Source organism: Cibotium barometz, chromosome 15 (genome assembly GCF_041138505.1).
Source record: "Cibotium barometz isolate CiBa-2024 chromosome 15, ASM4113850v1, whole genome shotgun sequence".
Classification (NCBI taxonomy): domain Eukaryota; kingdom Viridiplantae; phylum Streptophyta; class Polypodiopsida; order Cyatheales; family Cibotiaceae; genus Cibotium; species Cibotium barometz.
Genome location: NC_141060.1, coordinates 19128185 through 19253875, shown reverse-complemented (window position 1 = coordinate 19253875; position 125691 = coordinate 19128185). Strand labels below are relative to the sequence as shown.

Below are 125691 nucleotides of genomic sequence, written 5' to 3'. Positions count from 1 at the left end.
TAGTGGATACAAATCTAGTGCAACACATAGGTGCTAAGTAATATTGGTGGATACATTTCTAAGGAGCATGGTTTTTGGTTATGCTTTCTTCCACCAAAGTTAAAGGAAGCTAACAACAATTTCGTACCTAACCTAAAAGCAACTAATGCTAAGGATAGGCACCTTAGACACAACCAATGTTAACCACTCCGTAGAATAACACGGTTTCACGCATCCGACCTACTGTAAGGCGCTTTGCCATTTTACCCACTCAAATGGGCACTTCAGCCTTACTTTGAGGTTAATGTCAAACAGGAAAAGTATAAGGACTTCCATGTATAGGCTAGTGTGAAAACTAGTCACTCGTATCTAAGTCATTTTTGACACTAAGAAATACACAACTCATAATAGAATATAAGTGAGCTCCCCTTCTTCTCTACTCTTGCTTGATTGTGCTTTATTGAATCTTGGATGCTTTCTAGATAGGATTGTTTGTAGGTTTTTCGTTTGCATTAGCATCTTCTTTTTTCCTTGCCTTTTGTGAGAGAGAACCATCACAAAGGCTATCTCATAAGTCCAAGAAATCTCAAAAACTTCAAAAACTAGGCTAACCAGCTCTTGGGTTGGGGGATGTGAGCCCACACAATCCCACGAAAAAAGATGAGTTTGGACACGTGAGTCTGGCGACATGAGCCTACAAACATGAGGTTGTGGACGTGAGTCTAGAGGTAAGTATACCTAATACTAGCCAACCCATTATTACTGCTTCGAAGACTAGTAAGAACATATCTACTCATGTCCTTTAAGGATTTTTTGGTCATACATGTACCAGTTACAAATTCCAAGGAAAATTATTATTATTTGTAATTATTAGGATATTATGTATAAATATTACCTAATAATTATACACCAACCTTCCCATAGGCCTATTACATAAACGTTTGTGTCCTAGGTAGGCCTATTTCATGAGAATAAAGTACCATAGCCTAGTTCATACAAAAAAGGTGTGAGTCTAGTTCATACAACGTGAGATTAGTTCATAAGCGAAAAGGTGTGAGTCTACACGAGCATGTATAAATGAATTTACACGTGAACCTACATACGTGAGCCTATACACGCGAGTCTAGAGGTGTGAATCTAGAGATATGAGCCAAAAAAAGAGAGTTAATTTAAAAAAAACTAAAAAGCCAAAAGCATTATATTTTTTATTTTTTTTGTAGCTTGAGCATAACAGATGTGTCTCAAATTAGCTTTTTGAAAGCATTGGAGAACATTTCACCAGAGTAAACCTTGGAAATAGGAGCTGTTACGGTCAAGCAAGCGGAGTGTTAACCACTTTGGTTAACATGGCCTTGATTATTCTATTTTTTTAGGGCATTCTGCTAACTTACGATACCATCACTTTATTTTTGCACTAAAAAAACATCCTTGTATTTCAAAAGATGCAACATTTTGTATGACGATAACTATACTTTATGAGTGTGTAGCCTTACATTGGGCTTATTGTAAAATAGGGAAAGTCTTGGGCTTCATATGTAACTACTTAGGCTAGTAAAAGAGCGTTGGACTATTTTTAAGTCATGGCTGACCAAGTGTGAACACCAGTCACATGTATATAAGTTAATTTCTCAAATAGAAAACAATAATCATTCCCTTTTGCAATAGATTATATGTGAGCTCGCTATCTCTGTCTCTCTTGCATATGATTTGTTGTAATCTTGATTGCATGATGGAATGCAATTGTCATTAGGGTATGATTAGTGGTTTTCTTTTGCATAATCTTTTCTTTTTCAAGTGAGTGTGAGAGATTACCAAAGTAGAGAGCCTCCTCTTGCTTCCATCATAGCAAGATTGAGCACACTCTTTACATCCCATTGTTTATGGAGCTCTCTAGTGTGACAACGGAGTGAGGATGTGGATGTGATTGGCTAGCCACCCAAAAGAGAAAGTTGTAGATTACCACCACCTGTGGCTCTTTGGCAAAGTTTCCAACGACAAGTTAATTGGTGGAAGACAAGGTGAATGCTTCTAATTAACACGCATATATTCCAAGCATTGGAGGTCACACTCGAAAAACAATGGTATTGGAGAATTAGAAGTGATTTTGATGTTGTTTACATGTTGTCTTACAAGATTTTTGATTTGGGTTAATTTGCGTTGTATTAGAGTAAAGAATTTGCAAGAAACAGAGCATTTATTAGGAAAAGGGTTTATGCTTAAAAAGAGAGAGAAATCTCTGATTTTTTGCACTAATTAGGTGCTTTTTGTTTGTTTTAGTTGCATAATCTTGTGTAGCAAGTGTATAAGGTCACTAGGAATGAAAACCATTGCACAAAACCTCCATAAATCGCTTAAATTTTGCTAATTAGTCCTTAATTTTTGGTTTTTTGATCAGTAGGTAATTAGTGAACTTGAAAAAATTAAAAAAAAACACATAATTGGACTAAATTTTTGAGATAGGGATTGATCAAAAGTGATTAGAGTGTCAAAGGGGCTAGTCATAGTCCAATTTTATCATCTAATCAATCACTTCAAATCCCAATCTATGCACATCTTGCATAAATCAATCTCTTGAAGCCCCAATTTTTCTCTTCAAATTAGGAAAATTAGAGACCATACTAATCACACACAAGCTTTAGTAATCTAATTGCTAAGCTAGCCAATTAATCTCCCACCCCAAAGAATTATCTGATTGGGAGTAAATTGTTACTCAATTTTGGTGATTAGCATGCCAATTAGTTCATGGATTAAGCCAAGCTTAATTCATGGCCACAATTAGCGAATTCACTGAAATAGTAGGGGATCCCCAAAGATGATAATTTTTGAAAAACCCCTCTAAAAAAGCTTGATTTCTAAATTTTTAGAAAAGGAAAAAAATTTAACATTTGCATTTTCTTTTATTTTTATATTTCACTCTTTTCTTTCCTTAATAAATAAAAAATAGTTTTTTTCTTACCTTAAACAAAAAGAAACAAAACAAAATAAAACAAAATAAAATAAAATAACAAAAACCATATATATATATATATATATATATATACGTGCTCGCTGTAGACGGCCACTGACACGGCCTCTCCTAATGCCGACGACGATCCCACCACACCTCCACCACTCTCCACGCCTCTTTTTTTATTTATTTATCATGGCAACGTTGATGTTTGTTTGTTTTGTTTTTTAAAATTATTTTTAGTATTATTTTATTAGTTCGATTTCTTACTACTACTACTCTTACTATTATTATTATTATTTCATTTATATTTGATTACTATTATTTTTTTAAAATAGTACTTAATTAAATATTTAAAAATAGTTTTAGTTATTAGTTTATTTTTTTCCATATGTGAGTTTATTTTATTACAAAAAGAGAAAATCAATTATTATTTAATAAAATAATTTTGAGATTTATATATATATATATATAACCTTTTTAAAAAATCTATATTATATTTATATATATATAATAAATATTTAAAAATAAAAAATAAATAGAAAGCATTATATACATATAATAAGTATTTATAATTACCAAAAAATTTAAAATTAAAGGTGAAAACGTAAAAAGTAAAAAATTTACAATTCAACCGTTCGAATTTTGTTTTTATTATTGTTACTTTTTATTTTGTCATTTTTCTCCTAATTCTTTTGCTTTCTCTTTTTCTTTTATATATATATATATATATATATATATATATATATATATATATATATATATATAGATAAACACACAAAAAAACACCAAACAAAATAAAAACAAGAGAAAACACAAAAACACCTTTGTCTGCTATCAATTTTTTTTGAAGAAGGTAACATAGGGGCACCTCCAAGAGAGGAAAACTAGAGAGCAAAGCCGAGCAACACCCCAGGCTGCACGTGAAGAGGACGATACTCCATGGACCACCAATCTAGGGCAAAAAGTGAGAAGCACTTCTTGATGCACCTCAGATTAGGGAGTGTCCTAGACTACGATAAACAAGACTGTAGTGCCTCAAATCCTACTGCCTTTGATTCCTAGAACATCAGGTCCCACCAAACAACTAGTACCGAACAAAGGGCTTTTGTTGAAACGGCAACCGTCAATTGAGTCTACTTCTAGTGAAGAATTTTTGTACTACATGAGTCAACCAAAATCTGATCTAGAAGGAGGATTGGTGGATCAAGGTCCAACAGGCACCAAATTCACCCACCAACTCTGTCAAATAATGCTGTGAACTTCGTAAAAAGAGCTTTCACTCACCCTATCTTTGGGAGAAGTTCTAGTGTGGGCATAGGAGCAGGAACCTCCAGGTTCACTCAAAACTAAACATTGCCTATACTATCCGAAACCCCGACTTTCAGAGAACTTAGCGGAATGATGGTACAAAATCTAGTAGAGGCATTGCCCACAAGCAGCCTAGCCCAATCAACCCCGCCGCAAGTTAGACAACAAACTAGGATCACATTTACATTGCCAAATCAGACCCACTAGCCACTGGAGTAGTATCTCCCTAACAAGATGGTCCCTTGCAGTAGAGCAAACCAAGTGTTGGGGGGAGTAGAACAACCTATCCTAGGATTCCAAAAGGGACAGTCACCCATTGCACAACCAACAACTAGTTCCTATTTGTTTGGACGAGGAACAATGGACACACGGGGAAGAGAAAAGAGACAGCTATTGGATTCATTCCACAAGCTAGCATGAGACCCACCCAAGCACCCATGATGACTACATTAGATGCCAATACTTAGTCCATAGGTCTCTCAACATGGGACCAGTGCCCTTGGAAACAGCACAACCCAACCCCATGGGATACGAGACTATAAATCTACAAGTAGAGAGTAATGCGCAACCATGTCTCTACGACACGCGGATACACAAAAGATCTGTTGATGTTGGCAAGGGAAGTAGGAAGAGGGGTTGCCATGCAAATAACACCTCTACTAAGAGCCCAAGACTAGGGCATGACAAAACCAGTCCACGTCTCTAAGCTAATGAGCAAATTTGATGGAAATGGAGATCCAATTCAATATCTTGAAAAATTCATACAAGTATTTGAAGCTTGTGGAAGAATGGATGATCCCACCAAGATCTGTGCATTTGGTCTTTCTTTAGAAAACAAAGTGGACCAGTGATTTAAATCACTGAACCCCAACAAGAAACAAACATACGAGATCTTTAGACAAACCTTGATTGTCCAATTCTCTCGAATCGAAGCTAGATGGAGCCCAATATCTCAATTCTATAAGCTCAAGCAAGAAGAGGGGGAGTCCATAAGAGATTATATAGCCAGAGCCACAAGTACCTTCTATGAGGTGCACCCCTCAGGAAAGGCTTTGATGATCTATCAATGATTGATCAATTCATGATTGGTCTTAAATGCAAAAGATTGCATGACCCTCTCTATAGGTCTAGACACTACATCTTTGATGAGTGTTGCTGTGAGGCATTGGAACTAGTAGACAACCTGCATGACATGGATGTTGAAGTCATTCACCCAAATCAAGAAATAGGGGAAGGATCATCTAAGGCCTTCAGTCTCAAAGGAACCCAAACATCAAAGGAAAACATTCTTGTGTCAAGGACATGAGTATTGAAGAGCTAATTGACAAATTACTTAACCGCCCAACAATGGCAAGGACAGCCTCAACCCATTAAAATGTCAATTTTGGGTGAAACATGGAATCATTTTAGGACACATTGTCTCTAAAAATGGAATATCTATGGATGATAGAAAAATCCGATTAATATTAGTACTTCTAGCCCCGACAAATTACAAAGAGGAGTCCAAAGATTCATGGGCCATGTTTGTTATTATAGAAGGTTTATCTTCTTATATGCCGTATTATAGAAGGATTTTTATTACAAAATGTCTATCTTCTTATATGCCATATTTTCTCAACCATTGTATAAACTCCTAACTATATTTAATTGAACAGATGAATGTCGATGGGGCATATGAGAAGCTTAAAAAGGCTTTAGCCAATGCACCAATCTTAAGAGCTCCCAATTGGGATCAAACTTTCCATGTGCACATTGATGCATCAACATTTGCCATTGGATGTGTACTAGCCCAACTCGGGGAACACAACATGGACTTCCTTGTGAGCTTTGCTAGTTGCCAACTTAACACTAAGCAAAATTACACAACAACTGAAAGAGAAGGACTAGCTCTAGTTTATGCTATGAAGAAATACATGCATTATTTATTGGCTAATCAATTTAGTTTCTTTGTTGACCATTAAGCATTCGTATATTTGGTGAACAAACCTTGCACTACAAGATGCATCACTAAATGAATACTTATTTTTTTGAAATTCGACTTCACAATCACAGTTAAAAAGGACTCATTGCATGTAGATGCTAATCATCTTTCAAGAATACCAAATGGAGAAACACCAATAGGTGTGGAAGATGACCTTCCCGATGCTCCTTTATTTCAAATCGACCATGTGCCTCAATGGAGTGATGAAATAGCTCATTTCTTAGTAAAAACTTCCTACATATCATCCTATAAATAAGGACAAAGCTAGATGCCTTATCAAGAAGGGTGCGCCCTATCAAATGATAGCTGGAATGCTTTATAAGAAGGGTCAAGACGGAATCATGAGAAAATGTGTTCATGAAGATGACTTTGTTGCCTTTCTTGAACAAGCCCATTTAGGAATAGCCAGAGAACATTTTGTAGCTTTGATACCACTACACGTAAGGTTCTCTTGGTAGGACTTTAGTGACCTAAAGTCTTTGGTGATGGTCAAAGGTTTTCCATGGTCCAAGAGAGGGATCACATGCCTTTAATCCCAATTATTTCAGAAAAGTCTTTTGAAAAATGGGGCATTGACTTTGTCGGACCTATTAGCCCAACAACTAAAGGTTCCCAAGCACGATACATTATAGTCCCAATAGACTACTTTACTAAGTGGGCTGAAGCCAAAGCTACACAAAACACTGACGCAAGGTCCACATATAAATTCCTTTATGAAAATGTGTTTACTTGTTTTGGTTTCCCACTAGATATAGTTAGTGATCACCATGATAGCCATTTCATAAACGGAGTGATAGAATTCTTGCTCAAAGAATTCCTTGTGGTACATAGAAAATCTACACCTTATTATCCATAAGCTAATGGCCACGCAAAGAGCACAAACAAGACGTTGTGTGCGATTCTCACTAAAATCATAGAGGCATCTTGAACTAACTCGGAGCACAAATTACATGCTACTCTATGGGCCTACCGTACATCTTACAAAGTAGCTATCGGATTGTATGGTCAATTGGACAAAAAGAACGGCAACCCTTTAATTGCAAAATGACAAAGTTACCGTACCATTGGAGCACGGTACTAACCAGAACCATGCAATCTCTCAAAATTTCACTTTTGGACAAGAATAACACAAGTGAGATAGGTTTTAAACCTGACAAAAATACCAAAGTTGTTGCGCCGACAAAAACTATAAACCTAATGAAAAACCCAAACCTCACCAACAAGAACAAAAATTAAACCTTGGGCAACCAATAAAACAATTACCTAAATAAGCCCCGAAAAAAGTGTGGTTACCAAACAAAACCTTGGATCATTAGAGTAGATAGAATGCCATACCTAAACCATGGCAACCAAAAACCTCATCTAAAGGTACTCCACACATCCAAAAATTCGAGAGAGAAGCGAAGCCTCGACCAAGACATCCAACTTCAACACAAATCTCGATATCAACCAAGCTCCTTGCAGCCCAGGGCTATTATAAAGGCCACTCTAGTATTTGGATCCCAAAAAGAACCTTGCCATCAAAGCCTAACCTTTATTTACCAAAAGTAACCAAGATGGAGTGAAGGCCAAAGACTACAACATCTATTATAGACGATTCCCTAGCCTTACAACAGCTATAAATACCTGCAAAAACTTTAGAAGTCGCCATACCCATCTCTATTACCGTTGTAGAGCCACATCATCAACATCAACATGTGGATTTACCAAAATTCACACAAAGCCCACATGCCACACCACAAATTCAGTTTGCCAGTTGGAAAGCCAAAGTGAAGTCAAATTTAACAACAAATCTAGTGGCCATGGCAGCTAAGGTATCATCATGGATAAGCAAGCGATTTAACGCTTGGGTTCCTTAAAACTCTAAACCTTAGCGACAATGTACATATGTGACGTAAAATTATAAAACAATTGTCTAGAAAATTAATACTAGGGATTGAAATAATGTCTTTAAAACAAAATTAAATAAAAAACTCAGTCCTCTATGACTTTTATTACTACAGGCTGTGAACATGGACTTCTCATGGGTAGATATGAGTGCCCCAATCGCGTTGACTCGAATTGTACACAGTGATTCTACCACCACAAGGGGAGAGAAGTATTACTCCATTCCAAACCCGTTCTTATTACTTTTATGCATCATTAGGAGAAAGGTGTTGTGGAACTACATTTGTGGATCTTTTTTGTTCACAGTTTCATCCTTTTCCCCCATGTTTAGTCTATGAGAGATGCATGCTTCCCGCAACATCCCTTTTATGCTGGCAGTGTAGAACTTACTTTAGAACTTACTTTAGATGCTATGGGACAGGACTCCTTCAGTCACATTGGTAGGAGAAACCCCACAGAGACACAATGACATAAGTGTACTCTACTCAGTGCGTGGGAGGACCCTATTAGGTAAGAACTGAACAAGAAGAACTCATAGAGCAAATAGGAGATATGCAATAACTCCAACGTTTTATGAAATAATGCTACCACCTATATGTCCTTTCAGGATCATGCACTTACATTAAGCTTCATTATCGACAGCCATCCATGTACATTTCTAGATGAGGGGACCATGGTGGGAGCAAGCTTGGTCTATGGTATGACCCAGCATTTCCTAAACCTTCCTCAAATCAATAGGAACATTCCATAGCCCCTTCTTTGGTCCCACCACCCATTGATCCACATTGACTCTATCCTTTGTGCTTGCTAACACCAAATCTCTCAAGCCACATAGTCCGCCCAATTCCATCTTAGCTATGGGCAATCTCTATTGCCATGCCTAAACAATGTAATAATCTTGACTCCGCAAGAAAATAGATATTGAGTAAATGTCAAAGAAAGTAGAAAAGAGAGTCAAAGAAGGTAGATATATCTTCAAATTGGAGGAGTACAAACACACGAGCACACCTTTCGCCCATTTCCCATGCACTTCACCTGCATATTTCACTTTGTGAGCAGCATCGTAATTTTGTTTCACATCTTACACCTCATATTATACACACACATGCACCTGCAAAACTAACCTCATTAACGCCAACTATCCATGTCCATCTCTTAAAGGAAGGGGGGACCATGGAAATGCAACCTTGGCCCATGGTAGGACATATTGCATAAAGAACCATTGACCTTATCAGTACCTCCAAAGAGCTTCAATGTATGTAACCTCTGGTTTCGTTTCTAATTCAACACTAACATGCACATTTGGGAAATGAAATAGCAGTAGGAGAAGGTGAGATTAGGCCTCTATTAATTGAGATTAGAAGCACTAATTTTGGATGATGAAAACTTAATGAAAATCTCACCAAAAGAGGGTAGCAGGTTGAGATCTCACTACACAATGCACCAAATCCAAATATGTCTTCACCAGCATGTAGAGCATGGCCAAAAACCCCCAAGGCTAGGTGGAATTAGATAGTTGTTGCATCCATCTTTGTCAACCTTCCCTTTTACTTTGTTCTTTCAAGCAATTGTTACTTTATTATTTGTCGGAGTTCCATGATATACATCGAGGCCTTACCTTTTAACTTTTCTTGCATCTTAACCCCAACTCCTATGTTAACCCCAACTCCTATGTTGCACAACTTCTTGTTGAGGTGGAGATATAACTTCTAGAGGGGGTTGGTGTATTATAGATGGACATTGCAAAGCCATGTGCCCAAATTTACAACATTGGAAACATGATTCAGCAAATACGCCCAAATTAAGATCATAATATTTTCTGCCAATAGCTAAAGGCCCCATTCCAGGTCCGTTGAAATTTGCATAGTAGTAAGAGTGAAGCACATTGGGAGCTGTTATGACCCTCACACATGGAAACACGTGGGACTTATAGGTGGCAATACATGGGATGCATACACACTGATACGTGAGATTTACACACTAATAATGCGTGGGACATGCAGGTGTTACGTGGGAAAACCAATGGCAGTATACTATTGCAAATTGCTGCTTATAATAATAAGTAATGAACGAGTAATGTTCATGGGTGATGGCTATAGACCAAAGTGATGTGTAGCATAGGGGTACAAATGGGGACAAAGGGGGCGCATGAGTATGGCATATGGCTGGTAAGGTACAGAATGGACGCTCAGGGTCACTAGCATATATAATGGTTGGGTGGTTAAACATTGTATGTCAAGCTAGGTTTTGTTTAGCTATTTTTGAAGTTCTTCTTCTTTCTCTCTCACATTTTTACATGAAGTTAGTTTTTCACATAGCTAGGTTGCCTTGCATGGAGGCCTGACATTTGGTATCAGAGTTACGGGTTTTATTCTTGGCTATGGGGGAAGCTTTGCTGTATGTTTGAGCTTGCCAAAAGCGTGGCGATATGCAGAGCCATCTATCTATATTTCATTTATGTTCGCTTTGGATTTTCGTTGATGTTAGGGATTCTGTCATCGTTCTATCTCGATGCTATCAATGTCCGTCTATTTTACTGCTACTATTGTTGACGTGCCTACTGCCTTGCTATGTTGTCACCTCTACAGGTGTTGTGGCTAAGCCACAAGCACCTTTGTGTGGTGCTTGTGCTACTTCACATAACCAGGCCGCCTCTCCATCTCAACCTTGGAGCGCACAACACCAAGCTGCCATCGTTATCACCATCGACCATCAACAAAGAAAAAGAAAAAAACAAAGCCCACAACTTCTTTGCAAAAAGCTTATTAAAAAAAAAAACAAAGCCCTAAGGTTTTCTACTCCAAGGTTCCAAGAGGAGGGTCATGCGCAGTGCATCTTGGGAAGAAAATCTCTCCTTCTGGTGGTTCATTTCTTGTAGCACCTGACCCAAGCAAAAATTGGTAACCGTGACTAGCCTTTGAAGATAAAATTGTATCTATATTTGTGGATACCCGTTTCACAACTAACACTGAGAGTATCCTAGCAGAATGCTGGGGTGTCTACTCTGGAGTATCATCCAATAAATCTTCCTCAAGATCATCCCCATGGTCTAAATCTATAGGCTCAGTGGTCATATTTGTAGTTATTATCTACTTCTTCAATGGACAATCACGCCTTTTGATGCTTACCCATACAAGCATATCATAAGCCTTCACTCTTTTGTTTCTCAAATTGTTCTTGAGTGAGAAGAAAATGGGACTTGGATACTTGACCCACTGCCTGACTTTGACCCTTTCAACCATCTTCATAAACTAAAGCCATTTCTATAGCTTTGGATAGAGTTTAACACTTCTCATGGTGCATTAATGGTCAAAGTTTATTATTTAACCCCAAGGCAAATTTATGAACGTGTAAGAAATCTAGTAAAATTTGTGGAATTTTCATAAGCACCTCTCAATAATTGTAAGCATGCTCCTAAACTGCAAGATTCTTTTCAGAGATAAAAAACCAAGTATCAAGGTTCTATTCTGCTCATTTGGTGGCACAAAATTCTCAATAAACATATCCTTAAATTTCTCTCAAGTATTTGGGATCCTTTTGAATTATCCTTGACCAATGATGAGTCACATCCTATAAATTATATGCAACATGTTGGATTCTAATATGCTCATCTGTGATATCACATAAAGTAAAGCATTGTTCCAACTTAGAAAGCCACTGATTTACTGCATCAGCCATGTGAGAAGGTAAAGTGCCGATGTACTTTGGTGGTTTCAAATCCTTTAGTACAAGTTTTGGCTTTAATCCCTTTTTCGGTGTACCCTCATGATTACCAAAGTGATGGTATCCAAAGTCGGAGGCTGCTGAAGTACTATAGGTGTTATCGTAGTGTGGATATCATTCATAAATAAGTTCATTTGCTCTTGCAAATCATGCATTTGTTGGCAAAGAGGAATAGATTTTGGTGATTGTGGGGCAGAGTGATCGGATTACATTTTTTAACCAACAATATGCAAGAAGCACCAAACGATAGAACATTTAAAGAGAAGGGATAAGTGAGCCCCCTGGTCACGAGAATGTTAAAGCTGATGAAGACGGAAGCCATGTAGACCTATTGCTTCATAGATAAAGAACTCATTGTCATGATAGTTCGATTGAAGGGAAACCAGTAAAGGTAGTCTTTGATATGGGCTCTAGCCATAATGTGGTTAGTTCTCAACTTTCAAGAAGCTAAAGTTGAAGACTTAATCATCGCATATATCAGTGCATAGTTGAGTTAGCAGATGGCAAAGGAACATAGGTTTGGGATTAACAGGTTGTAGGCCTTGGTCTCACCATTCAATCCTACTTTGAGGAGCTCAACTTTGATATTACTCAACTAGCACATTTTGAGTTGTGCTAGGAAAAGAATGGCATGCACAGAACAAGCCTCTCATCGACCTTGCAATGCATGTCTATCAATTTATGCATGAGGGGAGGATGTATCACATTAAAGGTGAGCCAGATCTACCCAAGAATGCATTAATTATTGCTACACAAATGCTTAAAATATCTTCTCTCTTTTTAGTTTCGGTTTACTCATTCGCCCAAGTTTCTCACCATTCGCTTCTCCGGTTTCACTAGTTAAGAAGAAAGATGGTTCTTATCGAATGTATATCGATTATAGAGCCTTAAATAAACTTACTATAAAACACCGATATCCAATGCAAGGATCAATGACATGATAGATGCTCTAGGTGGAGCTAAGGTCTTTTTTCAGTAAGATAGATTTAAAAAGTGGATAGTATTAAAGATAAAGACTGCTTTTCATACTCATTTTGGTCATTATGAGTGCCTTTTAATGCCATTTGGGCTTACTAATGCACCAGCCACATTTATGATATTAATGTGAATGATGTCTTTAGGCCATTCATGGGTAAATTTGTGGTGGATATTATTGATGGTATTTTGGTTTATAGTAAATTTTAACTGGAGCATGAACCACACTTGTTTATAGTGTTTGGTGTGCTTAGGGAAAATGTGTTATATGCCAATAAACAAAATACTTTCCTATGTCAAGAGGAAGTTGAATATTTGGGACACATTATATCGGTGCTAGGTGTAAAGATGAGATGCTTAGTGGGGGTAAATCTACTAAGTTGTCGCCTAGATATTGTGGACCATGGACGATTTTGAAATGAGTTGGAGATGTGGTTTATAAGTTAGATACTTTGTACGTGTAAATCTACTAAGTTGTCGCCGAGATATAGTGGACCATGGACGATTTTGAAACAAGTCGGAGATGTGGCTTGTAAGTTAAACTTACCAGAAGACTATCATGTCCACCCAGTATTTCATGTGAGTCGATTGAAGCATTATCTTCATGATAATGATAATTTAGTTGATGGTATGATTGCTTTTTAAGAACCTGATCAAGAAGATCATGGACTAGAATAGATCTTGGAACAAAGAGAAAGACAATTGTGAAATTGTATTCTCCGGGAGTTCCTTGTAAAATGGAAAGGACATCCCTTACTGACAGATGCAACTTCAGAAACGACGTGTCAGTTTCGTAAATGCTATCCTCACTTTGGCATCGAGGGATGATGATTCCTAAAAGGGGGAAAGAATGTTACGACCCTCACACGTGGCAACACGTGGGATGCATACACGATAATACATGGGATTTACACATGGGATTTACACACCAGTAATGCATGGGACACATGGGCGTGGGAAAACTAATGGCATCATACTATTGCACATCACCACTTATAATAATAAGTGTGAACTGGTAACGTTCGTGGGTGATGATTGTAGACCAAAGACCCAGTGATGTGTATTATGGGGATACATGGGTGAGTCTGGTGTGTGGCTTATAAGGTACACACTGGATGCCTGAGGTCACTGGTATATATAATGGTTGGGTGGTTAAACATGGTATGCCAAGCTATTTGTTTAGCTATTTTTGAAGTTCTTCTTCTTCTTTCTCACGTTTTTGCATGAAGCTAGTTTTTCATAGAGCTAGGTTGCCTTGCATGGAGGCCTGACAAGAACTATGGTGTGTGCTTATGAGAGAGATAGATGGAGTGTATGTGTGTGAGATTATACAAGCCACAAGGTAAGGATGAGAAAATGAGAGAGAGCCACAAGAGTGAGATGAGTCTAGAGATATAACCAAAGATTAGGCACCTTGATTTTCAGCTTATGAAAGCTCCCTCTAGCTCATATGAAATGAACTAGAGGGCACCACCCATATATAGGGTTTGTACATACATGGTATCCACATCCTTCTTATCCCTTATCTTATTACAATATGAGAGTTATTTTAACGCCTCCTCTCTATGCTACTATGGGAGCATTGGAATTCTCTCATTTTCCTATTAAGATAAAAAAGTAAATTTGCCTTTATATGGTAGGCATGTACATGGATAAGATTTACAAAGGTGGGATTTCACTCTATTAAAAGAGTTGATCATTTGAAGAGGTAGTCGTGGATGCATAGTTATTCTACTCTTTTCCGTCCTTGTACTCTCTTGACAAGTGACCTAGCTCTCCACATTTTCCACACTGCTTCTTTTGAGGGGCCTTCTTGTAGCACCTTGATTTGGTACGCCCCTTCTTTTTGTGAAAAGAGCATTTGATTACACCTTACTTACCCACATACAAAGCTTGATTGGTTGTAGATGATGAAGCTCCTTTATCCTTTGCCAATAGTAATGAGATGGTCCCTTCAAAGGACAGATCAGGGAGGTTCTTGAGAGTAGTCACAAGAGAGTCGTACTCGGGTGGCATGGCTTTGAGAAGAACTATCATTGCATCTTCATCATCCACTTTGGCATCAATTGATGACAATTGGACCATGATACCTTTCATGTTGGAAATGAAGGTTCTCTCCTGATTTCATATCTAAGCGAAAAAAATTGATATTGAAAGGAATTTTTGAATGCTTACCCTTGACGCCATAGAGTTTTTTAAGCTTATTCCACCTACTTTTTATAGTCTTCAATGCGGCCACATGATGAATAAGGCTCTTGTGTAGATGAAGCACGATGATTGATTGTGTGCGCTCATCATCCTCAACCTCCTCTTCATTGCTTTGATCTGCCATCTTCTTCCCTGTCACATAAGGCCATAAACCCTTAAGCATCAATATGTATTGGACTTGGACTTGCCAAGTATGGAAGCCGACGTCACCCGTAAATTTGTCAATGGAGGTGGACTCTTTGATTAGAGACATCTCGTCGGACAATGAGGCTAGGGTGGCGGGTTGTCAATGATGCACAATAAAGTTGTGGCTTTCAAGTTGATAATGAGGCTTCTATTTGAGTTGATGAGAGGAAGATGGGTTATAAAAGATGGATTATAATACATGGGACCCAAGGCATACGAATCGGCTTTAGAAAAGCATGTGAACCAGCTTTAGACAAAGAAAAGAAGACAAGGGTTTGAATGATTATTATCCTTATATTAAGATAAGGTTTTATTGAACGACGTGTGGTGGACAACGAAGGCAAGCGACTAGCTCACGACATGCTTCAACTTGACACGATGAACTGCTTGGAGCACAATTGGCTAAGCCGCTTGTGAGCACGATTGGCACATGATTCGGTGAGCTGCTTTTGGTGCGCACGAGAATGGCGCATAACTCTCCTGAATGTGCAGAGCCTTCAATGGTGCACAATACGCTTAGATGAGTGAGAGTTTGGACTTACACTCTAGATTTGTATATTCTTTTGATGTCGAAGAAGACTTGATGTTGCAGGAGATTCAAAACACCTGCTTGCCTTGACCTTCATGCCAAAGCTTGTTGTGTGAGGGAGAAGAGAGGAGACCAACCATGGAAGCTCTAATACCAAGTTAAGATTTGCATAATAGCAAGAGTGAAGCACATTGGGAACTATGGTGTGTGTGTATGAGAGGGAGAGAGAGAGAGATGGAGTGTATGTGTGTGTATGAGAGAGAGAGAGAGAGAGAGAGAGAGAGATGGAGTGTATGTGTGTTAGATTATACAAGCCACAAGGTAAGGATGAGAGAATGAGAGAGAGCCACAAGAGTGAGATGAGACTAGAGATATAACCAAAGATTAGGTTCCTTGATTAAAGATTTTCAGCTTCTCACATGAAAGCTCTCTCTAGCCATATAAAATGAACTAGAGGGCACCACCCATATATAGGGTTTGTACATACATGGTATCCATATCCTTCTTATCCCTTATCTTATTATAATATGAGAGTTATTTTAACAAGGTTTGCTCACCCCAATAGAAATGTGAGGGATAGTGGAGTGTCGTGCAAAATACAAAAAGGATTTCCATTTCTTGTGGGTCTAGGTGGGCATTAACCTTACCCAGTGATGCTGCTATGCCTAGGAGATGAGTTTTGAATTCCTACAGGAAGTGCACTACTTCCACCCACACTGAGCATTTATGCTTACTCACATTTTGATAGTCCTTATTAGGTGACCAAGGCAATACATGCACCATCTGTGTGCTATACATCAATGATGACATTTCAAAAAATGCAGTACATTGTATACTATCTGAGAGATACACTTCAAAAAAGCCACGAGAGGCCCATCACACTCCATCAACAAAACCCCCTTGCAGGACTCATTTCAACCATTGCGCCACTTCTTGACCCCGAGGCATTTTCCTAGGGAAGAAAATCACCACTACATTTTCAAAAAAATGCTTGAGAGCGTGACATGGATGTCATAGTGATGCTTAGGCAGCACCGGATACTTCGAGTGCTTTCTGTTATCCACAATATCTTTAGCAAGCGCAGAAAAACAAACTGCTCTTTGACAAAAAGAGCCACTTCTGTATTGACCGATTTATTTGTACATAGCTGCTTGTTCCTGTGTTCTCCTTCATGACGAGAGTAAACTTGATTGCTAGAATCACCCATGACAAAAACATAGAGAATCCCACACTTAACAAACTCTCACTCAATCTCTCTTGCCCCTCATAGATATACACAACACACACACACACACACACACGAAAAGGCAGTGGAAAATGAGTAATGAAATGAGAGTGTAATTAGACTTGTATGAAAAGACTTGTGAGCAGAATTACACACCCACCCACCACACACATGCACACACTTTTTTTTTGGGTAATATCCAGTGCAGTATATTTATATGCTCATAAATTTACATGATGGGAGGTCTCCGAAATGGAGAGTATCCCAAAGATCAGAAACATAAAAAGAAAAGCTCTATGCAAGAAGCATCCATATCACCCTCATGGCAGGCATTATATAAGGATTGCTGCAATGAGGCTCGGAAAGATTCATATGACTTGTGAATCTGCCGACCCAAGTATGCCAAATTATGCTCACTCCAGATTGTCCAAAGAGCCCAATATCTCACCCAAGAGAGAAATAGTGAGTATTGAGATAAAGACCTCATAAATCTGCCAAAGAGCCAGAAATGTTTCCCAAATCTGTGACTCGGGAAACCGAGCCGAAGATAATATGAAATTCTCCTGAGGAGGATCCTAGAACACGGGCAGTGCCAAAGCAAATGAAGAACAGTCTTTGAAGGAGCCTGACATCTTAAACATGTGGATGGTGCAATGCGACGTTTAGCAAGTGTGACCCCCACTGACAATCTGTCATACATCTCCAAAGAAAAAGTCTTTGTTTCAATGGCATTTTACACTTCCATAACATCCCGAGATTCTTCCGCCACCATGAGAGGGGCTTCCTTATATGCCACAGAGAATTAGGATGTTGCTGAATCCATGGAGCAGGCTGAAGAAGCCTGTAAGCTTTGATGGAGGTTAAGGCGGGAAGAGGAACAGGATGAGTGCATGTAGCAGAGGGTTGCAATTGCTAATCCGTAAGCCTGTCTGTGTCAGCCACAGGAGAAACAGGTATAAAAGGATGTAATAAATCAGCAATTTTCTTCCATATAGACCTATGATGCATTCCCAATGCATAGGAAGCAGTGGCCTGAGGAAAAGATAAGACATAGCCCTGATCATCTACCACATCATGTATGTATCTAATTCCCAATTTCATGAGATTGTATGCCCGAACAGGTTCTTGTAAAAGCGAGTGGAATGTCAAACCAATGAATACTTTCTTTCCTCATTGAGTTTGTCCCTGAGCAATTATCAGGAGCCCATTTGACCTTAGAAAGTACTTGTTTCCAGTTAAGTATCAGAGCAGTAGAGAAAGGACAGCCGTTAAAAACTGGCGGTGGCTAGGGTTTGAGCAAAGAGTGAAAGGCGATGAAAACAAGGATGAGAGAGAGAGAGAGAGAGAGAGAGAGAGAGAGAGAGAGAGAGAGAGAGAGAGAGTTGCTCCTTCAAGTGTGTGTGAACAGAGATAAATATTTGTATATATATATATATATATAACTAATATGTATATAAAGAGAGACATATATTTGTAAATATATCTCTCTTTATATACAAATATATGTACATATAATATATATGTCTCTCTTTCTCTATATATACATATATATGTATATACATACATATGTATATGTGTGTGTGTGTGTGTGTGTATAGAGAGAGAGAGAGAGAGAGAGAGAGAGAGAGAGAGAGAGAGAGAGAGAGAGAGAGAGAATATTATATATATATATATATATATATATATATATATATATATATACATATAAGAAGATAAAATCTTGTTGTGAGCTTTGAGCGAATTCATATCCCTCCCATAGGACAATAATTGCATCAAGGACCTGTATTTTAATGTAGGAGCCCGGTCGAGAGCAGTGACACTAGACAGAGCCATCGAGCTATGCAGAGCCCGACACCCTCGACCTTGTGGCCCCCAACCATGCTCACGTCACCATAGGAGGATCAGAGCCATCATTTCCCACCACCACCACAGGACTTTCTCCTGCCAGCTCAACTTTACTACATTGGGTACCATGATACAGCACCCGATGCGGGATATTTTAGGGTGATGTGAGAGCTTGACGCTCTTTGTATTGGGATCAGCTTTGGCATTTCAGCTCTTGTTCCTTTCTTTTATTTTTAGGCTGGATACACACTGGAGGGTGCCCGCCATGAAATTTTTGATGTAGCCAATAAAGTTTCAAAAAAAGTCTTGGCGGGCACTCCCCCCCTTACACACTGCCAAGCTGAATACTGGACTTCAATCCTAGTCAGATGTTGCTGCCACCTATTGCCCAACTTTTTCAAAATCTTGGGCAACCACTCGAGGCTGCCCAAAGACGGGCACCCCATTTCCCAACCAATCAAATTTTTCCCTTTTCAGTTTTTTGTTTTTTTTGTGAAAGAACACTTTTGAGATGGGCAACTATGAGTGGATAACATGGGCGCCCGTGTGTATTTTTGCATGCCCATGCTTTAGGTACTGCCCTAGGCCTTGTACCCAATTTTTGTAGACATTAATATTTCTTTCTTTTTCTTTCTCTCTATGTATCTATACACCTAATCTCTCTCGCTTGTTTGGTACCACCGTATGGGCGACAGGAAACCCAGATGAAGGCGTGGGTGAGAACCCAGATTAAGGTTAAAGAGAGGAAACCAAGGGGCTTGCTTGTTGCTTGTTTACATTTAATATCAAATAATGCTGCAACGCATTCGGAGTCCAGGCCTCCTTTGGGCAAATCTGTTCTTGAGGCGGCAGCCACGGCCCTGCGGTACATGGGTGCACCTATCAACGTTAGTCCTACACGCTTAATTAATCCGTCCCCCCTCCCCAAATCAAAATTTTTTGGTTTTAAAATGAAATGGTGCTCTTATTTTCGGTGGAATTGCTTTGATTCAACGTGGGACATCTCTTTCTGGTAGGCAGAATCATCACATGCATCATGTAAGGGATATGTGGCATAGGGGTTTTTGAAGGGTAGATTAGATGCTTAGGCACAGTATCCTGAGCCCCGACTTGTGGGATGAAAGATATCTTGGGGGTTAAGAGGTAGGGAATGCCCTCCACTCCCCCCATCCCAGGCCGGATTGCCCATTCCATGCTTGGGAATGGGGGGGCATTCCCTCCCGACATGAGCAAGGGGAGAAATTCCAGCCATTTCATTGAAGGAGCTTTTGCACTCGTCCTTCCTCCCATCATGGCTAAGCAAGGTGAGGAATTTCAGCCATTTCATTGGAGGAGCTTTTGCAGTGTCGTACATTCCCCCTTAATTGGTGGAGCCATTGCAGGCTTTAATAATGCAATAGAATACCTGTTGATTAGTCGACAGCCTAGAATGGACAGGCCTAGGCCATGATGGAGTAAGGAACAAGCTCTTTTGAGAGTTGCCTGCAAGGCCTGGTCCCGCCATCATGGTTGCAGGCAGGTGGAGCGTAAAATCATAGACGTTGAATCAACGCTCTTTCTGTAGCAGAAAATGCTGGAAACTTTGAGAGCTTTAACTCCATGGGATAGCATTCCAGGGCAGCTGATCTGCGAAGGCCTCATTTGTTAAAAGCTGGAGATCCACTTGATCCTAATAATTACAGGATGATCATGATTGGCCACACATTGGCCAAACTCTATTGATCAGTGCTAGAGGCAGAGCTCAGTTCATTTGTAGAGAGACAGGGATGCAAAGCCTCAGTACATGCAGGCTTTCGAAGGAGATACTCTACCCTTGACCACATCTTCACCCTCCGTGCCATCATCGAGGAGGGTAGAGCACGACATTAGAGGTTTACTGCTGCTTTGTGGATTTTTGCAAAGCTTTTGATATTGTATCCCGAGCTATCCTCCTACACCGGCTGACATGGTTTGGAGCATCATTGCCCTTTATGAGTCCTTCACCAGATGAGTGAGAGCCCCAGGAGGTACATCGCAAGAGATTTCCAGTACTATTGGGGTGAAACACGACTGCCCTCTATCACCCACTCTTTTTGACCTCTACATTGATGAGTTCTCGAGCTTTATTGACGGATTAGGCTTGGCTGGTCCCACACTGGTAGGCGTATCGATCTCCATGCTACTTTATGCAGATGACATCGTCCTCCTCTTAGATTCAACCAAGGGGCTTCAGAGAAAGTTGGATGCCTTACAGGACTTCTGCACTCAGTGGGACCTCTTTGTTAACCTTGGTAAAACCAAGGTAATGGTCTTCAATACTTCCCAACCCTTCACATCAAGATTGGCTTCACATGCAGAGGGGATCATGTGGAGATTGTGTCATCCTATGTCTACCTTGGTGTCACTTTTAGTGGCCCACACTTCACCTGCTTCCCGTAGCACATGCCAGCATGACACAGGGATATGTAGCCTTGAGCTGCAGTGCTTTTAGGTACATTTCCAGGAGCCCAGGATCAAGGGTTGGGCTTTTTGACACCCTTGTCACACCAGCCTTGATGTATGGAGTAGATTTATTCCATGAGGATTGGCAGTGAGTTGAGAGGCCCCAGGTTATGATGTTCTCTTGTATGATCCGTAGCAAACCGTCAGTCCCACGCCAGATTATTCAAGTAGAGTTTGTTGCTCCCTCGATGATGGTAGTGGATGCACTCTTCTAGACAATCACGTACCTTCATCGCATCAGTCACATGGATCCCCATAGGTACCCGAGGCTAGCCCTAGAGTCCTTGAGACAGCTAGCCTTGGAGTCCTTGAGAGAGCTAGCACTGGAGGGCCACTCTGGAGTATGGTAGGGCTGCTGTCGCAAGGTATGAGCTGATGTAAAATGCTGATGTGCTCTATTGTAGTAGAGAGGGCTGCTGTCCCACCAAGATATGAGCTGATGTAAAATGCTGATGTGCTCTACTGTAGCAGAGAGGGTGCTGTACCAAGGTGTGAGCTGATGTAAAACGTTGAAGGGCTCTACTGTAGCAGAGTGGGCTGCTGTCCCAAGATATGCTGCAAGAGAAACGCAGAGAGGGCTGCTGTCCCAAGATATGCTGCAAGAGAAACGCTAGTGCTGAACAGCGAAGATGATGATCTGATGTAGTGCAGGTGCCGGCAGTAGCAGCAGCAGGTGTATGATGTGGTGGTGACTGTTGTGATCACCAATGTGGTACTGATGTGGTGCCACTGTTGAATGATGAAGCGAATCTATATATATGGTGGTGTGCTGCTGGTTGGCCAGTAAAGGGGCTGTCGGCCAGCAGCAAGACCCAAAAAATCCAAAATAAAACCAAATAAATAAGATAAAAATCCCCTTTTTAGGGTTGGAAAAGCACCATTTTCACACACGGTTGTATGTACATATGGCTACAGGCCAACCAAGACAATTAAGGCATTTTCATATATTTGTTTGTCCAAAGACTGACCCACAGCAGCTAATATGGCAGACTTGTAGCCCATGAATCTATATAAGCATAAGACATCATTTGCATTAGATCATATCTTTTTGAAGAAGCATAGAAGTCAATAGAAATCATGTAGAAGGTCAGAGGTCAGCCTATTGGGTAGACCAAGGGCTTGTAAGAAGTATAGACATTTATGTCACCTTTTTGTACCATAATACAAAGAAAACTAACACCAACGCTCTCTCTCTTCTCTCCTCTGTCTTAATCATTTTCATTAATCAGCATCTTGTTCTTAATCAGGCTTAGGGTTGTGGATTAGGGAGTAAAGCTTCCTCTCATGCAACAATACTCTACCTTTGATCACATTTTGACCCTTCGTGCCATCATCGAGGAGGGCAAAGCACGACATGAGAGGATTTTCTTCACCCTTCATGCCATCATCGAAGAGGGAAGAGCACGAGGATTTACTTGTCATGTGCACGAGTTCACATGGACAAGTTCCTCCGCTTGTCTAGAAGGGGCAGCCAGAAAAAGACCAGAATTTAGGAGCATGCTACAGTTTTGGGCCAGTGTTGGACTTGGAGCAGGGCATGGAAAAGATGGAAGACTCTGTTGGCTGCACAGGAGGCTGTCAACTGCAAGACAGAGTTGTTGGCTGCACACAGGAGAGGCGGCTAGACCAGATTAGGGCAGCTGCAGACACTTGTGCATTTATGGAGAATAATGACCAGTCGGCTGGCCGACTTCAATGTTTCAAAGGGCCTATAAAAGGTGTAGGTGCTCATTTAGTAGATCATTCAAATCCATATGAGTTGGGTTCAAGTTAGGGACAGATTTTGGTGATGTTCACCTTTTGTATGAAGGCAGCCTAGGGCTGTAGAAGGAGGTACCTTTATGTACCGTCAGAAATATACTGAATTTCCAGCATATCTCTCTCTCTCTCTATCTCCCTTTTGTCTACGTTTTTGCATCAGCATGTTCTCAATGGTGTTTAGGGCTGAAAGAAGACCCCCAGAGCTTCCGCGTGTTACATTGGTATCAGAGCATCAGGCTCAGCAAAGCTAAACACTGATTTAGTCCCATATGATGGTGTACAGGTCCAAGGTATAGGAAAGTACATGGATACGAAGCCCAAGGCAAGGAACACAGGAACGGGAAGAGCTCCGAGGAGGTTTGTTGGTGGTGTTCCACAAAGCCAGAAGGGATGGCAGTCGTGTGAGCCAGATAGGTTCTCGGGCAGTGGTCCCAAGGGAGGATTATCCTCCAAGGGGTGATGTGAGAGTGCCAGACTCATTTCTCAGGAATGAAGACCAAGACAGTGTTTAGAGTCAGGGCAGGAGCAGATTGGAGACTGGAGGGAACAGATGCATAGATATTATTCAGAGTCAGAGTGGTTTTGGAGACCGGGCCGGGTTTTCAGAGAAGAGGGTTGCCAGAGATGGATGGATGACAAAGGGAATCCCGGAACAGAATGAGATGATGATAGTCATGGAATCCCGTCATCAAGTTTAGCAGAGGGGGATGTCATGTGCACGAGTTCACATGGACGAGTTCCTCAGCTAGTCCGGAAGGGGCAGCCAGAAAAAGACCAGAATTTAGGAGCATGCTACAGTTTTGGGCCAGTGTTGGACTTGGAGCAGGGCATGGAAAAGATGGAAGACTCTGTTGGTTGCACAGGAGGTTGTCAACTGCAAGACATAGTTGTTGGTTGCACACAGGAGAGGCGGCTGGACCAGATTAGGGCAGCTGCAGACATTGTGCATTTATGGAGAATAATGACCAGTCGGCTGGTCGACCAGAAGTCGGCCAGCACTTCAATGTTTCAAAGGGCCTATAAAAGGCATAGGTGCTCATTTAGTAGATCATTCAACTCCATATGAGTTGGGTCCAAGTTAAGGACAGATTTTGGTGATGTTCACCTTTTGTATGAAGGCAGCCTAGGGCTGTAGAAGGAGGTACCTTTATGTACCATCAGAAATATACTGAATTTCCAACATCTCTCTCTCTCTCTCTATTCTCCCTTTTGTGTGCGTTTTTGCATCAGCATGTTCTCAATGGTGTTTAGGGCTGAAAGAAGACCCCCAGAGCTTCCACGTGTTACATTACTGATGTTTTGTGGATTTTTGCAAAGATTTTGAATATTGTACCCCGAGCCCACTTCCTGCATTGTCTACAAGAGACACGAGTCCCATTTGACATGGTTTGGAGGGATCATTGCCCTCTATGAGTTCATCACCTCACGAGTGAGAGCCCCAGGAGGTATGTCACAGGAGATTTCCAACATTATTGGGGTGAAATAGGGCTGCCTTCTATCACCCACTCTTTTTGGTCTCTACATTGATGAGATCTTGAGCATCAATAACAGATTAGGTGGGACTGGTTCTACACTGCAAGGCAGTGATTTCCAACATTATTGAGGTGAAACAGGGCTGCCTTCTATCTGTCAAAATACGCAGCGGAGATGATAACCAAATCTGAGACCACAAGAGCAAGTAGAGTGCAGAAAATAGACAACACAAGAGAAGGAGAGAGATAGGCATGTAACTCTGCTCTATACACAAGATCCTGAAGTGTAAAACAAGATACAATGGTGTGGGGGCCATGGGGCTATTTTATATGGCCCCAAACATGTAGTCGGCTTGTAGAAAAGGCAGCCGACTGGACCTAAATGTCCACGACCCTCCAGTGGAAGCCCAAACCTGCAATGCAACCTCTGCATCGTCACCGCCTCACAAGCAGCATCACAAACAGCTCCGTACTCTGCCTCTGTTCTCGACAAGGCAAAAGATGACTGTCTCCAACTGCTCCGTAAAACTGCTCCTGGGCCTGAAGTAGATCCCCTCGTGTCCGGATCTCCTCCCCAAACTGAGTCACACCAACCGTGGAGTCGGACTCCATCCAACAATCCCCCTCCTATGTACAAGAGTCCCTGATCCTTCGCATGCCGCAGAAACCACAGGAAACGCAATCCTGCCTCCCAAAGAGTCATCCGCAACCATGAGCTCAACTGCCTCATCAGGAAGCTCCCGTCCAATCTGGTGTCCATCAACCAGATCAATGAACCATACAGCTTCTGAGTCACAGAGACATCACACTGCTCACAAGGATCAACACCTGTTACGGTGCACATACCAGTCCTGGAAACGTGATGAAACCTGTCAACCACCCCCTCTGAATCCGGAACGACAAAGCCTGGAGAAACCACCTCCTTTTGCAAGTAAGCACCTGCCACCTGCCTGGCTTTCCGAAAGGTCCCCGTGGAGAGAACATCCTCAACTACTGGAGGTTCTTTGTCCTGAATACTACGAGACATCAGAGCATAAGTGACCTATTCAGTTTCCTCTGACTGACGAACACAAGAACTACCAACATCAGTACTGGAAAGTTCCTGCCAACTGTTGCTATCTACTGGCAAGCTATCCACCATCTGGTCCCGGAAAGCCCGCATCTGCAGCGTATCCAGACTTGAGTGGCCATTACCAGACTGCCACTCATCACAGACCTGAGGACCCGGGAGAGAGAGTGTTGAAAGCATGTATACTCCATTCTCCACTCCGCCTTCCCAAACCACTTGGCCTGTTGCTTTGTTCCGGAGAGCAACAAAATGCTCATCAAACTCCACCCGTACGCCAGTCTTGCAAACCTGATGCACTGACAACAGATGAAAACCAAGTGCCGGAACATACAACACCTGGAAGGAATGCTTTCCCCCTCTGCCATCGGGAACTATCTCCATCCTGCCCTCATTGTGAACTGGGATAGTGGACGTATCCCCAGTAAGAATATGACCAGAAATCCTGCAGAGATCCTGTAAGCTGGAACGGGAAGGAGTCGTATGCTTGGAAGCACCACTATCGAGAATCCACTCCCGAGTATCCGTTGCGGAGAGTCCTCCAATCTCCTCCCTGCCTGAAGAAAATGAAGCATCGGTGTCCATCACCTCCAGGTGCACAAAAGCCGGAGTCTTCATGATTGCTGCTGAGGAGTCTTCACCCTTCTCGGTCTTCCGCTTGGGACAGTGCCTCCAATAGTGGCCTTTCTCGCCACAATCATTACAGGTCCTCTCTGCCTTCAATTTCTCGCGGTGAGCGTCGGACTTCTTCTCAGAAGACTTCTCCGATGAAGCCTTTTCTTTGCCCGAGTTATGGCCTTTCGACCGTTGGCCAGTTAAGGCCTTCGAACCTCCACCCTGAGGAGGGTTCGTGAATCGTTCCTCCTGGTCCAGGACCATGCGCACAAGCTACTCCCATGTGATGGTGCTGAGCCTGCCACTGGTAATCAAAGACGAGTAAAATGCTGAGTACGAAGAGGGCAAGTGTGACAGCAACGTGATGGCCATGTCCTCTGACGATATCTCCTTCCCAGCTTGAAGAACTTCCTGCTGAAGAGCCTGCAGCTTGTTAATATGCTCCCGCATTGTCGACGACTTTGCAGGGCTCATAACCTGCATCTGTACTTCCAAGGAAATCCTCTTCATGGGCGATACCTTGTTGTAAAGTGAGGCCAAATGCTGTCATATACCTCTGGCCAGCGTCATATGCTTTACATGATTGATTACCTGTGGTGTGCAGTTGAGGAAAATAAACGAACAGACTCTGGCGTTGACACGATCCCACATCTGTGTCTAAGCCTCCCGGTCCTTTTGGGTTGACGGTAACTCCCCTTCCTTCTACTTCTGGCTGTGGAACACCAACAACGATGAAATCGGCGAGGTCGTAAGACTCCAGAACAGATTCCATCATAACCTTCCATATGCCGTAGTTACTCCCGTCCAACTGACGGTCCACCGGGAACGTGGGGAGAGTCGGGATCTTCACATGCCTCTCGGCCATCTCAAACAGATCTGCCATTGCGGGGATGCACTTTGAATAGGGTGGGTGGCTGGGAACAAAGAAGAACTAAAACCTGCAAGTGGCTGTCCAGCAAATCAGCCCGCCTTCCTCTTGCTTCTCCTCTTCCCGAACAGTCCAAAGCAGTCCACCAATCAACCACAAAACAGTCCCCCTCTTGCTCACACAAATCCCAAGACCTATCTAGAGCCTAGGGCTCTGATACCATGTCAGAATATGCAGCGAAGATGATGACCAGATCTGGGAACACGAGCAAAAAATGCATGCAGAAAAACAGCACAAGAGAGAGAGAGATGTAGGCGTGTAACTCTGCTCTGATATACACAAGAAGATCCCGAATATGATACACTGAGTGGTATGGGGGTGGGGGCCTATTTATATGCCCCCACATGTGCAGTCGGCTTGCTGTAGGCAGCCGACTGGACACAAGAAGCCTCACGACTGGATAAACATAGTCGGCCAGCATCAAGATGGGTCGGCCAGCAACAGGAGAGTCCCACGACTCATGAGGTGCAGTCGGCTATCTCACAGATGCAGTCGGCCAGGCTCAGGGTCCACCTGCCACTACAGGGCTGCCTCCCAAGCCATAGAAAAATGGGAAAAAATAGGGGAAAAATGCGGGGAGTGAGGAAAAATGATAAAACACCTGATAAGGGCGGGCACACCCACAACAAAGGCCCTGGTGTATAAAACTGGACAGGAGATGACTTCTAACAAAGGTATCCTCGTAGTCGATGCTTGGCCGCTGAGCATAACCTTTAGCCACGAGTTTGGCTTTGTGTTTGACCATCGACCCATCTGACGCATATTTGGTCTTAAAGACCCATTTGACACCAATGACTGACCGTTTCGACGGCCTCGGTACCAACTCCCATGTGTTCTTCTTCTCGATGGCATCAAGTTCCACCTGCATGGCTTTCCTCTAAGTATCCTGTGAAAGGGCTTCCTTAACGGAAGTGGGCTCCTTGTCCCGCATAATACGAGACATCAAAGCATAGTTTACCTGAAGAAGCTCCGCTGTATTGCTTTTGTCGCGGACTCTGTGCAATCTTCAAGGGCCGTTCTCTGTGGTCCACTCGGAGGGTAGCTCCGTGTCTCCTAACTCCCGAAGGGTGTCCATCAACCACCTGGGTACTCGAACAGATCGTGGAGCCTCCTGCCGTTGCGGGGGCTCTACTCCAGCTGCGGGCTCAACCTCCTGTACTGACTGTGGTTGATCAACTGGAACAATGGTCTAGGAATCATCATCAGATTCCTCTGGATCTCCAAGAAGTGGCGGCTCCTCGACAGTGGATAACATGCTCATCAAAGACCACATCTCGGCTGACAACAATCTCATTCCTCTCTGGATCATACAATCTATTATACCCCACAAATATACGCTTGCGGGATTCAGAATCAAGCTTCCCCCTCTGCTTCTTCGGAATATGTACATACGCATCGCTCCCAAAAACACGGAAGTGGGAGACATCAGGTTTCCTGCCAAAGTATGCCTCAAACGGAGTCATATTAGGTACTAAGTCATTGGAGACCGGTTGAGGGTATTGACAGCCGTTGCCCACAGCCTCTCCCCAAAGTGGACGAGGAAGATCACGATGCCTCAGCATGGTCCTCGCCATCTCCACCACAGTCCTGTTTTTGCGTTCTACAACTCCATTCTCTGAAGGCGATCCTATATTGGCCAGTTTCCTCTTGATGCCATGATCTGCACAAAATCTGAGGAAAACATTCGAAGAGAATTCACCCCCTTTGTCAGCTCTGAGAGTCTTTACTTGCAATCTAGACTCTTTCTCCACCATCACGTGCCAATCCTTGAACCGTGCAAAAGCTTGGTCCTTTTGTGAAAGAAAGTAGACCCACGTGAATCTGGTACAGTCATCAACAAGCAGCATGAAATAGAGAGATCCTCCCAATGATGGTGTCTGCTGAGGTCCACACAAATCAGTGTGAATCAACGCCAATGGTTTTGAAGCCCGCTTGGAAGCCTGCTTCCGAAATGTTTTCCTGTGCTGCTTACCACGTATGCAAGAACTGCAACGTCCTTGCCTGCTGCCAACGTCTGGCAAGCCAACCACCATCTGGTCCCGGAAAGCTCGCTGCAGTCCACATTTAAGTGGCCAAAACGAAAGTGCCACAGATCTCCGACCTGAGAACCTGTCAATGAGGAGAGTGCAGAGAGCTTGTAGATACCATTCTCCACACCGCCTTCCCAAACAACCTGGCCAGTTTCACGGTCTCGTAGAGCAACTGAATGCTCCTCAAATTCCACGCGAAAGCCAGTCTTGCATACTTCATGCACCGACAGAAGATGAAAACCAAGAGCAGGGACGTAAAGAACACGAAAGGCATGCTTGCCCTCCTTGTCGTCGGGAATAATCTCCATCTGGCCCTCACTGTGTATCGGAATGGTGGAGTTGTCGCCAATGAAGATGCGACCTGATTGCGGTTTCAGATCCAAAAAGAAGTCTCGGGACGGAGTCATGTGCCTGGAAGCACCACTGTCAAGAATCCATTCCCGGGTATCCTTTGCGGTGAATCCAACTGCCTCCTCGCTCGAAGACGATGAAGCATCTGAGTCCATCATCTCTAAGTGCACAAATGCAGGAGTCTTTGCAGCTGAGGCTGAAGAATCAGCACTCTTCCCAGTCCGCTTAGGACACTTCCTCCAATAGTGGCCTTTCTCGCCACAATCATTGCAGGACCTCTCGGCCTTCAATTTCTCTCGATCTGTCTTAGGCTTCTCCTCAGAAGACTTCTCTAGTGAAGCCTTTCCTTTGCCCTTGTTGTTATTCTGGCCTTTCGGCCGTTGGCCAGTTAAGGCCTCCGAACCTCTGCTGTGAGGAGGGTTCGTGAATCGTTCCTCCTGGTCCAAGACCATGGGCACAAGCTCCTCCCATGTAATGTTGCTGAGCCTGCCACTAGTAATCAAAGAGGAGTAGAAAGCGGAATACTGAGACGGAAAGTGGGACAGCAAAGTAATGGCCATATCTTCTGATAATATCTCCTTCCCAGCTTGGAGGACTTCCTGTTGAAGGGCCTGCAGCTTGTTAATGTGCTCCTGCATTGTCGACGACTTTGTAGGGTTCATAACCCGCATATGTACTTCCAAGGAAATCCTCTTCATGGGCGATACCCTGTTATAAAGAGAAGCCAAGTGCTGCCATATGCCTCTGGCCAGCGTCATATGCTTTACGTGATTGATTACTTGCGGTGTGCAGTTGAGGAAGATAAATGAACAGACCCTGGCGTTGACACAATCCCACATCTGTGCCTGTGCCTCGTGGTCCTTCCTGGTTGACTGTAACTCCCCTTCCTCTGCTTCCGGCCGTGGAACCCCGATAACGATGAAATCAGCAAGGTCATATGACTCCAGCACAGACTCCATCATAACCTACCAGATGTCGTAATTGTTCCCGTCCAACTGACGGTCTACTGGGAACGTGGGGAGTGTTGGGATCTTCACATGCTTCTCAGCCATCTCTAACAAATCTGCCATCGCGGGGATGTAATTGAAAAAATGGTGGGTGGGTGGGAAAAGAAACTTTAAACCTGCAAGTGGCTGTCCAACAACTCAGCCCGCCTTCCTCTTGCTTCTTCTCTTTCCTAATAGTCCCTAACAATCCACCAATCAGCAACACAACAATCCCCCTCTTGCTCAGAAAACTCCCAAGATCTTTCAATAGCCTAGGGCTCTGATACCATGTCAAAATACGCAGCGGAGACGATAACCAAATCTGAGACCACAAGAGCAAGTAGAGTGCAGAAAATAGACAGCACAAAAGAAGGAGAGAGATAGGCATGTAACTCTGCTCTATACACAAGATCGCGAAGTGTAAAACAAGATACAATGGTGTGGGGGCCATGGGGCCATTTTATATGGCCCCAAACATGCAGTCGGCCTGTAGAAAAGGCAGCCGACTGGACCTAAATGTCCACGACCAGCTCCATCCACCAGTCGGCCAGCTGTACACAGTCGGCCAGCATACATGAGGTTGGGGACCAGAAGGAGCAGTCGGCTAGCATCGAGGACATCCTAACCAGCAGTCGGCTAGTGTTTGGTTCAGCCAGGGTGCAAAGAACTATCTTCCACACCTGGTAAAAATAGGGAAAAAATGGGAAAAAATGGGAAAAAATACGGGGAGTGAGGAAAAATGAGAAAGCACCTACAAAGGGCGGGCACACCCACAACAGAGGCCCTGGTGTCTGATAAAGACAAGAGATGACTTCTAACACTATCACCCTTTCTTTTTGGTCTCTACATTGATGAGATCTCGAGCTTCAATGACGGATTAGGTGGGACTGGCTCCACACTGGAAGGCAGTGATTCCCTACTACTCTATGCAGATGACATCGTCCTTTCAAATTCAGCCGAGGGACTTCGGAGACATTTGGATGCCTTACATGATTTTTGCACTCATCGGGATCTCAGTGTTAACCTTGGTAAAACCAAGGTAATGGTCTTCAATACCTCCCACTGTCACGTAGCCTGTAATGGCATGTGGGAGCTTGATCAGATGCGGAGCCTGAATGCCGGAGTGCGGATGGCGAGTGGTCTAGGAGTGAGGGCGCCCAATTCGGAGTACTTGGGCGGCTGGTTAGGCTTATTGGAGGGCAGGTCCCTGTAAGCACGCGGGAGAGTGGTGTTTTCCACACTTCCTTCTATGGCTTGGTGGTGACTAGAGCTCTTGGCCCTTTTGTGCTATGGTGGGCGTAACATTGTTATCAGAGCTAGCGTTGTCCTCTTTCCTGCTCATGTACGTGTGTGGTGCTCTCTCTGTTGTTCTCTCTTCGTGTGTGAAGCGGACCTCAAAAAGATAAGGTTTCTTGCCTTTGATTTTAAATGGTTCTCCCTCTCTCATTTTTCTGTGCAACAATGGTTTCTGTGTTCTAAGAAGAAGGAAATTGTCATATGTGTGCACAATAGAGTGTGTGCACCGCCATTGCCATTTAAGTGTGTGTGTGTGTGTGAAGCACACCCAGAAGAGAAGAATTGAATAGTGAAGGCTCTCTCACTGTAACACGCGGAAGCTCTGGGGGTCTTCTTTCAGCCCTAAAACCATCTAATGCAAAACGCAGACATGAACAGAGAGTAGAGAGAGAGAGAGATGCTGAAAATTCAGTATATTAATATAGTACAAAAAGGTACTCAATCCACAACCCTAGGCTGCCTTGTAAAAAAGGTGATAGACATCCAAAAGTCTAGTCCCTACTTGGTCCCTAATGATCCACCCCATAAAGGAATGAATGAATAAAACTATGAGCACACTTTGCTATTTATAGTCTCTTAATCTTAATGGAGAGCCGGCCGACTGGACTGCTCTTGATGCTCCTGTAGCCGCCTGGTTTTCTAATTCAGCCGACAGCCCCTTCTGGTCTCAGCCGCGACAGCTCCTGTTCTGTTTCTGGTACAGTCGACAGGGGTCCAAGTCCATTCTCCAATCCAACACTGCACCTTGTGCTCCAAGTCCTACCTCTATCTGGTTCATACTCTGTATCTGGTTGCCTCTTCTGGACCAGCACCTGAGAATGTCCATGGCATCTTTCATGCACATGACACTCACACTCAATACTGTGTGTAGAGAAACCTCAACGGAGAATAAATGAAAATCATTGTAGAGCCGTACATCTATTTGTGCATGCAAGGAGAATCGAGAACGAGAAATTATAGTTATTTTTTAAAATTTAATTTACTCTCTTCCATGCACCCTTTTGATGCCTGGCGCATCACTGAAGCTGGTTATTCGTGTTCGCTGGAGGAACAGTGGTCGGATGCGCGCTTCAAGAGAGGTGGAGAGCCAAGGCAGAAGTTGAGGGGGACAATTCTTGGCGGCATAGGTGGAGAGACGAGGGAGAAGTTGAGTGGGGCAAATCGGTAGAGGCAGAGCACTCGCCACCATGCAGAAGCACGAAAGAATAGCGAGTGGTGCAGACTTGAGCCCCCAGCGAGGAGCTGAATGAGACGCTTTTGGCGTGCATCAACTGCCGCGCTTGTTAGTTTCTTCTTCTCGGTGCTACACCTCCTCCTTAGGCGGCATTGCCCTTTGTTGAAATGTGCAATGTAAAATGAATGGGTTATTTGGTTGAGTATGTGGGAAAGCACCTTTGAGGTGCAAGATAATTTGTGTGGTGTGAATGTCACCGATTTGGTCCTCTCACCAGTCTTGAATAGTGTTTCACACACTGTCTGGAACCAAGGTGTGAACGGGGATTTTCCACAAAAGAAAGCTATTGCATTTTATAGGCATGGTTTAGCCTGAAAGATGGCCATACAGCATGAGCAGCATGGGATTTTATTCATCAAAGTGACTCATAACATTTATAAATCAGTGTGTTCATATATCATTAATGATGGGCTGGACATATTATTATTTTTGGGCTTGGATAGGTGGACAAAAGAAGGCACCTAGATGAAACTTGGGCATCAAGCCAAGAAAAGCATAAAGTTGATATTTTTGGGCCAAAACTTGGAGTACAAGCCAAGGAAAGCATAAAGTGGATATTTTTGGGCCAAAACTTGGACTACAAGCCAAGGAAAGCATAAAGTGGATATTTTGGGTTGGTTCAACCACTTTTAGCTAAAAAGTGGAAAAGCACTTCAAAAATAGAGCTAGTCGACTCTATTAAAGCAGGTTTGGGCTGTTTTATCATCATGCGCATCCCTCTTGGAGTTTTTCTCTCTTCTCTACTCGCCGACTTGCTCCAAAGATTCTACCGGGCTGGTCGACTTCCTCCATAGATGCTGACAGGGCTGGCCGACTGCAGACTCTCTCTCTCTTCTTTGTTGCGCTGGCCGTACAGCACACAGCCCTGTCTTCCCTCTTGCATAGGCCGTATAGAGGCTATACAACACCTCCTCTACTCTCTACACTGACTGTACGGATGGTATAGCAGCTATACAGTGGTGTTGCAGCCGCACAGAAGGCGGTACAGGTTTCCACAACAAAGGGGTATTTTTGGCTGTTTTTATGGACTGTTTTCAGGGCTGATTTGAGAGCTCTTCGGGGGCTGATTTGGCACGGAGTTTAGGGCAGCTTTTGGCTCCGTACCGGGCTGATTTATGGATGGTTTATGAGCTGATTTTTGAGGACTGTTTTGGGACAGTTTTGGACAGCTCCTAGAGATGTTTGTATCTTGGCACTATGTTTGTATCTTGGCACTGGATAGAAATCTAGGCAAGATCTGTGCTGATGCTTTGTGGAAAATCCGGTGCTGTATGCACCCACACCTTGGTATCCTGTAAAAGCTTGTGTGTGAAAAAAGAAGTTCCTACGGGGGGCCGGCCGTTCCGGCTCAGTGCGGTGTTATTGTATTATTTAAGGCTCTTCCGTTGTGTTGTGATGCTCTGTCTTTCGTATTTGAAGTGTTGGTTTATTCAATTGTTCCGGGTTCCCTATCGGTTTTAGTGAATGTTGAGAGCCACATAAAAGAATGTGGAAAAGGGAGGGCCACATGGATGATGATGTGTGAAGTGGGATAAGGCTAGAAAACCTATATCATTGTATGATTTATTGGGGAATGCAATATAGGGCTAGATACTTACCTTCATTGGGGAATCCCTACTGATGTATTGTAGGGCTAGATACTTACCTTCAGTTCTTTCTTTTCTTTTCCAGACAGTGTATCAGATGTCACATGGTTGTAACTTTGGTCTCATAGGTCACTTTGGCCTTTTGAAGATGTTAATATAACATTTCATTTCATTTCTCTCTAGTCATGGAGTTTCTTGTGTGGTTTAATCTACCTTAGTGTTTATGTTTAATCTTTGTGTCTATCACCATGATCAATCCTATATTAGGATTGTTAACATGGTATTAGAGCCAAGGTGGGCTCTTGGTCATGGTGAATACTTATGTATAGTTTCTTGGTTATGTGTTCATTTGATTAAGCATTATTTTCATTCTATCATGAAAAAATTTAGCATACTCATTATCATTAGTATTGCATTTGGAGAGAGACTATGTTGCTGGTGATTCGAGAGATCGTGAAGCTGCCTACAAAGCTGAAAATGGAAATTTTAGCAAAGATGGAGTCTTGGAAGCTGCCTCATCATCAAGGAAGGTGCGAATTGCTGTTCTTTGTAACATTGAAGGTTGGTTTTTTGTGGATTTTGCCTCAGTAAAGTATTGGTGAGCATTGGAGAATGCTGAATTTGAAGAAGGGTTGCTAAGTGATGGAATATGTGAATCCCATTATTCTTTGCATTTGGGCAAAGAGGTTGAAGGTGCGTGCTTGTTCATGTAAAAACAAGCAATTGTGGGGACTGGTTGGAGCTGATTGTGTGAGGGCAAGAGGACGGAAGGACCAGATGTACGAGAGATCAGAGCAAAACAACACAGCATGAAATAGGTGAGTGAGTCTATATATAATGGTGAGTGAACATATGTACAAAAGCCCTTTGATGTGAGGTGACTCTGAGTAGAAGAAGACCAGTGCAGAAGCAAAGACGATGTTGGAGTTGAAGCACGGTCGGTGATGAAGGCTCGCGTCGATGTGAGGCAAAGGCGTAGAGCTATATAACAAGAAGATTCAGCACGTTGGTAGTGTAGCCTGGTAGCGTAGTCTACAAACTTGAGTTGTCGGAGAGCTCTCGAGTACATTTAGTTTTTCATGTTAGTGGCATGTGAAAACAGTGTATCACTTGGGCAACGTAGTTTGCCTTGAAGTTCTAGTTGTGTCCTTACAATTATGATCACTTCCATTTGAATCAGAGAGGATTCATGGGTTTAGAGATTGGAACACAAGGCATACTGTGTATTGTAGTCACTTGTTAACTGGAAGGATAGGTCAGAGGAGGCGTGAACATTAGAACAATTAAATACGCTTACCAAAAGCTTTCTTCAGTTTGTTTTGGCGGACAAAAACTATTCTTAAGAGGGGGGAGGGGAGAAGGTAATATCATGTAGCTTGTAACGGTGTGTGGGAGCTCGACCGATGTGGAGCTCGAATGTCGGAGTGTGGACGGCGAGTGTATCCAGAGTCCAGGGATGAGGGCGCCCAAGTCGGTGTACTTGGATAGCCGGGTAGGCTTATGGGCGGGCAGGCTCCTATAAGTGCCCGGGAGTGTGGTGTTATCCACACTCCTTTCTATGGCTGTGTGGTGACTAGAGCTCTTGACTCTCTTGTGCTATGGTGGGCGTAACACCCTCTCTTTACATATAGTGGTGATCCTGTGGAGATTGTATCATCCTATGACTACCTTGTTGAGATATCGAGCTCAACTAGTGTTGCGGACATTGATGACCCGCCTTGGGTGATAGCTTTCGCACTTATGCCACTAGCACAGTTGGTAAGATTATGGTTGATATGGTGCCAGTGGATGACAGGTTGTGTGATAGCCACATTTGGATTACTAGAGTATGACATAGTTATAGCATGAGCTTATATAGTCAGGTTCCCACTATGGACCGACCATTTGTATGTGATAGTAGGAGAGTACTTTCCCTTATAGTATGTACTCTTATCTCTTTAGTTTATGGTTGTAGAGAAAAGAAGAAGATAGAAGAAAAATTCAGCCATCCATCTCTCTCGTGTCTTGCTCTCTCTTGTATGTGCGTGTTTGTTTGCAAGGAACTTAAGCTCTCCCTTCCCTTGCATTCTCTTTATGGAATCAAAGCTCCGGTTTGTGTGAGAGCTGAGGAGGCAAACAAGAGGCAAGAATGAGGCAATCAAGGAAGTGGTATACGGGTAAGGGTATTTCCATCTCTTTTCCTTTTTGATTTTGGAGCAACACCTTTGGTAGCTATGAGAGCTACATGCAGAAAGGGAAGTCACTGTCTTAGATTGAGGCATGGGTGAAGGAAGAAGACCATATTGTGTGCAGTTAACTGTGTTAACTAAGTTTCGGCATGATTCCGGCGTGTTTTGGGTCTCGTTTTGGCTTTGCAAGTTTTCCTTAGGCGCTCCGTGAAAGTGTTGTTTTTTACTGTGTATGCTCAATTTCTTGTTCGGTTCAAAGTTGTAGTAGAAACTCGATTGCAGAATTATGCAGAGAATCTGTGATTTGCAGGTGGTTGTTGGATAGATGTTTGTGTGACAGTTTCATATATAGTTGCAGTATAATAGGTGTGATTACAAGTTTTCTTTAAAGTGAAGAAGTATTTGTAAGCACTGTTTGGTAAGTTGTTGGAGGTAAAGATGTCTGACAGTCTATTCCAGATTGTGAGCGAGAAGCTAGACAAGAATAACTTCTAAGCATGGAAGTTCAGGATGACCAATTTCTTTATGGGAAAAAGGATTTTGGGAGTTCATCACGGGTGATGAAAAGGAGCCAAAAATTGATGAAGAAAATCCCATTCCACACAGCACAAGTGCAGGCATATAAAGCATGGCATGAAAGAGCCAGAAAGGCGTTGTACTGGTTGTCTGTCAGTTTGATAGACTCTATGATTGTGCATATACAGGATGCACGAATGCCTAAGGAGGCTTGGGACACTTTGGTGAAGATGTACAACACAAACACTCAAGCTCAGAAGATGCATCTAAACTAGGGGTTGTATATAATGTGACCAGAGGGAAGTTGAGTATAAATGATTACTCAGTGAAGGTTAAAGGACTTGTAGATGTCCTTGCTTCTATTGGATTACTAGTAGATGATGATGATATGGTTTCGGTGATCTTGAATGGTCTTCACAAGGAATACAACTAGTTTTAGACCCCTAGCACATGACATTTTCTTTATTTTAACAATTCGCAACAACTTGGGCACATGAGTGGTAATCTCTTATTTCTAGTCTTGTCACCTCTATTAGCTTGGCTTTTATGTGTCAACATTTCCATTTTTGGAAACCAGTGAGTAAGGCATGAGTCCAAGCATGGAGCACATGATGTGAGGGCCATTAAAATGGTTGGAAAGACATTATAGCTCTGTTGGATGCAAAAGAAAAAAGGCTTTTAATACTTTCTCTACTGTTTTTTAAATTCAAATTGTACAGACAGCCAAGAGGACAAGATTTAAACTTGACAGTTTTTTCAGGTCAATCAATGCTAGAAATCAATGCTCCACCCTCACCATTTCTTGTACTCGGGTTGTGATTCGCTCTAGTTTGTGAGGTCCTTTTTGAGGAGCAGCCATTTTTCAGCAGTCGGGTGCCTAGTAATATGGTTTTGACACCAGATGGGGTCATGTGTGATTAGGATGGTCGTGATGGCTTTGTTGATGTTTTAGCTCCAACGTGTTGGCGGAGCAGTTTGGGGGTTAGAAGCCCGCCATCCTGTCATCTTATAGTGGTTGAAGCTAATTGTATGGCCCAACTCTGTCCTGTACCAAGTTCCAGCCTCTGCCACATTCTTTTGTATGCCATCTAAGCTCCAATGTCAGCTGCACATAGCTGAAGGAAGGTGCCATCTGTTGTAATCTCGTCAGAAGTGAAGAAAGTTTTGTTCTTCTCATCTGTTGTACAAGCTGTGCATCAATGTTGTGTTAGTTCTGTTTTGTGTGAATGCAAATTGCCTTATGCCACAGTTGTGTTTTCTTACATTGAGATTTATAATTTAGTGATTTTTTTTGGACTTGTAAAATTTCCAGATCTGCCCAACAAGACGGGGTGACTGATAGCATGAAGGCTTCAGAAGTTGAATTTCATGTGGCTTCATCAGGTATGAACCCATAAATTATTTTAACAGAAGGTTGTGGACTTGGTTAGCTAGTTGTAAAGTTTCTACAGCTTGGTGAGTCATGGAAATGCATGTCTAACTTGAGGATGGTCTTGTTATAGGTGAATCAAGTTTGACACCTGCAAAGGTAGTGGAAATATTGGATCGCTTTATCGTGGGGCAAGCAGATGCAAAGCGTGCTGTTGCCGTGGCTCTGCGTATGCGTCTATCAGCCTTGTTGCTTGTAAACTTCTGCACAGACTGCTGGTGGACATAAAGCTCTGTAGGTCATGGTCTGTTTAGATTTTTTTTTGTTTTAAGCTCTCAATATTGTTTTTGGGCTGAATGAAAAGCCCATGTAAGTAACATCAGCTTCCCCTACTTGTACGCACTGCACATGATTTTTCAAATCAATTGCCTCGAAGAATTCTTTTCAAAATTATGACTGGTCATTAGTGATAGAGTGTGCATAGAGCGGGAGCAAAGGGAGCACTAGAATGTGCTGACAACACAGCTAATGAATATATGAATGGGAGAGTCCAGCCCACCTATATATAGGTATGGGGCTGGCCGACGGGTCATCAGGGACCCGACCTGGAAGAAAGCCAGAAAATTGGGAAAAATAGGGTGGCCAGCCCACAATCAAGGGCCATAAAAAGGGAACTAATATGGGCAGCATACAAGGATGAAATGCTAACACCCCCTCTGAGCATTAGATGCTGAACAAACTCCAAGAAGCCGAAGATGAGGAGCCAAGGAAGCTTGAGACACTGGTTTGGTGAACAAATCTGCTACATTCTCTGCCGAAGGTCAGTACTCCAAATACAAATCTCCCGCAAGAACCCGTTCACGAACATAGTGATACTAGATCTCGGTGCGTTTCTTACGAACATGAACCACAGGGTTTTTGGCGACGGAGGAAAGCCAAGTTTTGCCAATAATCTCCGCAACCAAATCGCCTCACATGCAACATAGCAAGGTGCTCGATATTCTGCCTCTGTATAGGAAAGCGCCATGATAGGTTGCTTTTTATTGCTCCATGAAATGGCTCCTGACCCAAGTGAGAAAACACAACCAGTGGTTGAACGTTGAGTATCCGAATCTCCAGTCCAGTCTGAATCAGTCAATCAAGAAGAGTGCACCCTTGGCCATAAAAGATGCCGAAATCCAAAGCACCACCTAAGTACCGAAGCACCCTGATAGCACACCACCAATGCCATTGACGGGACTTGGATGTGAAAGAACTCAATAAGCTGACTTTGAAACAAATGTCCAATTGGGAGTAGGTCAGCTATACCAAACATCGGATGAGAATCCAATACTGTCTCAAGTCAATCCTTGGAGAAGCATCAAGAAGAGAGAGCTTCTCACTGGTATCCATAGGAGAAGATACTGGTCTGCACCCAATCATCTGAAACCTGTCAAGAATCTCCCGTGTGTACTTTTGTTGAGAAAAGAAAATTCCCCGAGGGGTCTGCCAAATCTCAAAGCCAAGAAAGTAATGCAGAAGACTAGGATCCGTCATCTCAAACTCTTGCTCCAAAGCATCCATAACTTGAACAGATCCTCATAGAATAAGAACCTGTAAAAACAAGGTCATCAACATAAACCACAATGCTAACAACTTATCCCCTCTCAAGGAGGATATAAAGGTTCAAATCTGCATGAGAGAGGTGCAAGCCAAGCTTTCGAAAGAACTCATCAATCCGTTGGTACCAAGCCCGCAGAGCCTGCTTTAGACCGTACAGGGCTTTTTTCAGCTGATGCCCGTGGTCCTGTCTTCCTGGAATCTCAAATCTCGGTGGCTCATCAACATACACTTCTTGTGTTAGCTGTCCATTCAGGAAAGCCAACTTGACGTCCATCTGGAATATGAGCCATCTATGATATCGTGCAAGAGCAAGAATGGTGCGAATGGTAGTCATCCGAGCCGTCGGAGCGAAGGTCTCATCGAAGTTGACCCTAGGGCGCTAAGCATAGCCCTTGGCAATCAACCTTGCCTTGTTGGTCAGGTGTGCATTGCCCTGCACATGAAGCAATGCCACATGAAGCAATGTCCTGCACATGAAGCAATGCCACATTGCCAGTCCGTATTGTCCGTCACCCTCTGGAATGATGCTAGGTATTCCGGGTGTTCGGCTTGTAGCCAGATATTAGGCACCTTCCAAACTTAAATGTTTTTTGCTTATGTGCTGGTCAGGTTGTTGCTCCCGCTTGCTTCACGTAGATCTGTGGCTGCTCGTCACCCACGTCTCCTCCTCCTCCTCCTTCCTCTTCTTCTCCTCTCTCTCTCTCTCTCTCCCTCCTCCTCCTCCTCCTCCTCCTCCGCCTTCTTCTCCTTCTTCTCTCACTTCTTCTTCTTCTTCTTCTTCTCCCTTTCCCTTCCTTCTCCTTCTCCTCTCTCTCTTGTTCTCTCTTCTCTCTTTCCCTTCTTTCCTTTAAATTCCCCCTCGTCAAAATTTTCCTTTTCCCCCTTCAATTAGCTTCAATTAGGTGACTTTCTTCTTTTCTCCTTTACCTCCTTCTTTTTCCTTGTTCCATTAGGTCATCTTCCCCCACCCTCCCTTCTCCCCCTTCTTCAATTAGGTCAATTTCTCAAATTCCCCTTCATTTAGTTCAAATTGAGCCTTCAATTACTCATGCATATCATGTTTATACCATGTTTTCTTCATCTTTATACTATGTTGTTAGGTGGCATTTCTATGGGTTTTTTTATATTTATAATAAAAAACGCATTTATTTTTTGAAACCTTGAAACCTTGAAGTTAAGGGACGAAACGTTTCGAAACAAAATCTCAAAAACTCGAAAACAAAAAAAACCTTGAAATGTTTCTTGTGACTATGGCATGGACTTCGTAGGCTCTCTTCCAACGTCTATGGGAACCAAGAATACACAATGTATGACCATGAATGACCGGTTGACTAAGTTTTGCATGCTCATTCCTTGCAAGCAGACGGCCACAACAAAGGATATTGCTCGCCTCTTTGGTACCCCGTTTGTGATTCATTAAAGACAATAACTTCAGATAGAGATCCAAGTTTACTTCACATTTTTGGAGATCATTGTTTGATAACTTTGGGACTAAGTACAGTTGTCTAGTGCATTTCATCCATAGATAGATGGTTAGATAGAAGGCCTTTGATGTTCTCAAATCATATTGCCATGACAAGGAGTCGAAATGGAATTAATATCTTCCATTGGTGTAGGCTATATCCTTAACGACACTCATTCATCCATTATTGGCCAGACTCCGTATGAGATAGCATTTGGTTGTCGTTTCTTGTCTCTTCTTACGAGGATGGTGTTGCCATCATTAGAGGCCAACAAGACTACATAAACATTATGAGGGATTATTGAGTCCGTGAAGAAGCGCCTAGTCAAAGCACATGAAGCCTACACCAGGCAAGCCAACAAGTCTAGACAAGAAGTCAACTACAAGGAGGACGATTGGCTATTTCTCCGAATCATGAAGCAACTGTTGAAGCAAGTGGTAGGCAATCGTTATCCCAAGCTATCTTTTTGAAGCTTTGGCCCATTTTCTATTGTGAAGAAGCTCAACGATGTCTCCATGAAGTTGAAGTTACCAGATAGTGCCTCCATCTCGGCAGAGATATCTCTTGCTTCACTTCATCAGCAAGGAGCATTCTGGTGTGACAATTGAGTGAGGATGCAACCGACAAGCTAGCGCACCCACATCGAGAAGTTGTAAATTGGCAGCTCTAAGGCAAGGGCCAACCACATATACTTCGGCAAGGCTAGGGTAAGCTCTTGCCTTAAACAATTGCGTACTTCAACACCTACCATATGGTCACCATAATCTACCTTCACATGTAGTGAAGACAATGTAGCCTCCTTCAACGCATTGTCGTGTGGCTATCATGAGCTACCTTCACATGCTATTTATTATGTGCTATACCTCATTGCTTGTATATGACTTTCCTTCACCATTGCTTGTATTTACCATTAAAATATCATTTTTTGAAATGAACGCTATTTGGGCTTTTTCAAAACAACAGACTATGCATGATGTCTTCCACATCTCATGGTTGAAGCCTTATTTTGCAAGAGGTTCCAGATGAGCAACAGCTTGAAGTAGTCGAGAGGGAGAAGCTATCAAGCCCGAGAAGATTGTTCAAGGACCGAGGCACTCACGAAGCCGTTTGGCTCAATCAAGAGTTCTTCTAGTAGTACCCACAGATATTGGCGGACTACTTGGAAGCATGCAACTTGCATGGTTGGATGCTTGATCAAGAGTTTTGAAACATATAAACCTAGGTGAAGTCTAGAACATGCTAGCTGACAAGTTCGAATATGTTCTAGATGGCAATAGAGCATGCTAGGTGGCATTAGGTGGTAGTGGGCACCTATTGGTTTATTGTGAGATGGAGAGGTTCCTTTGGGGATCTTTATATACTTGTACTTTCTATTGATTTGTTGAATGAGAGCTTAGTGAATTGCTTTGTGGAATTCCTTGTCTGAAGCTTTTCCAGTCTTTACATGATCATTGAATTTGCAGGCTTTTTATTGTTCTAATCACTTTTGTGTCAGCCCATCAGTATCATTAGAGTGCCATTAGTGTGCTTGGTGGCAATCTCATTGGGTTTGTTTTTTGGAAGTGTAAGTTGTAGGTTCATTCTCTTCGAGGCTTTGTGAATTTTTACAAAAACCAGTTAGGAAATCGTGAGAGAAAGGAACAGCTTGAGAGCCTTGCATGCTAGTAGTGGATTCAGGGAAGCTGGCCTGGTTTTGGGCTTTGGTATATTCAGCCCTTGTTAAGATTTGGTACTTTCACACTGTCATATTATTCAGCCTTGCTAGTAGTGGATTCAGGGAAGCTGGCCTGGTTTTGGGCTTTGGTATATTCAGCCCTTATTAAGATTTGGTACTTTCACACTGTCATATTATTAAGAGTGGATACTTTGCAAAAGTGGGCCCGGCCTTGGCTGTTGGGAACCAGCACTGGCATCAATGTTGTGTGATGCAAGTGCTGCTTTTGAGTTTCTTAATTGTTTATATTTTCCTTATGCATTTCAAAGATCATTTGCTTCCATAAGTCAATAGTACATATTTCATATGCTAATTTTTTTCTTTCAAATTTTCACATTAAAATTAGAGTAGTACCGAGGATTGACCTTTGAAGCTGTTGCACTACTCTGGCAGGAAACAGATGGCGCAGGCATCGTGTTCCCCCTGAATTAAGGGAGGAAATTGTTCCCAAAAACATATTAATGATAGGCCCTACAGGATGCGGGAAAACAGAAATCGCAAGAAGGCTGGCAAAGCTTGCAGACGCTCCATTTGTTAAGGTTTAGCTGCCTGTTTTGCTCTTGAAATTTGTTCTTCTTCTTTAGAGACATGAAGCCATGGTCTATAATCAATCATAAATTGAACTTGCAGCTTTTTCACCAAGTCATAGCCTGCGCCTGAGTCCTTAGCTTGCTGTGAGGATTGTTAGTTTTATCTTCTCTGTCTTCCATTTGAACACAAGTGGTTAGATCTGATCTCTAGGTCATGATGAGGCTTCATTGTGTCTTTATGCATGGAGACATTGACATGTCTGATACAGCAATTACGACACAAGCTATGGTATTTTGACATGTGGCAAGTGTGGTGAGATCTTTAGTGAGAAGCATGTGCTTTTGTGCTCAGGTTGAAGCCACTAAATTTACGGAGGTAGGATTTCATGGTCGTGATGTAGATCAAATCATTCGTGATTTGGTTGACAATGCGATTCAACTGCAGCGCCAAAAGGTATACAGAATCGATTACATCCTGTTTCAAAGCTCTGCTTTTGTAAGGTGGAAAAAACATGTTATATTGGTTGTTGTGTCATGAGTACATGTAGGTGCGTTCTCAGCTTACGGAAGAAGTAGAGGAGGCTGTAGCACAACAGATATTGTTTAAATTGACTGGATTGAATGATTCGATAGAGGTGCTCTCAGGCTTCTTAATGTTACATATTGTGGCTTTGCTATTCCATCTTGAAATATATATCTAATAAGCTTTGAACTGATGTTCAGAGTGGGAATCTTACCCCGGAAGAACGAGAAGCCTATCATGGTTATAGGCAGTTGTATTATAGCGGTGGTTTGGATGCCAAGACAATAGCCATTGATTTACCTGAGGGAAGGATGCGCATGCCTTTTGATTTGTCAGGTGCAGGTGGGCTTGGAGTAAGCGACTTTGTTTACAAGGTAATGCTTTTTGATGTATTGCATTCATTTGTAGGCAGTGCACATATATGCACGTGCAGACTCATATGATTTCCATGTATAGAAATGCACCCTTCATAAACATCTATGGAGAGAAACAATACCCGTATGACAAATTTTTAACATGAGGTAGGCTATTAAATTCCATGTTTAGTAATATTTTTATGATCACATGCTAGCATGTATGCCTTCTACAGTATTTATGTTTAAAATAGACTTGTTGACTTTCCTTGAACATCAAGACAACTCTCTTTCTCTCGCTTTCTCTTTATGGACATCAACACAATTATCATCATCCTCTCCAGTGTTAGCCAAACTTTTCAATGAAGCAGTTTGCCAAGGTTTCCCTCACACTTGGTCTTTAAATACTATCATCCTGATCCACAAGGTTGGCAACCCGATGGAGCCAAGTAATCACATGGCTGATCATGGTGAGCAACACGATGGCTAAGCTATATGCATCCGTATTTGAGCCAATGGTGAGCAAATTTGTAGAAACACTTGGGATGAGTCACTCCACCTTGGAGCACATCCTTACACTCAGGGCAGTCATTAAAGAGGCACATGCCAGATCTGAGAAAGTCTATCGCTGCTTTATGGAGTCTTGGAAAGCATTGACACAGTGCGGTGTAAAAAACTCTTTGATCAGCTTTGTTAGCTTGATTTTTCATTAAAATTAATGTGAGTCTTTACCAGTAGGTGATTGACTCTGAGAACTCGAAAAGAAATGCTTGAAGAGACGAGAAGCATGATTGGAGTCAAAGCAAGGCTGTCCACAGCTGCCTCCTCTTTTTGGGTAATGAAGCGGTTGAGAGCAGCTTATTGCCGAGGCATACAAGGAAAAGGCTTTTTAAATACATACAGTGTGTGTGTGAGAGCATATCTTGATAAAGAGTTCTACACCCACTATTGGGCATTGATGACGTTAGTGGGGATGTCGTAGTATCTAGTCCATACTATGCATAATGGAGTTGATAGTTATATAGTCTTGTGGATTGACTACCATGAGTATATAACATGCACGTTCCTAAAAGGTGAATTTGGGCATGTTCTTGGATTCATCTAGGTATATAATTCAGCCGTATTAGTGGATAGGCAGATTTCACATTGTGAAGTTTTTGTCTGAGTTGCGGCTAGTTGATATTGTGCTTATTCTTTCTATCTTTAGCGGTGCATTTGCCCTATCAACTACTTATTTGCTGTACTAATTCTTTCTATTTACTACTTCCCTTAGTGCTAGTCTTCATTATGGCTGAGTCTGCCCTACATCTCCAGAGGTTTGACAGAAACTCAGTACGAAGGGCTTTGTGTGAATATATGTTCTTATGTGTGTGTGTGTGTGAGAGAATATCTTGATACAGAGTTCTACACCCACTATTGGGCACTGATGACGTTAGTGGGGATGTCGTAGTATCTAGTCCATACTATGCATAATGGAGTTGATAGTTATATAGTCTTGTGGGTTGACTACCATGAGTATATAACATGCACGTTCCTAAAAGGTGAATTTGGGCATGTTCTTGGATTCATCTAGGTATATAATTCAGCCGTATTAGTGGACATGCAGATTTCACATTGTGAAGTTTTTGTCCGAGTTGCGGCCAGTTGATATTGTGCTTATTCTTTCTATCGTTAGCGGTGCATTTACCCTATCAACGACTTATTTGCTGTACTAATTCTTTCTATTTACTGGATTCATCTAGGTATATAATTCAGCCGTATTAGTGGACATGCAGATTTCACATTGTGAAGTTTTTGTCCAAGTTGCGGCCAGTTGATATTGTGCTTATTCTTTCTATCGTTAGCGGTGCATTTGCCCTATCAACGACTTATTTGCTGTACTAATCCTTTCTATTTACTACTTCCCTTAGTGCTAGGCTTCATTATGGCTGAGCCTGCTCTGCATCTCCGGAGGTTTGACAGAAACTCAGTACGAAGGGCTTTGTGTGAATATATGCTCTTATGTGTGTGTGTGTGAGCATATCTTGATACAAAGTTCTACACCCACTATTGGGCACTGATGACGTTAGTGGGGATGTCGTAGTATCTAGTCCATACTATGCATAATGGAGTTGATAATTATATAGTCTTGTGGGTTTACTACCATGAGTGTAGGCATATGCTCACTTATGGTAGTGCTATGTGTGAACAGGGCTTAACCAAGGGCACTTTTTCTCATGTGGTTTTTTCCCTTGGACATCAAGTGTGAAAGGACACTTAACATATAATATTTTGTACTTCTATATTATATGGATGTGGCACACATGCAAGGGTTGACTTGCATTTTGTGGATACCACACTTTTGGCTCTCTCTCTCTCTCTCTCTCTCTCTCTCTCTCTCACATTTCTGTGTGTGAGCTTCTCTACCTTGCACCTAACCCTAATGTGCAGGTTTGTGTGTGAGTGTGTGAGTCCAACACCCAACATTTGGTATCAGAGCTGGGAGCTGGGAGCTAGCCGTGAAAATCTGCAGCTGGGAGAAAACCTGCGAAATTCCGTCGACAGACTGCGAATTTTCGTCGCCTGCGTTTTTCCGTCGTCGGACTGTGCCGTCCGTCTGATAGGTCCGTCGTTGCTCCACCGTCCGGCCGCCAATACCGAGCAGCAGTAGTGGGGAGCCCACCACCTTCGCCCAGCCTCGCGGGCGGGTCCGCCTCTGTAGCCGGCGGTGCTACTCCAACGTCCAACGACGCTCAGTTCCGCTGCTCGACTTGCTGTCCGATCGCGCCCCTGCTCCGTCGCGACCTTCGTTGCCCGTCTCGCCGGCGCTCCATCCGACGCCGTCACGCTTCACGCCCGGCCTCGCCCGGCGACAACCCCCCGCTCTGCTCCGTCGACGGTCCATACGTCGCCCCTCCTGCTCCGGCCTCCGTCGCCCAGCTTCCACCGCGCGCTCGCCGTTCCGTCCCGTTTCACCTGACATCGCCCGTTGCTGTTCCGGCGACTCACGACTCACGACTGCAGTGCTCGCCTCAGGCTATGCAGCACCCAGTGCCCGCCTCTGGCTAGCCCGACACCAGCGCCCGCCCCTGCTGGTCCGCCACCGCCCATAGCGCATCTATCCTCTGCACTCCTCGCTGGCTGCCAGTGCGCTTCAGCTCCAGCTCGGCCTGCCGACAGCCCTCTGTCGCCCTGCAGACCTCCTTGACATTTGTAGCTTTGTGTCTTCCTCATCGTTGAGTCTCCAGCTCTGCTGGCTCCCTCTACTCAAATGTCTGCTCCAAGCCTTCTGCCCTTGCACGAAGGTATTACTCTGTACAAATTTTTGGTCAAATACAAATACAGATTTTGCAGCCATTCCAGTGCAGGTCATATGCAGATTTTGCAGACACTTCTGTGCAAGTCAAATTGAAAGGAAAATTGCAGGTAGAATTTGGGGGATTTCTCAATTTCAGGACAAATTGAAAAAATTGGGCATTTTGCTTTGCATGCAATTTGGGGGTTTTCAAAATTGAGGTCAAAATTGGCAAATTGAACCTCTTACATTTGCAGAAATTTGGGGCTTTTATGAAAATTGGCCAATTAGATGCACATTGGAGCAATTGGAGTGCATAAAAATTGGGGATTTTCTGATTGGAGCATGTAATTAGGCATTACAGCTGCGATTTGTCGCGTATGTACACACATTGTGTGTAATTGGACAATTTGGTGCAGGTTTACACTTGCTTTGGTTTGCAGGCATACATTTGCACAGGACATTTGGTTGCCTGGCAGTGCACATTGGTGCTTGGTTTGCTTGCAGATATATTTTGTTGACATGGCACAGAATGCTACAGATGTATTTGGTGTGCTCACCCAGGAGGACAAGCTGGATGGATCTAACTAGTCCCTCTGGAGTTTCATGATCCGTAATTTGCTGGTAGCCAAAGGGCTTTGGGGCATCGTGTGTGGTGATGACACACGCGCACTTACCATACAGCCAGCCACGCCTCAAAGGGGAGGTGCTCAAAGAGCTCCTGATGTAGATCCTGCTCCCACACAAGAGCAGAAGAGATGGGACTCGAGAGATGCACAGGCCATGTAATTGATAGCTCTTTCAGTGAAAAGGACTATTATTCCGCACATTCGTTCATGCAAGACATCCAAGCTTGCATGGGACACATTGGAAGCAATGTATCAGGTACGCAACGAGGCAAGAGTTGCCTACTTGAAGAGGCAATTGGATCTTCTTTCTATGGATGAGGGTGACTCTATGGCAGATTATCTCACCAAAGTGAAAGATTTGCAGGAACAATTGCTCAACATTGATGAGGTTATCCCAGATAGACAGATGGTCACCAACACTCTTCATACTTTACCGCCTTCCTACTTGGGTTTTCACACCTCTCTCAACCTCTCAATGAGAGGAGGTGGTGATCCCGTCACTTTTGAAGAGCTCGTGGGTTTACTCTTGAAGGAAGAGCAAACAAGAGCAAACTTATCGAGCAACCGTGGTGGAGAAAAGGCATTTACAGTCAAGGATAAGGGTAAAGCAAAGAGCTTTAGGCATGGGGGACAACAGTCTAGCAAGGCTGGTCATGGACAGCCCTCGTCTAGTGGTGAAAAGTCTGACAAAGGGGATGCAAACAAGCCCAAAAAGAAGGGCAAATGTCACTACTGCCATAAGCCTGGACACTACATCAGTGAATGTAGGAAGCGGATTGCAAAAGAGAAAAGGAAAGAAGCAGGCAATGCAGTAGCAGACTCTTCTGATGACAAAGCACAGCAATCAGCTAATGTAATCCAAGAAGAGTACACTTTTTTGGTCACATGCACTAGTGACACACCAAGTGCTTTAGACACTGATATGTCTTGCATTGCATCTGATAGACAGAATGCATCATGGTATTTTGATAGTGGTGCTTCGAGCCACATCACTTCATGCAAAGATGTATTTCAGCACTTGGTTTATGCTTCAAAAGGCCGCACTGTATCATGTGCAGATCATACCACATATCCAGTAAAGGGAATTGGTAATGTCATACTTATTGCAGCCAATGGTGCCAATATCTGTATGAAAAATGTATTGTATGTTCCAGGGATAAAGAAAAATCTGCTCTCCGTCTCAGCCATAAACGACCAAGGTTTAAAGGTTGAATTTGAAGATGGGAAGTGTTTGGTAAAAGACCCATCAAAGGGTTATGAAATAGTCACTTCTGGAACACGATACAAAGGCTTGTATAAGCTGGACAGCTATGACAAGCCCACTTATGATGTAAATGCAGTGGCTGCCCACACTCCTGCTATGCATGATGCAGAGCTATGGCATGCTTGTTTTGGGCATGTAAATTTTCAGAATTTGATGCTTTTGCAGAAGCATTATATGGTTGATAATATGCCGCCTCTTGAGTCTCCACCAAGACATGTATGTGAGGGGGGTATTTTGGGAAAGATGCAACGAAAACCATTCCCCAAAGATGGAGCTGTTAGAGCTGAAAGTAAATTACAGCTCATACATAGTGATGTATGTGGTCCAATAAGGACACCATCCATAGGGGGGCATCTTTACTTCGTCACATTCATTGATGACTACTCCAGGTTTGCTTGGGCTTACTCTTTGAAAGCGAAAGAAGATGTGTTTACATGCTTTCGACACTTTGTAGCAATGGCTGAAAATATGTGTGGATGTAAAGTCCAAACACTCCGCTCAGATAGAGGTGGAGAATACATGTCAAATGCATTCAATGATTATATGCTTCAAAAGGGCATCAAACACCAATGTACTGTGCCTTATACACTGCAGCAGAATGGTGTAGCTGAAAGGAAAAATAGATCTCTCATGGAGATGGGAAGATGCATGGTGAAAGCACAAAATTGCCTCACAAATTTTGGATGGAAGCTATAATGTGTGCAACTCATGTGTTGAACAGGTGTCCAACAAAAGCTTTGAAAACCATAACACCATTTGAGGCTTGGTATAGCCGAAAGCCAACAGTGGATTATATGCGTACATTTGGGTGTTTGGCATATGCACATGTGCCAGAACAACTCCGAACAAAGGTAGATGACAAAGCAATTAAATGCATTTTTGTGGGCTACAGCAATGAGAGCAAAGGATACCGTCTTTATAATCCAACTACACGAAGGATTTTTGTCAGTAGAGATGTGGTATTTGCTGAAAATTCAGAACAGCCCATGTACAGCTTGTATAAAAGCAATGATACAGGCATACACGACATGTTTGATGGACTTTTACCCATTGCAATTAGGGGGGATTCAGATCAGCCAGCCCCTATAGAAGAAAATCCACATGTAGAACATGTGGACCAGCCAGCCATTAAGCCCCCTTCTATGGAAGAAGTGGAAGATCTTGTCAGGGAAGAGCAAACAGCCATAGACACAGCCAAGTCAATGCCAAGATGGTTGCTGAAAACTTTACAAGAAAGCAAACTTGCAGCTCCACTCACAGGTAGAACAAGGGCTAGTTCCACATGAGAATGAGCATTGGCTGCAAGCTATGCAAGCTGAAATTTCTTCTATAATGAAGAACAATACATGGGATCTTGTGGAATTGCCTAAAGGCAAGCATGTAATTGGAACAAAGTGGGTGTACAAAATCAAAAGAAAGTCTGATGGTACTATTGACAGGTACAAAGCAAGACTTGTGGCTAAAGGCTACTCCCAGAAAAAGGGAATAGATTATGAAGAGACTTTTGCTCCTACTTCGAGAATGACCACAATAAGATCAGTGATTGCATTGGCTGTCCATAAAGGATGGAAAGTGCATCAATTGGACATCAAAACTGCATTCTTAAATGGGGATTTACAGGAGGAAGTATATGTAAATCAGTCCATTGGTTTTGTAGTTCCTGGTGAGGAACATAAAGTATGCAGGTTGCACAAAGCATTGTATGGGTTAAAGCAAGCTCCAAGAGCTTGGTATGATAAGATACATGCTCATCTAACCGGCCAAGGTTATGAGAATAGTCCAGCTGAAAGCACATTGTATGTGAAGAAAACCGATGCTGATATTCTCATAGTCATCTTGTATGTAGATGACATTACAGGTACAAGCAAAGCACAAATTTCAGATTTCAAAGCTGATTTGAAAGCTGAATTTGATATGTCAGATTTGGGACCTTTACACTACTATCTCGGCGTACAGTTTATGCATAGAGATGATGGCATTGTTATGCAGCAAACTAAGTACATAAAAAGTTTGCTAAAAAGGTTTCACATGGATGAATGTAAGCCCATTTCTACTCCGGTAGAACCAGGTGTACGGCTTACTATGCATGATATTGGAGAGCCTTTTGAGGCCGGCATTTACAGCCAGGCAGTAGGATGCCTCATTTACTTGTGTAACATGAGGCCAGACATATCTTTTGGGGTGTCTTTGTTGAGCAAATTCATGCACAGCCCAGGCACAAAGCATTGGCAAGCAGTCAAACGCATCTTTCGTTATCTTAAGGGTACCCTGGATCTTGGTTTGTTCTATCCCAGGGGGGGCAGCTTGCAGCTTTATGCATAGAGTGATTCAGATTGGGCTGGTGATTATGATACCAGGCAATCCACCAGTGGGAATTGTTTTTTTCTTGGCAGTTCATGCATATCTTGGTTGAGTAAAAAGCAACCCACTGTTGCTACATCTACTTGTGAGGCTGAGTACAGGGCAATCTTTACAGCTACAGTAGATTGTGTATGGTTGAGGAGACTATTGGCTGATCCTCGTGAGTGTCAGCAGACACCCACCACCATTCTCACTGATAGCCAAAGTGCTATGGCCGTGGCACGAAATCCAGTATTTCATGCACGTACCAAGCACATAGAGATTCATTATCACTATGTCAGGGAGAGGCTACATGCAGGGGAGATCAGTTTATCTTACTGCCCTACACAGGATAATGTTGCAGATCTATTCACAAAGGCTTTACCTCGAGAAAAGTTTGAAGCTTTCCGCAAAGCTTTGGGCTTACTCTCATACAGAGAGTGATCTGCTACCTTATACAGGTTCACACTTCCACTACAGGGGGGATTTGTAGGCATATGCTCACTTATGGTAGTGCTATGTGTGAACAGGGCTTAACCAAGGGTACTTTTTCCCTGTGGTTTTTCCCCTTGGACATCAAGTGTGAAAGGACATTTAACATATAATATTTTGTACTTCTATATTATATGGATGTGGCACACATGCAAGGGTTGACTTGCATTTTGTGGATACCACACTTTTGGCTCTCTCTCTCTCTCTCTCTCTCTCTCTCATTTCTGTGTGTGAGCTTCTCTACCTTGCACCTAACCCTAATGTGCAGGTTTGTGTGTGTGAGTCCAACACCCAACAATGAGTATATAACATGCACGTTCCTAAAAGGTGAATTTGGGCATGTTCTTGGATTCATCTGGGTATATAATTCAGCCGTATTAGCGGACATGCAGATTTCACATTGTGAGGTGTTTGTCCGAGTTGCGGCCAGTTGATATTGTGCTTATTCTTTCCATCTTTAGCGGTGTATTTGCCCTATCAACTACTTATTTGCTGTACTGAATTTTTCTATTTATTACTTCCCTTAGTGCTAGGCTTCATTATGGCTGAGTCTGCCCTGCATCTCCAGAGGTTTGACAGAAACTCAGTACGAAGGGCTTTGTGTGAATATATGCTCTTATGTGTGTGTGTGTGAGAGCATATCTTGATACAGTGTTCTACACCCACTATTGGGCACTGATGACGTTAGTGGGGATGTCGTAGTATCTAGTCCATACTATGCATAATGGAGTTGATAGTTATATAGTCTTGTGGGTTGACTACCATGAGTATATAACATGCACGTCCCTAAAAGGTGAATTTGGGCATGTTCCTGCACTCATCTAGGTATATAACATGCACTCTTGGCTTCAAACACCTACTCTAGGGCTTCTAGTGATGTTTGTATCACCTACATGCTTGACCTCTCCATGTGCGCATGTAGGGCTTTCCTACATAGCTCGAGTTTGGTTAAGTTTTGTTACATGCCATTGTGCATGTTTCAGCTACACCAATGATGTATCACAATGGTCTCATACACCCTTGTGGTCTTTCCTGATGTGTTATATGCATGAGATTAAGACAAAGGAGCATACAGCTCCATGATACGCAGCTTACTATGAGAATAGTGCGAGATTCCACTGCTTTGGGATTTGGTGCCCCTCCGCTGAGTCATTGAGTATGCGGATGAGAGATGCTTGGCCCTCTTTGTACATGAAATACATAGAACTGAGACAATTTCATGAGACATATGGGGAGACACAGGCAGCATAGTGAGACGCTTCTCACATCCTTTTCCAAAGGTAGGTCAAGGTGGAGGCAGAGAGAAGCAAAGAAAATGAGGAATTCCTGTAGAGTTGTTCCATCAGGACACGCATTACATGTCTTGGATTCACGAGATTCTCTTTGGGATGAGTGCGTAAATAGGGTGTATGCTCAAAAGTTGGGAGGTGAATCAAAGAAGTAGTCTTCAGTGCATGTACGATTCCACTAGCACCTTGTTAAATCCCTCGATTTGAGCTATATTCACATGCCCAGTGCATGTCCAATTATTAATCTTAAGCTTAAATCCCTTTGTGTCTTCCACCTTCATCCAACAATGAATGCCTTATTATTCACCCGTCCCTAGAGAATTAGGTCAATACAAGACATGTAACAGGATGGCTAGAGTAACCGCAACCACAAGGCACCCTCATCGCTACAGCAATCCAAGTAGTTGCCGGTGGTACCAGAGACTTCAGATCCGACAAAGGTGGCCCCTTTCATCAGATCCGCTATCCGATATCATGATCAGGGTTCAGATCCGACAAAGGCGGCCTTTCATCAGATCCGCTATCTGATATCATGATCAGAGTGAGATTTACCCAATGGTGCATTGGGCCCTTTTTGATCTCTCATAGGAGATGGGACACATCGGTACAAGTACTTTTCTCATGGGCCCATTTTGGCTCCCCATAGATGTTAATACCACTGTCTTTCTCTCTGAAGAAAGCGCCCACCCCATCATAGACCCTGTCGTCATGTGGGACGCATATGCGAGGAAGCTATATGATGTGCCAGATCCTGAGGTCCACATCATCCTATCTTTTCAACACTACGAATCTCACCAGGGCCCTAAAGAAGCTCCTTAATGGGAGGGCCAGAGATCATGAGGAGTTATTAGCGGAGAACTTTGCACATGGACACCATGTTTTAGCCCCTAGTCTCGCAAGCTTTTTTAACATAGCAATATGTGAAGGCCTCCCCCCTTTCTCGATCACCAACACCATCGTTCCCATTCATGAACTGGGGGACCTCACGGATCCCAATAACTACAGGACTATTATGATCGGGCATAGTACGGCCAAGATCTATGGGGTGGTGCTTGAGGACATAATTAGCTCTGTGGCAGAGTATCTGGGTCATAGGGCAGTTAGTCAGGCAGGTTTCAAGAGAAATCTCTCCACATTGAACCATATATTAACACTACGGGCTCTCATAGAGGAAGCACAATCACAACGGAAGCATGTTTATTACTGCTTTGTGGATTTCCGCAAAGCTTTTGATTTTTTCCCTCGTTCCCGCCTCATTAGACACTTGTAGGAGCTCCAATTACCGCATGATGTGATTTGGGCTGTAATGCTACTATATGAGGCAGTGAAGGGCCGAGTGTGTGCACTTGGCGGTCTCTTGGGAGAGATATATAGCACTATTGGGGTTAAGCAAGGCTGTCTGCTCTCACCGACACTATTTGGGCTATATATTGGTGAGATTGCATCCTTTGTGGACAACGTTGGAGATGGAGAATCACCTTTGGCCCGAATAGTGGTGCCCATATTACTATACCCCGATGATATTGTCCTCATCTGAGATTCAGAAGAGGGACTGCAAGAACACCTAGATGCTCTGGACAATTCTACAGGGAGAGAGACCTTAAGATCAATTTGGGCAAAACTGAAGTGATGGTGTAAAACCAACCGCCTAACCACCTCACGGCTATCCTTCCTATTCAAAGGGGCGCGAGTGGAGATTGTGCCGTGATATGTATACCTTGGAGTCACATTTACAAGCCTCGTGTTCAGTATGACTACTGCTGCCATTGACAGATTAGCACAAGGGCATGCCTCCGTGGCTGGTTTGGAGAGACAATGCTTCAGTGCACATTTTCAGAGACCCCATACTAAGCTCTTTGACACCTTAGTTTTCCCAACATTTATGTATCGAGCAGACGTTTGGGGACGAGGATTGGGGGAGGATGTGTGGAGGAGTATCGAGAGGCTTCAGGTGCTGATGCTGTCACGCATGATCAGGAGTAAGCTGTTGGTGTCCCATGTCATAATATATGCGGAGTTTTGGGGTAGGCTGAGTGGTCATAGATGCTCTCTTTCAGACCATTACTTACATTCGGCATGTAAACTCCTTGGACAAAGACCGTCTCCCTCAAGGTTGGATCAAAACGTACGTACGGATCCAATCCGTACCGTACGGGGATCCGTATGTACGGATCGATCCGTACGCGTTTTTTTTTTGGGGGCTTTGCTTTGCTTTGCTTGCCTGCGATAAACGTTTTTTTTTTTTTGGGTTTCGCCTGCGATAGCGTTTGGACTCTGTACGGCGCACACCTTCCGGTAAGGGCCTCTACAGTCGCACTCTCTCTCTCTCTCTCTTCGCTACTGTCGCCGTCGCTACTGTCGCCGCCGCCTTCCTTTCGCTTCGCCTCCTTCCCCACCCCGTTTTCCCCACCCATCCACCCACCCACCCACCCTTGCTCAGGCCCCCAAGGCAGCAACATAACTCTCTCTCTCTCTCTCTCTCTCAGAGCCTTAGCCCACCCTCTGTGGACCGTGCATAGAGCTCTCAGCCTCTCTCTCCTTCAAGTCTCTCTCTCTCTCTCTCTCTCTCTCTCTCTCTCAGCTGAGCTGCCCACTAAATATTATGCATTGCATGATTGCTGAATCCTGATTGAAATTGTATGGCATTGTGCATTGAATTTGTCAGAGCAATCATGCATTGACTTGTGATTCTAATTTCTCACTTTTGAATTAGTAGGTTTTTGACCTTGTTGTGTCTCTATTTCGAAAGTTTTATATGTCAATGTGGACATGGAGTCTGGCCTGAAATTTTATGTAGGTGGCTGAAATTTCTGAGATGTTATGTATTTTTACCAATGGTACGTATTTTTACGTACTTTAAATTTTTTTCTGTACCAAACAACGTACAGTACGTACCGATCGGTACAGTACATAACGTTTGGAACCACCTTGGTCTCCCTCGGCCAGCACTAGTCTTCTATGGAGCTGTATCAAGAGAGGGAGCAGGAGAGAAAGGCAAGACGGTCCCCATCTTGTGGAGAGACGGCTACGACCCTTGCCTAAGCACGTATGATACTTCGAGGTAGTTGAATGGTTTTGTCATGTGCATCCCGCACTTGGATGCCACATGGACATATCTGAACAGAAGGTACAGGACCTAAAGTGGAAAACTGGTCCCATGTGAGCCCAGTTTGGGACAAGCAGCCAGGGTTCCACTCTAAGCATCCAAGGTCAGGTATGCATTGTCCTTCACATGAAGCAGTGCCAGTCCATACTTTGAGTCTCCCTTTGGAATGATGTCAAGTGTCCTGAGTATTTGGTTTGCAACCAGATGCCAGGCATCTGTGTAGAAGCATGTAAGTTGCATGTAGGATGGGGCTAGTGTTGGTCATGACCACTCGCGGCTAGTTCAGGTGTGAACACAGCTTACTCACGGACACTTTTTCCTTGTGACTCGACACAGGTTTTTTTCCCCATGTGAACACACTTATGTATGTTGGGCAAAGAATAGCTATCAGGCTTCAAAGGGTAGCTGAGCCACTCGGCAGAGAGACATGGTCATCGAGCACAGGGACAGGCCGGCTTCAGGAGAGGATTTACTACCTTGGATCACATACTGACACTTCGGGCACTTATTGAAGAGGGCAGGGCACAAAAGAGAAGGATATACTATTGCTTTGTGGACTTCCTCAAAGCCTTTGATACTGTACCACGTACCAGGCTTATGCACAGATTGCATGACATTGAGGTACCTGAGGATATGCAGTGGGGGATATATGCTTTGTATGAGTCTGTGACAGGCAGAGTCCGAGCTCCAGGCGGCGGACTATCCGATATGGTGACTAGCACGATAGGGGTGAAGCAGGGATGCTCGCTATGGCCCACCCTCTTTGGATTGTACATTGATGTGGTCTCCGATTATGTAGACAGATTGGGAGGCCTAGGGGCATGCTTGGTAGGGGTGTTGATACCCATCTTGTTATATGCTGATGATATTGTTCTAATCTCAGACTCTCCGGAGGGATTACAGAGACATCTGGATGCATTACAGGCATTCTATGGGGATAGTGATCTGACAATGAACCTTGGGAAAACCAAGGTTATGGTGTTTAACACCACACAGGCATGGGTGACAAGATCAGAGCCTCAGTTCACTTTCCGAGGGGAGCCGGTTGAGTACGTCAGGTCTTATGTCTACTTGGGAGTTACTTTCACAGGACCATGTTTCTCCTTGAGGGAGGCAGCAGCAGCTAGATTAGCTCAAGGGCATGCAGGCTTGGGGGCACTCGAGAGGCAGTGTGCACACATACAATTTCAGGAGCCACGCACCAAATTGTGGCTATTCGATACACTTGTCACATCGACCCTCCTGTACGGAGCTCCAATTTGGGGGCCCAGCATACATCACAAATCTCAGAGAGGGACGGATGAGGGATGGAGGCAAATGGAGAGACCACTGATTATGGTGATTGCCTGCATGATTCGGAGCAAATCATCGGTACCACATGAGATTGTTCGTGATGAGTTGGGTGCCGCACCAGTAGTGACCGAGGCCCTATTCCAGGTAGTTACCTTTTTACAGCAGCTATGGGCGCTCCCTCAACAGAGGTACTCCCATTGGCATTGACCTCATCCATACAGTTGGCAGAGGATGGAGATACTCATTGCTGGTATGCTCAGATGAGATCATGGTTTGACCTACATGGTTTGCGGATAGAGGCACTACCACCCTTTTCAGTACAGCCTGGATTGTCCATTTTTGGATCTCACCCGCTCAGAGCAGAACCGCGTGATTAGGATGGATATTGTCGGAGTGGACACAAAGAGGACATGGACTAGTCCCCTTGAGCCCTTAGGCACGAAAATGGCTCATTTTAAGAGCCATTTTCTACACACCTCACCAGATGATTTTATCACCTGCCCGACGAACATGGATGTACACCTATCACATGGGATACGTTGTGCCATTGGACATATCTGAACCTCATCACACTAGTTGTGGATTGAGATAGGGCGATATGTGCATCAGATCTTGGATGACCGCATTTGTCAGCTATGCTACCAGGAGGCAGAGACAGAGGAGCACTACATTTGCCGATGTACAGTCTATTATGAGATCCGAGGGAGATATCACTACCTCTTCTGTGAGGTTTTTGGGCCGCTACGCAGGGTCATGGAGTTTGAGGACCAGAGATGCTTGGGATTGTTCCTACTTGAGCTTAGGAGACACAGAGAGACCCTCTTGGCAGACAGGAGACCGAGCCATGATGTACCTAGACAGAGGATCCTGACAGATTTCTTCGGCACCGGCACTAGCAACCCAGCCCACACACCTCCTGATACCTCCTCCATCGGGCCATTAGGGCACCGGCCACGCTCCCAGGGAGTCACCACTAATAGAGTAGTCATCTTATGTCGTGCTCGTCGACCACGCCCACCAGGATCCCGACCACGACATCCTCATAATCGCCAGATCAGAGCCATTATTACTCGGCATCAGAGGCGCCTACCTCGCTTCTACGACCTCTCCATTCTAGACAGCCCCATGGCGGAGATATTTGATCTGAGGAGAGGGAAGCACTTCAACTGATCAGCATACATGGATCTACTTGATATACATTTTCCAGTATTTTCTACTCAGTATCATCTAGGAGTCTTACTTACAGTTCTTACAACTGTTAAGACTCAGTTTATTTTACTTTTCAGTTTCATTTAGTTGTTCTCTTTGATGAGACACCAACTTCAGATGTACTCTCAGTTTCAAGCGGTATGCTGTGGACGTTGGAGTAGGCGCATGTTACACTTATTTTGGAGGGTGGCCTTGGTCGAAGAGAAGAGGAGAGTTGCCGAGGAGAGAGGGAGGATGGCACTTTTTGTCGAAGAGAGAGAGGAGAGAGTTGCACTATTTGTCGAAGAGAGAGAGGGTAGAGGTGCCAACTTTTGTCGAGGAGAGTGTAGTTCCCGAGGAGAGAGGGGCGGTTGTTGTCAAAGAGAGAGGGTAGTTGCTGAGGAGAAAGAAAGAAAGAAAGAAAGCTGTATTAACGTCTACTAGAGGCTGAACTCAACCTATGAGACAAATCAATGTACAACTGTCAATGTCCTCTGGATGTCCAGAAAAAAAGGACAAAATAAACATGAAATAAACTATGAAAGTACTGAGCTAGTGGGGGGGGGGTGTGTGATGGATGGAGCACTACTACTAAAGGCTCAGTATGCAACCTATATGCGTAGGGTATACAAGAATGCAATGCAGATCTGTCTAGCTCTAACCAGTACCCTAATGAGGGTGTAATATGCGATACATAGGCGATGGTGGTGAGGCAAAAATCCCTTGGAGCATGATCTCCGGGTGTGAGCATAGTGAGCTAGCCGCTCCTAGATATGGTGCTGATGTCGAGCCCGTATCTCTGTAATCTCCCTCTGATGTAGTTTGGGAGTCTGATAGCTTGGTGTTCTCGATCTCCGTCTGGCTCGGAGGTCCGCAGCGCGCTGAAGTGCAACCCCCTCCTGTGTCAGGGTAGGCATTGGGATAGATCTCTGAAAGAAATCAGTGAGCTGGAGCTGTTGTAGGCATATGCTCACTTATAGTAGTGCTATGTGTGAACAGGGCTTAACCAAGGGCACTTTTTCCCATGTGGTTTTTCCCCTTGGACATCAAGTGTGAAAGGACACATATAATATTTTGTAGTTCTATATTATATGGATGTGGCACACATGCAAGGGTTGACTTGCATTTTGTGGATACCACACTTTTGGCTCTCTCTCTCTCTCTCTCTCTCTCTCTCTCATTTCTGTGTGTGAGCTTCTCTACCCTGCACCTAACCCTAATGTGCAGGTTTGTGTGTGTGAGTGTGTGAGTCCAACACCCAACATTTGGTATCAGAGCTGGGAGCTGGCCCTGGAGTGGTGGCTGTGCAGAAACTGCAGAAAAAACTGCAAAATTCCGTCGACGTGTTTTTCCGTCGACTGTAAATTTCCGTCGCCGTCCGTCAAAGGTTTCCGTCCGCCGGTTCCGTCCAGTTGCTCCACCGTTCGGCCGCCAGAGACGGGCGGCACTAGTGGAGAGCCCACCGCCTCCGCCCATCTCGCGGGCGGTTCTGCCAACTCCAGCCGCCGGCGCCTGCTCCCGCCGCCGCCCAGGCTCCCCCTCCGCTGCGTCACACCACCTGCGCCGCCCAGCTCCGTAGCGTACCTGGGCACCGTCGGCGTCATCCGGTCGACCACCGCCGTCACAGCCCTCAACGGCTCCCGTGGTCCCGTCAGGCCCACCAGTCAAGGCCCGTCGACGCTCAGCACAGGCATCGCCGTCCCATTCCGTCGACGGCTGCAGGCTGGCCGTCCCAACGCCCGTTCGCGCCTGCCGTCACCGTCGTCCGTTTCGACTGCCCAGTTCCGGCCGTCGACTACCGTTCGCGTTGCCGTTCCGCTCCGGCCTCCGTGCGTGCTACCCCGTGGCTTTTGTACGACTCCAGCGCATCGTCAACGCTGTTCGCCATCAGCGCTTCCCGTGCTGGCCCACGGCTGCTGCCCGCCACCAGCTCGCCCACCCAACATTTGCTCGCTTGTTCTGAAGCGCCTTCATGCTGGCCCACGACACTCATGCTCACCTGCCCGACTCCAGCTTCCGCCGTGCTGCTCACCCTACATAGGTTGCTGCACGCCTAGACAATTTCTGCCGACTGGCCCATCGGCTGCCCTCAGCCATCCGCCATCCAGCTACCTCCGTGTGCCTAGCAGGCCACTCGACTGTGAAGGTATTTCTCTGTCAAAATTTTTTATCAAATCCAAATACAAAATTTGCAGCCATTGCAGTGCAGGTCATATGCCGATTTTGCAGACAATGAAATTGCAGATGAAATTTGGGGGTTTTTGAAATTGAGGTCAAAATCAGCAAATTGAACCTCTCTAATTTGCAAAAATTTGGGGGTTTTCAAAATTGAGGTCAAAATTGGCAAATTGGAGCTCTTACATTTGCAGAAATTTGGGGCTTTTGTGAAAATTGGCCAATTAGATGCACATTGAAGCGATTGGAGTGCATAAAAATTGGGGATTTTTTGATTGGAGCATGTAATTGGGCATTATAGCTGCGATTTGTCGCGTATGTATACACATTGAGTGTAATTGGACAATTTGGTGCAGGTTTACACTTGCTTTGGTTTGCAGGCATACATTTGCACAGGACATTTGGTTGCCTGGCAGTGCACATTGGTGCTTGGTTTGCTTGCAGTTATACTTTGTTGACATGGCACAGAATGCTACAGATGTATTTGGTGTGCTCACCCAGGAGGACAAACTGGATGGATCTAACTACTCCCTTTGGAGTTTTATGATCCGTAATTTGCTGGTAGCCAAAGGGCTTTGGGGCATCGTGTGTGGTGATGACACACGCCCACATACCATTCAGCCAGCCACGCCTCAAAGGGGAGGTGCTCAAAGAGCTCCTGATGTAGATCTTGCTCCCACACAAGAGTAGAAGAGATGGGACTCTAGAGATGCACAGGCCATGTCATTGATAGCCCTTTCAGTAAAAAGGACTATTATTCCGCTCATTCGTTCGTGCAAGACATCGAAGCTTGCATGGGACACATTGGAAGCAATGTATCAAGTACGCAACGAGGCAAGAGTTGCCTACTTGAAGAGGCAATTGGATCTTCTTTCTATGGATGAGGGTGACTCCATGGCAGATCATCTCACCAAAGTGAAAGATTTGCAGGAACAATTGCTCAACATTGATGAGGTTATCCCAGACAGACAGATGGTCACCAACACTCTTCATTCTTTACCGCCTTCCTACTTGGGCTTTCACACCTCTCTCAACCTCTCGATGAGAGGAGGTGGTGATCCCGTCACTTTTGAAGAGCTCGTGGGTTTACTCTTGCAGGAAGAGCAAACAAGAGCAAACATATCGAGCAACCGTGGTGGAGAAAAGGCATTTACAGCCAAGGACAAGGGTAAAGCAAAGAGCTTTAAGCATGGGGGACAACAGTCTAACAAGGCTGGTCATGGACAGCCCTCTTCTGGTGGTGAAAAGTGTGACAAAGGGGATGCAAACAAGCCCAAAAAGAAGGGCAAATGTCACTACTGCCATAAGCCTGGACACTACATCAGTGAATGTAGGAAAAGGATTGCAAAAGAGAAAAAGAAAGAGGCAGGCAATGCAGTAGCAGACTCTTCGGATGACAAAGCACAGCAATCAGCTAATGTAATCCAGGAAGAGTACACTTTTTTGGTCACATGCACTAGTGACACACCAAGTGCTTCGAACACTGATATGTCTTGCATTGCATCTGACAGACAGAATGCATCATGGTATTTTGATAGTGGTGCTTCGAGCCACATCACTTCATGCAAAGATGTATTTCAGCACTTGGATTATGCTTCAAATGGCCGCACTGTATCATGTGCAAATCATACCACATATCCAGTAAAGGGAATTGGTAATGTCATACTTATTGCAGCCAATGGTGCCAATATATGTATGAAAAATGTATTGTATGTTCCAGGAATAAAGAAAAATCTGCTCTCCGTCTCAGCCATAAACGATCAAGGTTTAAAGGTTGAATTTGAAGATGGGAAGTGTTTGGTAAAAGACCCATCAAAGGGTTATGAAATAGTCACTTCTGGAACACGATACACAGGCTTGTATAAGCTGGACAGCTATGACAAGCGCACTTATGATGCAAATACAGTGGCTGCCCACACTCTTGCTATGCATGATGCAGAGCTATGGCATGCTCGTTTTGGGCATGTAAATTTTCCGAGTTTGATGCTTTTGCAGAAGCATCATATGGTTGATAATATGCCGCCTCTTGAGTCTCCACCGAGACATGTATGTGGGGTGTATTTTGGGAAAGATGCAACGAAAACCATTCCCCAAAGATGGAGCTGTTAGAGCTGAAAATAAATTACAGCTCATACATAGTGATGTATGTGGTCCAATGCGGACACCATCCATAGGGGGGCATCTTTACTTTGTCACATTCATTGATGACTACTCCAGGTTTGCTTGGGCTTACCCTTTGAAAGCAAAAGAAGATGTGTTTACATGCTTTCGACACTTTGTAGCAATGGCTGAAAATATGTGTGCATGTAAAGTCCAAACACTCCGCTCAGATAGAGGTGGAGAATACATGTCAAATGCATTCAAGGATTATATGCTTCAAAAGGGCATCAAACACCAATGTACCGTGCCTTATACACCGCAGCAGAATGGTGTAGCTGAGAGGAAAAATAGATCTCTCATGGAGATGGCAAGATGCATGGTGAAAGCACAAAAGTTGCCTCACAAATTCTGGATGGAAGCTATAATGTGTGCAACTCATGTGTTGAACAGGTGTCCAACAAAAGCTTTGAAAACCATAACACCATTTGAGGCTTGGTATAGTCGAAAGCCAACAGTGGATTATATGCGTACATTTGGGTGTTTGGCATATGCACATGTGCCAGAACAACTCCGAACAAAGCTTGATGACAAAGCAATTAAATGCATTTTTGTGGGCTACAGCAACGAAAGCAAAGGATACCGTCTTTATAATCCAACTACACGAAGGATTTTTGTAAGTAGAGATGTGGTATTTGCTGAAAATTCAGAACAGCCCATGGCCAGCTTGTATAAAAGCAATGATACAGGCATACAGGACATGTTTGATGGACTTTTACCCATTGCAATTAGGGGGGATTCAGATCAGCCAGCCCCTACACAAGAAAATCCACATGCAGAACATGTGGACCAGCCAGCCATTCAGCCCCCTTCTGTGGAAGAAGTGGAAGATCTTGTCAGGGAAGAGCAAACAGCCATAGACACAGCCAAGTCAGTGCCAAGATGGTTGCTGAAAACTTTGCAAGAAAGCAAACTTGCAGCTCCACTCACAGGTAGAACAAGGGCTAGTTCCAGCCATGCCTTGAATGTACATCGTGGGGAGTCTGCATTCGCAATGGGTGGTCTCTTTGATTCAGAAGAGCCTTCTTCTTATGAAGAAGCACATGAGAATGAGCATTGGTTGCAAGCTATGCAAGCTGAAATTTCTTCTATCATGAAGAATAATACATGGGATCTTGTGGAATTGCCTAAAGGCAAGCATGTAATTGGCACAAAGTGGGTGTATAAAGTCAAAAGAAAGTCTGATGGTACTATTGACAGGTACAAAGCAAGACTTGTGGCTAAAGGCTACTCCGAGAAAAAGGGAATAGATTATGAAAAAACTTTTGCTTCTACTTCGAGAATGACCACAATAAGATCTGTGATTGCATTGGCTGCCCATAAAGGATGGAAAGTGCATCAGTTGGATATCAAAACTGCATTCTTGAATGGGGATTTACAGGAGGAAGTATATGTAAATCAGCCCATTGGTTTTGTAGTTCCTGGTGAGGAACATAAAGTATGCAGGTTGCACAAAGCATTGTATGGGTTAAAACAAGCTCCAAGAGCTTGGTATGATAAGATACATGCTCATCTAACCAGCCAAGGTTTTGAGAATAGTTCAGCTGAAAGCACATTGTATGTGAAGAAAACCGATGCCGATATTCTCATAGTCATCTTGTATGTAGATGACATACTCATTACAGGTACAAGCAAAGCACAAATTTCAGATTTCAAAGCTGATTTGAAAGCTGAATTTGATATGTCAGATTTGGGGCCTTTACACTACTATCTCGGCATACAGTTTATGCATACAGATGATGGCATTGTTATGCAGCAAACTAAGTACATAAAAAGTTTGCTAAAAAGGTTTCACATGGATGAATGTAAGCCCATTTCTACTCCGGTAGAACCAGGTGTAAGGCTTACTATGCATGATATTGGAGAGCCTTTTGAGGCCGGCCTTTATAGCCAGGCAGTGGGATGCCTCATTTACTTGTGTAACACGTGGCCAGACATATCTTTTGGGGTGTCTTTGTTGAGCAAATTCATGCACAGCCCAGGCACAAAGCATTGGCAAGCAGTCAAACGCATTTTTCGATATCTTAAGGGTACCCTGGATCTTGGTTTGTACTATCCCAGGGGGGGCAGCTTGCAGCTTTATGCATACAGTGATTCAGATTGGGCTGGTGATTACGATACCAGGCAATCCACCAGTGGGAATTGTTTTTTTCTTGGCTGCTCATGCATATCTTGGTTGAGTAAAAAGCAACCCACTGTTGCTATATCTACTTGTGAGGCTGAGTACAGGGCAGTCTTTACAGCTACAGTAGATTGTGTATGGTTGAGGAGACTATTGGCTGATCTTCGTGAGTGTCAGCAGACACCCACCACCATTCTCACTGATAGCCAGAGTGCTATGGCCGTGGCACGAAATCCAGTATTTCATGCACGTACCAAGCACATAGAGATTCATTATCACTATGTCAGAGAGAGGCTACATGCAGGGGAGATCAGTTTATCTTATTGCCCTACACAGGATAATGTTGCAGATCTATTCACAAAGGCTTTACCTCGAGAAAAGTTTGAAGCTTTCCGCAAAGCTTTGGGCTTACTCTCATACAGAGAGTGATCTGCTACCCTTGTACAGGTTCACACTTCCACTACAGGGGGGATTTGTAGGCATATGCTCACTTATAGTAGTGCTATGTGTGAACAGGGCTTAACCAAGGGCACTTTTTCCCATGTGGTTTTTCCCCTTGGACATCAAGTGTGAAAGGACACATATAATATTTTGTAGTTCTATATTGTATGGATGTGGCACACATGCAAGGGTTGACTTGCATTTTGTGGATACCACACTTTTGGCTCTCTCTCTCTCTCTTTCTCTCTCTCATTTCTGTGTGTGAGCTTCTCTACCCTGCACCTAACCCTAATGTGCAGGTTTGTGTGTGTGAGTGTGTGAGTCCAACACCCAACAACTGTTACCCACCTCTCCCTGTGGTATGAGTTCGTAGCAGTGCCTCTCTGTGGCATTGTGTCTCTAGCAAGAACGGGCCAAGTTTGCGCTGGTCTGTGGATTCCATGATCTGCCAGGAGAGCAAGCTTTCAGCATCACTTAATAGCAGGACACAGGCTGGTTCACGTAATGCAAGAGAACATGCAAATGTTGCTTGCATGAGTATACTTTGTGATGCAGATAAGCCATATTGATTTGAAGAGGCTCATGAGGATGAGCATTGGGTAAAAGCCATGCAAAATGAGATGGATTCTATCCATAAAAACAACACATGAGATTTGGTAGATTTGCCTGCTGGCAAGAAGCCCATTGGCACAAAGTGGGTATACAAGTTGCAAAGAAAGTCTTATGGTACCATTGACAGGTACAAGGCCAGGCTAGTGTCCAAAGGATATGCCCAGAAAAAGGACATTGATTATGATGAGACTTTCGTACCCACTTCTCGTATGGCCACAGTTAGATGTGTTGTTGAATTGGCTGCTCATCGTGGATGGTGTCACATGCACTCTGCACTCAGCGCATGGTGACAAACTGGCTCATCATCAGCAATGCAACATTTGTACATTATTAGAACCCAGTAGGATGATATTTGTCGTACGTCGTGACCCCATTGTACATCCTCAATCCAGGATAAGTCAGGCACGAGCTACGTAGGTCATTCCTCAGCCTTAGTCGGTCAGTCAGGCAGTCAAGTCCCTTAATCCACTTGGAGAGAATCATTCATGCACGTAGAGTCAGTAGAAGCCTTAGGGTTTGCATCAGAAAGCACTCTGCATCCTGCATAATATGCATTCATATGCCTGTGCATCATTTAGAACATCCCAGAAGCCTTAGGGAATTTACTAGGATTTATTTGGTATTTTTTCCATATTTTATGGTATTTATTTAGCATTTAATGTCATTTATAAATACAAACTTTATTAAATAACTTGACCAGTCCCTAGTTAGTATAAATAGGCTTGCATAGGGCTTAGACATTCATTCAGTCTTCAGTGTGCTAAGAGCTTTCCTCCTCAGCCCTAGGAGTACCCTTGCCTTCAGGCTAGATTGAACTCCTGCTCCTTGGTAGTTGGTGTCTTCTTGCAGCCCTTCTTGAAGCCCATCTGGTAGCCCTAGGCGTAGTCATCAGACCCCTTCAGCCAGCAGCCAACAGTCCTTTTAACGCAGCAGTTCAGCTCTTCAATCCCTTGCAGACCTAGGCGCAGCATACAGTCCATAGGCGCCTGCAGTCAGCACTCTTGCAGGCCTCAGATCAGCATCAACCTCTGCGTTTGGGCATACAGCATAACCAGCAGGTACATAGACCAGTACAGCCCTGTGTTTGCAGATATCCAGCCTTCTAAACTGGTGTTTCAGTCATACAACAGGTGTAGATCTGCGTTACAGCCCTACAACAACCCTACAGACCTGCGTTTGCAGATTCCCAGCAGTTTCAGCCTTGATTCATCAGTCTACATCAGTATCCAGCATTCAGTGCATCATCTAGGCATACACCAGTCATCTGGTAAAGGTATTCTATCATTCATAAGCATTTACAGCATTCTAACATAGCTTAGAACAGTCCACCGCCTTCTTTTCTCAGCCTCAGGTGTGCAGCCCTTCCTCATGCCCCTCGGAAGAGTGCATAGGCTCGAGATCAGTTCATCGAGGTGTTTCTACAGCCATGTACAGTTCAGCCAGGCTTCCGATCCTCCGAGATCTTGCGTTTGGCTTATCTACAGTCCACAGTCATTCTCTCTAAAGTAATAAAGCAAATACTATCTCGTTATCGGGATAGGTGGCCCTTCAGTGGGTATTTAGGACCCAATCTGGTGTACAGTTCTCATATATCTCTCTCTCATCTCTTTAAAGTTTGAAGTATTAAAGTGGATTGCTAAACTCACGAAACTCAGGATACAGAAGACGGTGTGAGCATTTGTGTGACAGGATCTTCCAATACAAAGACGTCCGCTGCATATTACAGATGGAAAGTGCATCAGTTGGACATAAAATCAGCTTTTCTCAATGGGGATTTGCAGGAAGAAGTTAATGTAAATCAATCCATTGGTTATATGATGCATGGTCATGAAAACAAAGTATGCAAGCTTCGAAAAGCACTTTATGGTGTCAAGCAAGCTCCCCGAGCTTGGTATAAGAAGATACATACTTATTTGACCAGGCAGGGTTTTCACATTAGTCCAATAGAGAGCACCCTCTATGCGAAAGAGGATCATGGCACTTTGATTATGCTCATTCTTTATGTGGATGACATGTTGCTAACTGGGAATGATATGGAGAAAATTTCAGCATTCAAAGCTCAATTGCAAACGTCGTTTGAGATGACAGATTTGGTATTGTTGCATTATTATTTGGGCATCCAATTTGTGCAGACAAATGTTGGGGTTTATGTACAACAAACAAAGTACATTCAAAAGCTGTTGCACAAATTTGGGCTGAGTACATGGCAACCTTTACAACCACAGTAGATTATGTATGGCTAAGGAGATTGATGGCTGATTTTCAGAGTGTCGGCAGACACCCACCAGTGACCACCATACTCAGTGACAGTCAAAGTGCTATAGCCGTGGCATGAAACCTAGTGTTTCATGCACGCACTAAGCACACAGAGATTCATGATCATTATTAGTGGGAGAGGATACATGCAGGGGAGATCTCATTATCTTACTGCTCCACACAGGACAACGTTGCAGATCCGTTCACGAAGGTGTTGTCTCGAGAGAAGTTTGAAGCTTTCCGCAAAGCATTAAGCTTACTCTCCTACAGAGAGTGATCTGGTGCCGACCTTGTACAGGTTCACATTGCCGCTACAGGGGGGATTTATCGGCATATATGTTATGAGTAGTGCACATGTGAACATGGGCTTACCAAGGGCACTTTTCTCCCTTTGTATTTACCCCCTTGGATATCTAGTGTGAAAGGACACCACCACTTTTATTGTATTTTGATGTTATGGAGTTGACTCTCCAACTCCACTCATTCAATGCAATCATCTTTTTGCATCTTATCATCTTGTGCATGTCTTCTTCTCTGTGTGTGGGTTGTTGTGCCAAAACCCTACTTTAGCTGCAGCCAATAGTGAGTGCTACCAGGGTCAAAAGAGATGTGCACATTCTCCCCTAATGCTGACCCGTACATACGTATCAGGTCGTTAGGGGCAAAAATTGCCATAGTAAAAGCACATTCCATGCAAGTGACCTAAAATAATAGTATCAACAGCATAGTCGCATCCAAACCACGTTCGGAACGTTCACTAACGTTTGGAAACGTTAGTGAACGTGCACTTTTGATTTTATAGGTTAAAAAAACGGACGCAAGTCAACGTCGTTTTTTTTTCAATTTTTTTGGTGACTAGTCTAGACTTTGCTTTGTTTGTCAGGCCCAACCTCCACATTTGAGGAGCCTAGTCTCTAGGAATCAGATTTGAGATCATATTCTCTGTAGTATCATGTATGACATATATCTATAGTCTTATGATTTCGGATTTATCCATGATCCATCTCACTTTCATCTATGTTCATTGTTTAATTATTTTATTTGATATTTGCATTTGCCATTGTCACTTGTGACTTGTAAGTTGTAAGTTGTGCAAAATTGAAATTAAAGGTTGCATAGTATTAGTAAGTGCTTTAATGTTCATTGATCTTCATATTTCAAAATTTTATAAGTAAACTATAAATTTTGTGTATATATATATATATATATATATATCGGAGACAGCGTTCACTACGTTTGGAATCTTTTCAGCACGTTTTCCAAACGTGCTAAACGTATCGTTCACTGCGTTTGGATCCACCTAGAGATTCAACGGAAGAAATTAAAGGGTTAGCTATTACTTCGGTCAAATGAGCTCCCTTGCTCTTGGCCTTGGGACAATTTGCCTTCAAATGGTCCTTTTGACTGCATGAGAAGCACCTGCCCTCCCTAATGTTCTAAAGGGTCTGTTGGTGCTTCTGTTCCTTCTTTGGATTGAGTTCACCTGAAGTTTGGATTTGGTTCTATGGAGCCTTCTCAGACTTAAACTTTCGTTTACGCTCGGGAGCCTGCTCAGAGGTTTTTGTGGCTTGAGGTTTCTAAGAGACGTTTTGAGTCTGGCTAGCCACAGTCTCCTCATAAATCCTAGCATACATGGAGCTTATAATCTCGGGCTAATCCTCGGATAAAAAATCCACACAAAGTTGTAGCATCCATATGCCTTGCTTGAGATTGCAACTCCCTAGAACGTTGTACGTATGTGTCAAAAGGCATATTCTTCATGTCTAAGTCTACAAACTTGGCCACTACGTCAAATTCATCCTCTGCTTGGAGGAACTCATCCCGAAACTCTCTCTCGAAATCTGCCCAAGTACTAGGTTTGTTTTGCAACTCCCACCACCAAGTCAAGGCCTTCCCCTTAAGGAGACCTCAAACCATTTGGATCTTCCGGGCATGGAAGAGGATGAAACTTAAAGTGAACATTCCGTTGATTCAGTTGGGAGTCAACCGTCTCCTGAGTCCGCTCCTTCTCCTCCCCCCAAAGACATCTGGGGTGAAAGAAGGTGCTGCTGATACTGATGTTGGTCACCTGCGCATCATATGTAGCCACACTGGCCACAGCCCTGCGCTTCTGTTGTACCCTACGATGAAGAGTCCCACACATGCTACTGGCCGCTGCCTCTCCCTACACACCTGCTGCATGCGACTGTAGGCATAGGCTGCCATACAGTACGTAGTCTAGCAAAAGCATAGTATACATCAGTGGGCTTGCGTGAGAGAAATCACTTCCAGAGGATCTTATGCACACGACGATGCCCCTTGCTCTGCATATCCAGAAATCAGTGAGCATACACCTTCTTTCTTACGCTTCCCTCATACCCTCAGAACCATACATGATAGAAAACCATAAAAGCACCAAACGCTCAAAGCATAAAAACAACATGAAGAAGAATACCTGGGCTTCGCGACACAATTTCCTTCGATGCGAAAGACATGCAAACCTTGCTTTACTTCTGCGTGATGGCTTTTATGCCAAGTGTGAAATCCTCCTATAGACCAACCCTAATACACAGGCCAAACAAGATTAGGACACACCAAATAGAAGGGGTGCAGGCAAGCTCACCACCCAACCGTAGGTTCGCGACTATGAACCACTCCCGAGCTAGGTGCTAAGGTTCCACTCCCACGATTCCATGCCGGTCAGCCCTGTTATGGGTAGTGCAGGGCTTCAATTTATTGATTTTAGCTGATTTTGAGGAAAGCCCCAAAATTGGGCCTATTTAGGAGCTTCAATTTTGATGTAGATTGCTGATTTTGCTGAAAGCCCCAAATAAATTGAATGCTGGCACCTTTAGAAGATTATTATCTGATTAAAGAAAAGCCCCAATTTGATTTTTGTTGAATATAGCGCTTTAATTAGAGTATTGTGTGCCCAATTTTTGAAAAAAGCAAATTTTGACGTGAATGTGCAAGTACAACAGGTGCATTCGAATTCGATGTAGACGGCAGTGTTGAGGGTAGTAGAGGACCACGTGGCTGTGGCTACATAGCATCGAATCTGGAGTGATTCGAAGAAGTGCAGAAGGCAACCGGGCATTGCAGGCGGGCAACTGGGTATACTGGGAGCACACGCTGGTGTGCAGCAGCTTTAGGCGATGCAGAGGAGGCGGAAGGCAACAGAAATGAAGAGGCTGGACAGTGGTGACGTGGACACGTGGTGGCCAATGCACAGGGCATCTGAGCATTGACACGCAGACAGCTATATGCTTTTTGTTGACAGTGCACAGTCGATAGCAGAACATAAAAAAACAAAACAGCCAGCTCTGATATCAACTCAAGAAAAGGCCTAGGATTAGGGTTTAACAGGAAGAGAGAGAGAGAGAAGGTAACAATGCTCTAGAGACATTGGTTTCATTGGTATCACTACCCATTGCACGTGTAGGGCGCGGGCCCATTTTTCTTTTGTATTTTTTTGTTTCCATGTTTATGGTCTTTAGTTTACACATGGAACTTTTGTAATGCTTTTTTGTCTCATAGACGCTATTAATCTTTCTTTTCTTTCTCTTCACCCCCCCCCCCCCCCCCCCCCCCGAAAAAAAAAGCCGTGCCACACGTGATTCTTTCTATCTCTTGTGCAGATAGAGAGAGTCACAAAGAGTCAAAAGGTGGAAATGCCTGTTAAGGATGCGAAGCAGAAAATGGTGGAAATTGAGATGGAGAAGCATTTAAATACTGACCAACTCACTAAGGATGCGCTTCAGGTCACTTTTTCGTCTTCAAAAACCTGTAATTTCAAAAATAGTTTTTTAAGCATTTATCTTACTTTTAAGTGTATTTTGATAACAAATGTCTGCGCTGGCTGGCAGCTTGCAGAGTCAGATGGAATTGTTTTCATAGATGAAATAGATAAAATAGTCAGTAGTACGGAGATGAGGCATGGAGCTGATGCAAGCGCAGAGGGTGTACAACGGGATTTGCTCCCTATTATTGAGGGCAGGTTGATGTCTTGCCTTGGCCTTCATATATGCTGACATTGGTTTAATCTTCTTAATTCAAAGCCTTAAAATTAATTAAATTAAATATATTTGTATACATACATACTTACACATACATACATACATACATACATATATAAGTGCATACATGCATACGCACATACATATGCACATGCTTACGTATACATACATACATACATACATACAAACACACCATGTGTGTGTGTGTTTGTACACACATACATGTGTATGTATATATGTACTTACACACAAACACACACACACGAATGTATGGATGTACTTACACACATGCATGCACGCACGTGCGGTCATATGTACACAGTACGTGTGTGTGTGTGTGTGTGTGCATTCATGTGCTAATGTTGGTTCAATCTTATTTCAGTGCCTCAGATGTCTTTATTTTTTATAGCTGTAACTGTTTTGCTAGATAATTATGTTTCTGTGAATTTATTTGGGCTATTGGCTTGTAGTTTTCTGTTGTGTACGGACAGGTGTTTACAGTATGATGCACTAACTAAGTTTTGTTCCTGTTATTCTCAGCATGGTGAGCACAAAATATGGCAATGTCAACACAGATCACATCTTGTTCATCTGCAGTGGTGCGTTTCATGCGTGCAAACCTAGCGACATGCTTGCAGAGTTACAGGGCCGGCTGCCCATCCGAGTTGAATTAAAGGGTCTTACAAGGGAGGTATGGAGGACTACAACTTCCCCTTTTCTGCTTCCTTCTCTTTTTTCCCCCTTTTTCTATGAGATTTTTGGTAAGAATCAGCTTTAGTTTTCTTTTAACTTTTCAATATATCAAAAATTTCAGGACCTTTACCGCATCTTGACAGAGCCTGAAACCAATTTAATAAAGCAGCAGGTACTACTTATGAAGACGGAGGGTGTTGATCTTGTTTTTACAAAGGAGGCTATTAGAGAACTGGCCAATGTTGCAGCTGAGGTATGGGCTATTCTATAGAAACCCAAAAAATACAGTAAAATTTATCATGCATCTCACAATTTTTGAGATGTTTATTGAGAGCTCTAATTTTTGTAGTCATTTTTTTACTTCAAATCGAAAAACATTAGACTCTAGGACCCAAATGGGTGAAACATAGTTCTATAAATGGAGATAATTGTGCAAGTCCATTCTGAAATACCAAGTATGAAGGAGGCTGGTTGCAAAGTGGGTAGTGTATGCACGATCTCATAAAAGCTGCATGATGACCTTCCTCCATGAGTTTCATGTCAAAGAAACCAATTTAGAGTCCATCGTTGCCAGGTTGTTTCCCATTAAGTATTTCTTCAAGAGCGTAACAAGCTCCTCTTAAGAAAATGACTTTTTTGGACAATTTCTCATGAGAGGGTTGTCAAGTGTGCTCTTATAACAGTTGGCAAGCCATGCCTCTTTCTTTGACTTGGATGCTGGAGGTAGGAGCAATATGCCATCTGCATGGAATATAATCAAGTCCACCATCTCGGCTAGGGTAGATCCCTTTCTCTCCAAGACATCATTAAACTAACCTAATAATGCAAGTAGTATTAGGCATCCATCTCTCAAACGAATGGTTCTATAAAGCTTCTCAAAGAGTCCCTATCTGTGATGGCCTGCACATTGAGTCCTTGTGTAAGACTGCATATCGAGTCGTTGTGTAACACCACTAGTGCTGTAATTGTGTTAATAGAGATATATGAGCAGAAGAAGGCAAGCAAACACAAATATACACTAATAATCCTAATGCTAATCCCTGTATTATGCACCTTGAATGAAGTACAACTGAATGTTAGTCCAAAAGTGATCAATTCCCTGATAATCTCAGCTTGAGTTGCTGCAGATCCCAGATCTTTAAGCAAATACTGGCTTCCAGATCACCTGCTTGCTCTCCAAACGCTTGTGCTTTGGTGTGCTGAGAAGCCCCTTGAGATGCAGAATATTTAATGAGCAATATTGAGGGTTGTTTGCCTATTCATAGAGGAATTCATGTTCAGTTGGCCAGCCTTTTGCAAACCCTGCAGAAGTGTCATAAAAGTCACTTACTGTTTTCATATTGGGCTGAAAAGGTGCCAAAACCTTGGCCCTTGTTCAGGTTTGTGTGCATATTCTTAGGCTGCCCAAAATTGGTCCAAAACTGCCCTGTGGGCTGCCCACTTGGCTGGGCACACAAGCTTTGACTGCAGTGTTCGCCTTGTACCTACAGGTGGGTCTTATTTTCCCACCACTAAAATTACCACTGTCCTCAGCCATACTGTGTCCACGACAGTGCTATGCATGAAAAAACATTCTTATCTCCCCTAGGAAACTGACTGGTTGGAAAGTTGGGAGGCCACACTGCATCCACTTTGGAGGCTAGTAGCTCACCTCGTCAGCACCAACACCTACAAACAAAACTCCCAGCAATGTCGCTGATTAATCTCCCTCTAAGGACGTTCTGATGAAGGTGTGAGTGAATTTCAGGTTCGGAAGAGAGATCGAGAGAGGAGAATTGGTGAACAAGATAAGAGTAGAGAAAAGGGAATAATGGCAACACCCTGATTGGGTCCCAAATACCCAATGAAGGGTTCCCACTGCAAGCAATGCATTTGCTTCTTGTGCTGAATTACCAATGTTTTACCAATGGATAAGTTTGCTGAAGTACAAGGTAGATGTTTTACCAATGGATAAATTTGCTGAAGTGCTCAAATCTGTTGTAGACTTGTGTTAAGTAATCTAGGCTGATTGTTGGCATGTTTGTTGGTCATGTCCACTCCCGGCTAGTTCAGGTGTGAACCCAGGTTACTCACGGGCACTTTTTCCCTGTGTGACTGGACACAAGTTTTTTCCCTGTGTGAACACACTTACGTGTGTTGGGCACTTAGCCCTAGGCTTTTTAGTACTCACTTGTACTTTTATTTTATATCATTATTGAGTACATCTTTTCCAGCACTCTCACGTTTCTCTGTGCTTGAGGTTGTGTGTGTGTGTGTGTGTGTGTGTGTGTGTAGGCCATGTGTGTGTGTGTGTGTGTGTGGTGTGTGTGTGTGTGGTGTGTGTGAGATGCTCTGGTTCGTTGCGTTCTAGGGTTCACGACCTGCTGTTACGCTCGCTTTTCTTCTCCGTGCGCTCGTGTGTGTGCGTGTGTGTGTGTGTGTGCGCGCACGTGTATGAGAGAGAGGCCTGTTCGCCTGAGACCCAGTTTCTCTCTTCAACTGCTCGCTTGCGATTATCGCCTGCGACCCAGCTCGGTTATCGCCTGCGATTCAGTTCACCTATCGCCTGTGACCCAGCTCGCTTATAGCCTGCGACTCCATTTGCCATCGAAGCGGCGACTCTATTCACCTGCGACCCAGGTCGCCTGTTCGACTGCTCGTAGTTCGCCTATCGCCTGCAACCCAACTCACCTACTGCTTGCGACCTTGTTCGCCTCTTCGCCTGCGACTCCTTTTGCTTCGAAGCTGCAAGTCTACTCGCCTAAATTTCAAAGCCTCCTGTATACAGCATACAGCTTTTCAAAAAAAAAAAAAAAAGAGTTGTTTAGCAGTGTTGTACAGACTTTACTCTTGCAATTATGTCTGAGACTGTTGTGATCTATGCTCGCCGGGATAATGCTGCAGACAGTAACAAGAGGCAGCATGCTGCAATTGAATCTGTCACCATGATCAAGCAAGATTCGTCGGATGCACAGTTTGTATATGAGGCTTTATGTGAGGACTTTGCAGACAGTCGTGTCAAATGGAAAGACCCGTGCCGACGATTGTGTCTCCTTTGCGTAGATACTCAGAGAAAGGGATTATTCTCTTCTTTCCAGGTAAAATGCCTTCTGCGCAAGAAGTAGCTCAATGGATTCAGTCCATTCTAGGTGGACCCTTTGTAGATGGAGTTCACTTTGCAGCAAGGGGTTTTTATGATGTATTACTGTCTGATGGTCAATATAAGCAGCAGATGCTTGAATCTTCTCCCCTTATGTTTGGTGTACAGTTGGTACATGTGTTACCTTGGTCCCCGACCAAGGACTATCAGTCCTTGATTAGGCATCGTTGTCCCGTTTGGGTCGAGGTCGTGGATTTTCCAGAATATTTGAGGGAACATTTGCCAGGTATAGCAGCCACTCTGGGCAAAGTGGTTTGTGCACCTCGTCCTACAGGAAACAAAAACAGATTTTGTATCTTGTGGGATACGGACCATGAGCAACCACCAGCAATTGCTGTTGAAGTAGAAAATGTGCGTGGCATGGGTGCACGTTACTTCAAATTAAATTGGGGAGTCTTTGCAGGTGCTTGTTTCACTTGTCATAAGTTTGGGCATATGGCTTCTGAATGTCCTTCTCTGCTGCATCCTCCGCCGTTATTTGCTGTACCTCCCATCTCAGCGAATGAGCAGCCAACTCAAATTAAGGAGATACCAACAAATCAAGCCACTCGAAATACTCAAAAGGAGAAAGAGAAAGGAAAAGCTAAAGTTTTTCCACAAGCTGTTTCTTCTTTGGCAGTGCCTAATCAACCCAAGGATAAAGGAAAAGATAAAATATCTTCGGCTGAATGGAAAACTCCGAAAAAAGGTACTATGGTTCGTCGTGCTCCCGTTCCTTCACGTAATTGGACTGCATCTGCCACTATTACACAGTCTTCCACTTCATCGACTATGCTTTCTAGAATATGGTTAGATGTAGTTCGAGGTGCTTCCTCGAGTATGGATGCCGATGTAAATGCTTTGGATATGTGTGTTGATACGAATATGCATGAGTCTCTCTTGATTCAGGGCGAGGGCTCTCTCCCTGATTCAGTTGTTGTTATGCAGCATTGATTTTGCTGGCTGTTCACTGTATATACCTTTGTATAGATCTGATGTTTGATGCTCCAATAAAATGTCTTTCGTACAATATTAGAGGACTTTGTGATCCAAGTAAATTTAGGTTGTTTTGGCACTATGTACATAAAATGCAGCCTCATCTAGTGTGTGTGCAAGAACACAATCAGCATACCTTAGTGGGTCAATCAGGTCACTTTGCAGGTTATGATATATTTTATGCGGGCACTCAGCATTACTCGGGAGTTTTTATGCTTGTTAAGCAAGATCTACAACCAATATTGGCCTACAATGATTCTGCTGGCAGATGGATGGTCATTCAATGTTTATTGTATGGACAAATTTATGAATTTGCAGCAGTTTATGCACCACAAAGCTCAGCTGACAGGGCAAATATATGGTCACAAATGTTGGCTTATCCCTGGCTCCATAATGCATTCCTTTGTGGAGATTTTAATAATGCTCCATCTCCTGAATTTAACTCCACTGGAAGAACTCATATGCTTGGAGCTGAACGCAGAACATGGAATGATTTGCTCTCTTCTTGCAATATTTTGGACCTATGGCAACATGTATTCCCTCATCTGCAAGGGTTTACTTTTAACCACAATGCTTTTCCACATATCTGGACACGTCTGGATCGCTGGTACTTGTTACATGCTGACCAATATGATGATTTTGTTTGCAAACTATGGATTGATCGTTCCATGTTACTCTCTGATCATTCTCCTTTATGGTTAGGCCTTTATTTCGACATGCCACAAGATCTCTCTATTCTTCAGAAACATAGGCTGTTGCTTTTAAACAACAGTTATCTTGTGCATGCTGATTTCAAGGAAATGGTTTTGCAAGCCATTGAGCCCTTGCCCCTTCAAATGCATGAGGACATTGACATTGCTTGGTTTCAATTTGTTCAGCGCATGCAGGCTGTGATCTGTGATTATGGTCGTTATTACATGGCCGACTTGCGGGATCAGATCTTGCAGGCTAAAGAAACATGTCAAACCATGGCTGATCTTGCTCAGTATAGGATTTTAAATACTAATGAACAAGATTCTTTAATGCAGGCTAAGCACTTCCTCATGCTAAATGATCAGAGAAAATTGCAAAAATGGTTGACACGTTCGCGACATCGAGCTATCATAGATAAGGGTTGCTCTTCCAAAGATTTTTTCAAAAATCTACATGCTTCAAGACAAAAGGAATGCATCAGAAGGGTGAAAAAATCTGATGGTCAATGGACTCATTCTTTATCAGAGCTCTCATATATTGCTAGTCAGCATTTTGCAGCCCTTTTTGCTAAACCGCCAACTACTTCGTCTGACATACTTGATGCTCGTTATGCTTTATTGCATCATGTTCAGCCCATTATTTCTCCACAGGATGCATTGGAATTAGAATCTGCGTTCACTGATATTGAACTTAAAGATGCTTTACGTTCAATGGGTCGATGGAAATCTCCCGGATGGGATGGATTGACAGTGGAATTTTTCCATGCTTTTTGGCCTCACTTGGAACAATCATTGCTGTATATGATTAATGAAGCTTGGGCAAATGATGTACTACCATCTTCTTGGAAAGAAGGATTGGTTAAGCTTTTCCCTAAACGGGATCTTTGTGAAGTTTTCTCTGATTGGAGGCCCATTACTCTTATGCCTGTCATCTATAAGCTTCTGACTAAGATGTTGGCAAATCGTATCAAAGGATTTTTACATGATGGTTTGCATCCTGCGCAATATGGTTTTGTGCCTCGGAGGCAAATCAATGATAATTTAGCCAATGCTTATATTGCCATTGAATATGCCAAATACACTAAGCAGGATGTACTCATTTTGCAGGTTGATATTGAGAAAGCTTTTGATTCTGTGCATTGGGACTATATAGCTATGACTATGAGTTCTCTTGGCTTCGGTGCAAAGTGGCAAAATATTGTGTATTGGCTCTATAATGACAGTGATGCTTCTTTGATTTTGAGCTCTTCTCTATCAGATTCTTGGAAATTGGGACGTTCAGTTCGCCAGGGTTGTCCGCTTAGTTCCTTGTTGTTTGCTATTGCCACACATCCTTTTCTTTGCTATTTGGATTTTTTGCAAGCCACTGATGAAGTGCATGGCTTACAGCTTCCTGCTGGGCATACTTTCCTGGCTCAGGCTTATGCTGATGATTCTTTTTTTATGCCCAAGAATACGCAACAAGATCTTCAGAGATTAATGAAGGCTTTGGAACTTTTTGGTCTGGCTGCTGGTTTGAAAGTAAACTTCCGTAAGTCTACCTTGCTTGCGCTTAGTGTACAGCAATGGCATCATGTATTGTGGCCCGGTGGAATACCTCCTGCTGGACATATCGTTCGTCATTTGGGTTACCCTTTGGGTTGGCAGCTGTCATCTTCACAAATGATTCAATGGGTTATGCTAAAATTGAATCGCAAAATTGATTATTGGCAGCTTTCCACTTGGCCTCTTCATGTACGTCTCAGGATAGTGCAGGCTATTGTGATGGCTTACATACAGTTCTTTCTTCCATTGATTATGTGGAGGAAAGCTGATATAGATCGGTTTATGTCTCTGGCAATGGCAATTGTGTGGAAAACTCAACATCATAAAAAGGGTCTTCGTCTTTTGTCAATGCCAAAGATGTGTTCTCCAAAGACACATGGTGGCTTGAACATATTGAATATTCATTTTCATGTGCTTGCTCGTAAATCCACTTTGCTATTGGAATTTGCACAACAACGCCAGCCATGGGCTATTATGTTGGGTCATATGTGTATGTCTATGTCTTCACCTGCTTTTGGAAAGTGGACTGTTACGTATTGGGATGCAATTTTCAGCCATTTCAATGGAAAGATTGTCGGCTGTCCTCTTTCATCTAAGTTAATTTTTGCCTGGAAACAAATTACGCAATATCTTTTTTGGAATCCGAGGTTTAATGCGCAATCTTCTTCGCTTCGCCTTGAGAGTATTCATTGGTCGAAGGTTTTTGATGTACCACTGGCTCTACGTGAGCCTAGGAAGGCATATTTCCTTTCAAAGAAAGGAGTTTATCTTATTGATGATGTTTTGGATGCTGCTGGCCATGTGCTTTCTTTTGTGGTTGCCGCCAGGAAATTTGGTCTGGGGATGCATTATAGATCAATCTGGCAGCTTATTCGAGAGCTTCTTGCTCCTTTTGAACCAATTGCAGATTTGGATCGTTCTGATCGTTTGGTTGATTGGAGCCTTAAAAGAGAACAACCTGCACGAGGCCCTTTATCAATGGCTAAACTTTCGGTTTATTCGATATATCATTTCTTGTTGCCTGCCTCTTGGGTTCAAGAACATGCAAATCAGATTTGGCATCTTCATAAAAGCCAAGCTTGGTGGAAACAGCGGCTTCATTCTCTTTGGAAATGCAGTCTACCTTTGAAAAGTAAACTGTTTTTATGGAGATGCTTGATTGGAGTCTTGCCAGTCGGTCTTTTCTTGGCTAGGCGACTTTTGGCACCTTCAACTTGTCATAGTTGTGGTGCTTCTCAAGAGACAGTCTTTCATCTTTTATGGAGTTGTCCTCTCACCAGGACTTTATTGGATCGGATTGCTACACGTTTGAGAGCCCGCTTCCGACAGGCACCCTTTGGGAAATACTTTTGAAAAGTCTTCTTTGATTGGGTTCGCTATTGGGCTTTATGGACTACGTGGGAGTCTCGCAACAGGATAGTTTTTGCTGGGCCTCATTTGGATGCTTACTCATTCTTCCGTTGCTCTCTTCAGCAATCTTTATATGACTGTCTCTCTCTTCATGAGATAGACTCATCTCTGTATGCTCTTGTTGCAGATTGTTTTTAGATGCTTAACTATGTTCACACTGAACATAGTGAACACTCTAGTAGTTTCCCTTGTATATGGTCTTTTTGGTGGGTTTTCCTCGTTTTGAGGTTTCCCACCTGTAATTAATGACATGAAGCTTTACAAAAAAAAAAAAGTGTGTGTGTGTGTGTGTGCTGAATATTGCGCATCATGTCTTGGCAAGGAAAATTCCTCTCCTACTCACCTTTCTTCGTCAGACGCAGCCATGGACTCATATGCTTGCAACCATGTGCACAGCCTTACGCACTTCTGCACATGGTGCATGGATCACTGATCACTGGGAGGTCATTTTGGGCAGATTTGTAGGTTCTATCCCGGGCTGCCCTTTTGCCACTTCACTTATTTGCGATTGGAAACAGGTCCTTTCGCATGCTCATTGGGCACCCTTCCTTTTGTCTCATGCCAATTCCCTTCGGCAGGAAAGCATTTACTGGAGTGCTGTTTTTGATTCTCCATTGGCCTTGCAAGAGCCGATTCGGGCATACAATCTCAGCAAATTGGGGATTAGGTGCATAAATGTTGTTGATGCTACTGGTCAAATGCTTTCCTTCCCTCAGGCTATGGCTTCCTATCCACTAGCCATGCATCACAGGTTCATTTGGGGGAAAATTGCTGACTTGCTGCAGCCTTTTCTTCCCATCCCTCCTTTATCTAACAGGGACAGATTACAGGATTGGCAGTTACACCCGGTGGGTTCAAATTCTCGTCCTGTTATTCTTTCTGACCTAACGGTTAGGATGACATACTCTTTCCTCTAGCCATCACCATGGATTCATTCACATGCTAATTCTCTTTGGCATATGACAAAATCACTTGCTTGGTGGCGAAAGAATCTTCGCAATTTATGGAGGAGTAAATTGCCTCTCAAGCAAAAGCTTTTCCTATGGCGTTGTCTTACAGGTTCCTTATCTGTGGGGGTCACTCTTGCTAAACGAAGGATTGCATTTGCTTCTTGTCTTCGATGCATGGCCCCTTCTGAAACGGTGCCTCATTTGTTTTGGACGTGCTCCAGCACTAAGGCCTTCATCCGCAAAATTTCCATGTTATTTCGCCTTCGTTTCCCTAACTCTTTTTTTGGGAAACACTTTTGGCTTTTTGGGAGACTCCCTACAACCACGGTTCATTACTCTTTACTTTTGTACTGGGTCAGATATTGGGCTTTCTGGACCATATGGCATGATCACAACATGAGATATTTTGGGAAACCGTTTTTGCAATCTTATCAGTATTTTAGAAGCTCCTTACGGCAATCTGTTTATGATGCTTGCCACCAAGGAGATCTTCATCAGTCATGTCTGGAAATAGTTTCTCTTTGCTTCTGATTTCCCGTTGAGGCTCTCCGTTTTGGAGACTCTCATGTAAATTTCATTGATAATATACTGTTCATGGATTTACCCAAAAAAAAAAAGTGTGTGTGTGCAGGCTAGCTGCCCTTCTACCCAACATTGGTATCAGAGCAGGGTGCTGCTAGGGTTAGGGTTACCCCCATTGCCCTTGAGCTTCTCCTCTTGCTTCAACCTATTGCACACATCAGAGCATTAGGATTAGGGTTTTTCCCTGTATCCTGCATTAGGGTTTTTGAGCATTAGGGTTAGGGTTTTCGCTACTACCCTCTGCATCCGCCCTCAGCTGCCCTACCGCCGTTGCCTTGCCGCGGCCCTCAGACCTGCCGCTGCCCGTCAACTGTACAGTAGCCGCCAACACTGCCTCAGATCTACACGATCTACGTCGCCCTATGTTGTTGGATTTGCGCCGCCCGTTGACTTGAACTGTCGCCTGTGCCTCAAATCTATTCGGTTTGCCTGCGCCTCCTACCGACTGTACTTGAGCCACCACACTCGTTGCCCAGCGTCGCCCGTCGCCTCCCGCCGACTGTACCTGCGCTTCAGATCTGTTCGCCGCCTGCTCGTGCCCCTCTGTGAGCCGCCCTGTTGAACTGTTGTGCGCCGCCTCACAACCCACTGCCTGTATAGTACCTGCATCTGAGATCTACCCAAACTGCATCTGAGATCTACCCAAACTGCAACTCCAAATCTCAGATCTGCCCAACTGCAACTCCAAGATCCCTTACAGATTTCAAGTTTGTGGGATTTGCAAATTTTGACCTAAAATTGCTAAAAATTAGCAAATTAGTTGCATTAATTTTTGGGGCTTTTCACCATTGAGTCTGCAATTGCAACATTGGCATTGATTTCAGCAGATTTGGTGCATAATTGCACTAGAAATTGGCACTACTTTGCAGAAATTGGCACTATTTGCAGGCATTTTGGGTACTACAGGCACATTTACTTGGCATTGGGGCATTTTCCCTAATTTTTGGATATTACAGACACATTTACTTGGCATTGGGGCATTTCCCCCAATTTTTTGGGACATTACAGCATTTGGTACAGCTTCAACAGGCAAATCTTAAGATGTAGTTGTGGAGGAATGGGAAGAAGCAATCAAGTTGGTGCTACGGATGTGGTCCAAGTAATTGGCGACGAAGAGAATTTGAACTGAGCAACAGGTGAAAAGCTTTTGACAAGGTACCCACACATCACATTCTGTAACATGCAGCGGAAGTATTCGTAATTTAGGATCCTATCACACAAGTCTCACACCGCCTTCTGTATCTTGAGTTTCGCGAGTTTAGCAATCCACTTTTATGACTTCAAACTTTAAGAGATTTAGAGAGAGAGAGAGAGAAACTGTACACCGTATGGGGTCACCCACTGAAAGGCCCCCTATCCCGTTACCCCCCGGAATAGTATTTGCTTTATTACTTTAAAGAGAATGACTTTGGACTGACGATAAGCCAAACACAAGATCTCGGAGGACCAAGAGTCAGGCTGAATTGTACACGGCCTTAGAAGCACCAATAATGACCGATCTCGAGCCTATGCACTCTTCCCAATGGAATGAGAGAAGGTTGCAAATCTGAGGCTGAGGTATGGACTGTTTGGGACTGTTCTAAGCTATGTATGAATGCTGAAAATGAATGAATGCATACGTGTTACCTTCACCCAAGGGGCTGTAGCAAAGGCTGATGCTATGCAATGCTGAAAACTCGTTCAAGACTGAAAACGCAAGGCTGAGGGAACCCTGATGCTGGCTGGCTGCTGGATCTGCTGCGTTTTGATGATATGCTCCTAGATGACCAAGCGTTAGTGCTCCAACAGGCTGATGGCTGAAAACGCTTGGTGTTGGATGAGTTCTATTTGCTGAATAGTCAATCGTTGATGCTCCTTAGGCTGAAGGCTCCAACGCTTGATGCTTGATTGCTGAATTATGATATGATGGAAAGAATGGTGCAAAGCAAGCCTATTTATACTAACTAAGGGCTGGTCGGTTGGCTCCCTAGAGCTACAGGATTGGTTTATGATAAATAAAGATATTAAATGCTGTAAAATATGGAAAAAATGCCAGATAAATACTAATAAACATCCTAAAAATACCAGATGCTATTTCAAGGCTTCTGCAATGGATGAATGATATGTAATATGCATAGTGCTTTCTAATGCAAACCCTAAGGTTTCTACTGACTCTACATGCATGAATGATTCTCTCCAAGTGGGTTTAGGGACTTGATTGACTGACTGACTCACTATGGTTAAGGAATGACCTACGTAGCTCGTGCTTGACATATCCTGGACTAAGGATTACAATGGGGTCACGGCGTACGACAAATATCATCCTAAAGGGTACTAATACTATACAATGTTGCACTGATGATGATGAGCCATCTTGTCACCATGCACTACAGTGCAAAGTGCATGTGACATTCCCTCCTGCTTAGCTTGGCGGCAAGTTCATGGCTTCCAAGTAGTCCGTTAATAACTAGGGGTACTCTTGAAAGAACTCCTTGTCTAGCCAAACGGCTTCGTGGGTACCTTAATCTCGGAACTTCGTGTAGAACTGACGTATTCTTCAACCGGAACCATGCTTCCAACGATGAAGAAGGATCTGCTCAGGCTTAATGACTTTTGCTTCGTCTACCACGTCTGAAACATCAAACACTTCTAGTCCAACATATGGTTTTAACCAAGAAACATGGAAAACATCATGCATCGTCGAACAACTAGGCAACTTTAACTTCATGGAGACATCACTTATCTTTTAACTATTGGAAAAGGTCCAAAACTATGGAAAGAAAGCTTGGGACAACATTTGCCCACTTGTTTCAATCTTTGTTTCATGATGTGCAGAGAGACCTGATTCCCTTCCTTGAAGTGGACATCTCGTCTAGACTTCTTTGTCTATTTGCCATAAGCTTTCTGTGCTTTAGTCAAGCGGTCTTTAACGGACTCAATGATTTCGGAAAATGCTTCCATTGTTTTGTTAGCATCGAGCGATGGAGACACCAACCTCATCAAAAGAGAAGAGAAACAACGACCAAAGGCTGCCTCATACGGAGTCCATCTGACACTGGATGAATGAGTATCGTTCATGATGGCTTGGACCAATGGAAGATAATGTTCCCATTTGGACTGCTGGTCATAACAGTATGACTTGAGAAGATTAAAGACCAATTGGTTATAGATTTCTGTCTGGCCGTCTGTTTGTGGATGGAATGCACTAGACAACTGTAACTTGGTGAAATCACTGAAAAAGACTTAGATAGCATGAACGGAGTCTACCATCCTCGAAATTACTGAAAAAGACTTAGATAGCATGAAAGACCAGTATGTCAACTCCCCCGAGTTTGGTACTCAATACAGTTTGGCCCTCACCTCTGAGCCTAGCCATTACTAAGTGCAGAACGGTTGGTTGTTCTACAAGAACTGTCTCTGTGTCATTCGGAAAAAGCGAGCTGCTCTTCTCCATGATGCCCATGACTTATTAGTTGGAGAACATAGAGGAATCAACAGTATCCTCGAGAAACTGGAACAATCCTTTTATTGGCCAAAAATGAGGCGTGATGTATATTCACATGTTCAAGTCTGTAAGATTTGTCAAAAAGTTAAGGTTCCACATACAAAGAAGGCTGGGTTACTTCAACCTTTGCCTATCCCACGGACCTTTCATCGACATTTCTATGGTCTTTGTAGGGTCTCTACCAGCATCCGCTGGATCCCGTAACACTCAGTGTTTAACCATGGTGGATTGCTTCAGTAAGTTCTGCATGCTCATTCCATGCAAGCACACGGCCACAACTGAGGACGTAGCCTGTCTTTTTCTCAAACATTGGTACCCTATTTGTGTTTTGCCTAGCACCATTACATCAGACAAAGATTCCAAGTTCACCTCGCATTTTTGGAGGGCATTATTTGAAAACTTTGGAATGGTAGACTCCTGCAGTGCCTGGATGCTGGCCTTTCGACTAAGAGTATCTGCCAACTGGGTTATGCTTACCAAGGATTGACTCAATCATTCCTCCAAATTATTGGAAGAGCTGACTCCATCTGGCTTGCCGATCACTCCACTGGGCACTTGGCATGGTTTGAAGCCACTTAAGTGCTTGGTGGTCTATTTTGACTGTGAAAACATGTCCATAAAGGAAAGGCTTCCAATGTTTGAGCGCTGTGGTCACACCCAAAAGCTCTTTGTCTCATAAACCGAATAATTCTTTTCGGCGACATCCAACTTTCGACTGTAGTGGGCCACGGGTCTATTGTCCTCCTAGAGAACTGCACGTATGGCTACATTGCTGGCATCGGTAATGACTTCAAAAGGTTCATCCCTAGATACTAACTTCAAAACAGGCGCTTCTGAGGCAGCTTTCTGCAGTGCACGGAATGCATCAAGCGCCTTGCCTGTGATTGTGACATTTTGTCTACGAGTCTTCACCCCCTTGAGCAAGTCGGTGAGAGGTGCTGTAAGGTTGGAAAACTAGTGAACATGAGTGTTGTAGGCTTGGCAAAGACCTACGAAATAATAGATCTCTTGGGCGGTCTGAGGGATGTCCCAATCCAAGATCTCTTGAACCTTTGAGGGGTCCAATCGAATCCCATTGGAACCGATGATATAGCCCGAGTATTGAACCTCTTTAACGCCAAAGATAGACGTTTTGGCGTTTATGTAGAGCCCATTATCTCGCAAAAGTTGCAATGCTTTCTCCACATCTTTCTCATGCTACTCTGCAGTGGCTGAGAAGACAAGTATGTCATCAAGAAATATGAAAACACACTTACCAACGAGGACTGGACATCATTTTATTCAAAGTTGCGGGTGCATTGGTAAGCCCAAAAGGCATGACTACGAACTCGTAGTAACCACGCTCCGTCCGGAAAGTTGTTTTTGGAATGTCAGCTTCGAAAATGCGCACCTGATGGTAACCACTCTTGAGGTCAATCTTAGTGAAACTTTTTGCACCATCTAAACGCTCCAAAATGTACTCAATTCCTGGCATAGGAAACTTATTGTTAATGGCGAGTTTGTTCAATGCCATGTAGTCTACACAAAGGCATGCAGACTTGTCCTTCTTTTGGACGAATAGGATGGGTGCAGCAAATGGTGAGGAAGAAGGCCGAACGAATTCGGCTCGGAGGAGCTCAGAGAACTGCTTTTCTAGCTCGCCCTCTAAAGTCTTGGAAAGACGATAGGGAACCTGCTAGGAGGTTCTGATCCAGGGACCAAATCGATATGATGGTCCTCAAGATGTGATGGGGGGAGACTGGGCGAGAGATCGTCCCTAAGCATAATGTCCTGATTTCTAGACAGGAGGTCTGCTAACTGTGGGACTGAAGATGAGATAGCTGCTATCGATGAGGTAGAGGCTGCCTGAGTACGAACATAAAGTAGTGCCCCTTCCGCTCCCTTACGGGTCGCTCCTCGGGCCTAGAGATGAGAAATCAATGGGATGCCAAGAATGCTTCTATCCCCACGAATCATGACGGGCTCAGGAAAACCTTGACAAATAGTTAAAGTGTCCTGTCCCCAATCGAGAATAAGCTCATATTGACGAAACCACTGGATTCCTAAGATCATGTCACACCCCAAAAGAGGCGAGACGATGAAATCTCGTTGAAATGAGGCCTTTTGAACTGGAAATGGCTCTAAGGTTAAAACCTTTAAAAAAAGATATTGAATCTTTTTAAAGGTTAAAACCTTTAAAAAAAGATATTGAATCTTTCATTAAAAAAGCTTTGAAATATGTTTTTTTTTTGAAATCGTGCAGGCTCCGCTGACGACTTGCACGACTGCGCGTTGAATGCGCTTCTGTGTGCCGATGAGCCGAGTCTGCTGCAGTCGTCAGATTCCCTGACATACACAGTGTCTTCTTCTCCTTCCTCTCGACTGCTTCTACACAGCAGCTATGGCGGGTACCCTTCCTCTCGACTGCTTCTCTCCTCGGCTACCTCTACTCAGCTCTCTGCTCCATACGCTGTTGATCTCCTCCAGAGGGTGTCAGAGCTTCATCTGTTGCAACTTTCGCCGTCCTCTCAATGTGCCTGCTTTCTTTCTCTGCTGCTGTTTTTGCTTTAGCTGCGCTTCGTCTTTTAGCCCTGAAGTCTGCTAGTCGTAAATTAGCATCTAGAGCCCCATCACTCTAGTGCTTCTCTACTTCTGTCTTTAACTGTGTTTGTGCTTCATCTTTATGCTGCCGGTTTTCTACAGCTCATCCTAGCCATAGCTGTCCGTCTGTTGCTACAGCTGTTTTGCTGCCATCAACTCCTCTACTGATGGCGCTTGCAATTTACCAAGACTGCAAGCTTGCATGTGCTTTTCTCAAAGCTTCCATTGGAAGCTTGCTTCAACTTTCCTGATAGCCTGCGTTCAGGCTGGATTCTAATAGCCATCAATACAGCCATTGTGAGCTCCCATTTGAGCTCCAAATATGCATGCATCCATTCAAGTTTCAGTCTCTTTGCCTCTTCTAAACCTCTCTCATTGAGGTTTTTCCCATAGCCATCAACATGGCCTTTCATGAGCTCCAATATGAACTCCATATATATATAGCATGCTCTTCCATATTCATGCCAACATCCATGCAAGGGTGCTTCTCCATTTTGGTTTCTCATAAGAACCAAGGTGCATAAACATGTGGAAACTGCCAAGGTTTCCATCCCCTTCTTTGCTCTCCTTCAATAAGCAAACATCAACAAGTGCATCCTCTTCTTGATGCACACACATGTGAACTCCATTGAGTTCACCATCTCACTTGCCATCATCTTGACAAGCATGCACCTCCACACAAGATTCATGGGATACACAAATCTCATACATAGCAACCCTTCATAGAGCATTCTTCCATGCTCAAACCCAAAACTTTGAGGCAAAACTTCACAAAACCAACCTTCTTGAGGCATAATCAGCAGCATATCTTCTCTTGGCAACTTCTCCTTGACGATGATGAAGACTCCATAGCCTTCATAATGCTGAAATCTTCCTTGATGATGAGCAAGCTCTCCATGTTGCAAAACTCCATTTGCAACTCTCTTGGGCAGCTTCTATGCAACCTCCTTGTTGCAAATCTCCTCTCAAACTTGAGAATGGTAGCTCCAAATCTCTCTCAAATCCTCACAAATGCAAATCCAAATGATAATATAAGTGTGCATAATTTTTTTTCATAATAAACTGAAAAGAATGCTTAATCATATGAACACATAAGCAAGCTAATATACACAATAATCACCATGACCAAGAGTCCATTTGGCTCTGATACCATGTTAACAATCTACAAATGGGATTGATCATGGTGATAAACATAGATTAAGCAACATAATTAAGGTGGATTAAACCACACTAAGAACTCCATGAGAGAGAGAGAGGGAGATTGCACACTCAACACTCAATTCTATTCCCTTGCATATCACAATGAACCATACAATGATATAGGCCCTCTAGCCTTATCCCACTTTACACATCATCATCCATGTGGCAACTCCTTTTCCACTCTTTTGGTCAACACTCACACATCATACAATATTACATGTGGCATTCCTATGTCACCACAATATCTTGCACCTCTAGGGTGCTTTCACACATACACAACACCACGATTACATCTTTCAACAATTCTAAGCTTCATTATCTCTCTCGTACTATGGCTGCACTCATTCGTACCATGGAGAATTTAGTCGAGTTTACCGTTTGAGTGGGAGTTAGCTTTCCGAGGTGAGGCTTGCCCATCAGGAGTACGTGGCTCGAGTGGGGTAGCTGTCCTTTTTAGACCCCACCTCCGACAGATTCTCAGCATCATTCGAAAGGACGAGGATGCACGTTATCCTTAGGTATGGCTACAGCTTATTGGGACAATCATCCACATTGTTGTGTGTTGTTTTGCACTGAAGCACTTCCCTTATGCCGCTCAACAGGCCTAGTCACCATATTTTACCATTATATGGGGATATTATGGAGTTCTCACGGCCAGGGAAAGTCGTGATTAGGGACTTCAACACTAGGATGGGTCCCACTACTTGATCTGGAATCCTATCAGACCACAGGAGCTAGACATCATTGGCATGAAGTTACAGAGATCATCACATGACTGTGAGGAGGTCACGGCGTATGGGAGATATTATCTAGAGCTAGGAGCTAGCATGGTCTTGTTATCTATAACGGGATGTTCCCATGGCCCTCCTCCGACACCATCATCTCCTTCCCTTACTCAGGAGGTACGAGCACCATGGACTACTTGATGGTGGGATCTCCGGCTTTGGCACACCACCTCCCCGACTTCTTCATCCCACCATCCTCCTTTGAAGCCGACCATGCCTACCTCTCTTTCACTCTTACTTGCACACCACCCGTCCCCCCACTAGCACCCCCCATCTCACATTACACCCACTTCCATTTTGATCATGAGCTCAACCTTGTTTACTCCGATCACATCTACCACGACCTCCATGATGTGGATGCTACTGTCCCCCTACCCACCCCCTCACATCATTGCGCACCACTTTTCTCCACACATCTTCCACCACTTCTTTCATCTCCACGCGACAGGCTACCGCCAAGCCACCTTGTGTTCCATGCCCAAAAACTAGTTGTATGATGACAAATGTTGAGCCACACGCTCTCGTCTCTTAAGCATAAGGTACGAATTGGGAAGATCACAAAGTGCCAAGTGCAACAGATTTCTCAATGCCTAACCCAACACAAGAAATGGGAGTTCTGCGCTCGGAAAGAGGATGAATTATGCCGACTCTTCTTAAGGCCGAACTGCAAAGAGGCTTGGAGGAAACTCCGAGAACATCGCCCCCCACACCTATCACTTGCCCGGACACATGGCACTCCTATGCAGACTCCCTCCATATCCCCCATCATCCACCTTGCCCCCACCACCTCCACCTTCTTCACAAAGATCATGGTCCTCAAAGCCATCCGTAGAATACATAATGGGCGGACCCACAATCAAGAGCGACTCACTGCCAAGTACAGCTCACATGCTGATGATACCCAGGCGCCCCTACTACCCTACATGTTCAATGCGAGCCCTTTGTGACGAATTTCCACCTCTTGGTCACCCCACACCACCACCCCCATCCTCACAGCCGGAAATCTTCTTGATCCTAACAAGTATCGTGATTGGCCACATATTGCCCAACTTTATGGATTGGCGCTAGAGGAGGAGCTCAATTCATCTGTAGAGAGACACAGATGCAGAGCCTCAAGACAGGCAGGCTTTCACAGGAGCTACCCTACCCTTGACCACATCTTCACCCTCCGTGCCATCATCAATGAGGGCAGAGCATGACATCAGAGGATTTACTGATGCTTTGTGGGTTTCCGCAAAGCTTTTGATACTATACCTTGAGCCCGCCTCCTACGTCTATAGGAGATGGGAGTCCCATTTGACATGGTTTGGAGCATCATCACCCTCGATGAGTCCATCACTAGACAAGTGAGAGCCCCGAGATACATCACAGCAGATTTCTAGCACTATTGGGAAACAAGGTTTCTCTCTATCACCCACTCTTTTTAGCCTCCACATTGATGAAATCTCGAGCTTCATTGACAAATTAGGCTCTAGTCCCACACTTGCAGGCATATAGATCCCCCTACTACTTCATGCAAATGACATCGTCCTCCTTTTAAATTCAGCCGAGGGGCTTCAGAGATATTTGGATGCCTTACAGGATTTTTGCACTCAACAGGACCTCACTGTTAACCTTGGTAAAACCAAGGTAATGGTCTTCAATACCTCCCACCCCTTCACATCCAAATTGAGCTTCACATACACAAGGGTTCCTGTGGAGATTGTCTCCTCCTATGTCTACCTTGGTCACTTTTAGTGGCCCACGCTTCACGATGGTTCTTGCAGCCCATGCCAAAGTAGCACGGGGTTATGCAGCCTCGAGGTTACTTCAGTAGCAGTGCATCAAGGCACATTTCCAAGATCCCAGAACAAAGGGTTGGCTTTTTGACACCCTCATCACACCAACCTTGATGTGTGGAGCAGCAATCTGGGGGCCATATTTATCCAATGAGATTTTGGCAACGAGTTGAGAGGCCGGAGGTCATGATGTTCTCCCGTATGATCCATAGCAAACCATCAATCCCACACCACATTATCTAGGCAGAGTTTGCTGCAACCCCGATAGCAGTGGATACACTCTTCCAAACACTCATACCTCCATCGCATCAGGCACATGGATCCCCAGAGGTACCTGAGGCTTGCCCTGGAGTCTTGAGACAGCTAGCACTTGAGGGCCACCCTGGAATATGGTATGCCAATGTTTCCACTTGGTTCTCAGGATATGGGCTTCGAATGGATGGCTTCCTGCCCCTTTAGTACAGTGTGGATGCCCCTTTTCTCCAGCTCTTTCGTGAGGACAACAACTAGGTTATCCGGTCAGATCTTCTCAGCCTCTACACCCACTCCACATAGATCACACCTTTAGAGCTCCCACCGAAGATGCACTTCTACAGAGATCACTTCCTTTGGCTGACCGAGAACGAATTTATCCAACAGTTGGGCTTCCTGAGTGTTCACATGTCCCATTGCCACGTGGATTGCAATTCATCCTTTGGCTAACCAATAATGGATTCATCCAACAGTCGGGCTTCTTGAGTGTTCACATGTTGTGATTGGCTAGATACGTGTTTCATCCCACCACCTCAGAGTGGAGACAAGGAGAGCTGAGCGCGTCTTCAAAGTGGAGATAAGGAGAACTGAGTGCATCTTCAGAGGTGAGGAGCTCATATGGAGACCCAAGGAGGAGAGGATCTGCCGATTATGCCACACCAAGGTTGAGAGAGAGGAGCACTACATATGTCCCTCCCTAGTATACAAGGGAGGTTTCATTGTCTGTTCCACGAGGGATTTGGTCCACTTTCCGTGATCATTGACTTCCCGGACCAACGCTGCCTAGGGTTCTTCCTGCTCAAGCTTTGTAGACACAGGGACACTTTCTTGAGAGAGCTTCGGCCCCAGCCACCCCAACCCCTCCCTCGCCAACCAACCATCACCATCTTCTTCTGGACACGAGGAGGAGGACACCCATACAATATAGTGGATCCCGTGGACCCACCTCGGGCTGCTGCAGACCCACCTTGCCCGAGTGGAGTTACCTCAGACCAGGCCTCCACATTCCAGCGTGCCAACACCATGACCACGCTCATTACCTAGCCACAGTGTCCCATACCACCATAGCCTACCCTTCCAAGGTGTGCAACTAGAAATCAAGGTCTAGGCCTTGCTTGGGTCTCAACCCCCCTACAAGAGATGTGCACTTATGAGCCAATAACTCACTTATGTTGGCAAAGGGCTAATAATAGAACATGTTAAGAATTATAGTTAAATATAGGCTTTCACATTTTCCCACATCAATAAACGTACAAGTGATTTATTCCATGTGCGCCCTTCTCGGACCACCCTGGGTATAAGTCTAGCCTCAGAATATATGCCAGCCGTTATGGCCAATCGGGCCCGTCACATCCAAGCTTTGCCTGCTCCATGACACAGCTTGGACTGTGGATCCCATTGCATGGAATTGGCATCACTCCTATGGCTTCCCGATCCACTCAGGAGAAAGGTTGAAGAAGTAGAGCTAAGGCTGTAGGCTGCAACCTTTTCACAGCTACAGTTCCTCTTCCAATCTGACTTCTGGATGAGACTCTTAAGAGATCTTTCGATCAAGGAAGATCTCACTCTTCTTATGGCTAGTTGCCCATAGATGTCTAGGAGTGGGCATCTCGCTCGCCATAGCCAGCCACTCTGCTGCATGTGGCTAGTGTGTTGCTCCTCAAAAGTCTCAGCATCATTGCCTTTAGACTATCTAAAGGCGCAATAGGTGTCATGGCATAATTTGTGCTTGTTCACTTTGGACCTGGGGACCTTTCGAGTGGGCACTTAAGAGACCATCTCGTGTGCCACAATTGCAGGGCAGGCGCTCCTCTCGATGAGAAGGATGGTGAGGGTCTCGTGCTTCATGCCACTCAATTCAAGATCTCCACTACCACTGCCACAACGGCTCCTCTAGTTCCCTAGAGGCCCCACACACACTGACAGACGCTTATAAGCACCATCACCGCTTGGTTTATCTGGCAGGCGCGGTGCATTGAAGTCATCAAGATCAGTCTCCCCATCTAGACAGAGGGCACCTAGGGCGCCTGATGGGGGACTTGAAGCCATCATCAGTGGTCATTACAACATAAATAGTACATAGAAGAAACTCAAGCAGCATTTTATTGGCCAAAAATGGAGAGGTATGTGTTCACTTACATGGCACATTGTTTGGTATGCCAGAAGGTATAAGTACCCCATGGCAAGCTTGCAACCTCTGCCAATTCCAGAAGGACCATTCCAAGACATATCTGTGGACTTCAACACGAACCTCCCCCCTAGTGCATGCAATAGAAATACAGCTTGCTTCACTATCATAGATAGGGTTGGTAGGTTTGTTATGTTAATTCCTTGCAAGGCCAATGTTACTGTTGAGAATGTATCTAGTTTGTTCATTCAGCATGGGTTGTTATCCCATTTGCGTCTGCCTACTAGAACCATAGTTTCGGATAGAGATACAAAGTTTACATCACATTTTTAGCATGCTCTATGTGATAATTTTGGATCTTAAAAAGTTACCTTTTAGATGAGCAATGTGCAAGCAAGCCACTTGTCCGTGGAAGCAAGCCACTCGTCCGTGGACAGGCTGCCAGTTGCTATCTCGGTCTAGGTCTAGGAGGTGTCAAGTCGTGCGTTGTCCCGCATAAAGAATGCAACCCACTATCAATTGTACAAACGTCAAGGACACTTATTGGCCAAGAATCAAGCTCCGGACATAGTCAAGTCAGTGTTTGAATAGTGTTACCAAGTGTAGGACTCAATAGTCAATGTCTGGGCAGCAAAATGGACACGAGGAACATGCATTTGCATGCACGAGGCAGGGCTGAACCAAGCATGGGCAACGTGGAAAGCTTTGGGTTAGCCAAATGTAAATACTCAGGTGCCTGGATGGGGGACCAGGCTCTATTCCACACAAAGAAGCGAAACAATGTCTTCACTGTGGGATTGGAGCGCCTTGTGTATTTCCAGAGTCGTCATTCATGAACCGTGAATAAATTCAGCTTTATTGGGGTTTGCGATTCATAGTGCATGTTTTTGGAGTCATTTTTTCTTTTTTTTTAAAAGTAAATGTGCGATTTCTGCTTTTCTTTGCTTATACTTGAGTCAAAACAGTTCCCCCCCCCCCCCCCCCAACAAAAAAAAAAGGGGGGGGAAAAAAAAGAACAAAAAAACAAAACAAAACATTTCATAAACATGTGAAACCTGTTTGAAATGTTTTATTCGAGCCATTCTAAAACATCTGGCAACTATGGGAAGGCAATCCCTTGGATGCCAAAAATTGTGAGGGGGATATTGTGCCACGAGATCATTGCCACCCACACTGGGATGGAGGGGAGGCTAGGGGGGTCTGCCACTCGGGGGAGGGATGGCCGAGTCGAGGTTGAGGATAAGGTTCCTTCCTCCTTTCAAACTCGTAAGACACTCTGCTTGGCCTCTAAGAAAATCCGGCGGGTGCCTGGAGACCAAGGACCACAATGAGAAGTTGCAACACGGGAGAGCAGGAAATCCCTCCACGGCTCCCTATTGGGTTGAAGGCTGCAGACGTTGCATTTGTCCAAGAAGGATTTGCTGTGGACCACTGGATCCATGATGTGGAGCCAACCTTTATAGGGAGGCTCGGTTGTCTTCTATTGCACAAAGATAGTTACCAATGAGTTGTTGGACTTGGCCAATGTATGGTCTAGAGAAGGCTTAGCAGAAGGTAATGTACCACATGTGACATGGTGGCCAGGAGCACTAAAATGGCCACCACCACTTGCTCCACCAAGGACAATTGTGTGGAGTGCCGGAGCTCTAATGCAGTAGCTTCTGCCAGATCCTCAAGAGGGGTTCTATCTGCTGCTGCAGGGAGATGTCAATGCCGCCACCTGGTAATCCAAGGTCTTTCATAGGGGTACCGGGTACCTTAGGGGAACCTCAACTGGTCACCAAGTCAAGGTGGGAGAGGGGCCTACCGAGAATCTGGAGGATTTATGCCACCTGGTTTTAGCCCTCTTGGAGGCGAGGCAAAACTCCTTCAGCATAATGGGAAAATTTTTTCCGGTTGTCCTCATTGCTGGCAAGGTAAATTGCAGTGTCCTTTGTGAACTTGGAGCCTAGGAGCTTCTCCAAGGTTTAGGTGGCTCGACCAAGGCCCTGTAAATGTTTCCTCCATCCTCAAGGAGTTGCATATGGCCTGTGCCACAAAAATAAAGAGAAAAGGGGCCATGAGACAGCCCTGACAGATCGACAAGGAGATGGGAAAGTGCTTTCCCTACGCACCTTGAACGAGGACGTGGCTAGAGTGAAAGGGCCATGCCCTCACCCATTTGGGTGCGGAATCATAGTGCCCTTGAGGAAGGCCCAATTGATGCGATCATAGCAGAAGGATTGCAAAATTTCTTCTGGTGGGTCCACATCATGTGCACCAATTAATTTGGTAACACTTGGATATAATACAAGTTTTGGGCAGCCTAAGCATGTGTAAACCGCCAAGGATTGGATACCTATTTAGCTCAGTATGTACACATTAAGTGATTTTTAAGATGTTTTATTTTTGGGCCAACTTGAGCAGTTATGAGGCTATAAATAGCATGACCAGTGACCAGGAGAGGTTCGTGGTACACCTTTGGCAGACCGGGGAGTGGATGGTCATTGGAAAGCCAACCATGGAGGCCAGCACATCACAGTTGGGCACGAAGTATGCATGTGCATTGGCGAAGTATACTGCAATGGGGCTCAGCTGTTGGATTCTATTTGCAAGGGTGGCCAATCCAAATGCGTCTCTTGCCAAGGAATTGAATGTCATCATGTCGATTCTATTTGCAAGGGTGGCCAATCCAGATGTGTCCCTTGCCAAGGAATTGAATGTCGTCATGTCACAATCTAGATGATTCATGCATGTGTGCACAGGGCACATCAATATAGTAATTAAAAGCTGGGCTTTTTTCATGTCAGCAAGGCACATTTTTGGGGGGTTTATATCGTACAATTTATCAACAATAAGGCTGCTTCCTTGTGATCCAGGTAAACAGGTTTGTGGACAACATTGGGGCACGAAGGTTACACACAGTAAGCAAGTCATGAGTAAAATTGAGAACCTTCCATATGTCTGCTTTATCTGCTTATATGGATGCATCCAACTATCATGTAGGTTATCGAGAGAGTAGTCGAAGAAATTAGCTTCAATGCCCCCGAGAGAGCTGGGAGTAGATATGTTATCGATAAGGAGGTTCGTGTCTTTTTTTGGTATCAAAGTTTCATTTTGACACTAGTTTTGATAAATGCTTTATCACATTTTTATTGGCCTGTGTAAATGGAGGTCTAAGTTTTTCTTTTGGCTTAGAGATCACTTTTGAAATTCACTTTAAAAATATTTTTTCCCCCTCCCCCTCCCTCTCCCTCTTCATCATAGCCAAGAAGAGTATGCTGTTTACATAGCCTTTTAGACCAAAAATGGTGCCAAACTGAGTGCTCAAACAGCCCCAAACATTAAATGTTCATGGCCAAAACAAAATGATTATTCATGACGAAACATAAAGTACATATTGCGTGACATGTCTAGTATCATGTCCCAAAAAAAAAATCACAAAAGAATGATAAGAGTCCAATTATAATTCGCGAAGAATTGGCAATTCTAGTAAGTAGCAAAAAGTTTTTTTTTTTTAAGTACTTTTTGTATATATTATGTAGTCCGGAAGAAAACATAACAACCTGGCAGCCCTACACAAAGATACAGATATTCTCTAAACAATTACCCACAAAATAAAACATACACTGAAAAGAAATCAAGGGCCACTGGCTCGCCAACACCATAGTTTCTGGACTTTAAAAGTAAACAAAAATCATCAACAAAAATGAGAGCCACCAAATGGACATCATCCGCTCTTCAGCCTTCATTGACCCTTGCTACAATGATTCGGAAAGCCTGAGAGTTCCAGTTGTTCACCTGCATTAAACACCATATGTTAGCCATAACATGGCAAGTAAGGATTTCTATGCTGATTCCTTGATTTGATGAAGCCCCATATAACAGCTGATTTCTAGAGTTCCACACTTCCCATAAACATGTATATTTGATTACAGAGAAGACCTGGTTTCCCTTTTGTGAAGGACTATACTTTTACCCAGCAACCAATTTGACTAGGAAACATAGCAGCCAAAGACCATTAAAAATTAAATTAAAAATTAAAAAAAATGTGAAAGAGATCCTTCTATTAGTTGCCGAGCAAAACAGCCATAATGGTTAAGTACAAAGTTCAAACTCACTCCATAGAGGGGAGCGAGAATCAAGAAAACTGAAAAGGGGGAAGGATGCTCTTCTCCTCCGGCTGGCTGCTCTGGGAGGAGAAGGCTATCTCATACAACTTGAGGTGGGGGGGAACAACCACAGAGGTGGTCTATAGTGCCAAGTGGGCTCACCACCACTGTCAGTGAGAAAGGGACCATGGTGCCAAATCCTCAAGAAGGCCTTGTGGCGCTTCTGCATACGGTTGGAGCCACCTTGAAGCTTCCCCCACTGTCCACGGAGGGTATGCACGATATCAATCCAGATGCTCTAGATGGACTCTCCTGGCGGGGCGAGGGTACCCTCAATGGACTCGCCTACAGCGAGCTCTCCAATAGTTGCGTGTGAACCACCTCTTAGGAAGTGGATAAGCATGCATTAAATAAGGTCAAATGGTTTGGTATTGGGAAAGGCCTATATATTCAAAGGCTTGTGCTTCATTTTATCAATTAATTAAACCCTCTTTGAGTCGTGTATCTTTCTCTCTCGCTTACTCTCACTACAGTCTCTCTCCCTCTCTCCCTCTCTCTCTCTCTCTCTCCGAGATGGGTAAGCGGCCTCTATAGATGCTCAGCCGTTGGCGCCCACAGCACTGCTGTCCAGCGCTTGCGACTCCTTTTCAGCTGCTATATCTTGGATATGTACCTGCTAAAAATGCTTTTGAGCATTTCTATCGCCGACAATTTGACCAAAATCTTCTTTCAAAATTCAGCAAATTCAATGGTAAGAGCTTCTTCAAGTTCACTTAACTTACTCTACATCCACGTGCTTCACCATTAAGGTCTCCTATTTCTCAGCCTGGCACACACATGCTTGTGTATGGATGCCAGTGGAGCATAGTTGCTTGTGGCAAGACACTGGGGATTGGGGATTGAGGTTCTTTGCAACAAAAGCTGTGGAATCAATCCCGACTTCGACGAAACATGTTTGCAAAATGTTTTCGTTGCATGAATGTCATTGGAAATATGGTATGTGATGTCCATGAAGCGTGTATCTTGAGGAATACTTGATAATACAATCATATTACAAGGGGGTCAGCCCTTTCTGGCCCTATTGCAATGTCATTTGAATTTCAGCATTACCATCTTATTCGGTTTTGTGCCATTTCATCTTGTTTAATAGCATTAATAGTTTAAGTGTGTGTCAAGATTGTGCTCAACCCTTTTTGGGGCAATTACATGGAATCACTGTAAGCGCAGAGCTGAAGATCACCCCGTAGCATAAAATACTCCAAGGGACTGAGTCCCTTGGAGGTACCTGAAAATGCGCTTTACAACTTGCCAATGTTTTGTCCTTGGGCCGTGCATAAACTTGCGTACCAAAGACACCCCAAACTGAATGTCTGGCCATGTGCTGTACAAGTAAATTAGGCACCCAACAGCTTGATTGTAAGCCATGGAATCAAAAGGCTCACCTGAATCATAAGTTCTAAGCCTAGAACCAGGTTCTACTGAAGTAGAAATAGTCTTATAATCTTCCAAATTGAGCCTCTTGAGCAGCCCTATTCCCTCTTATGTACTTTGACTGCAACATAACAATGCCATCACCTTGCTATATAAACTGGATGCCCAAATAATAGTGCGAAGATCCCAAAGCTAGCGTCTCGAATGTAATTTTCTTCTCTTTAGTCTTGTAAGCAACATGGCATTTACATACAAAAAATGATGACCACCAAATCTGAATTTTCTTGACATAAATTGTGCTCTCAGTTGGACTATTTTGAAAGCCTTGGCTCTCCAAATATGCATGTATTTTCTCATACCAAGCTTGGGGAGCTTGTTTCAAACCATACAATGCTTTCTTTAATCTGTAAACTTTATTTTCCTTACCAAGAACCACAAGGCCAATGGGCTGATTGTTATGTACCTGGACACTAACCTAGAGATTAGGGACCAATCCAGTGGGGTTAGGGGTCCCTTGGATTAAGGTGTTATCTATGCGCAAGAGAACCAACATGCCGTTTTTTATACGAAAAAGCTTCGAATTTTTTTGGGGGAAGTGAAAAAGTAGGTGTTTTTTTACTAAACATATTTGATGGGTTTTTAGATTAAAAAATGGGGAAAGCTACAAGCAAAGAAAAAGCTCAAAAACCAATGAGGTAATAGCCCAAGTGGTGAAGGTGTTCGCCTAGGACCAGGAGGTCTTGGGTTGAGAGCTATCACCAAAGCATCAAAATACAGGTTGCTGACATGCAAAAACACAACGCAACCTGCGGCCCCGTGCGCCCCCCCTCCCCCCCCCCAAAAAAAGGGGGGGAAAAAGTGATGTGGCAATGCTGACGTTGCATTGCCACATGGCAAGACTGTTGGGTTTTATGCTGTGTATGCACCCAGAGGAGTGCTAGTGATCATCAGTAGATTACTGGGGCAGTTTTTACTTCAGTTAGTGGAGGTTTTTTCCCCCAGTTTAGCTCAGTTTCACTTATATGCAGTTTATAAGTGTTTTGGTCCACCCGGCACATTTTATGGCTGGACATGTGAACACTTATCTTTAGGGTCACTATTATGTGGCTATTGTACTTCACTTTTTTCATCAAGCAATAGACAAAAGTCGTGTTCTCTCTCTCTGTTGGTTTCCACGCCTGCGTGAAGCTCCTGTAAACCCTAACCCTAACACTTCATTGCCTTCATTTGGTATCAGAGCAGTGAAGGCTTGCCATTGCAGTACACAGTAGCCTTCAGTTTCTGTCCAGCCCGTACATAAGTACTTGTCCGTACCAGTTCGCCGTACAACTCTGCTGCCCGTACTGTTCCAGCTCTGCGCAGCAGATAGGTGCTTCCGTACAGTCAGCGTCGCCTTACTGTACCTGCCCGTACACCTGTGCGCCGCCTGCAGCCTGCCGTAACTGTTCACAGCCGTCAGCATCTGTACCTGGTCGCCTCAACGCTGGACGTCCTGCTCTTGTCAACGCTGGTCGCCTTAGTGTACTCAGTCGACTGCTGCAACAGGCCTCGACTTGCTTCCGTACTGTCAGCGCACGTGTATCAGCTTCGATAGACTGCGCCTGTCAACGTTGCTGTACCTGCTACGTACGTCCGTGCCTGTCAACGCCAACTGTCACCTGCGCAGAGAACCGTGCAGCATTCAGTGCTGCGTACCTTCTGTTGTACCAGTCGACTGTACTTTCTGTACATTCGACTGAAGTTTCAACACTGTACCTGCTTTGACCAGACCTACACAGTACCTGTTCGCATTGTTCAATACAGTGCTTCGTAAGAGTACATTCATTGTACTTCAACTGTACCTGCAGTCTATTCGCATTGAAGTCAACTTGTACCTGCTAACATCACACTGTGGTAAGCATTGCAAGTTTTAAATATTGGGCATTTTTATTTTCTCTGTGAAAATATACAGGCACAACAGGCAGATTTTCTAGCAAAGAACTATACAGGTTTTTTGCACAGTTTGGGTGCAGCAAATTTGGGCATTTTTGGGGCATTTTGGCATTGTGTACGCCATTTGCTGCTCTACTCAGTCATTGGTGCTTTGAACTGCACATTCAAAGGATTGAGAGTGCAGGCATATTTGGGTGAACTGTATTCAATGGAGTACAGTTATTTTCAGGGTTTCTGCTACTGGGTTTTTTGATAAACAGGTACAACATTGTGCGTAAGCATAATGGCAAATCAACAGCAAAGTGATGTATTCACATATTTGTCTAAGGAAGACAAATTGGATGGCACGAACTACTCCTTGTGGAGTTTTATGCTGAAAAATGTGCTTGTGGCAAAAGGTCTTTGGGATTTTGTTAGTGGTGATGAACCACGTCCAGGTCCATTGGCTCCAGAGACTCCTCCCCAAGGGGGTGCTTGTGGACGAGGACAACAGGTACAGGCTCCAGGACAGCCATTGCCTGTTCAAAGAACAAATGCTCAAAAGACATGGGATGCCAGGGATGCACAAGCTTTGTCACTCATTGCATTGTCAGTACAGAGGTCCATTATACCTCATATTCGTTCAGCTGGCTCTTCACAGAATGCATGGGTGACTTTGGAGCAGATGTATGCTGCTCGTAATGAGGCTAGGATCTCATTTTTGAAAAGAGAGCTGGAAAATCAGAAAATGAATGAAGGAGATGATATGTCTAGCCACTTAAACAAGCTGCAGGATTTGAGAGAACAACTCATCAATGTGGATGAGATTATTCCTGAGACACAGCTTGTGTCCACCATCTTGCACTCTTTGCCAAGATCTTACTTGGCTTTTCATACCTCTTTGAACCTCAGCATGAGGAATGCTGTTGAACCCCTCAAGTATCAGGAACTTGTTGCTCTCTTACTACAAGAGGAGCAAATGAGGAAGAATATGAATATGAACACAAATGCTGAACAAGCATTTACTACAAGTCAAAAGGGGAAAGGAAAAACTCAGCCAAAGAGTGCAAATCGAAATTCAGGTGATGGTGGTTCTTCACAGGATACCAAGAAAAGTGATGGACAGCCCAAGAAGAAGGGCAAATGTCATTACTGTAAGAAGCCAGGTCACTACATCACGGAATGTAGGAAGAGGATTGCCAAAGAGAAGGCAAAGGAAGCTGGGATGTCTGTTAATGATGCTTCTAAAGCTCCTCCAGAGACTGCTTCTTTTGTTGAGAACAGGGATTACTGTTTTTATACATGCAGCTATGATGCCTCTTGGTCTTCACAGGCACTCAGTTTGACAGAGCATGCATGTACTTGGTATTTTGATAGTGGTGCCTCAAAGCATATCACATCTCGCAGGGATTTGTTTAGTCATGTTGGCCCTGCCCCTGTTGGCAAAACTGTTCAGTGTGCCAACAATGCTTCATATCCAGTTCGTGGCATTGGGGAGATTCAGCTCACAGCCATTGATGGCTCCATTCTCTGCCTTACAGATGCCTTATATGTACCAGGGATAAAGAAGAATTTGTTGTCCATTTCTTCTTTAGCACATTGTGGTATGCAAGTCCACTTTGATGATGATAAATGCATGGTCAGAGACAAAGCTAATGCCTTGACCTTGATGCTTACTGGTACATTATGTCATGGACTTTATCAGTTGGATGCATTTCAGCCAGTGGATCAGTCTGCTTATCATGCATTCACTCTTACTCCAGCTATGGTTGATGCAGAGTTATGGCATGCTCGCATGGGGCATGTAAATTTTGGTAGTCTTATGCTTATGCAGCAACATAACATGTTTACAGATCTACCTCTCATGGAGAAGCCTCCAGATCACATTTGTGAAGGATGTATTTTGGGAAAAATGCACAGGTTTTCCTTCCCACGTGATCAGGCTCTAAGAGCAACTGCAAAGTTGCAACTTATACACAGTGATCTTTGTGGTCCCATGCAGACGAAGTCATTAGGTGGTTGCTTCTATTTTGCAACATTTATTGATGACTTCTCTCGTATATACTGGGTCTATCCTTTGACACAGAAATCACAGGTATATGATGCATTTTTGGCCTTTGTAGCACTTGCTGAGACAGAGTCAGGATGCAAGGTGAAGACTCTCCGTTCTGACCGAGGGGGGGAATATATGTCACATTTGCTGAATTCCTTTCTTGGGAGTAGAGGTATAAAACATCATTATACTACTCCTTACACTCCACAGCAGAATGGGGTTGTAGAAAGGAAGAATCGGTCACTCATGGAGATGGCCAGATGTATGCTGAAGGCAAAAAGGCTACCACATATCTTTTGGGTGGAAGCAGTCATGTGTGCTTGTCATATTTTGAATCGATGTCCCACAAAGGCATTGGTTTCTATTACTCCTTTTGAGGCTTGGCATGGCCGCAAGCCTTCTGTATCGCATTTTCGTATCTTTGGGTGTCTTGCATATGCACACATACCCAAAGAGTTGAGGAGGAAGCTGGATGATAAAGCCACAAAATGCATTTTTGTTGGGTATAGCCGTGAGAGCAAGGGCTACAGGTTATATGACCCACTATCCAGGAAGATATTCACTAGTCGGGATGTGATTTTTGATGAAAAATCAGAAATATCCATGGCTGGTTATGAGGCAAATCAGGCTGAAAATGATGTGTTTGAAGGTCTACTACCCATGGAGTTTCATTCCACAGTTGGTGATCCAACTCATGAGGGTACAGGACAGCCAGCAAATGATGTAGGTGGTGCAGAAATTCAGCAGCCAAATGAGCCAGAAGCTGAACCAATATGGGGCAGCAGGCACCACAGGTCAGACATATACCTAGATGGTATTTGAGGACATTACAGGACAGCCATTTAGAGGGTCCTCTTGCTGGTCGTACTCGTAGGGAGACAAGGACCAATGAGCATGCACACATCATGGATTTGAATCTGGTTATGGCAGCCAGTTTACAGGATGATGATGAGCCTAATTCATTTGTGGATGCACGAGATAATGTGCATTGGAACAAAGCCATGCAGGATGAGCTTGATTCTATTAAAAGGAATCAAACATGGGATTTGGTTGATCTGCCCAAAGGCAAGAAGGCAATTGGTACTAAATGGGTCTATAGATGGATCCATTGACAGGTACAAAGCCCGTCTAGTTGCAAAGGGCTATGCACAGAAGAAGGGCATTGATTATGAGGAGACATTTGCTCCTACATCCCGTATGTCGACACGTGGGTGTGTCATTGCATTGGCTGCACATCGTGGTTGGATTGTTCACCAGTTGGACATAAAGACTGCATTTCTACATGGGGACCTCGAGGAGGAAGTTTATGTATTTCAGCCCATGGGTTTTGCAGAACATGGTCATGAGGGGAAAGTTTGCAGGCTGAAAAAGGCCTTGTATGGTTTGAAACAAGCTCCACGAGCTTGGTATGCAAAAATAGATGCTTTTCTACTCACTCAGGGATTTGTGAACAGTCCATCAGAGGCCACTCTGTATGTAAAGAAAGAAGAGACAGATCTGCTGGTCATCAGTCTTTATGTGGATGATCTCTTGCTCATGGGATCAAATGATGACAAAATTGCAGCTTTTAAGGAGATACTCCAACAGACATTTGACATGTCTGACTTGGGCCTTGTACATTACTATTTGGGCATACAGTTTGTGCAGGATAACAGAGGCATTGGGTTGTTGCAATCATGCTATGTTGCTAAACTTCTGGAGAAGTTTAAATTTCAGGATTGCAAGCCTATTAGTACTCCTATGGAGCCTGGGATGAAACTGTCACTACAAGATGACAGTGTTTCCTTTGATGCCACTACATATGCTCAGGCTGTTGGGTGCCTTATTTACTTGTGTAATACAAGGCCAGATATTCAGTATGCAGTCTCTCAGTTGAGCAGATTCATGCACAGCCCGCGGTTGTCACATTGGCAAGCTGTGAAGCGTGTATTCCGTTATTTGCAGGGTACCTTGTCTCTTGGATTGCTTTATCCTGAGGGGGGTGACATGCAGTTATACGCTTACAGTGATTCAGATTGGGCTGGTGATTTTGATACCAGACATTCCACTAGTGGAAATTGTTTCTTTCTTGGCTCTTCATGCATTTCTTGGCTAAGCAAGAAACAGACCACAGTGGCCACTTCGTCTTGTGAGGCAGAGTACAGAGCAGCCTACACTACTACTGTTGAGTGTGTTTGGCTGCGTCGTCTCATGACTGATATGGATATTTCAGTGGAGGAGCCTACACCTATCTATACTGATAATCAGAGTGCCATTGCTGTGGCCAGGAATCCTGTGTTTCATGCTCGCACGAAACACATTGAGATTCACTATCATTTTGTTCGGGAGAGACTCCAGGCAGGAGATATCAGTCTGATCTACTGTCCTACAGATCAGAATGTGGCAGACATCTTCACCAAGGCCTTACCACGTCCGAAATTTGAAGCATTCCGCAATGCTTTGAATTTGTTTCCTTTTGGTGGATGATGTACAGTGATCACATATCACTCCAAGGGGGTTTGTTGGGTTTTATGCTGTGTATGCACCGAGAGGAGTGCTAGTGATCATCAGTAGATTACTGGGGCAGTTTTTACTTCAGTTAGTGGAGGTTTTTTCCCCCAGTTTAGCTCAGTTTCACTTATATACAGTTTATAAGTGTTTTGGTCCACCCGGCACATTTTATGGCCGGACATGTGAACACTTATCTTTAGGGTCACTATTATGTGGCTATTGTACTTCACTTTTTTCATCAAGCAATAGACAAAAGTCGTGTTCTCTCTCTCTCTTGGTTTCCACGCCTGCTTGAAGCTCTTGTAAACCCTAACCCTAACACTTCATTGCCTTCAAAGACAACAGCGCAAGGCTACCTTACAAGCTTGGAATGATGTGACTAGCTTTTGGAATACAAAAGATTAAAAGCTTTTTAAATACTAAAAAGAGAAGAGATTTTATTATTAAAAAGCTATAAGTGAGTTTTAAAGCGCTTTTCTCAAGTGCTTTTGACCAAGAACTATAAATAAAAGGAGGTTTATGGAGAATCTTGCTCTTGTTATTATTATTTCCTTTTTTATAAATTTCATATCATATATTTTTTGGGACAAATGTTGTGGACGTTTCTTTCTGTTATAAAGAATTCCGTATATTGATTGATCTTTGTTGTCATTTTTTTGGTACAGAAAGTAAGGGGTGCTGTTGGGCACCTCTTAACGAAGACGGATCTTTCGAAATTTGTCTTGTGAGAAATGTCCATAACTTGTGTACCTCTTCTTTGAGAAACACTCTCATATATTGGGCTGGGTGTGTATTAATGGAGCATAATTGTATCCACACGTTTCTGGATGCTGTACAGTAGTGTCTTCCTTATAAGAATATTGTGCATAAGGCTAGTTTTACCCTGGGAAAGCATGCCATTCTTGTTACATAGGAACAATTGATGCAATAATTCAGGACTTTTTTTTAATGTCATTTCTGTAAATTTAAAAGTGAAGCTTGCTCTTATCTACTAGCATTGCTATGTATATGCTATGTATATATGATCACAAAGAAGGTAGAGCTGACCATTTTGAATCACATTTTTATTTATTCACACTTGTGCAACATGCATTACACACACACACACACACACACACACACACACATATATATACACATACATATATATATATACACATACATATATATAGATACATATATATATATGTATCTATGTATATATATATATATATATACATACATAGATACATATATATATGTATCTATGTATGTATATACATACATACATACATACATACATACATACATACATACATACATATATATATATATATATATATATATATATATATATATATATTTATACATGTTGTCACGTGCATCCCGCACTTGGATGCGACGTAGACATATCTGTACAGAAGGTGTAGGACCTAGGGTGGAAAATTGGTCCCATGTGAGCCCAATCCGGAACGAGTCAGCCAGGTTTCCACTCCAGTCGTCCAAGGTTAGGTGTGCATTGTCTTGCACATGAAATAGTGCCAATCCGCACTGTGAGTCTCCCTTTGGAATGATGTCAGTGGTTCTGTGTATCTGGTATGATATTGGATGCCATACCCCTGTGTAGACATGTAGGTTTGCATGTAGAATAGGGGCCAGTCCATAGGGCTACCCCAGAGCCAAGCCTAAGGCTCATGTAGTGTGCATGGGGAGGTTTAGAACCACCCCAAGGGGCCAGGAGCGCCCCATGGTTGTGCCCACTTGCCCTGGCTTGGGCTGGGCCCTAAGGGCCCTGGCCAGGCAGCCGACAGGGCCTTGAGCCTTGCCCAGCCAGTCGGCTGTGTGTGGGGCAGCCCCACACTGCATGTGCATGGCTGCCCAGCAGCGAGACCAAAGGCGCACAGGTGGCCAGCCTCCATAGGTGTGAAACATGGGATTTAATAGCATTAAATGCTATTTTACAAGTCGTGAGGCTTTTATTAGTCAGTCGCCTAGATTAAAACCAGCCGACCTGCTCCTAGAAGGGGTATATAAACCCATGGCATAATTCAGTCCTAGATATCTCATAATTCACAAGGTGCTGCAGCTACTCAAGGGCCAGGACAGCCAAGGGAGAAACTAACGCAAGGGTGAAGGTTTGAAGGTCAAGTACACCATTCGTGGTGGGGGCCCTACAGAGGGTATTCGGGGCCCAATACTGTGTCCTCTTCTCCCTCTCTCTCTATTTTTCTGCACATCTACATTCAGTTTTGTGCGTTAATTTCGTCGCAACAAGTGTGCTGATTTCTGAGCATTGAAGTTACCGATCTCTCCCGAAGCTTCCGCATGTTACAGTGGTATCAGGGCCTACTTCAAGTGTAAAGATTCAGCAAGAAACCAAAAAAAAATTCTCGCTCGTGTGGTTGGTTTTCAGACTCCGGTGGACCACCCCTTTCGGAATGACTCTTGTCCCTCGAAGGACGGTTGGTTTTTAGCCTCCGAAAGTCTCCTGCACAAATAGTGGATGGTCAGATTGCGCTCCCGAAAGGAGGTGAAACCGGCCTCTAGAGAAACCAAAGTGCGGTAGACTAGCAATCACCTATCCAACTCTAGTCCATACAATTAACAAATAAACAAGAGCTAGAATGCTTCAAAACAAAAAGGAGAACGACACCTGTTGGCCCCAAAGCTTGGCCTTTTCTGTATTTCTTTATTCAATTTCAATGGAAAAGCTTAACTGAGTACAACAAAGCCAGTCAAGGAAAAGAAACCTGCATGTCCAATCTGGCAACCCTCAAGACCTCTTAGCATAATAGAGGATACACATACGGATCTGTGTTCCACAAAAACAACACACTGTTGTCTCCTCTAATCAACTAAGACAATGCAACAGGGAAGCCTTGAACACGCATCTGGCTGTTCCATGATCATAGCTTCAAACTCACCAAAGAACAAATACACCATCTAACTCTGTTTCCACCCTTCAAACTGCCACACCCCTCCTCTCACAAAGGGCCAGAAGAAACAACTCTGAAGAAGCAGTCGCAAGCCAGTGGAAAGAGAAAGATATTCAGCAGATTCACTGCTGCTCCTCGGTCCAATCCTCCTCAAAAACACCAGCCCTGAGAGATAAGAGTATGCTGTCGTGAAAGTGCAGCCACCCGCCTTTGCCCTCCAGAGCTCACACGAGGGGAAGAGAAGAAGAGAGAGAGAGAGAGAGAAAAAGAAGGATTCAGCGTGCACCAGCTGCCCTGTACAGTTCTTCATGAGTTGGCCTGCACCGCCTGTATCTATCTGCACCAGTTGACCTGTAGCCGCCTGCGTCAGAAAACTTGCATCAGCCTGTATCTGTCCGTACCAGTCGCCCTGCAGCCGCCTGCGTCAGAAAAACTACAGCTGTTGCCTGTATGAAGCGCCGCCTATACCAGTATGTACTTGCAACACCTGTACCAGCTTGTACTTGTCCGTACCAGTCTGTACTTGCCTGTACCAGTCGCCTTGCAGCTGTTGTACTGTATGGCTTCCCTTCAGGCGACTTGTACCAACCTCTCTCCACGCAACCAGGCGACTCTCTTTTCCAAAAGCAAGAGAGATGGAGAGGGAGGCGTGTACTCTAAAAGTGGAGTAGCCCCCCCTCCATAATTATCCTAGTGGCCCTTAAAGTTTTTTTAAAACTTTCTAAGGGCCACCCAAGGTTATAAACCTTATAAAGTTTAATCCCTTGGTCCCCCTTCACACTTGGGGTTATCCACACCTGTTACCTTTTTGTTCCTGACACCCAAGTATGAATCTTTAAAAATTTATCTTGCTCACCGACCACCATGCCCACACTTGTGCTGTTCCAATTTCACAGGATCATGACATCTCTCCCTTTTGAAAAATGGCAAGTGTCCTCGATTGCAATCTAGTGATACCGCAAGACATCCAAAGTGGAAAGTACAATATGGCAAGATCAGCGTCCCAATCTCTCTAAGCTATGCATATGTAGCAACATTCACTGCAAACCAATTGTGTAGTAATAGTCCAAGTTGTATACCACTGTGAACCATACACAACCACAATATCCAATGTGACTAGTACACATATATCATAGAAGTCCCATAAACAGATGTACTGTCAGCCATCAGTACCTTCGGGTGAGACAAAAGCTGCACCAAGCGACCTCTAGATGTCATCTGAGCCTGTCTGTATCAAGGGAGTGAAGGTGCTATCTTCCTATTGGGTATTGATTCTTGAATTTGTTACTCAAATGTTGTCGAGATAGTAGGTAAGACTGTTGGTTGTTTACTTGAACACACAAGCTCTTGTGTTGGTGCTGAATGCACGAGAGTGGTTGAGTGATTTGTTTGTTGTTGCTTGGGCCTCCATTCTTGCCGAACTTTAGATGAAGCTGTTGAGGTTGAAGTCGGTGGTGAGGCTTTCTTCACATTGTTCGATTTTGGCAATCATATGATGGGATTACCATCATAGTATCCTTGTTGTTGAAGCACATGCATAGGCACCCATCTTTGATAAACATTATAAGCTGGTGGCTGATGTGCTTTGTGTTGAGGCTTCCTTCTTTGTGCAAGCTTAGGGGACTTTGTGATGCGTTTGGGGATCCAAGTTTTGGTATTTCTTTGATAGTACCATTGTGCTTGCAATAGTGTTTTTGGTACCCACACTTGTTGACTTGGTAGAGTTCTTTGAGGAACTCGCATAGGGTTTTGTGGATGGTGTTGTGGAGTACTTTTCTTTTTCCTTGGCCCCGAAGTGTTGCGTTGAGGAAGACGCTTTGATTGTCGAGACACCCAAATTTGGTTGGCACCTTCATGGTAGCCTTGAGCTACAAGTAGTTGCTTCTCCACCCACATCTTGATACTATCAAGATACCTTGATTGTGGTTGTCTTGGTGGAGTTTTCTTTTGGGTTGATGTGGAAGGTTTAGGGTCCTCCTTGACTTTGGTTGGCGCGGAGGCTATAGGTTTGAGACTCATGGGCATTGTTGATGATGATGATGAGGCTAGAGTCTCTTATGGAGTGACTGTCCATGACGAGGCCTTCGAGCATGTGGTTGTCTCCCCTGGTGAGGTTTGTCGATGAAGAGGCATAGACTCCGGGTCTTTTCCTTTGAGTTCCTTGTTAGAGAAATGGTTGCATGGGGAGAACTTCGTCAGGAATGGCTGTTGATTGCGAGGTTTTGGCATTGAACTTCGTTGGTGAGGATGGGGTTGAAAGAGTAGATGCTTTATCGAAGTCGGTCGTTGACGCAGATGGTAGATCATCGTGTAGAGGGACTTCTGTGGAAGAGGCTTGTATCCTTTTGCGTTCAACATCATAGAAATCCATTAAAGTTGGATCCTCTTCCTTTGCAGTATGGTATTGTCAACTTTTTGTCATTGACCATCATGTTGACTCTATCGCTAGCAAAGCACAATAGTTCTTGGACAGTAATATGTCAAAATAATGGAAAGTATGCACAACGAAAGCAATAGTTGATGGCAAGATAGAGCAACATATATGAGAGAGAGCAAGAACACAAGATGTATAGAAAGCTTCTATATTACCTTCTATTTCAGCCACTCCAAAGTTGGCTTAACCTTCACCTTCAAGTATTGTGTTACTTGAGTTGTGTTGTGTTACAAAAAGTGCCCTTCATATAGGGTTCACCAAGGGCTAGGGTTGGGCCAACCCTAGATCCCTTTTTCACCCACATGCCCACTTTATTTGGGGTGTGTTCACACCTACATGACCTCTTTGTCTCACCCTTTATCACTTGTACATCATATATTTCAACACCCCCTCTCAATGCCACCATGGGACAATGCCAAACATGGAGCAAGATGATGATTGGACATACAAGAACAAAATGACCCCCTCTCAACCATAGGATAAATGACAAGGTAGGTAGCCTTTATAGATTAGGCTTTTACAAAAGTGATGAGTTACAGAGAAATGGGGTTCACTCCCAATTCTAGAAAACATGCTTCACTCTTCAACTAGAAGAGTTTCTTATCATGTGAGAAACTTACAAAATTTCCCTCAACCTTAGCAACATCTTTGGTATCATCTCTTTCATTTGTGCACCACCCTTGTTGCTCCTTCGCTTCGATGAAACCATCTTCTTGCAAAAGACAATCTTCAAGTGGGATTTGGATGTACCATTCTCCATTACATTGGCTTCATTGGTTGCATCTTCGTGCTTCTCCAATCCTTTCTCATGGTAGACACGCTTCATGCATACATGTCTCCTTCCAATCATGCTAGCTTCCTTAGTCCAGCTCCACATAGACTAACATAAGGCTACCACCGACGTTTCAATAGCTTATGCATGTGCTTCTTAATATGCTTCTTGCTTCCACCTTTCACTTCATCATGATGCTTAAATACATACAGCAATGTGAACATTGATTTAGGAGAGGTCTTACCACTTGTTTATCAACACAAAGGCAATGTCTAACTCCATTACAATACGATAGATGACTTCCATGCATATGAGTTCATCAAAAATTGAGGATTGGTTTCATGAAAAAATTACCATGTCCTTGGATGAGCAAGGATGATTAACATCCGTTCAATGAGCAAGGGTTGAAAACCTTTAAGATAAAAAGTTTAGAAAGAACCTTATAAAAAGGTTTAAAGAACCTTTGGAGAAGGATTCTTTTTCTTTTAAAAAAAAACTTCATTAAAAAAAACACAAAGGCTTTTTAACCTTTGCAAATAAATGGCGGTGTTTTTTTCTAAAAAAACAGACGTTGCGTTATGCGCCATGCTGCTACCTCGACGATCTGCAAGTTCGATTTGCTACCTTGTTTACGCTTGCTCAAGCAACAGAGACATGATGTTCACTATGCATATAACGGGCTACAGTAGCCAAAGCACAAGGACTAACCAGTCCCGTCGGCTGCCAAAAGTCGGCTAGAGGGATGGACGATGGCTGCAGATGGATGACGACGGTACTTGAAACGGACGATGACTGGAAACTGCAAAGATGAACGACGATTGCGTTTTTTTTTTTTGGAAAAAACGTGATGCATTGAAGGACTATGTTGCTACTGTCTGTTGAAGCACGTCAGGTGTGTTAAGGCTTGCCTTTCTTAGCTTATAATAATGTTGTTATAGTAACCACAACACAAGGCGCAGAGCATAACGGTGGTAGTCGACCGAAAACGCAGACGGACGGTGACGTTGACGGAACTGCAGAATGGACACACGGCGATGGTCGCTTTCTGAGATGGACGGATGGACGGAAAAAACGCACGGCTACGGTTTTTTTCTCCTCTTTCCTTTGTCTTCAACCTTCTTGTTTGTGAAGCTAGGAAACAATAGCTTAGTAACTTCAAAAGACTCTCATACCTCTTCCTCACGGTTCCAAAGCTTCAAGGAGATCATCGACGGAGATCAAGGACGAAATTTTTTTTGGCGGAAATTCACGTTTTCTTCTTCTTTTTCTTCCTCCTCTTCTTCTTCTTCTTCTTCTTGTCGATGATGAGGATCACCTTCTTCTTCTTCTTCCAAGCTTCAAGAACTTGTTGATAATGACGGAATCTCCTGATGAAGCTCTTTTGTTGCCGCCTTCCTTCTTGACGCTTTTTTGCTTCTCACCTTCTTCTACCACTGTCCTTCTTGATGAGGATGCGAATGGCTTATGATAGTGAGAGATAAAGAAAAGGGGATTGCAGGGAAACTTAGCCTTTGCAAGGCTCTGATACCATATCAAAATAATGGGGAGTATGCACAACAGGAGCAATAGTTGATGGTAAGATAGAGCAAGAACACAAGATGTATAGAAAGCTTCTATATTACCTTCTATTTCAGCCACTCCAAAGATGGCTTAACCTTCACCTTCAAGTATTGTGTTACTTGAGTTGTGTTGTGTTATAAAAAGTGAAGCCTCTTGCCTTTATATAGGGTTCACCAAGGGCTAGGGTTGGGCCAACCCTAGATCCCTTTTCCACCCACATGCCCACTTTATTTGGGGTGTGTTCACACCTACATGATCTCTTTCTGTCACCCTTTATCACTTGTATATCATATATTTCGACACAATAGTCCATTTATGTCCCAAGGTCAAATCTTCTTCCAATATATACTCAACCACAAAAAACTTGCAAGTGAGGGGGTTAGTTTCAATATACATTGTATGTTCAAAGTACCCCAAACATGGCATGTTCAAGTCTTGTGTAAAGGGAATTCTTTCAGGATGTGTCGTGAGTGTTGGTTGACCTAACAAATCCCATAGCTCGAGGGTCATGTCTCATGTTGGATAAAGATATAAAGATGTGCTTAATCTGTGGTGATTTTATTTGAAATTTTCAATCCAACCAGAATCCTAGGAATCTTTTCAATAAGATATGTTGGAAGTTTCAGCTCCTTTATGGTCTCGTTCTCCCGTAAAAGCAATTGTACATTGCTTTTGAAGGAGTGTTCAAGGTGACTGTTTGCATGGATTCATCTATTGAATACAACGATTCACCTATCCAAGTTTCACCAAGGACGACATCATACTCAAAGGAATCTAGGGTAACATGGAATGTAAATTCCATATCGCCCATCGTAAATTCCATATCGCCCATCAATTGTTTGAGTAGTGTAGCTAAAGTAACCTGGAACTTCAATGTTTTGTCCATTGGCTCCTCTTGCAAGAGTATTGTCGGTAGGGATGAGTTTAGGTTGTCCCAATGACACCCAAGTGTCTATTGGCATAATGTTATGACTAGTTCGAGGGTTAATCAATGCGCATTTATACTTAACATCATTGCCTGTAGGAAAATCCAACCATACCATGATAGAATCTTCCAAAGGAACCATGGATGTTTTAGTTTTTGTTTCGGTTTCAGATCCCGTTTCTGTTTCATACTCCCATTCACGTTCATCCTCATTTTGGCTCTTAGCTTTTTCAGGAGTACCCACAATGTGTACACTGGCACAATTGGTCCTCTGACAATTCTTAATGAGGTCTGTTTGGAAACTTGCAAATCCTTATAGTCCTGTTCTATGGAGTTATTTATGTCTTGGTATAAATCAAGTTGAGCCCCTAAAGGTGCAAGTGCTAATGTGATGCTGGCTTCATCATAAGAGGAGCATTCCTCTCCAAATGAGGTTTTGAGAGACTGTTTTAATCTTGTAAGAGAATTATCAAATTCCTCACGTGCTTTCTCAAGTGTATAGTTCGTGCAATCTGTCTCAAATGACTCTTCTATAGAGAGTATGTCTTCCTCTTAAAAGGAGAAGCGGTACTTCTTTGGGCTTTGTTTATTGGTTGCTTTTTTAGGATTGGCATTATGAAGCTCAATCACAATCGGTGAACCTGTAAGACATTCAACCAAGCTAAGCATGTTGTCCTGAGCTTGCTTTTTACGTTCTGCATATGTCATGTGATCATTATTATCCATTTTCTGCATATGTCATGTGATCATTATTATCCATTTGGGGTGGTTGGGTGGGTTCTAGTTTCTTGATTGGTCTATGTGGTGCACTGAGTAAAGAGCAAGAACTTGTTTCATCCTCACTTAGTGACGTACTAGAACTTGTTTTATTTTCTAACTTTCTTTAGATTGTTAGTTTTTCATTATGTTTGTCCATGCGACCAAATCAAATTCTCTTTTAGGCTTTTGTATCTTGTGTCGCACATATGGGTTTTGTGTTGTAGAAAATGGTTTACACGTGAACAAGACTTCACAGAAAAATTAAATTCTATTTTTTTTTTCTTGCGAGAGTTTCGAGAGCATGAACTCTTAGGCCGTGAAGTTGTAGAAAATGGTTTACGCGTGAATCGGACTTCATGAAAAAAATAAATTTGATTTTTTTTTTGTCTAGTGGGAAATATGAATTTTCCTTTTTGGGGGGGAATATTTTTTGAATTTAAAATGAAAGACATATGGGTGCTTTTTCAAAAAGATAAGTGGGAATCAAAAAAGTCAACCTTTTTATGACACTCTTTACACTCTTCGTAAATGACTCCCTAAAATGGATAATTTAACAACTTATGAGCATCTACTCATTGGATTCTCATTAGCTTTAACGAGTTATGTAAAAAAAAGTGATTAAAAATTAATCTAAGATTAATTTTTTTACTAACTCTTTTTTACACTAATCAAAGATTTTAATTAACTACTAATCTTTGATTAATTCACACAATTGAGCACATCATTGGATAGAGCAAGAAAATGTTAATCTTTGTGCATCAACAAATATGTAAATTAATCTAAAATAGAGGATTAGTTAGACTCTTACTCGTGATCTTCTCTTTTAAGGTAAAATTAAGCAAAGAGTCAAATTTTTTTAATTAATGAAAAATTTGATATAATTAGATGTTTTGATACATCTAGATGCTCTCAAAACACTCAAAAACATCAATTTCAACTACTCATATTATCAATTTAGACTCCAATTAACATAACTTTTATTTTTTTTCTCTTGAGTAAGATTAATCATCATTAATGATAAAAATCAGTCCATTAAGAGAAATTAGTTAAATTCAAGGATTTTTTTATGGTTTTAATTTTTTTTGAAAGATTAAGATACTCTTAATACTTGTTAATACTCTAATGTAAATAATTTCAACAACAAACACACAATTAAGTTAAAATTAATGATCTTAGTTCTATGTTTAACACTGAGAGAGAGCTAACATTCACTAAAAATTATATTTTATTGCATTGTTTAATGCAATGGATGCAAACTAAGCTTAATACAAACTATGTGCAAGCCTTAAGAACATGAAAAATCATAATAACAACAATAAAACAATAAATTAAGCTAAAAATTAAGCAAAAGGTATTCTTTTCAAAAACAAAAAAGAGAGCTATTCTACAGCAATTCATATACAAATCACCATCAAATTCACATCTTTTTCATGAAAAATCATTAATCAAGATAATGGGCAATGAGTAATGCATAGATTAGAGGAAAAACGATAGATAAAGTCAAGAGAGGTCTCCCAAGCACAGCGACGCCAAAAATGTTAAGGCTCATCCTAACCCTCCTTGAAACACATCCAAAAAGAGATTACCTGGTGAACTGCAACTGTCGTGAGGATATTTTCAATGGCCGAGCTCGTAACCCTTAAGGTCTCCAAGCTCTACAACTCCTTGAGAATCAATTCCACCGCACCTCCCAGCGAGCATTGTCACACTGCCATGTTGCACTACGGGTACTCATTCCTTCTCTCTTCACTTCACTCACACACACTCACTAGCATGCATTAGGGAGAGATTAGCAAGAGGATTAGCACGAGCAAGACTCAATTGCATAATAGGAGAGTATCTTGTATATTATGAGAGATATTCACTTATATACATGGCCATAAGTGTTCACACTCACTTAAACTGTGGTCGACCGGGTACTTTAAGCTCATAAGAGGCCTAATGCTATTACAATGACTACTCTCATAATATATCCATGAAGCACATCACCTAGGACTTCATCCTAACTTTCTACTACACTCTCTTAAAGTGGGGATCGCCATAAATACTTCGTCATACCATTACAGGCGTCCGTCCAAGTTGTAGCTTTGGACACTATTGCTTCATATCTTGAATGTATGACTGTTTGGCCATAGTAAGTAACCTTTAGCTTAGATAAAAATAGATATTAGAATATTATTAATTTTCAAGTGTTGAACAACCTATTCTAGAAACTTAGAAAACACAAACTTAAACAGTCATGGGTGATTAATTTCTAGTATGTATGACCTAGAGGAAAATACATTTTGGATTATTTACTATATCGACACTCGAAGCACCACTACTTAAAGTGTGGATAGACAATGATGCACATGTCTCATGGTTGCCACTACTTAAAACATAAACTTAAATAGTTATAGTGGTTAATGTCATAGTATGTATGATGTGAAAGAAAATACATAATGGATCATTTAGACTCAAAACACCACCACTTAAAGTGTGAATAGACAATGATGCACATGTCTCATGGTTGGTCCCACTACTTAAAGTGTGAATAGAGAATGATGCACATGTCTCACGGTTGGGCACTAATGAGTATATGTTACTTATTGTTTCTTTTACATTGAAAGAATCTTTTAGAAAATTGATCTTTTTTGTTATCCTTTTTCTTGATACCATATTGGTATTGATGGTATAGCTGTTATGAAATTTGACATAATTTGATGATAACAATTTGTTATTTATTAAATTCATATTTACCATATTAGTATGGGACTTTTATGATGTTAAGGAATTTGATGATCATGATGTTTGTATACACTGATTAGATACTTAATCATATTCTTATAAATAGATTTATTTATAGACTAATTGATGGTAAAACTTGATTTACATATTTTGAACACAAATCACCTTAGAGAATATGCTTAGTGGAAGCTTATGCGGTGTTATTACACTTGTTCAAACCTCATTTGCTCATATATGTAAACACATAACTGAGATCAGTTTACTAACTCAAGTAAAAGGTCAGTTTAGCCTGGTTGACCATTGTACCATGATGATATGTTGGATCATGGGTGAGCACTTAATATTAATGACTCAGTGTATGAGTTGGATCATGGATGAGACCACTTAGTATTAATGACTGTGTGTTATTAGCATATGTATTTAGGGCCATGTTAGAGTGTATTATTGGTGTATGTGTTTGTGCCTATTTTACACTATCATGTAGGGATTAATTAGGGCCATGTTAGAGTGTATTATTGGTGTATGTGTTTGTGCCTATTTTACATTGTCATGTAGGGATTAATTATGTGGTCCCTAATTAATTATTTTAGCTGACATGGTTCACGTTGGTGAGATAAGTGTTGAGAAATAGTGTGATGCATGTGGGGCCATGTTAGTGAGTTGGATCGTGGTGGATGAGACCACTTAATATTGATGACTCTAAGTGTTATTGGCATATGTATTTAGGGCCATGTTAGTGTGTTTTATTGGTGTATGTGTTTGTGCCTATTTTACACCGTCATGCAACATCGAATACTGTTTATGGTATCAAATAAAGCATTATTATATTTACGTTGGTCATGTGCTAGTCTTAGTAATTGGCTTGGTGTCACACCTTATTTTGTCTTAGGCAAGATGTTGTATTTGTATGAGTAATGCATATCACATCTATAGACCATCTGTATATTGGCTCATATTTATCTTCAAGTGCTTTAGCAAGTGTGCTTTGGCACAAAGGTTGTTTTTATAAAAGAAAAGACTCTATTTTGGATGTTCAAGCTATTATTAGCTCCAAGGGTCAAACTTAAAAATATAATAATTATATATCCACATGTGGGAGATGGAGCCACTATGCATTACTTCAATCTTTTGTCTATGGTTTGGGTTTGCTTATTTTATGCATAATTATTATTTCTTTTAATCCCATTGATGTTTTAAGTATAGGGATGTGAGGTGGGAGGGGTGGGAGAGAGGTGCAAGAGGAGAGAAGGGAGGAGGAAGAGCGAGAAGGAATGAGGAAACCCATCAAATTTGAGACGCGAATTAGAAAAGTAATGAGTACATTCACTTCTTATTACTAGATTTTGTCTCGTGATGATGTCAATAAAATATATCAATCTTGAGAATAGCTCCAATGCAAAGTTAGTGCTTTTGATGTGTAAACACACTAAATGCAACCCTAACTGCTCAATTGTATCCCCAATTGTATTCCCAATTACTATTGTTACTTACATGATTATTGCCTAATATAGTGATTAGCAGGCTAAAAACTTGGAGCATTCAATTGAGCTTCGAGAATCCCAATTTTATGGGGCTTTTTGCATAGAACTCTTGCCCTTGATGAGAATGAGTGACCCAAGCATAAAACCAGCTCAAAACACCAAAAAATCTACAAATCTAATAAAAGTTAGTCGATTGGTTTTTGGCTTATTGTGACTCAAACAATGGACCATTTGCCATGAGATTTGATATGTAGGGTCCTCATACCAATGCTAAATCACATCTAAGAGGGCTTGCCCTAATTATGAGCATAGGCGACGAACGATGCAAAAGAACACTCAACGCATTTTCATGAATTTTGGGTTGCTCGGCTGACGGCGAAATTGGTCAATTCCTTTGGGTTAGAACTTAGCAATAGTATAAGCAAGAGGTCCCTAAAGTGGCTTAGAAAATGGTGAAGAGAAATGGAAGAATGGAGAGCTCAAAATTTAGCCACAAAGAGGGGAGAAGAGGATAAGATAGGATTAGTGGATCTAATGGGATATTAGTGCTAATATAAGCTGAGATTAATATAGTGCTAATATAAGCTGAGATTAATGTAATGGAGATTTAGAGAAGCTCATGGGGTGAGGGGAAGCTCTAATTCTATGTTAAAATCCATGATATCTTCATTAATACAAGTGGATTAATCTAATCACATGGATGATAATGATGAGTGATTACACTCAGCTAAGATGGATGGTATCTAGTTACACCCATGATGATGTGTATGTGCAATAGACTCAAATCAATTAGTTTCCAAGATAGATTAGCTTAGACTTATAGAGAGACTTGAGATGTGTGCAAATGCTTGTACTTTCATTGCTTGAAAATGATCCCTTTATATAGGTAGAGTACATCTTTGCTTGAAAATGACCCCTTTTATATGGGTAGAGTACATCTTTGCTTGTTCCATGCATGTGGGATAATCCAGTTTTCCATGTCTTCATACTCACCTACTCACTTCTTGCATCTACATGTACTCTATGGCACCACACTTCTCAACAGGTCGTACCATGGGCTTGCACACCACCATGGTCCCCCATCCAAAGATGTATCTGGATGGTCGGTGTTGATGATGAGGTTAGTTACAGTGCAAGTGTGTGTGTGCCATGAAATGTAAGAAGTGAGAAATTTATGATGCCCATAGTGAAATATACCAGTGATGTGTATGGGCAATGGGCAAAAGGTGTGCCCATGTGTGCTTACTTCTCCAAACAAGGACTTCTCCAAGCTAACTGCTTTCTTTAACTCTCTTTTCTGCTTTCTTTGACATTTATTTGGCATCCCTTCTCATGGGGAGTCAAGGTTATAGGAAGGTATAGGCGATGGACTTGGCATTCTTGAGTATGTGGGCTGGAGGTAGGGTGGATTGAATAGTTGGGTGGTCAAAGATGAGACACAAAAGGTCATGCTGGTTGTAAGAAGGTCTAGGCGATGGGTCATACCATGGGCCAAGCTTGCGCCCACCATGGTCCCCCCATTTCATTGTCCAACAACTTATGTTACAACATTTACAAATGTTGATTGAAGTAGTTTGGACAATGATAAACTCATATATTGGCGAGAATGCCTCGGCCCATGGGCTTGTTTTATTCTCTCTTTCTCCAATAGAGGGTGGTCCTTGAGTTTCTTTGGAACGTTCTCATAGTCTATACTCTTTTCTTTGCACAAAGCAACTTTGAGTAGGAGATTGTTGGTTGTCTCTGCAAGGGAGACAACTTCAGAGCTTTCATCTGAACCACTTTTGATGTCATGACGTCGTTGCCCTTGATAGTTGATCGTGCATTGCATTTACGTGTAATCTTCTTCTTCTAGACCCCAGGTTTTGGTTCGTTGGCCTTTTTAAGAGCTCTTGTAGCTTTTGGGGCTTGCACCTTTATCTCTTTAGTTATTTGCTTTAACATTGAAGCCTGGGCTTTCTGTTTATTGGTAGCCTTGGGTGTTCCTTTTGGTTGTCGCCCTCGCCTTGGCTTGGAGCCTTTGTAATTACATTAAGGGGGACCGTGTCCTCCTTGTACGCTTAGCACGTTAAGGCTTGTCGAAGTGGACGAATGTGCTTCTACCCCATGGGGGCGATTGTTACTTTGTTGGGACACTCCTTGTAAGCATGGTTGAATCTACACTTATAACATGTGTCCCCATAAGGAATTACGTTGGGGTTGGGCATGGAATTTGGAGTGCTAAGATCACTCAAGGGATTTTGTGTAGGGACCTCTGCAATATGGTGTGGGCCTTTGCATCAATGGCATATGTACCATATTGTTGAGTTCTCTTGCTCTTTGTTGCATCATGGCTTCAAGTAGAGATTAGCACTATATAAATAGTGCCGCCATTTCTTCAAAGCTCTTTTTCATATGTTGAATAATTTTGTTGTAACTTCTTGCTTTCAAAAGCAACTTGGTTTACCTCTAAAACATAAATATTAACATTTGTTTCAACCACAAGAGCTTTAATTATTCAAAACCCTTCTTTTGTAGGTCTTTCCAATGGGAATGTTTTTTCTTTCCTTTGAGGCTAGTATGTAATTTAGACAGATATCCTTGTGGAATCGTTAATGAATTTGCGAGAATCCTAACGAATAAAGAAATGTTTGTACTTATACCTTCACTTTTTCACGATCCATACTAATTCCCTCTTGGGATATAATGTGTCCCAGATACTTCACTGCCTTTGTAACTTAGTTCCTTTACATAGAAAGAATAATTTAAACACTTTTCTTAGATCTTTAATATGTATCATAAAGTCGATAACGCAATGGTAAATCCAAAAGGCATCACTTTCAACTCAAAATGTTCATATTAAGTTTTTTTTTCTTGAAAAAGAGACTTCTATTAAGTATGAAAAATATACAAAAGGGGATTTCAAACCAAACAAGGTGAAATCTCAATCAATGTGATACTTGAGCTACCAACAAAGGTTCCATATGAGTGGGAGTGCAAAAGATACCATAATCCCACACTCTCATAAATTAGCTACGCTTTTTCTTTGCAGCCCTTGAACATCCTTGGAGTCTAGCCCAAGCGGCCCTGATTATGTGGATGATATCACTCCTTATTCTACAAATGCACTGTGAGTCATAAACCAAATTTCCCTCAATAGCCTTAGTGCAGCTAGTCTTCCAAATGTGCCAAGCTACAATAATAGTAATAATCTCCCATTTGCACTGTCCAACCTTTGTACCAGGGGGGGGATATATCGTAACTCTGGCATATCCTGAAAAGACGGCACTACCGAGAAACTCCTTGACTGATCATAATGACCAGATCCATGACAGGCTACAATATTGGTAATAATCTCATGTGTTTATACTGGTGGACGTATCCTGGCTCTGACATGTCTTAAAGATGGCACCATCAAGCAACTCCTTGACTGATCATAATGACCAAATCCATGACATTCCCCTTATACCTGAGCTAAGGAACCTATTGTGTGGGCCCGATTGTGTCAGTCAAATGAGAGCACCAAAGAAATGTAAACATCCTTCTTCATCCGTCCAAGGAGGGGAAGTATGTTATGTGCCTAGTGCTAATCCTCAAGATTAGTGGCCAAATCCGATAAGGTTAGGAGAGCCCTAGGATTAGGAGAAATGAGGCTAACACAAGCGGCTAAGGTTACTATGTGTACTAACTATTTATAATAGGATGGTTATTTACAGTAGGCAGTGGACACTATTGTTGATGGGAATGCTCAAAGATGTGCTATCATATTCCAAACACTTTGTAATTCTTTGAACTCCCATAAGAAACGAACTCCCATCTCTAAATCTCCTGCACATTTTAGGCATGTTGGGCTAACAATGACAATGCCTAACATTTCACACAGTATACTTGAAGAAATGAATGCTTTTCATTGGGTTGGTAGTATCTCTCCACACCCTCACTGAGGTCCAATGCAAGTATCTCTAATAGGAAAACCACCATACAACCAAAGGCTCCAAGCATCAGTGATTATCCATGGGGAGAGACAAATATAAAAGAACTTCCCTGTTATGTTAACAACTCTCCATAGGACATACTACCGGGCCCTCGATGATATCCTGCACATCACATCACTCCAAATACCATCCAACTTGTATAGAGAAAAAGATAGGTGCATCATTCTCCCCCACAATGGGGAGGACCATAACCTCTGACCTATCCCGGAGAAAACTCCAAACCATGAGTGATGAAACCCTTCCAAGAAGGTCCCTCTACTATGATCCAATGGTTGGGTATAGCAACATTAATCCACACTATCCTCTGACTAGCACCCCTCAAATGCTATGTAAGAACCCCTCCTCCATGAGACTTTTAAGCCTGATGGAGGATGAGATATTCTTTTAAGTCTCATGCAGGATGAGAGAGGCTTTTAAGCTTCTTCCAATCTAGCACTTTGTGGGGGAAGAGAGTCTCCCAGCCAACCCACTAAATATACGTAGATTCCCCAAGAGGTCTATC

At 43.2% G+C, this 125691-nt stretch overlaps 1 protein-coding gene across 2 annotated transcripts; it reads left to right on the top strand.

Moving 5' to 3' along the window:
- Nucleotides 1-19419: 19419 nt before the first annotated feature.
- On the top strand, nt 19420-108596 carry LOC147631032 (uncharacterized). 2 transcript variants are annotated; one of them, XM_086809362.1, is made up of 15 exons: nt 19477-19683; nt 35011-35132; nt 38599-38669; nt 38789-38884; nt 43828-43973; nt 44317-44418; nt 44513-44599; nt 44688-44861; nt 73096-73218; nt 73324-73454; nt 74014-74164; nt 74288-74419; nt 98525-98569; nt 98652-98729; nt 108308-108596. In XM_086809362.1, exons 1-15 carry the CDS (start codon nt 19501-19503, stop codon nt 108368-108370), a joined length of 1704 nt encoding a protein of 567 aa, XP_086665488.1. In that variant the 5' UTR covers nt 19477-19500; the 3' UTR covers nt 108371-108596. The 2 variants fall into 2 exon arrangements, with proteins under 2 accessions (XP_086665489.1, XP_086665488.1); XM_086809363.1 differs by lacking the exon at nt 35011-35132 and having other exon boundaries at nt 19420-19683.
- The last annotated feature ends 17095 nt before the right edge of the window (nt 108597-125691 follow it).

What these genes read in the sequence shown, in the direction of transcription:
- LOC147631032 (XM_086809362.1), top strand. Translation starts at nt 19,501, where the DNA reads ATGAAGGCGTGGGTGAGAACCCAGATTAAGGTTAAAGAGAGGAAACCA. An exon ending in GATTGAATGATTCGATAGAG is followed by an intron (nt 44,600 to 44,687) that starts GTGCTCTCAGGC and finishes ACTGATGTTCAG; the next exon opens with AGTGGGAATCTTACCCCGGA. An exon ending in GATATGTTATCGATAAGGAG is followed by an intron (nt 98,730 to 108,307) that starts GTTCGTGTCTTT and finishes TTTTTGGTACAG; the next exon opens with AAAGTAAGGGGTGCTGTTGG.